The 122,193-nt window shown below is 36.3% G+C and overlaps 3 protein-coding genes and 2 long non-coding RNA genes across 5 annotated transcripts; 3 read left to right on the top strand and 2 right to left on the bottom strand.

The window, feature by feature from the left end:
• Nucleotides 1–13,798: 13,798 nt before the first annotated feature.
• LOC117316099 lies at nucleotides 13,799–37,196 on the bottom strand. Its single transcript, XM_033870591.1, has 24 exons — nucleotides 37,156–37,196; nucleotides 36,308–36,380; nucleotides 35,568–35,732; nucleotides 35,116–35,180; nucleotides 34,266–34,356; nucleotides 32,907–33,053; nucleotides 32,194–32,341; nucleotides 31,427–31,553; nucleotides 30,795–30,905; nucleotides 30,030–30,171; nucleotides 29,672–29,814; nucleotides 29,046–29,215; nucleotides 27,217–27,348; nucleotides 26,445–26,609; nucleotides 25,619–25,730; nucleotides 25,296–25,463; nucleotides 22,213–22,352; nucleotides 20,890–21,108; nucleotides 20,444–20,696; nucleotides 19,658–19,821; nucleotides 18,862–19,057; nucleotides 18,109–18,270; nucleotides 17,441–17,551; nucleotides 13,799–16,677 (listed from the first exon to the last, which is right to left on the bottom strand). Exons 2-24 carry the CDS (start codon nucleotides 36,339–36,341, stop codon nucleotides 16,567–16,569), a joined length of 3,276 nt encoding a protein of 1,091 aa, XP_033726482.1. The 5' UTR covers nucleotides 36,342–36,380; nucleotides 37,156–37,196; the 3' UTR covers nucleotides 13,799–16,566.
• A 54-nt stretch (nucleotides 37,197–37,250) lies between these two features.
• LOC117316100 (pre-mRNA-processing factor 6-like) lies at nucleotides 37,251–77,498 on the top strand. Its single transcript, XM_033870592.1, has 25 exons — nucleotides 37,251–37,372; nucleotides 39,738–39,797; nucleotides 40,363–40,447; nucleotides 42,089–42,286; nucleotides 43,372–43,466; nucleotides 44,560–44,641; nucleotides 49,019–49,144; nucleotides 52,579–52,673; nucleotides 53,072–53,136; nucleotides 53,536–53,663; nucleotides 55,891–56,017; nucleotides 56,386–56,504; nucleotides 57,160–57,322; nucleotides 59,468–59,576; nucleotides 60,591–60,660; nucleotides 61,796–61,917; nucleotides 62,979–63,072; nucleotides 63,784–63,948; nucleotides 64,628–64,729; nucleotides 65,695–65,769; nucleotides 66,280–66,413; nucleotides 68,538–68,605; nucleotides 69,458–69,596; nucleotides 73,740–73,869; nucleotides 76,210–77,498. The coding sequence occupies exons 1-25, from the start codon at nucleotides 37,284–37,286 to the stop codon at nucleotides 76,360–76,362; spliced, it is 2,793 nt and encodes a 930-aa protein (XP_033726483.1). The 5' UTR covers nucleotides 37,251–37,283; the 3' UTR covers nucleotides 76,363–77,498.
• LOC117316102 lies at nucleotides 54,262–55,283 on the top strand. Its single transcript, XR_004529821.1, has 2 exons — nucleotides 54,262–54,405; nucleotides 54,963–55,283. It is a non-coding gene; the product is annotated as an uncharacterized LOC117316102 (long non-coding RNA).
• On the bottom strand, nucleotides 76,792–77,803 carry LOC117316101. The gene is made up of 2 exons (XR_004529820.1): nucleotides 77,093–77,803; nucleotides 76,792–76,905 (listed from the first exon to the last, which is right to left on the bottom strand). It is a non-coding gene; the product is annotated as an uncharacterized LOC117316101 (long non-coding RNA).
• A 13,320-nt stretch (nucleotides 77,804–91,123) lies between these two features.
• Nucleotides 91,124–118,540, top strand: LOC117316262 (solute carrier organic anion transporter family member 4A1-like). Its single transcript, XM_033870800.1, has 12 exons — nucleotides 91,124–91,336; nucleotides 101,866–102,165; nucleotides 103,311–103,425; nucleotides 104,600–104,702; nucleotides 105,739–105,860; nucleotides 106,414–106,584; nucleotides 108,819–108,908; nucleotides 109,168–109,375; nucleotides 112,570–112,726; nucleotides 114,111–114,277; nucleotides 115,572–115,636; nucleotides 117,274–118,540. The coding sequence occupies exons 1-12, from the start codon at nucleotides 91,169–91,171 to the stop codon at nucleotides 117,759–117,761; spliced, it is 2,154 nt and encodes a 717-aa protein (XP_033726691.1). The 5' UTR covers nucleotides 91,124–91,168; the 3' UTR covers nucleotides 117,762–118,540.
• Nucleotides 118,541–122,193: the final 3,653 nt, after the last annotated feature.

Here is a 122,193-nt window from a genome sequence, read left to right on the forward strand (position 1 = left end):
TTTGTTTCGGTAACAGACCGCATGATTAATTATATATAAATCACCCTCTCCGCTAGGGATCGAACCCTGAACATCTGGCTTACTGGTCTTACGCTCAACCGATCGAGCTAAAGAGAAGATCTTCCTAGCCGAGCGGTATATTGTTGCTAGTATTTACCAGTGTTACATTTCGAACATGAATATGCAAAGCCTCAAGGCTTAAACCTCTATGAGTTTGGTTTCTTACAGATAGCATCTTCCAATTTTTATCTTAAAAATACATTTGCCCGGACGCATTAACTTGACCTAGAAAGTATACAAGCACTTATCTTTTACAACACGTGATGGCAACGCGTCAGATAGCCATTCGTCAATTTCCAGAAGACTCCCGGACATCTTATTTCTAAGTAGACTAAAACATGCGTATTTTTACTTGATTTGGATTGAGCATCCGGTTTATATAAACAAAGTAACAAACCTGCCAACATGACTTTTTTCAGAAAAAAATACGTAAGTGTTGGCATCATGATTTCCAAAACATATCAGCTGTTACATTAAATGTTGTATTAATATAAGCCTTCATACTTTTTACGTAAATTTGTATTTTTTATGACTTACTCATCATAATTAACGTTGGAAAGCAGATCTTTATATATATCAATTAAGAAAATTTGCTTCTCATTGCTCATCTTTAAAAAAATTACTTATTCTTAACTTCGATCTTTTTTCCCAGTCTTTTCCTGAGATGCTCATTTTTCTCCAGGTTGCGGTTTTAATATCATCACTGGTATATAACTACAGACCGAAACCAACACACGTCACCTTAAATGCTGCACTGAAGAATTCTGAATATTCAGCAATTGATTATGAAAACAACACATTCGAAACATTTTTTCGGGAAAATATCATACTAAAGATACATAGAGAGCAAGGAACAAAATACCTTGTGTACGACTGTACGAAGGCCCGAAAAGTTTCATGTAGTGGTTGGTCAGATAGAATGGCTGGTATCATGACCACCTTTATCATATCAATACTTGCAAAAAGAAAATTTCTTATCAATTTTGACAAGCCGTGCTTGCTTCAGGATTATGTCGTACCAGCTCACTACGACTGGCGATACAATTCTTCTATACTTATAAACAGGACAAATTTGTATCACTATTTAAAAAATCTTCATCACAAGAAGGTCGATAAATATATGTTTGACGGTTTTAATTTTAACACCTACTTTAAAAACAATGTGGACTTTCTATTAATGAACTGGGCTTTTATCGCTGAATTCAGAAATAGACCAAAGATAGCATATGTTATTCCGTGGATTACAAAATATCACCAAGTTGATATTTACAAGTATGTTTATGATGTTCTCTTTAAACTCCCACCATTGTCTGATCGTGCATTGAACCGCCATTACCGAACACAGAGAAAACGAAACAAGATAGCGTGTGCCCATATCCGTAGTGGGCGTAATCCAAACATGCCAAAAGATGCCGCTTTGCCGCCAGTTCCTTCACTGAAAAAAAATATGGGAATATTTTTACACTTTAAACAAGGATGAATACGATTTGTTTATTGCCTCTGATACTGATAATGTGAAGACATTTGCTAAGGAACGTTATCCTGAAAACATTATAGACACCCCGGGCAAAATAACACACATTGACCTACCACATCAAAACGATCTAGAAGAAGGGTTTCTCAAACAGCTGCTGGATTTCTATATATTGACAGAATGTGATGTACTCATCGTTCCACCGAAGAGTGGGTTTAGCATGTTATCTGCATTCATCAGGAATAAAGACGACGGTATGTTCTGTTGGAAGAAACAAGAACTTATACCATGTTCAAGGTACACCATCTCTGATATTTTTCCTATAGGGAAATTCGGAATAAGGTCATTTGATAGGAAATGAAAGAAAAGATGTTTCACAACGTTCAAAGGTTAAACATGATTATGCGAGCTATATTTTCACTACATCAGTTCTCACTTGGTAAACTGATATTTCTAGGATTTGACTTTGACTGTTATGAGTGACCGCAACAAAGTGGTATGCGTTTACCCTTGCTTTACAACTAACTTTTTATGTATTGTATATACAGCTTTTCAATGGTGGATTGCATTAAGGCATTAATTAAGTTGATGGACTTACAGAAAGCAAAGGAGCACTTCATAGGCATCATGTGGATTGTATAAAATGATGTAATTTGATGCATCTTTTATAAGGTTGATGTAACCTTTGTCGTTAGGAATTGATTATCCTTTATTTTAGTAGGGTATATATTGACATGGCTGTAATTCCGATTGAGAACATTATGTTATTGTACATGTTTTATACAAAAAGAACCCATTTTAACATATCTGATAATGTTTTATATACGCGGATACGAATAAATGTGCAGTCCTGAAGTTTTTTCATTATTTCATTTAATATATATTTGGATTTATGTGGGAAGGTTTGGACCCCTATCATATGCTTTTAATATTTCTATAGATATAAACTGACGTGAAGGTTTTCAACAACCGTCGTTTAATGTAATAAATGGTCAAATTAAATCAGATTCAGTGTTTGAGTTTTCATTATTGACAATATTTACAAGCTTGCCATGATGGATTTCACATATTGTCCGATTCCTGTACAGTATCCGTAACCCACGTTTACATCATATTCCTGCCTATACAATTTTATTCGAGCATCTAAAGTATCTAAGAGATGATTGGCTTAAAGTGATGTTCACGAAGGAGGTGTGACCTACCTTGTACAAGTTAGCTTTAGCACTGGCCTCAGGGTAGCAACCTGAGTTTACCTCGACAAAATTTAGATACAATCCTATTCAATGTTATGTATACTAAATTATCAACCCACAACCATTGTAGAATTAATTGCATAATACACTTATAAAATCACAAATATTTACAGAACTTTAAGATGAAATACATAGCATTAGTACATGAATGAGTTGTTATCGTCAGAATATTCATTTATCTAAATCGTGGTTATATTATATCTTTTTTTTCTAAATAAAAACGGATTGTACATTGTATTTTGGTCTGTTATATTGCATGTTGTGCTGTAAAATATCTTATCAAATAGAAGACAACTCAAGCAAATAACATCAAACAAAAATTACACATTTTATTTTCTGCTTACTGTATGATTATGTGGCAAATGATGGCCAATGACTTCAACCACGCGAGCTAATGAAGTTGGGGAGGAAACTGGGAGCAGAATACCCCCCTTCCCCCCCCCCCCCCCCCCCCCCCCCCCCCCCCCCAAAAAATAAATAAAAAATAGCAGATACTAACCAATACTATTTGATATCTTTAAAATCAAATTTTAAGTCAAAGTTCATAAAACAGCAATCTGTTGTGCAAGAGAAACTCAACCACCTCATGGTCTGTGGTCGAAGCCTTGCGAACATACAATGGAAAAAACACAACCGACCCAGATTTCCATCTAAATCTGGAGGGTGGGAGGGCATTTGTGTCTCACAGGCTAGCAAAGGCTACCAATATCAGGAACTGTAAAGGGCGATAACTCTATTTGCAAATATGAAAAAACTACCAAACCAAGGGAAGTAATCGTACAGGATAAATTAAGATATGCTGCTACCTAACATCAACTTACTAGTACAAAAAATCAAGTTGTCTTCATTATGATCAATAAAATCATATTCTAGGAATAATTTTTATTTCATTTATTCTTTTACTTTTGTTCTTATAACGACAAAATGATATTTATTTTAATTATTTGATAATAATGCAGTTTAGTCATCAATAACTTGTACTGAACTTTTCTTGGCTTTGGTGTGATATCCTCTTAATCCAAATTGATATCTAATTATGGCATATTTTTGCCTCTTAACCGTATAAAATGGTCAAACAAAGTAGCTTTGGAATTATTAAGATAATCCATATTCATAATGCATGAATGGTTTTGTTGCAAATATGAGCAATTTTTTTTGGTAAGGTCGTATCTTGTCATTGAGGGGTAAATATGAAATCACAAACCGAATGTCCTGTCCAGGAACCTGAAAGTGGAATACATTGTTTTTCAATTGGACACATGTTTATATTAAGTGCATATGATAAAAGATCAGTGCACACCTTATCATATCCGGTCGTTGAATCGAACCTCGGCCGCCTTTGTGAAAGACAATTTTGTTACTACTGAGCCACGCTGCGATCCGACACATGTATGATTGGAAACGAGTGTTTATTGAGCAAGATAAAAAATATATATGCCTAAAAAAAGAATTGATTGTTCTACTAGAGAGTCATCTGAAGCTCACGCTTGACCGAACTCACATTACAACGGGTCGAGGAGACGCAATTTTTGTGTTACTGATTCATGGTGAACAGGAAAAGAAATATGTAATCAGGAACAATTCCTCAATATCGACGATCATCAATGTTTTATGATGTTATTTATTCTTAATTCTTGCACTTGTGGATGGTAATATGCATGTGTTGCATACAATTTGTGTTTATAACGTATACTGGACGCTGTAGATTAAAAAAAAATATCTTTCATTTGTTTAAACTTTATTTAAGCATTGAACTGTTTTTGTATAAACGCACATTATGATTTGTTTGCTTGCAAAGCTCTGACATTCAAATAGATCATAAATACCATACAAAAACAGTTCAACGCTTATATTTACATTCCTTTTACTACTCTTTATTATTTTAAATGCTATAATTCATATTTAAAATTCATAATTCCCGCCTTACCGACAGTTAGCAGATATTTTGTCAGTCGTTGGAACAGCCGGAACATGGCCGCGTGATTTGTGTCAAACAAAATACTACATGTAAAATTAAAAAAAAAACACACACAATTTTGTTAATCATTTATTTATCAACGTAATGCGCAAATGGCATTTTTTTATAACAAATAATGTAGACAAAATAATTAGTCTTAAACTTAATTATCCTGGATATTGTAGTTCCGGTTTGTGTTGTATTGATACGCTGATAAGTGTAGCGCGTGATGGATGGTTTTTAAACGTACATCAATGCCAGAGCTCTCAAACAGATAATTACCATCAGCCAAAAGATTAGGAAATTATATATCTCAACAAGAGGGAGCAACTATTTCTGACTTTAAAAAGTTTGTTTGGCCATAATTCCACATGACAGGAAGTTGCTAGCCAGGATTTCTGCCGGAATTAATGACCTAATATCTTTGGAATGGAGTCACTCCGGTAGCGTTATCAAACCGTCTGAAAAAAGACACGCTGCAGTAATATCGGAATTAGATCTAAAGGGAATTCGCAGAATATATAAAGTCGGTCCGAACAAATTCAACTGTTGGGTTTGCTACTATTACACCTGCATCATTTCGCAAATTTCAGGACATCAAAAATTCGGCTAAGGTCCTCTCGGACGAAGTTTTGAACAATTTTAAGGTCAACTATAATTGGTGGAATTCATTATTTGAATTCATCATCTGGTTGTAAAACTATAAGGTGGGCAGATGCAGTTAAGATTCATGAAAAACGACGTAGACGACGTAGAATTCAGAAAACTATGTTATCATATCATTTTAATATTTTATATGATGGTGTTCATGCTGTGTCGCATATTAAACAACAGTGGTTTTGACAAGTTTTAGACGGTGTTCAGTTCAATTCTATATCTACACAATCATCAAAGAAAAGGAATCTAGATGACTGACTTTGGGTGTGGTAGGTTATGTAACCGCCTAAACCCCATGCTTAGTCAAGCTTGCCAATTTATGATATTGACTTTTGGTTATGGTTGGTGACAAGTATCGCCTATACCCTATAAATATGACAAAATTTTGGCAACAATTTGTGTATCATGGCCACTTCAGAAGAACTTTCGAAATTTGGTGATTGGTTTTCGGGAAAGAGGGACAAAATAACAAACAAAATGACATTCTTCAATGAATTTCTTGAGGAGAGCTTAACAGAGATAAGGGAATCCAGGAAAGAAATCAGAGAGGCTTCAAATGATTTAAAACAGCTATTGGAGCGCTCACCACCTCTCGAAGCAAGAAATGTCTCATCTGATAACAATGCTGCATCCTACTTGACACCAACACGTCCTTCATCACAAAGCAGTTTCTATCCTAGCTTTGGAACGGGTACAATAACTGCAGACAGTGTGTACTTACCAAAGTCTACCTCCACACCAGCATCAGATCTCTACAAGCCAGCTGAGACCTCAACGCCGTCTTTAATAACATTGTTTGACGAAAAAGAGCCATATGAAAGTAAAGAGATGGAAACGGAGAGTTCTTTTGGACATAGTTCAAGGAGCAGAGATAAGAGGTCTATATCCGAAGGTAAGAGAAGAAGACATGGAAACTACCATCATTATAGGACAAGGTATGAATCCTCATCACCTGCATCAGAGTCTGACGACAGTGACAGTAGTTCAGAATACTCTCAATCGAGACATAGATCAAGACGATCACAAAAGAGGAGTCCGGAGCCTCCAAGGGAACAAACATTCACAGGAGAAGGTGACTGGGAATCATTTTATACCAGCATGAGCAAAGCAAAGAGGTATGGTTGGCGAAGAAAAGAAACAAAATGCAGGCATAAAGGCATTACAACTCGCGAGGGAATTGAGGCATGATGGTTACGATCAGCTTTGTAGAAAGCTATCAAAGCGATTTAGCAAGAAGGAACCTCCGACCTCAGCTCGAAGGCAGCTACCATTTATGAGGCAAAAGAAGAATGAAACTCTTGCTGAGCTTTCCAAAAGGGTACGTTTCCTTGCTATGGATGGACTTCCGGGAGCAGATAAAAATACCATTGATCAAATAGCAGTGGAGGCATTCCCGAGGGCCTGTTTTGTTGTCCTTACAGTGCTTTTTTCCCCCTGATCATGACCTAAAGAGTTCATACGCTTTTCTGGTGTTTTACTCTCCTGCCTAGCGTCTCATTTTCTTTTTGCTAGCTGTCTGTATCACTTTGCTGCCAAACATATAGAATTCTATCTCTTTAACTTGTCTGTATCACTTTGATTCCAAACATATAGAATTTTGTCTCTTCAACTTGACTGTATAACTTTGCTGTCAAACATACAGAATTTTGTCTCTTCAACTTAATTATGTCACTTTGCTGCCAAACATATAGAATTTTGTCTCAACAACTTGACTGTATAACTTTGCTGCCAAATATATAGAATTTTGTCTTTTCAACTTAAGTATATCACTTGCTACCAAACCTATATAATTTTGTCTTTTCAATTTGTCTTTATCACTTTACTGCCAAACATATAGAATTTTGTCTTTTCAATTTGTCTGTATCACTTTACTGCTGAACATATAGAATTTTGTCTTTTCAACTTGTTTGTATTAATTTGCTGTCAAACATATACATATGTATAATGTTGTCTCTTCAAATTGTTTGTATTAATTTGCTGTCAAACATATATAATGTTGTCTCTTCGACTTGACTATATCACTTTGCTGCCAAACATATAGAATTTTGTCTCTTTAACTTGACTGTATAGTCTTGAAAACGGAGGATATATATTCACTCCGGATGACTATATTTTTAGCATATTCATGGGAGGCGACTAAAGCCTCTAAACGGGCCAAAAGAGATCACCACATTTGGATGGGGAAGCATTAAAGACCCATAATTTTAATGAATTTAGATCAATTTCATAATTTTAAAAATTGTATCAATTCCAAAGATCTTTAATAAATACAAGTTAATTATCTTTCTTATTATGACTGATCATTATCCTATACATGTATAACACAAAAGCAATTGTTTTCCTTTACACCATTTGTAAGTGTATGTCTTTTTTAAAATGACGTCATCAATTTTGTTTTTATTTGTATCTTTGGTCATTGTCTTTTATGACGTCATCAATCTCTGATGTTTTGATGTAATCGTAGTGCACATTGATGACGTCATAAATAAAACCTTTCAAAAAACTGTTTCAGCTCCGCAAGCGATAGATACATTATAAAGATGTGTCAGGTATTTTACATGAGGATATGTAAGCATGCGAAGAAGCTAAAGAACTGAGTATTGCGGTGACATGTTATATGGAGTTAAGTAAGAAAACGTAGATTGGAGTGAAATACTTTTAAGGACCATCTAAACAGCAAATCCAGCCAAAACAGTTGATATTTTACAAGGCTATAAATCCCCACTAGGGTGCAATTTAATAGAAGTAACTTGATAAACTTTTGATATGTACCATGTCAAACTGTGGGCCTTGCTGTTGACATTTAATTTGTTCAGTTGTTTGTAAATTTCAACAAAACATGAGAAAAATGTATGTTTCAGGGGGACATTATTAACTCATATGTATCGCATTTATTGCGCAAAACAGTCATGTCGTTTTGCTCACAAAAGTCTAAAGCACAAAATAGGAGCATTGATTGGCAAGATTTGGCTTTATGGTATGTAGTCTATTAACACAGATTTTATTTTGACCTTGAAATGCAAATGGCGGTTGTGAATAATATCACACAATTATGGCATATAAGAAGGTATTTCAAAGGTCGAAAATGCTCTTATTAGATAATATAAAGAACTCTAGACATGGCAGGAAGACTGCTTTTAGGAAAAAATGTTCATCCGTTCAGTTTGAGGTAAAATATATATATTTCCGAAAAAGGTCCAAAACTCACCAGTTTGACAATTTGTCTTTAAAAGGTCATTCTTACTATAATCAGATGTCTTAAAAGTATGATATTGGAGCTTTTTTAATGGCTGAAATGCCCCCCTTTATGCCATATTTGTGTAATATCATCCACAGTCGCCATTTGCATTTCAAGGTCAAAACAAAATGTGTGTTTATACCTAAATAAAGTCAAATCCGGCCAAACAAATGCTCCTACCCTGTGCTATAGACACTTATGACAGCATGGCAGCTGGGCTATTTTTCAGTTTTGGTTATTTTTGTGACTTAGAATTATTCCATGCTATAACTTACCACAAAGTAGCTCTATAGAAGAAATTGTTAGCATCTACATCAAATTATTTATGATTTTAAGACACTACATGTCCAAACAAACATTTTGGTATATTCTATGACTATTTTTGTGCAAATTTTAAGATACTTATTCGTGTTTGAAATTCAACATTATTCTGCTATATAGATGACCCTTAAATAGTTTTGAAGTTCAATACTTTGACCACGTCAGTAACACAATTATTGAGATTTGTCTTGTTTAACAATGAAACAAAAAAGGGTAATACACTTTCATATTTGCGTACTGTTATATTATCTCGCCGGATGTGATAAATAAAAAGTGTGTTCTGACACACATAAATGTCACTATGATAGTTTTATATAAAGTGTTAATTCCAATAAGCAGCTTATCTTAATAATCGAATTCACTCAACATTCAACATATTGGACTATTTTTTTCAAACTGATCATGTAACTTCTCTTAGATAGCAATAAATAAGCTAATTATGAATAAATTGGTTTGTGTGCTACATTATTTTGTTACTGTAACATGTCTTTCATTCGAAGGGCATTTTAGCATTGGTTGTAATAGCCTCAATACATATTGTTTTTTTGAGAGTCTTCTTGGGAAAAGCAGTCACCCAAAATACATTATGGTCGTGTGCTGCAGATCATGGAAGACTTACAATTAAATTACTAAGTAATCTAGTAAGTACTCCAGCAATGGTGACAGAACCGCATTTTGACCAACCATCATTTCGTTAGAATGTCAGTATGCAGCCGCTGACATGTGGTTCCTTGTCTACCATTAAAACGGTTAACAAAATGAGCACATTTCCATGTTCACATCATTCTCCTCGATGTGCACAACAATTCTGACCAAGACCCGAACTTTCTAAAAAAAAATATAGATATGAGAGCGGCTGAACATTCAAAATCCGAATGTCGTATGCCGTATGTTGAGCCGCTGAGCATTCGAAATTTCAATGTTGTATTTCGTATGTTGAGCCGCTGAACATTCAAAATCTGAATGTCGTATGTCGAGCCGCTGAACATTCAAAATTTCCCTCGTTGGCTAGTTAAAACACACGATATTAATTTTTTGAATGTTGAATGTCGTATGTCGTATGTTGAGCTAACTTCACACAGCCACCTCCATAACCGATTCCAGACGGCGATGGAGACTGCGCGTCAAGCTGCACTCATTGTCGGTCGTTGTGTCTAAGAACGGTTTGGAAACTGTATTACTTGTAGCACTTTTTGTGTACTAGGTCACGTCCTCACGAACGGTTTGTCTCCCTGGATGTAGACCCTACTTGTCTCTGAGGAGGAAGGTTTTGAAATTATGTTTTGTACATTTAAGTACTGTTACGCTATCATTAATGAACATCATTAGATGGTGGGCAATTCGCGTTTTCTCAGAAAGTACTGAAGGTATCTTTCTCAAATTTCATATGTAGGTTCCCCTGGTACCTAGTTATGCATATTACATTTTCAGACCAGTCGAAGAACAACATGGCCGACAGGCAGCCATCTTGGATTTTGACAATTGAATTTTGTTATGGTTATTTCTCAGAAAGTACTGAAGGGCTCTTTCTTAAATTTCATATGTAGGTTCCCCTTGGTCTATATTTATACATATTGCATTTTGGAACCCTTCTGAAAACAACATGGCCGACAGGTAGCCATCTCGGATTTTGACAATTGATGTTTGTTATCGCTATTTTACAGAAAGTACTGAAGTGATCTTTCTCAAATTTCATATGTAGGTTCCCCTTGGTCCCTTGTATTGCATTTTGGGACCAATCTGAAAACAAAATGGCCAACAGACAGCCATTATCGCTAAATCTCAAATTTCATATATAGGTTCCCCTTATTTGAAAAGTACTGGAGGGATGTTTCTCAATTTACACAGATTAGTAAGAGGACGGGAAAATTAGAGAGAAGATCACTCTGACATGGAACCTATAAATATCATTCAATGGTTGACGCCAAGATCCCTCTGGGATCTCTTGCTTACAATGATATTTGTCAGATACTGTAAATCGCATTAGCCGCTGACATGTGGTTCCTTGTCTAACATTAAAACGGTTAACAAAATGAGCACATTTTCGTTATGTTATTAATATAGTGATAACGCCTGTGTTATTCAGCTTAAGTATTATGTAGTGTTTATATAGTGAAGCGTTAAGTTTGTACAAAGAACCACGTGTCTGCGGCAGTATTGTTACATTCTTACGAAATGATGCTGGGTCAAAAGGCGGTTCCCTTACATTGTTAGAGTACTTAGGATGGTAGGATCATAATCAAATTTGGTGTGTACCTCGAGTGGAATGTGCGGAACACGGACATGTACTCCTTTTGGAGACAATTTTAATGGTGTACAAAGAACCACAATGTCCGTGGCAGCATTGTTACATTGTAACGAAATGGTGCTGGATGGTCGGATCTGGATCAGCTTTGGTGTGTACCTCGAGTGGAATGCGGGGAACACGGAAATGTACTCCTTTTGGAGACACTTTTAATGGTGTACAAAGAACCACAATGTCCGTGGCAGCATTGGTACATTCTAACGAAATGGTGCTGGGTCAAAAGGCGGTTCTGTCATCATATCTCTATTCTTTAGAAAGTTTGGATCTTGGTCAGAATATTTCGATAGAATGTAACAATGTTGCCGAGGACACGTGGTTATTTGTACACTATTAATCGAGTTACTAAAATGAGCACATTTCCATGTTCACCTCATACTTCTCGATGTGCACACCAATTCTGACCAAGATCCGAACTTTCTAAATGATATAAATATGATATCCTAAGTAATCTAACAATGGTGATGGGTCCGCTTTTTGACCCAGCACCATTTCGTTAGAATGTAACAATGCTGCCGCGGACACGTGGTTCTTTTTACACCATTAAACTTGTTACCAAAAGGAGCACATTTCCGTGTTCCCCACATCCAACTTGAGGTATACACACCACATTTGGTCAAGATCCGACCATCCTAAGTACTCTAGAAATTGTGACAGAACCGCATTTTGACCAACCATCATTTCGTTAGAATGTCAGTATGTAGCCTATGACATGTGGTTCCTTGTCTGCCATTTAAACTGTGATCAAAATGAGCACATTTCCATGTTCACATCATTCTCCTCGATGTGCAAACCAATTCTGACCAAGATCCGAACTTTCTAACTAATATAAATATGATAAATATGATATCCTAAGTACTCTAACAATGGTGAGGGAACCGCCTTTTGACCCAGTACCATTTCGTTATAATGTACCAATGCTGCCACGGACATTGTGGTTCTTTGTACTCCATTAAAAATGTCTCCAAAAGGAGCACATTTCTGTGTTCCCCACTTTCCATCGAGGTACACACCAAATTTGATTATGATCCGACCATCCTAAGTACTCTAACAATGTAAGGGAACCGCCTTTTGACCCAGCACCATTTCGTTAGAATGTAACAATGCTGCCGCGGACACGTGGTTCTTTTTACACCATTAAACTTGTTACCAAAAGGAGCACATTTCCGTGTTCCCCACATCCAACTCGAGGTACACACCACATTTGATCAAGATCCAACCATCCTACTAAAATAGTGTATTTTTCCACATGTATATTTCTATTGAATTGTACATTGGCTGTAGGCGGATCCATAATTTGTACATTTTGAAATAGCCTATTCTTAAATTTTGTCCATAAAACTCAGGCAGTTATTTCTACAAAAATAACATGTTGGTGGGGCGATAAACCCAGCAAAAAAACATTTTGTGCTCACTGACAGCATTCCGGTTTTGTAATAAAACACTGTTGACCTAATAGTAATGATAGATATATACATATCTACATCGTTGACACAAAACAGCAGTTTTAAGGTAACTATTTTATTATCTAACCATTTTCTGGCACTTTTAACGTGTCGAGACATCCCAAATTGAAAATTAAACACCTTAACAGCCACCTGAGATTTGAAATATTTCAGTTAATTTATTTGACCCTTTGTTGTCCAACCCATCAGTCTAAGGGGTCAGCCAGGGTCAACATGTGCATACCATTAAGCTGTCATCCCATGCTGATAATGTTAACAAAGTTAGAATGAATTCCAATAGAAATCAAACAAATGATAGTCAAAAATGTGTTTCCCTATATAAACAATAGTAAAGTTTACCCCCTCCCAAGGGGCAAACTTGAGACCCCAGGGTCATGAAATTCACAATTTTGGTATAGCACTCTAAGACCCTTCCATCTATGAAGAGTGTTGATTCCACCTTATCTGAGAGTAGAGAAGAAGATTTTGAAGTTTTAGTCAATTTGACCCTATGTGGCCCCGCTCCTCAGGCCCCTGGGAGATGGGGACCATATGATTCACAATTTTAGTTGACCTTTAGCCATAGATGCTCCCTGCCAAATTTCATTAAATTTGGTTTAGTGGTTTTGGAGATGAAGTTGAAAATGTAAATTGTTTACGACGCACGACGGACGACGCACGATGACGGACAAAAGGCGATTAAAATAGGTCACTTGAGACTTTGTCTCAGGTTACCTAAAAACCAGTTCACTGATTCAATTGGAAGTTGTCGTTGCGAATAATTGTATATATTGACAGTTTGTTCAATATCTGGTATTCTTATCTGAATACAGTCAAACTTTGTTAACTTTAACTTGGATAACTATATATATTTGGTGATCCGAAGATATAGATTTGAATTTCCTGTCGTAGTTGTATCGAGAGAAATATTTATAATATATGTACAATTCGTATCCATGTATGTAAATACATTGCGATCCAGGTATTCATATCATCTAATAGACGATTTAATATATAATAGGATGGTTTCTTCCTATCATGATATTTCATTCAATCTTTTCATAAAAAATGAAAAATAAAAAACAAATCTATTTAAAAGCAGAATATATTTTATTTCTTCTGTTAAATGATTTGTATATTAATATAAATACTTCATAATTGTGTATAAATGGACGGAAGGTTGCGGGACATACCTCCAGGGTAGTCTCACCTCGGGTCAAACGCAATGTCAAAGTTCCTCAAGGTCAAAGTTGAAATACAATTCAAAAAAGTTTTGATGTTCTTATTCCACTAAAACATATCCGACCACTCCATTTGAAGATTTCAGAATTAAAAGTCTGTAAATATTTTTATTCAAAGATTTTACAATAAACATGTACTCAGTTCAATTTGTGATTTACTTTTGAATACTGAAGAACCATGTTAAAATGTGGTGGTTTTTTTTCGACACTTTTGTTGAAAATAGTCCCTGATTTTAGTATTAATGTGCTGTCCACTTGGAGACACCTTGACCTTTGAGTTACCTTGACCATAGTTAATTATTTGATTAATCTAAACAAAACAATTATTTTTATATACCTATCAGGATATAATATGTATAACAAACGTAAACATTTTCCAGAAATGTTTTCTAATTAAAAATATTCTAAGTAACACAATCATTAAACAATCAACAGATATTACTTCATCAAATATTTCTACATAATGTGTTCCTATTTGAGATAAAGAAATTTTGAAATTGAAATAAAAAAACTCCCAATATTTTAGATAACACATGATTAACAAAATAATTTATAACTAAATAAACAATTTAGAACCAAAAGTATATAGAGCTAGAGTTTTATATGTCAAACATAACACTGTTCCATCATTTGTCTGCATTATGAAAATCATCTGTATATTTTCACTTCTAAAACATTGTGCAAGAAATTGATTTAATTCAAGGATTTAAAATAAAATTTGTGAATACTGGATATTTTATTTGGTCATTTAAAAATAAAATGCTGTATGTGCAATTTACTTAGGATGACACTGAAAAATACATTCATTGCTAAAATAAGAAAGTGACACCCTTTTAGAAATCACAGACATTTGCAGGACGGATTTTACAATATTTTTGCATAAATTGTTATGCAATATATGATTTTATTTTTTCTGTCCAAAATTTTAAAGAAAAACACAAAATTGAGACATTCCAATTAAATCATTATATATTAAGATAAAATAAATAAAAATAAAATTCTAATTTTGTACAAAGTAAAATTAAAACTAAAAATTCTGTGTTATCCATTAGTAATAACGAATTTATTAGTAATAAGAGATTCAATAATGCATTTGAATTTAACAAACTTTTAACTTTATGAAAGCAAGGTAGCTGCATCTCATATGTTATGTATGACCAATCTAAGATTGTTTATAATTCATTTTTACACATTTTTTTTTCAAATTCTAAAGGTTCGTTTCACAAATTTCAAATTTCACAGAAATGAAGTAGTAAATAATTTATACCAGTGTTATGAAATAATAATTTTATGAACACTTTTATGTCACAAATATTTTTTTTATTTTAAAATTTCTTATAAAATAATTGGAAATTTTGCATTGTAGGCAGGAATCCCAATAAATATTAACAATACTAAATTTTCTGGTTGATAAATTTTTATAGCTATGGGCTTATTTTCTGATCAATACCTTTTTCTAGCTATACATAGGCTTATTTTCTGATCAATACATTTTCTAGCTATACATAGGCTTATTTTCTGATCAACACCATTTTTAACCATGCACTTTTTTTCCTGATCAATCAGTTTTTAGCTTTGGGCTTATTTCCTTATAAAAAACGGTTTTTAGTTATCACCTTTCTTTCTGAAAAATATGATATAAAAAAACTATTGCAAATTAGGGGAAAAAACATCTAATACAAACACACTAAGTTTAAAGTGCATCAACAAACAGTTCCATAACATTTACGAATAAAAACTACGAAGTTATCGTAACAATACATACATATATATACAGAAAGTAAGGCCTGCTTACATGAATGTAAAACAAAATCGTCTAAATATGACGTTTTTTTAAGTCCAGCTTAGTAGAATGTAAAATTTCATTTAACAATTTAAAGAATAAATGAACTATTTGTGTCAGTGTTGAACAACTGTTCATAAATATATTCAACTTATTCAAACCTTTTCAACTGACACGAAATCATTAATAATATTTTGAAATTTAAATGTCACATGTATGTACATGTGCAAGGAATCAAACAAGTAAACAAATATCCTCAACTGGGCAGAAACCTTACACTCAAATTAAAAAATATTTCAAAAAATATTTATTATTTTTCTTTTAATAAAAAAATGGTCTTTAGTTAACTACTTTTCCTTGGATTTTTCAAAGCAAATTTCACCCAGAATACTCATTTACATGTGAAGATAGCTCTTCTTATATCCAATTATACAACTTTCCACATTAATCAATTAAAAAATTTAAGCAAAGTGTTTTACAGTCATAAATACAATGATTTCGTTAAGTGAATTTAGTTGTTTAGTTATTTTCTTGTGAATAGATTTTGATATATTATTACTATACTAACTTAGAGAAAATAACTTCTACACAGAGTTGCAGAATCAACTTCTGCCCTGTTACCACCTCTGTGTACTGTATAAGATTATAGTGTAGATTGCTCATTTGTCTGATACTATTTAAATCCTTTGAAATGTTCTTCATCTCCAATACAGTTTTGTTTGATTTTTTTTATTTACAAATAGTTTTCAATTTATAAGATTTGAATTAAAGTCAAAAACATTTCCTGTCTTTAAACTCCATTTTGTTGATATTGTCACAACTATTTTGCTCGTGTTTACATGAGCTTCTTCTTCTTGATGTCTTCCATGGAAGATCCAGCACTGCTAGGTGTTGGTGAGTCGGCATGGAATCCACTTCGGGTGTGAACAGTTTGTCGACCTTTGACCTAATAAATGGAAATAAATAAACATTGAAAAGTACTTAATAATTAAGCACACTTTCAGTTGTTTTCAGGTTTTGTTAAGGCAGCCTTTAAAGACAGGTTTTGTTAATGTTGGCCTTTATAACAGGTTTTGTTAAAGGTGGCCTTTAAAGACAGGTTTTGTTAAAGGTGGCCTTTAAAGACAGGTTTTGTTAAAGGTGGCCTTTAAAGACAGGTTTTGTTAAAGGTGGCCTTTATAGACATGTTTTGTTAAAGGTGGCCTTTATAGACATGTTTTGTTAAAGGTGACCTTTACAGACAGGCTTTGTTAAAGGTGACCTTTAAAGACAGGTTTTGTTAAAGGTGACCTTTACAGACAGGCTTTGTTAAAGGTGGCCTTTATAGACATGTTTAAATAAAGGTGGCCTTTATAGACAGTTTTTTTGTTAAAGGTTACATTTATAGACATTTTTTGTTAAAGATGACCTTTATAGAAAGTTTTTGTTAAAGGTGGCATTTATAGACAGGTTTCGTTACAGGTGGCCTCTATAGACAGGCTTTGTTAAAGATGACCTTTATAGACAGGTTGTTAAAACTGGCGTTTATAGACAGGTTTTGTTAAGGTGGCCTCAGATTTTTAATATATATACAAGTGGCCTTTGAGGCAAAAACGTTTGACTGTACACCTAAAACATTAGATTTTTGACAATAAATAACTTTCAAAAATTATAATGAAGATATTTTTTCCATGAATTTCAATCATTCACTGTGTCAATACGATAAATACCTTGTTAAGGCTATCCTGAGAGCCCATGAGATTCTCCAGTCCCTTGGAGCCCTTCATGAGGGCGTTCTTGATATCCTTGTCCATCCCAGGAATACTGATGTCTCCAAATACCTGAAACACAAAATTCTTTACTCTTTAACGAAAGGCCTTAAAGGCCTTAAAGCAACGTTTCCCTTTTTTGACAAAATTGCTATAGCTACATTTGGGATATTTCTACATGAAAACCCTATGAGTTACTATGGTCAACTGAAAACAAGACTATCCTGTTGAATATTGTTCCATTGTACTCCAGCTCTATACAAATGTATTTGGTTTTTAGGACACTTATGATTTTGTTTTCATTGTGTATGTCATATACTTCTGTACAATGGGCCCATCTTTCTTTTTTTCTTCTTCTTCTTTTTTTTTGTGATGAGCACTGTATATGCATTACCGTTGATGTAGCATCTTTTAATTATCAGGCATGAATTTCCGTCTCATAGAAATAATGAAAATCATGAATCTCATACCAAATAGAAACTTGTCATTTGTTTTATAAATCTCATATAAAATGAAAACTTGTCACTCATTTTGTGAATCTCATATAAACTTGTAATGCACTTCATCATGGATCCTCTTATTTATTTTCAGATCATGCAAGACTTTTCGTATTTTACAAAACAATGTACCTCCACAATGGCGCCGTCAGGCAGACGCAGAAAATGTCGGTACAGTTCACGCAGTCCATCCAGATGTATGGTGTGGATGGACAAATGAGTTGTGATCTCCTTGCGTCCATCTTGTTTCTCTCGATTTTCAATTCCCTTCTCATCCCAAATGCTGTCCTCCACCTGTTTCCATGGCAACACGAAAACATATAATACAGTATTATACAATATTTCACAAATTAATTTTTTAATGAATATTAAATTGTTACAATCTAAATTATATAAATATCAAAATTCTGGTTATTGTTAAATTTATTTACAGTGTGATATTACCTTCATGACAATTGTGAGGTTGGCTTCAAAAAATCAGTTGGCCATGTGGGTTTTTTTTTTTTTTTTTTTTTTTTAATACCAGCTGTCTCCAATATATTGACCTTATGTTTATAAAGGATGCTCTTTTGAAATATCAGTTGAATTTGATAAATATGTAGATTATTATCCAAACTGTTCACTTTCCAAGATTGCCATGGAATTAAATAAGCATTCCATGGAAAATGTGTCCACATTAATCCAAATATCATGGAAAATTTCGACAAAATATGTCCTTTCATTTTCCAATTAATATTGAATGTAATAGACATGGTAATTTATGAACATTATGTATAATATTGGGGGTTGACTTTGGAAATACTAGCTGTTACTTTGATATATTTATGAGGATGTGGGTATATCCACTAGGAACATTTTTTTTTATTATATCTTATTTTCTCTTACATCTTCTTCCTCCCAAATGTAGTCGTACACAGCCACTTTGCGTCGCTCCCCTTCCTCACCACGCCACATTTCTGCCTTCTTGCTGATGTAGTTTAGTTCCTGATTGGACACTTCAAGGTCATATGGAATAAAGAACTTTTCTTCATCACCACGGAGACGCCAGTACACGTCAAGCAGACGACCATTGTTGTGGAGCCTGTTAAATATAGAAACCGGAGCTCAGGACTTTTAGCTTGTCTGCTTAGCTTTACCTAATCTATTCTGAATACAGTATGTTTGCAGAATTTTGAAAAAGTTTTAGCAAAAATGGAGTACTTAAATTCACAAAAATTAAATTGTGAAACAGACTATAGATTTCTTTAATTTGCAAGACTTATGTATTTAATTATAAAATAAAACTTAAAACAGGAGAATTCTTGTTTTGGTGGATTGATAACATCCACCTTGTCTCTTAAAACCAACTCTTGTCAATTTCTTTAATGTTTTAAGAACTGATGAATTACAAAAATTATCAATATAAATGAAAATCAAACTCCCACAAAAACTAATGATTTTACAGTTTAATGGTAAATCAGCTAAAGTACAAATAATATTAATGCTACAGCCTTAGTGACCATCTGAATTAAATGACTCCCTTGCATATGTGACAATATATTCCCCTTCCAATACTAATTAATATCATTAGTTACCTGAACATGGATTAATTAAGAGACCACCTGTCACATATGTGACGTTTTTTTATTGCCTTCCTAGGTGAAATACGAAATGTTTAACTGTATATTGATATTATCATCACCTGAGGAAGTACATGTAGAGGCAGGAGGAAGTCATGAACATATGAAAGACGTATATGAACGCCGTGAGGAAGATTCCAGAGAGACCTGATCCCTCTACTGTGTCAAAGTGCCAGTACAGCTTGGCAAAGTCCGCAATAGGATCGATAGCTGTGACCTCTTGACGCTGAAATAGAAAAAACAGTAAAAAGGTATGGGGCTACCTTCCCAACCATGTGGGTTTTCTCCGGGTAATCTGGTTTCTTCCCACAGTAAGACCCCTCATGCACTTTCATCTTGGCCGAAAAGTGATTAATAAATGATACTATACATTGTTTTGATATTGTAAAACTGAAAAATGTACGAATTAATTGTCACCTAGAAAAAATGTATAAGCATGCAGTTATCAGAGATGAAAAATACTATAGAATCTGCCTTTGCCTCATGACCCAGTGACCTTGTCTTTTGGCGACAAATATGCCTTGTTATATTACAGTCATCTCCGTATTGTCATCACAGTGTTTATCTGTTTTAGGACATGCAATCGTTTGACCTTTGCAACCTATACATAATTGTTATTTTAAGCATATTATTTATTTGAAAGACATGCAAATAATGATTTTATCAACAATTGTCAGTTGAACGCAGCTAAACCTACAGTCTATAAAGGATGTAGACAAAAACCGCTTGTGCATTTTACTTTTTTTTTTATTTGTTACAAGAAAAGGAGAACTGATTATGATCAAATAAAAACAGATCCTGTCTTGTGCTGTACCAGAGACATATATCAATGATCCGTTTTTACTTACTCCAAGGGAGACATCCACAATAAGAATCGTCAGGGGATCAAGGAACGTATGGAGCCCATAAACGATCACAAATTTGCATCCAAGATCCGGGAAGAGTCCAAATAAGAGCTGGGAGATCCAGACCAGGACTATAAATAGGCAGAAAATGATGAAATTCAACAGTGGGCCAGTCCAAACTACCCCGATCTCATCCCTCGTCGCTAGCAGTGTCGGCTGGTAGTTCAATTCTACTGTGTATGGCAGGAAGTTGAACCTGTGAAAAAAAGAAAAAAAATTACCATTATTAATTAATTTCAATATGAAAGTGTTAATTGTGTGAATGTTTGATTGGTAATGTCAACATTATGACTTTCAAATTATCAGCATATCGTGACTGAAAAGATGACAACAATAACTGACTTATAAGTTGATAATGTTAAATGACTTCATTGTTTACAATAACTTACGAGTTGACAGGGATATTGATGACATGTAGGTACAGCCACTGTCCTATGTAATGCATGAACATCCTCATAAAGAAAATGACGATAAACAGCAGAATCATTCCCCAGAATTCCCTGCTTCTCCACTGTGAAAGGCCAAGCTCAGCAAGAAATTGACGTCCCACGTACTGTATCTTCTCGTAACTCTTTCGTGCTGTACGGCCCTTACCAGCAAACGCAGGTCTGAAAAAGAAATTGATCAAGTTAAAATAAAAAAAAATGTTCTAAAATATTTTTATATCAATAATCATCCAATACATTTCTATTGATTTTTTTAAAAATATCTAATTTATGAACAAAGGATTCTTTCAGAAAGAGTTTAATGATCGATATTTAAAGCCATTTTCCTTAATCCATTGAATAAGCCACAATGAGTTCCCAAAGGATATTTATCTTCAAAGTAATTTAATAGGATTTAGTAGGTATTAGTGAATGCAGGCATTGCTGTCTCTATATCCAGGTCACTATAATTTGAAATACTTGTTTGTTTTTGTTTGTTTTTGTTTAACGTCCTTTTAACAGCCAGGGTCATTTAAGGACATGCCAGGTTTTGGAGGTGGAGGAAAGCCGGAGTACCCAGAGAAAAACCACCGGCCTACAGTCAGTACCTGGCAACTGCCCCACGTAGGTTTCGAACTCGCAACCCAGAGGTGGAGGGCTAGTGTTAAAGTGTCGGGACACCTTAACCACTCGGCCATTGCGGAAATACAATGTAGTAGACATGTAATAAGCCTATATATATGAGACGCTCTATGATTTTACTACTGAATTGATAAAAGTTCTCTCGAGAATTTGTCTGAATTTTCTCAAAGTCAAATACACTACAAGATGAAATAACATATTTTGGGAGACTATTCCATGTAGCATTCATTCATTGAGAGTTTCTTTGCTGAGTTTATCACCCCATGAACAGCCAGGGTGATTTTGAGGCAGGGTCTCCTTGTAGCAGTTGGTGACTACCTCACTACACAACATACATGAGCCCAGTCACATGCCATCCAGAGCAATAAGTGTCTTTCCCAAGGACACAACCATGACAGCACAGACCGGCCCGTTTCTCAGCTTCTGGAGAAACACAAACCGACATGGCAGGGAGAATCATAACAACCCACCTGCGACCTTCACCTGAAGTTAGTGCTCTAACTGACTAAACTATTGCAGCCCCAATGTTTTCTAAAATTAGAAACCAAATTGAATGTTGTTTGAGTGTTTGTTTGAGGTGTTATATACAAAGTATACACTGCAACACAGTTTCCTTTGTGTCTGTTAAAACATATCAACACATACTGTACGGAGATGGAATGTTGCTCCAGCTGTTCAACACGGGTCAGTTTTTTCTTGTTCTTTGGAGGTGAAAGCAGAGTTGTCCGAGGCAGCATGGAGAAAAGCTTCTTCTGGTACTCGTCTTGGGGATTGTTCAGGTAATGCTGGAATTAGTGATGGGATTTCGTTCTTTATAATTGGAAACATGAAATCAATAAATTATCAATTATATTCAATTTTCTTGATTTAGCACAGAATTGCCCTTTTGAAGAAAATTTATGTACGTCTCAATGCAAGTACATCTATTTCACTTTTTAGTCTTTGTTATCAATATCTTTAATACTGAACATAAACAAAGCATTTAACTGTTGTTGATATATTTAAATATCATTAATCGTTGTTAACGACCAATGGATATATTGATAACATTAAAGATCAACTACTTTTTGGTTCAGTAACATTACACAAAATACTGAAAGCCAAAGATTTACAAACAGTTTCAAACATTTCTGATTAATTGTCGAATTTCCTATTATTTTCAATCATCGGCAAACCTCTAGCTGGAATTGAATTTAACATGATCATGAAAAATTCATGAATAATACTTGTGATCTAGCATGTTTTTTTCTTCCCACAGCTAGTTAATAAGATATACATGTATCTGAACAGCCTCTATCAACAAATTCTTCATATGCGTTAATTTGCCAACATTATATTGACATGTAAAAATTCTTAGATATTTAACTGGCAATATCTATGTGCTTATGTCTGGTAATAAACCAAACCTGTGTATATTTTTGTCCTACTCAAAATGTATGACCAAGAACTGTTCTCCTGGACTTATTTCAAATTAGCGTAATATCTAATAATCTGCATTATTAGTTATCGTATTCAACATAAAAAGCACACTGTCCGCTTACAAAAACACTTTTTTTTTTCATTTACATTATATCTTTCTGTAGTGAAAATAATCCTTTGGTAAAAAAATTGATTCTTATACAGGCATATCAGTGAGATAGGAACTCAGATCAGTGAGGTAAGGAACTCAGATCAGTGAGGTAAACTCAGATCAGTGAGGTAAACTCAGATCAGTGAAGTAAGGAACTCGGATCAGTGAGGTAAGAATCTCAGATCAGTGAGGTAAACTCAGATCAGTGAGGTAAGGATCTCAGATCAGTGAGATAAGGAACTCAGATCAGTGAGGTAAGGAACTCAGATCAGTGAGGTACGGAACTCAGATCAGTGAGGTAAGGAACTCAGATCAGTGAGATAAGGAACTCAGATCAGTGAGGTAAGAATCTCAGATCAGTGAGGTAAACTCAGATCAGTGAGATAAGGAACTCAGATCAGTGAGGTAAGGAACTCAGATCAGTGAGATAAGGAACTCAGATCAGTGAGGTAAGGAACTCAGATCAGTGAGGTAAACTCAGATCAGTGAGATAAGGAACTCAGATCAGTGAGGTAAGGAACTCAGATCAGTGAGGTAAGGAACTCAGATCAGTGAGGTAAACTCAGATCAGTGAGGTAAGGAACTCAGATCAGTGAGGTAAGGATCTCAGATCAGTTAGATAAGGAACTCAGATCAGTGAGGTAAGGATCTCAGATCAGTGAGGTAAGGATCTCAGATCAGTGAGGTAAACTCAGATCAGTGAGATAAGGAACTCAGATCAGTTAGATAAGGAACTCAGATCAGTGAGGTAAGGATCTCAGATCAGTGAGGTAAACTCAGATCAGTGAGGTAAACTCAGATCAGTGAGGTTAGGAACTCAGATCAGTGAGGTAAGGATCTCAGATCAGTGAGGTAAACTCAGATCAGTGAGGTAAACTCAGATCAGTGAGGTTAGGAACTCAGATCAGTGAGGTAAGGAACTCAGATCAGTGAGGTAAGGAACTCAGATCAGTGAGATAAGGAACTCAGATCAGTGAGGTAAGGATCTCAGATCAGTGAGGTAAACTCAGATCAGTGAGGTAAACTCAGATCAGTGAGGTTAGGAACTCAGATCAGTGAGGTAAGGAACTCAGATCAGTGAGGTAAACTCAGATCAGTGAGGTAAGGAACTCAGATCAGTGAGGTAAACTCAGATCAGTGAGGTAAACTCAGATCAGTGAGGTAAGGAACTCAGATCAGTGAGGTAAGGAACTCAGATCAGTGAGGTAAGGAACTCAGATCAGTGAGATAAGGAACTCAGATCAGTGAGGTAAGGAACTCAGATCAGTGAGGTAAGGAACTCAGATCAGTGAGGTAAACTCAGATCAGTGAGGTAAGGATCTCAGATCAGTGAGATAAGGAACTCAGATCAGTGAGGTAAACTCAGATCAGTGAGGTAAGGAACTCAGATCAGTGAGGTAAACTCAGATCAGTGAGATAAGGAACTCAGATCAGTGAGATAAGGAACTCAGATCAGTGAGGTAAGGAACTCAGATCAGTGAGGTAAGGAACTCAGATCAGTGAGGTAAGGAACTCAGATCAGTGAGGTAAACTCAGATCAGTGAGATAAGGAACTCAGATCAGTGAGGTAAACTCAGATCAGTGAGGTAAGTAACTCAGATCAGTGAGGTAAGGAACTCAGATCAGTGAGGTAAGGAACTCAGATCAGTGAGGTAAACTCAGATCAGTTAGATAAGGAATTCAGATCAGTGAGGTAAGAATCTCAGATCAGTGAGGTAAGGAACTCAGATCAGTGAGGTAAGGAACTCAGATCAGTGAGGTAAGGAACTCAGATCAGTGAGATAAGGAACTCAGATCAGTGAGATAAGGAACTCAGATAAGTGAGGTAAGGATCTCAGATCAGTGAGGTAAGGAACTCAGATCAGTGAGGTAAGGAAGTGTTTTAATTAGTGTGTCCATCCTCTTTCCTTGAAAAACAGGTGGGGTGCACGTATAGGGGCAGGTGAGTTTATTAGGTTGAATACAGTACATGTTTTTCAGTTTATTTTCTTTTCAGTTGTATTTGTCATCAACTTAGATATTTATTTTCACAATTTATTTCAACTTCACTGAATAATGTGTATCATGTTGTATTTAAACTGATTTAATAATCTAGGAAAATTATCATTATTATTTTTTTTAATCAGCAGATTAGACACTACAACACACGTTACTATACCTTGTAAAACATTCCTGGCATGCCCTTGACCTGTTTGAACTCCTGACCTTTCCTGATGGCATACATATCGTCAATGTCCGAGTCACTCTCCTCCGAATCCTCTCCGATGGCCATGTGCATCTTCCTATCCTTGTGTATGATACGCGAGCCATAGGTTGTTGTTTCAAGCTGTCATCAAAATTAAAAAACATGTATCAAGATTGCAAAGTATTGATATTTAAGTCTGTCTATTTTTTTCTGATATAAGAGACAGATTAATTGAAAGTGTAATCAGCTTTAAAATAATCAATGAATTTCTTGATTTATATTTTGATAATTCTCACCATATTAGCTTCATTGAGTTTGACCTTTGTGGCAGTGGCAGTTGACCTCACTGAACGACCCTCATTGTCTGTTTCGTAAAATGATGGAGATTTGAGACTGTCTCGAGATGTTCTGAAAATAAAAATGATAAAAAGTCAATTTTACCCATGTTCAATCAAAGTTTGCCCCCCTTCCATGAACAAGGAAAAATTTCCCCCAAAGTTCAAAGAAAACTTTTCCCGATGTTCAGGGAAAACTTTCTCCCATGTTCAAGGAAAATAAGGCAGGGACTACCAGAATCACCCAAATATCATTCTCAAAAGTAGGAAAAGGTTATTTTGATTAGGAAGTTTGAATTACTACTTTATTTCTTCTGGAAAAATATCATGACCCTTTGGCCAAATGGAACTTGGAGGAATCGTATAGCTAATTATCCATTGTGGTCTGTGTTGACCTTTGACCTCTGAGCTTTGGGCCTTTGACTTTAAAATAGATCACTGGTCTCATCAACACATTATATACAATATTCACATTTGCCAGTCTACATAACTTACAAATAACAAAGAACTATCTTTAAATTGATTGACACTGAAAATAGATTTAGATCTATCTTTATAAAAATATATACTATATCCTTGATGTGCAAGATTTTCTGGTAAAATATGATCATGATGGAGATTGAAAATGGAAAAAAAATGGAAGTGGTATAACACAATATGTAAAATTAAAAAGTCAAATTAAGCCGATGAGACCTTTGGACCTGCCAGCAAGCTAAAATTGTGCTCAAATTCTTCTCAAAATCACCTCATGAATTCCAACCCCTTTTCAAGGTCTGTACAAACTTACCCTATATCCACCTCCTGTTCTGAGCCTATAGTGGAAGAAGAGCCTGGTTCTGGGTTCTCTCCATCTCTATATTCCTCCCCTCCTGTCTTCACTCTATCAGGATAGGCGGTCAGTGTGGAGGAGAACTCTAGCTCCACCTCATACTCCTTCTGTCCAGCGAGGAACCTGTAGACGAAACACTTATAGTTACATACAACTGTATTAATTTTGTTTTAATACTAATTTCTACAGACTCACAAGGTTTATGTGTATGCATTTTTTTTTTTTTTTTGGTTCTTTTTTAATTTTCAAAATTTGAAATTATCATTTCTTTCGGAAGTCTGTCAATTAACACTGTCTAAAAAGGTCAAAGTCACAAACCTGGGTATTTTGACAATCTCTAGGTATGTTTCAGACAGCCAGTGGTAAAAAGGTCCCAATCCTGGGCAGTATTGACAATCTCCAGGTATATTTCAGATAGCCAGTGGTCAAGGTCACATACCTGGGCAGTATGACAATCTCCCGGTATATTTCATAAAGTCATTGTCAAGGTGAATTTCTTTGGCAGTTTGACAATATCCAGGTACATGTTACAGCACCAGTGGTCAAGGTCTCCAGCCATCAGAAAGGTCAAGGTCATTTACCTGGGAAATTTGACAATCTCCAAGTGTATGCTATAACAGAGTGAGTGGTCAAGGTTTCCAGTCACTAGAAAAGTCAAAGTCACTTACCTGGGTAGTTTGACAATTTCTAGGTTATGTATATGCTAGAGCCATTGGTCAAAGTCACTTACCTAGGTAGCTTGACAATCTCCAGGTACATGTTGCAGAGCCAGTGGTCAAGATCTCCGGCCACTAGTTCCTCCACTTTCTCATGTTTCTCTATGTTAGGATCCATCTCACCTCTCAGGAATGGACACTTATACCTTAATATTAAAATCAATCAAATAAAACTTCAATTCACTCAAAATAACTTCCTTTACAGTTTTGTGAAGAACAAAATATTTGCTTTTGCTCTTGGGAAAAAAAGTGTAATATCATACCAAAACAAGAACCTGGGTCTCTTGGTTATTGTTATTTACAGATTTTAAAACATTTGACCCCTGTGACCTTAAAAATAGGTCACGGTTGGCAGCACACTGGCCCAATATTATGACTTTTGACCTCTTGGTTATTAAGAAGTCATTGAAATATTTCAACAAATTAACCTACAGACCTATAAAGAGTTACTAATGTGCCTTTAACCTAGAGGCCTATAAAGAGTTACTAATGAGCCTTTAACCTACAGGCCTATAATGAGTAACTAATGTGCCTTTAACCTACAGGCCTATAAAGAGTTACTAATGAGCCTTTAACCTACAGGCCTATAAAGAGTAACTAATGTGCCTTTAACCTACAGGCCTATAAAGAGTAACTAATGAGCCTTTAACCTACAGGCCTATAAAGAGTAACTAATGTGCCTTTAACCTACAGGCCTATAAAGAGTTACTAATGTGACTTTAATCTACAGGCCTATAAAGAGGTACTTATGTCCTTTAACCTACAAACCTACCAAAGTATATATACAGAAGAGCCCACTTATTTGCATATTGCTTTTTTTAATTCTCAGGTCCAGATTTTCTTCTTTTTTATCTTTGTATTTTATTCCCGTGTATTTTCATCGACTAAAACACAGACCTCCGCTTATATGCATATAAAAATTTCAAAAAATCAAAAAATTTTAATTGATTTTAGGGTATTTTTGTGATTATCCCGTGATACAAGTTCTATAAAATGTGTTTTAACTTACATATTCATTTGACACAATGTACAACGTTATCTAATCATTGGTTCACACTTCATCATTACAGGTTATCGATATCGACATTTAGTTATTATCCAGACCATATCAGTAGCATTGTGCAGAAGAATTACTGAATAAATTATCTATATATATCATCTTTTGATGAGATTTGTTTATTTGTTATAGCATCGATCCAAACCTGTGTTCTGTGTACTTGAACACTCGCTGAGGCATGTTGCGCTCGCCATGATTGTTTACTAGGCACATTGCATTATGGGGGTATATGTGTAATGAACGATAACTCTTTGTGTGTGCGCCATTTTTCCTAAACAAACCCAAACAACAATACACATGTCACGGTCATTTAAGACAGTCTATTGCTTCAGCAGTTCATCAACTATGATCAAACAACGAATATACTCATAGCAGGAACACAACGAATCTCAAGATGATAATGAGTGTTAATTGAAACGATGACATTGTACATCGTAGTGCCAACCCACGCGTGTATGACCGATATCGGACCCAGAGTGACAAGTAGTAAACAATGAAGTGTATGCAAATATTTTCATTTGTACATTCACAAAGAATAACAACCCATGTTTATTTTATTTTGAATGATGTTTTTATATATATATATATATTTAATGCAAATAACATAAACAATCATATAGCGCCCATTTTGAGTACCTACCTGACGATCTACATGTGTATATAAGAGGGGCCAAAGCCCAACTACGTCTATACGAATAATCCGGTTATTTGCATATTTTGTCATGGAAAAAGGGCTATGCAAATAAGCGGTTTGCTCTGTAGTATCAAGTTTTATTTAATACTTACTTTCCCTCTATGATATCAAATTGGGCATCACAGATTGGAAAACTTCCCCAGCCCACAACCCGATCTGATTTGACAGTTGCTCCACGAAGTAGGAAAAGCTCAAATACCAACACCATGCCAGGCTTCAGGGATGCTTTGGAAGGTAGCACGGTAAACACACTCTGGTCAAACTAGAAGTATAAAAGTTCATGTTTTAGACATACCGGTTACTGTAAAGTCCTTTATTTCCATGGGAGTTTTGTTTTTGTCTTTGAAAGCAGTTAACAAACCCGTATGCCAATGAATCTAAAAACTGCTCAAAATTTTCACTCGACTCAATATTAGTAGATTTTGTGTGTTAGCAAAGTCAAAACCGCAAACATTTTTTAAGGTCAAGCTTTAACTTTGACATATCAAGTAATTGAACTTGATTAAAAAATTCAATATTACAATGACACAAGTGTAAGATTCTCTTCCTCACAAAACTTATATTTATGAATAATAGATAATTAAATACTCTGAAATTTATTTCCCAATAAAACCGGCTAATTTTGACTCAAACTTCAGTTTTCCATCACCGAAAAATAATGTGACATCATAATGAAATGACATAATTTAGGATTCTCTGTATAAACTAGACATCTAACCTTCATCTCGACATTGTAGAAGTAGCCGTCATGCTGGACAGGTAGACTAGCTGCTCCCCACATCTGACTCTTCAATTTTGACCAGCGCAGCGCATGTCCACCAAGTCGGTTGTAGAGAGACACCATCAATACGTAACGACCTCCTGTAGATCAGGTCAGAAAAACTTTAGGGCACTTTTGTGGACTCATCATCAATTTTGTAGAGAAATTCCACAAGATGAGAGGAATTTGATATAAAATTTCAAAGTAAAAAAGCATGCTGGGTATTGCTAAATTAATCCAACATGTCCCCTACCAGCCCCAGCTAATTATACTAACCGTGACTTTGACCTTGACCTGAAAACCCATGAAACCTTACCTGGCAATTTGTCCCTGACACCACGGAGACATCCCAGTTTGACTTGTATAGGCTGTGGTGTTCTGTCCCAGTCCACTTTCCAGCGTCGACCTTGGCTTCCCCCATATTGACCATCAATGGTCATCAGGTCACCATAGAATGTCTGAAATTATTTCCGGATATTATTAACTAGAATTTCATTTAATACTGTATCTATCCTCAAATCAGCACCCTCTCCAAGTGTAAAAGATCAGTACCATATTTATCCTCATATAAATCCCATCCTTGAGTGTAAAATTTAGTACCGTATCTATCCTCAAGTAAGCTTCTTCCCCTGGTGTAAAATTTAGTATCGTATTTATTCTCAAATAAGCCCCTTCATCTAGTGTAAAATTTAGTACGATATTTATGCTCAAATAAGCCCCTCCCCTAGTGTAAATGTTTGGTACTATATTTATCCTCAAACAATTCACCTCCCCTAGTGTAAAAGTTACTGTATTAAATTTAAAGTTTAGGTTCCTCAGGGCTTATTTATAAAACCACTTTTATCTTACCATTGTAAAACTGACGATTCTACAAAAATGAAAAAGGGGGCTTATTTGTGGACTGGGGCTTATCTACAGATAAATACGGTAACACAATATGAATTGAGAAATTTCAAATTTTGTAAATTCTTTTTGAAGTCTAAAAGTTAATGGTGAGTTAATGAATCTCTATAAATGAGGCGGGGAGTCAATTTCAGCCACTTTTTTTCAGTTGTGTTCATACACTTGTGTGAACACTGACCTTAACTTCACCCTTTCTGCGTTCCAGGACGCTTATGAGCTGACTTTCTGCTCGGCGGTAGGCACGGTGCAAACGGTCCATCAGTAGTTTTTCTTTCTGTCTCAGCATGTCCTGTTTCAAGGAAAAGATATATATTCAGATCTGTAAATTTTTGAAATTATAAATTTCATATTTTTCATATTTTCAACATTCAGAATTTATACACATATTACAATTAGTGAAGATATGAATGTATATTCTTCTCCAGAAAATGGTGCAAATTAGATTGAATCCAAGTGATTTTCCTGGTCATTTTGGGAAAATTGTCACCTGGCAGAAATTGGGAATTTTCTTGTGCAGTCAAAGTGCCAAATTAGAAGGAAGAATGGTAACAGATAGGTTGCTGGATTTTCCTGGCTTTCTGACATAAAAGGTACAAGAATTTAAAAGGCTTTTGGAATTCTAATGACTTCATCAAGATAGATAACATAATTGGGAATGGCAACTTTATTTTGTCTCACTTACATACTAGGCAGAAAAATACACTGTTTGCAAAAATAAAATGTTTCCAAAGATTTAATAACTTTGCTTTTTATAAAATATTGTTAGTGATTTTTTTTTTTTTAATTCACCAATTAAAAGCTTTGACTTACAAGCCTGCGCATAATCTCTTCTCTCTTCAGCTTGGTTTCCTCAGCAACACGCTTCTTTGCCATTTCTTCTCTTCGTAACAATTCCTCTTTCTGTTTTCTCTTCCGCTCAGCCTCCTGATCCATGTACCTGGAAAAAATATAAAAACAAATTGAAATTGATTGATGGTATACTTATTTATCTGTCAATGTAATAAGCCGACCATGTATTGCAGTTCAGCTTAAATGCAAGGAAATATTATTTCCTAGTCCTACAATAAGCCTTTAATTGCCCAAAGTTTGAGTCAAAGATTGTGTAATGACCGTTTGGGCTTACTAAAGAATAAATTATATATATAGTTATTTTGGGATTTGAAAATTGATGGTTAAGTGAGTTACATCACCATTATAAATATGATCTTGAAATTTGATATGACCTTGATATAAGATATGACCTTGATATAAGATATGACCTTGACATTTAATATGACCTTAACAATTAATATGACCTCAACAAAGACCTTGACATGTGACATGACCTTGAAATCTGATATGACCTTGACATTCAATATGACATTGACAATCAATATGATCTTATATGACCTTGACATTTGATATAACCTTAACAAGATCTTGACATTTGGAATGACCTTGACATATCTGATATGACCTTCGACTTTCAATATGACCTGGACATTTGATATGACGTTAACAAGAACTTGACATTTGATAGGACCTTAATGTTTGATCAGATGACCTTGACATAAATTTATATTTAACCTTGACCTGACCTGATGTGTTCATCCCTAAGGTGTTTCTCCTCCTCCTGGACATCTTCCAGCGAGATCTGTCCAAGCATAACAACATCATCTTTGACTCCTTCCTCGAACTGCTCCAGATGAGGTCCCAACTCAGCATCCACAATTTCCTGCTTCAGCTCTGTAACATGTACAACAGGCTTAGAGTCTATCTAGTCACCGAGTCAAGTGATAATTTCAGCCAACAACTACCATATCAAATATACTCAAGTGTAGAATTGATTTAAGTGTATACTGTAGTTTATCTCCCTGTTGATAGACAATGCCATTCTGAGGTAAGGTCTCATTGTAGTAATTCATGGCTACCTCACTAATCAACATATAGGCAGGATTTGAAGTATATATCTTGGATTTAAGTGTATACTGTAGTTTATCTCCCTGTTGATAGACAATGCCATTCTGAGGTAAGTTATCATTGTAGTAGCTCGTGGCTACCTCACTAATCAACATATAGGCAGGATTTGAAGTATATATCTTGGATTTTCGTTGAGGTTCTGTTAGACCAATACTCTACCAACTGAGCTATTAAGATTATCAGAAACATAACCTAAGTATATTACTGATATATACATGGAATAAATCATCTTCCCTGAAATTCGTCCTGGACTTTTAAACTATTTGTTCACAGGCTGACAACATAAGAAGTGCAGCAATCACTAAATCATTGATATTGCAAAAAAACATACCTGAGATTTTCTTGAACCTCGGAACGTGTTCTGGTCGAGTAAAGAGAGCAGGCGGTTGTCTCTCAGTCTCCAACTCATTGTCGCCACCTTCCAATGTGTCCAATAAGCGGTAGAGGTCAGGCAGGGCCTTATCATTAGAAGGGGGATCTAGATGTCAAAAAGAAGAACATAAAAGAGTACATTGGAAAAATGAAAACAAAAAACAAAAGAATTTGAAGTACAGTAGAAAAGCAATATTCAATTGTTTTAATTTGGGATAAAATCATTCAACTTTTAAATTCATTACACGAACCCATTACCAACTGAAGACTTCCTTCCTCCACAACTTGTTAAAAGAAAATAATTCAGAATTCAGAAGCTGTAGCCCCTACTTTCCCAATTTGTTGAGATTAGGTCTCTGATTTAATATTGAAAATAGTCTTTCAAAACTTGTCAAAATAATTCCTAATCTACTGAAAAAAATCCCTTTTCAATCTGTCATTTGAAACTCTTTCCTTCCTATCTTTTTAGATGAATTCCCAATTTACATAATAGCCCCCTCCTTCTCAATTTGCCAAGGTAATTTTCAAATTCAATGGAACCCCCCCCAGGTGTTCTTCAACTCTGCAAATTTTTCATCATTCAGATTCAAACCTAATCTGTAAGCGTAACTAATTTGATGCACTCAAATTTTAAGCACAAAACCAAATTAAAACAGATTAGTGGAATGATGAATTAGCACACCAACAATGATTGTCATAGAAACCAATGTAGATAAACTACAATTATTGCTATCATAATTTAGGGGAATTGTTCCAGTGCGAAAATTGCTAAAATAAGATTACCACTAAAATAAGATTACCGATAAATTAATTTACGACTAAAATAAATTTACGACTAAAATAAGATTACCACTAAAATAAGATTACCACTAAAATAATATTGCCACTAAAATAAGATTACTACTTGCATAAGATTACCACTAAAATAAGATGATCGATAAAATAAATTCATGACTAAAATAAGATTACAACTAAAATAAGATTACTACTAAAATAATATCACCACTAAAATAAGATAACCACTAAAACAAGATTACCACGTATATAAGATCACCACTAAAATGTGTATGTTTCCAGTAGTTCTTTATCCACAATGTAATATGGAATAGTGGCAAGAACAATCTGAACCCAATCAATAAAGAATAAAGGCATACCTTAATGTTAAGAGCAAATTATCATGGCACTTTATCAGATAAGGCTGACTACCTATGCACACATACTCCCAATGGGATAAAAAATTCAAGGAATTTAGGTTCTGGACATTTATTTTTGGCCCCAGATTCATTAAAATCCAAAATCTTATCTCCCTTAAACTCACCAAATACAAACTCCTCATCGTCAAACTCTATTCCGTAAGACTTGGGATCAATATTGGTAAACTCAACAGATTGGGATTCTTTCTTCTTTGTCTGAAAATTAAAGCATTTCTTAGAATGTCCGAAGCAATATATGTATCCAGTGCTGTAGTATTTATGCATCTGGTATAATTTTATTTCTGATATATTCAGATTATGTCAAATTTGTTACTAGAAATCTCTTTGTAATTCAATTAGGAGAGCTTTCCTTGTGTGAAAGATGTGCATGTGTGTAGTGGGTGTGTGCTTTAGAAGGCTTGTGTTTGTCTCCTTGTGATAGTGCGGAATTGATGCCGACTTATCAGTGATACCTGACTGAACCATTATACTGCCAAAGACACCTCACAGGACACCTCACTAGGTCACATTATACTGACAACGGGCAAACTAGTTGTCCCACTCCCAATAGGCGGAGCACTAAGCAGAATTAGAAACTAACATTTGTATAGACTCTGTATGTCTCGACAAGGGGACAGAACCCAAAGACTAGCACATTCTTACAGAGATGAGCGCTCAACTAAAGGTCAAAAGTAGGGCAGTATCAAGGAAGAGAAAAGATAATATCTCAAATTCATTTTCCTCTTTCAATCATACAATGGGGGTAGCAGGTACAAACAACAATTCATATGCCTAGCTACCTGCAGGGCCTGGTATAAGTTAATTTAAAACAAGAGGTTTGACATCTATAAGACATAGATTCCCTCCTGAGCATAAATTGACCACCTGATAGTAAAATACTGAATTTCTACTGAAGATAGTCTTTTAATATTTGTACAGGAAGACACCAGACATAAAATGACAAATTCAACTCACCTCCACAGTTTTTTTGGGGGATGGTGGAGCCTTTTCGCTTGGGACATCTGTAGGAAATTCATTCTCTAATGAATACAAAAATTGCAAACATTCATAAATTACAATTCATATATATTTTATCAAAATATATTGTATAGTACACTCATTCACCAACATTGATTCAATAATCAAGCCTGAATATATTGAAATTTGGTCAAAATGTTCAGTTCACAAAAATATATACTTGGGATCAAAAATCAAGGTTATTAGGCCAAAAGGTCAAGGTCAAATGTTGTGACTGAATACCTTGATATTTAGATCATGATTATAAATATAAACTTACTCCTCAAATAAAAACAACAGAATATATATACATGCTAGCTGTATCTCAGCTTATTTTTGCTAAGGATGTTTAAAATACTTCATCATGTATTTTCCCAATATTACTCAACAATTTGAAATAAAACAGACACCTGATTTTTGTTTCTCCGGTGATGAAGATTTTGTTGGGGACGGCTGAGGCACAGGTGTTCCGGTCTTTGATGGAGTCGATGTTCCGGACTTGGTAGGAGATGGTGTTCCTTGGTTCGAGTGTCCCTCCTCTCCAAGTGGTTCTGGACGCTTGGATTTCCTTGTCCCTTTTACAAAACATTATGTACAGTAAGTAAATACAAATGTAATATTGTCTTTTATAATTATAATGATGTCATCACTTAGAATATATCAAAAGATGCTACTGACACCAGGGGCTAATAGGATATATTTTCTATCAAGCACATGTCTGGTAATAAGCACAATGGTTGTCAACCATTGCAGTTATGTCAAACTGCTAACAAATGTGAATCCTGCAATACTACCTGTGTCAAAAATTATATTTTCAGACCCCCTCTGAGCTTATTACAGAATATAATCATATTTCTATTGCCTAAATTATATACTTTTGCAACTCCTAGTTAATAGTAGGCGAAATTACTTTCGAGTAAGGCTTAGGGAAACTCTTTCAATGTTACCTGCGTAAAGTGGACAAAATACAATTTATCATTTTAGGATATTAGGATTACCATTATAAGATCTTATTGTGTCCGAGTCCGACACGCATCACAAACTCATGTTTTGATTAATATCTTGCATGTATCAATTTTACGCATTCATAGAACTACATGTAGCATTAACATTTTTTTTTCATGCAAATATAATTATGTTGATTAAATACCTTTTTTCTTCGGAGATGCAGGAGAATCTGCCATTTTGTTATTAACTGTATCTGTCAAAATATAGTTCCTCAGCTGTAAACAAAATTATGACAAAATATTTATAAGTAAATTATTAAATTAATAAAACAACATAATAAATCATGTAAATGCATATATGTAGCAGTAATGGACCTGGTCGATCACTGGCAACCAGGTAGTTCAATTAGTAGAGTATCCGGCTAGTGTTCAGACGTTCCGGATTTGAACTCAGGTCTGGCCGTGTATTTTTCCATTCCTCTAACATACATGAAGTTTATTATATTTAGACTTTTTAATATTTCACTTGTTTTAATATTGTCCATCTTTCTGTTTTTAAGTTGGAAAGACGTTCAAATCAAAAAGAACCAATACTTTTCGGCAATGCTAACAAAAGCATACTTGTCAGCACTTTTATGGGCAGAGAGTCCTGATTTGATTTGGAACCTAAATTTAGACATAAAGAAAAAAAATAATGTGTTCAATTCTGGCATTGTAGTTCACCGGACAAGTAATTAGTGAATTGCCTGACATAACCTAACCTCCACCGCGTATTTTAACTTAAGTTAAAATACATTTACAATATCCTACAAGTCATTCTAAACAAAAATTGTGTCACCTTGTTATGCCGCAAAAGACATTGGCATTTTGCCAGAATCGAACTTCACAATCAGGAAATTACATTCCGTTTTGTTATCCAAAAATCTACTGCACGCGTTTGACATTAGTATGAGGGATAAAAAAATCCAAATAATGTGGCATATATTGATGACAGAAGTCATGATCGGGTAGAATTGTCTGTGTTCAACTGAAAGTAAAACGTTTCACGCACCTGTGCATCGCTAAGCAGCAGCCATTTTCAAACAAACTGTGACGTCAATTACAAGGGAGATTACTCTTCTTGGTAAAACGCAACTCTGACGTTGATGCAGCTCGCCGGGAGTGTGTTAAACGACAACAATGTCGGTCCAATCTTTAGTTAGCCGAAAGAAAAAGAGTTTTATCGGTCTCCCGGCACCACTAGGATATGTTCCTGGTTTGGGAAGAGGGTTCGTAATTGAAATTTTAAAACATATCCTCTTATATCAGTGTTTTCGATTAATGACGGTTCTATTTCTTTTGCATCCACCAGTTGGTGTAACCAGTTTTGACGGTTCACGTTGTGTTTTCGTTCGGAACTTCATATTTTGAGAAATGCGTCTTTTCATATGTTCCATGTCTTTACAGAAATCTAAACGTATTATTTACTCTGGTGTTTATATATTGCTTTAAGCCACCTTTATTAATGAATTTTAGCACGGGGAAATACAAGGATAATCTGCAATAGAAATATTACTGTAGTCTGTAGATCTGATGCGATCTCACCTATATTGACGGACACTATATAAATCAAAGACTGTTGTTTATAGTGTTGATTGAGATTTTTATATACATGTGTATGTAGATTGTGATAGTTTGAGGTCATATGTCTTAATACTCGATATTATCATGATCTCCACTTATTATCAGGTATCAAGACAGACAATTTATAATTGTAATATTTTACAGACAATGGACCAAACTGTTGCTGTTAGTTTTCTTTACTCAAAATTGAAATATAAAAAGTATTGTTTACATTGTGAAGTTACAAATTTTAACTCACACAATAGAATTAAATTGAATAAATGTAACCCTGGTAAATGCTAGCCGCAATATACCATTCAGCTAGCAGGGCATTTTCTAGGGGCTTTTTGGGGCCATTAATAGGCCCCATTCCCAATTGAAATTATTTCAAATTTAAGCCAAATTCCCAAAATTTGCAGTTTACTCCTGAAAAAATCTTTCCCAATTCATTAATTTTCTTCTCAAAATGAGACAAAAAGGCCCCTTCCCAACTAGTTAGAAAAAGCCCTGGCTAGAGATCTCTCCTATTTAGCTTGATCGGTTGATCGTAAGACTACATTGTAGCTTTAGTGTAAGCCAGAGGTCCCGGATTTGATTCCTAGCAGAGGCAGTGATGTAAATTTAATTACTGATGCACACTCTGCTACATTGGCGCCCATTTAGAACTCGGGGGGGGGGGGGGGGGGGGGGGGGGGTACTCAGGATTGCTAAATTGCTGTCGGGACAACGGGGACAAGTAACAAATATTGTCTTCATGTTGGTTATTTATATTTTGAAATCAACATTCACAAGACTTCACCTTATACCTATGATAACAAAGAAATGAAAACATGGATAGTGTACATTGGAAGCGACTTGTTATATAACGAAAATAGTTTAATTCGGAACACTATGCAGATGATAACTAATCTTTCCATGTTTTTCAAAAATATTAAATCAGTCCCATTGATGTCTTTGAATTGAATATTAATATGAATATTGGAAAAAAAGGAATATGAATAAAAGTGTACAAGGAAATTGCGAGTAAATTTGAAGGACTAAAGTGGCAACAGATGCTGATACTATCAGGCTCGCTATTAATTGCAAGATTTAGCAAATATAATAGTATTTCAGATATTTATGCACTATTGCATTTCTACAATTATGTTCATGTTTTAGTCAATTTATTTCTATTCTTAAAAGACTACTTTAGTTTCTGTAAATCAAAAATAGGCAGTCAGTAGCATTTTTTTTTCTTCATTATGTAACTTGGACAAAACACCAATAAATATCAGTAATATAGTTGTCATTGCAATGTTATCATTTTACTGCATGACAGACAGACATTGAAAAACATCATTAAACTAAATTGAAAATTTCCAAGTGGGACAAGCGATAATTCCATTCGGACAAGTGAATATAAATGTTATTTGTCCAAAGGGACAAGTGCAGAAAGAAGTTAATGTCGACCCCTGACAAGCATCGCTGTTATTACTAAAAGAAAAACTTGAGGATGAGTTTTTTCCTGATGGGGGAGTATGTTACCCTGGTAAATACTAGTTAGCCGCAATATATATACCATTAGTTTATACAACAGCCAGACCATTATAATGGAAGTAATAACAGACAAAGCTAGTATCTTTGGTATATAACTTAATTAAATGTCCAATATATATATATTATATTTAACAAAAAATAATTTACAATAAGCAACGGTAAGCATTTCTGCTGACCAGCTAGAATAGCTTATAAGCAAGGGGTGGGCTTATTACCAGACTAAACTTATTACCACATAAATACTTATCACTCTTGCAATGTATAAATACATCATATATGTATTGATTATACATTATATCAATACTAGATATTAGATTGTTTTCCCCAATGAATTATTGTATCAACAACCTGAAAAAGGAAAAAATTACCAGAAATTCTGAAAATCAGAAATATTCAGACAGGTCAGCAGAAATGATTCAGACAGTCTAGATCTGTTTGAAGTATGTATATGAATTTAATCACAATTTTATTATATTCTCCTATTTTGTTTTTCAGAGCAACAGGTTTCACCACCAGATCTGATATTGGTCCTGCCCGAGACATTGATGATATATCGTAAGTGAAATCTGTAGTTACCACTTCCACTGCATATGTCTATGATGTACATGTTACACATATAAAGTATTTGCACACAGCTGAAATCTGGTAGCCATGTTGGAAAACTTTGGATCATGGTCATTGTTCTTTTGTAATATGATCCAACAGTGTAAATGCATAATAAAAAGTAAGGTGAATGCAAAGTAATATGACTTCTTTATTCAAAAAACATTTGTATTTATTTATTAAACATCATTGAGAAGAGGAGAAATCAAGCTTTCCTAGAGTATAACTCACTTATTTTGAATAAAAAGTGAATTTACAGTGGATTGAAATGAAAATTTCCATATTTTGTATAATAGAGTTAAAGTGTAGTTATACCTCCACATAAATAAATAAAAATCCATACTCTGTGATGTCATTCTCTGTAAAATAAACACCAAGCCTAAAATGATGCAGAATTCAATTATCTATCTGATCCATGGTAATTGTAATTCTCTTTTAAAGATGCTTTAGTTGTTCAAATTCCATCTATGTAATAAAACTATCATGGTAATTACCTATCTTTATATTTCTAATCCAGTGACGATCGACACGCACCTCCTGTCAAGAAAAGTAAGAATGATGAAGAGGAGGAAGAAGATCTAAATGAAGCCAATTTTGATGAGGTGTTTATTATATCATTGTTTGCAATTATCATTTTGAATTTAGAAAACAAGATTCAACACATAAACAATTTAATTCAAACCAGTATTTTGTGAGGCCTTTTTAATTTGTTTTACAACACCTACAAATATTCATTCTTTCCACACACAAAACACTATGGAATCTCCTTCCAACAGCAGCAGTACAATGTACATCACTAGAGGACTTGAAGGCACACATACCTTATACATAGGGCTGTAACGATATATCGATACTACGATAAATGTCGTCGTACATAACCGCGATACGATACACGATACGTAAACTTAGTATCGCGATACCTTAAATTACTTACTATAAACGAGTTGTCGCCCTTTGCACACTCTCTAAACCTACATGTACTACAAAAAGCAACACGGTCGAGAGGAGGAAACTTGCCTCACCACCTGCAACATTGAAGTCGCCCGTTTGGCGACAATTTGGATTCCATAACGAAACAGTTGACGGGAAAGAAACAGTAAACAAACATGTTTAAAGATCTAAACAAATTTAAACATTAAATTCTGGAAAGCAAAAATTATCTTATTGTTTTGTAATTTTGTGAAATAGTTTTATGTATCGAGATACATATCGTATCGTGGGTCCTGTATCGAGATGCGTATCGTATCGTGGGTCCTGTATCGAGATGCGTATCATATCGTGAAGGAAAGTATCGCTACAGCCCTACTTATACAGCCCTTGAAGCCCTCATCACACACTAAAACATACACCTGTTTTATCCTTTTATCTATATACTACACAGAAAATTAAAAGAAAACAAAAAAATTACTGTAAATAATCCCCCTTTCATGCCTCTGTACTAAGACCCCGAGGGTATAGTTATCAACAAGGATGGAGCCCCTGTAACTTTAAGAAGTAGCTAAATATACCACTATACATCCTGTTTTAGTAGAGGCAGTTGTGTCTCAGTTAACTGAGATGACCTATGAGCTAAGAACTATTAATAGAGGAACCTGGCACCTCCCCTGGACTGTTAAATGCACTACCGTATTTGTTCATAAATAAATGTTAACCCCCTCCCTAAGTGTGAAATGACAGTATGAAAGTTTTGGGAGGGCTTATTTGTGGACCATTTTCAGCTTACTATTTTAAATTGCTGATACTGTAAAAATAAATTATATGGGGGCTTATAGATAAAATAGGCACAGTGAAATTTAGTTGAAATTTTTTACCAATATTTAGATATATTGGGTACCCACAATAACTCGTTTGTACCAGAAACTATTTATATAGCTTGAAACCAAGAATGAAAGTACTCACAAATATTACATGTTTTGCGGTAACAATAGATCAGAGATGTAACTAGCTTGAAACCACAGTTTCTATATATATTGCTACAGTAACAGGACTACAGAGATGTAAATGGCTTAAAACCATGAAAAAAAGTACCCACAAATAGTTCATGTTTACAGTTAATAAGAGTGCAGAGATCTAAATAGCTTGAAACCGCGAAAAAAAATCACCCACAAATATTTCATGTTTTATGGTAACAAAGAATGGAGATCTAAATAGCTTGAAACCACGAAAAATTTATTCAAAAATGTTGTTTGGTTTCAAATGAACGAAAGAAAACATGCTTGAAGTGACTCTTTACTTTGATTTAGTTTGCTGGTTACGGAGGAAGTCTGTGTTCTAAAGATCCTTACGACAAAGATGACGAAGAAGCAGATGCAATATATGAAGCTGTCGATAAGAGAATGGACGAAAAGAGGAGGGAAAGGAGAGAGATAAAGTTGAAAGAAGAACTGGAAAAATATCGTCAAGAGAGGCCTAAAATTCAGCAACAGTTCTCAGATTTAAAGGTAAGACTAGTTTTTGGATACAAAATGTATATGTTTGTGTTCTTAATACTTGTGATGGTCTGTAGATTCCTGTTAAGTTGTGTCGAACTGGTAGACATTTTTATCTTCGATTGATGACTGTTGATTTTAGATTTAGGTAAATTTTTAACCTAGGTTTGACTTAGATTTGCATTGTAGGCATCATAACAGAAGGAATATTCATACCCTACCTACCTCTTCTCTGGCAATGGAAGGGAATGGTAGCTCTGACGACGACCATATATCAAAAACCAAGTCTGTCATCAGAGCTTATTAAATGGCATCTATGAACGTGAAGACACTTACCCTTCCATAACACCTAGATACTAGTGATGGGAATCAGTTAAACTTCCACTACAGAATTGATAATTGGAAACGCGAAATCGATTGATTATCGATTATAATCGGTTTTCTAATTTAGCACAGAATTGCCCTTTTGTAGAAAATTTATGTTCATCTCAAGTACTTTCATTGGAAGTTTCAGCCTTTGTTATCAATATTTTTAATACTGAACACAAAGAAAGCATTTAACGGTTATGTAACGTGCACAGGGGGGACAACGGAACGGTCAACCATCCAAGAGCTGACCACGCTCGACGTTGCTTAACTTCGGTACACAGACAAGACACTTAACCGCACAGCCACAAAAGCTAGCTATTGGACTATACAGCTGAAATGCCCATATCCATGAACCATCACAGTTATTCATATATATTCAAATTTTCTTAATCGCTTGTAAAGGACCAATGAATATATCACTAAAATATAAGATCAACTACTTCTTGGTTTGGTAACATTATAAAATTATGCAAAGCCAAACTGATTTATGTATTTACAAAACACAGTTACATACATTTTAATATTTTGTACTCAGGGAAAGTCTTGGTTACATGAAATATAATTTAAAATATTACGCCGATAACGTTCTCCAATAGTGATTCTTACAATAAGTTGTAGTTTCTTTTAAAAAATAAATTTAAAACCATGCTTATCATTTTGATACAAAATGGCATCAGCAATATATTTTGAACAGACGATGTAGTTACGTCCATGTTTGTGTTCCTAAGAGAGACCTAGCTGATGTGACTGTGGATGACTGGTTGAATCTGCCTGAAGTAGGAGATGCTAGGACAAAGAAACAGAGAAACCCTAGAGCTGAAAAGTAGGTTTGGAAGACTAAAACTTCCTGATATTGAAAACTAACTTTCTACGTAGACATGTGACTTTAAATTTGCTTATCATATTATTTGATATTCACGCTATATCTCCGTGGCCGGTGATTCGTCTGTCTGTAAACAAAGTTTGTTATCAGTAATTCTTGCTATTTCTCAGAAACTTCTTGTATCTTTCCAATTTTTCATGTGTCGGTTCTCTTTGGTCTGTAATCATTTGTTAATGTGATTAAATTTTGAGACTGATCAGAAAACAATATAGCTGACAGGCATCCATTTTGAATTTTAAAAGTTAAAGTTTATTATCGCTATTTCTTAGAAAGTTCTTGAAGGATCTTTCTCAAATTTGATGGGTAGGCCCCTTGTTTTGAAATGACCAAGAGGAAGAAAATAAATTAGAGAAAAGATCAGTCTTACAAAGATGAGTCAAAAGTCATTCGATAGTGTAGAGTACCATGATCCCTCACAGATCCCATGTTTTAATTATTCTGTGGATTATCTTTCATCACTGGTAGTTGTCTTACTATTGTATAGTCTCTGTTGAATTCATTCTGATGTTAGATATTATTTTCATGATTTTGTCAAGAATTCATATTAACCAGTGTAAATTTTGTGAAAAATGGTGAGTCTGGGTCTGTTATTAATACATGTACGTAATAGATGAATAAAAAACAACATTTTTGCATCAACCTGTTTGTAGTCATAATGTGTTTCAAGTGTGCTTTAATGTCTGTAGCTTGAAATATTTGCTGCATTGTTTAATTTGTGGTAAATTCCTACCACAAAAAGCACATATATAACTATGATGTAAAACCAACCTGTAATACATTATATTGACCTGTGTTGTATTCAAACATTTAAGCAACTAGTATCATAGTTAAAATCTTATGTTTTATAACATTTAAGGGATTTATAGTTAAAATCTTGTGTTTTATTCAAACATTTAAATGACTCCTCCAATAGTTAAAATCTTGTGTTGTATTCAAACATTTAAATGACTTCTCCAATAGTTAAAATCTTGTGTTTTATTCAAACATTTATGTGACTTGTGTAATAGTTAAAATGTTTTTATGATTTTTGTAGGTTTACCCCTGTACCTGACAGTATGTTAGCTAGGGCGGCTGCCAGCACTGGTACAAATAACTCCCTCTCCGAACGCGAACAGGTAAAACAATCTACCACGGAACAGTCTTGTTCTGTCACGTAATTTCTCCTTGTCAGAAGTGTCATTCGGTAAATCACACTTCCACGTTGTAATTATAAGTAAATGTTTCAATGTTGAAAAGTGCACCACCTTAGTCAAAATTTCTGTTTAAAATAGTTTTGTTACTTATTTAAGCATTGAACTGCTTTCAGTTGGAAGTTATGTTCTGATGAATGCCAACTGGACAAAGGCAAATTCAACATGAAGCGCTAGCGCGCTTTATTAAATTTGCCTTTGTCCAGTTGGCATTCATCAGCACATAACTTCCAAATGAAAGCAGTTCAATGCTTATATTTACATTTGGCAATGATTTTTAAAGACTATATCCAGGAATTTTGCTCCTACAATGAATGAGCAAATTATTATCGTCAAAGACAGAACAGCGTTTTCAACAGCCATCTTTCGTTATCGCCAACGTTACAATTATGACATCACTATAATAATGACATCATAATAAAGATTTGGGAGTTATGGACTCGTAACCTTCAAGTGAGCTTGGTAAAGTTATATAGTGGGGCTGCAGTGTAAATGTAAATAATTAGTCATGAATACCAGTTATTTGATAAACAGAATCTCACACTTCTGCATGTCAGTGCCATAAGGAATTGATGTCATATTCCAAGTTACTTAAGCATTGATGTAGCGGATTCATACAGTTTGCAAACAAAATTTGTTTCATACCCCGATGAAACTAAAAAATAATTGACATCAACGCTTATAATTAATTTTTGAAAATGACTTTCTAATTAAAAACATGTTTTATGTACAATTTTGCTGGTTTTAAATGGGATTCTTTTTCTCAAATCAATACGCAACGTCAATTGTCATATTGTGAAGTCACATTTTTCGCACCATTCTCGGAATTTCTTTCATAGAAGAATGAAAGAATTTTTCGACCAATCACATTTGAGTATTTACCATGAAAACAAAGAAAAATTAATTATAGACTTATGATAGGAAATAATAGGAAATCTGGCTCTGAAATAAAACTTTCTGCCTTTTAGAATATAGGCAGCATGAAAGGTTAAAAGTCATATTGATTTCATATTAAGGTAGACCGACCCTTCGGGTTTCCTCTGATAGATCTCCTTAATTTTATTTTTATTTCAATGTTAATTATGCTCTTATCACAAAAAGCACATAAAAAACATATGTCACCACGTTCGTTTTACTACCAGGGCCACATAAAGATACGTATTAATAAATAGCTGAACCATATTTTTAAGGATTTTGGTAGATTTTATCTTTCCCCGATAATATTCACCTAAAGCATAAAAAGAAGTTTATATCCTATTTATATCATCAGTATGAGCAATATCATTCATAATTATCAAAAAAAGAGAAGATTCTTTGGGTGGTTAACAAAATATGGCTATTTTTATACGAAAAACCTGTTATTTTTAGTGAAAAATTGATTAAAAAAATACACGTTTATTTTTTTCCTGAAAAAATGAACAGAAAAATGACCCCCTTTTTTTTGCTTAATTAAAAATTTCATATGTATGCTTTAAGAAAATAAAATAAAAATAACACCTCACCATATTACTTTTCACACTATGGCCGTTTACTTTGCCGGTACCCCAAAACTTTTGCTTCAAGTATGGCTCAAATTACCAAATTAGAGCAGTTATTTTGGAATCTGAGATTGATGAATTTTTTTTGTTAAATCTTTACCATTTTCTTTCATAAATTATGTTGTAATCTATGTTACTGGTGCTTTCTTTTTTTCTAAAAGAATTTTATTTGTTTGATTTCCCAAACACAATAAACATTTTCCGGATATTTTCCTCTTTTCCGGATGAAAATTAGAACATTACACTAACGGTCCTTCAGACGCTTGCTTCTAATACGCCATGTCAAACGAAGCGTATCGGTGATACAGAATGCCAGAACATGCACTGAGGTTCATTTGCACCGCTAAACAATGTTGCTCGAGTGTCGAGCGTTCCAACCTATGCGATAATGTAGTATTTGTGGTAATGCAAGACTCATATCTTCCGCGCTTACTGTCAATACATGACTGATATTAGTTGTAGCCTGCATATGTTTAGGATGATTTACCGTACCTACCTGATTATAAAACGATATCATTCCAGTACCTGTATGTCCGCGCGAGTAATAGGTCTACTGTTTACATTGACGTAGCTATCAAACTAAAACACCAGCGAGCTTAACGTCATTGTTCTGGATTTTAAGGGCATTTATTTGCCATTTGGCGGGTACACAGGGTTTGACTTCTGCACTTTATTTTCATCTAAACTAGCCTAGAGTCTCGGCGCACATAAGGCCATATACAAATATAGTTGTGTTTCCCATTTCGGCTCCGAAATTATTTTTTTTTAATTTTTAAATTTTATTCCTTTCCCGACCAAAACATTTATTTTTTATTTGAAGGTAATCCATATCTTGATCTATGATATAATAATGACTACGTAGATAGCATCAACATTCACAACTCTTTGTTTATTCATAACTGTTACATTAAATTATTCCATCTGAAAAACACTTTTAAATAAAATTCAATGTTCATTGACAGTTGTATCAAGTGTGTTTTACTAGTAATTTAGTGGTGTTCAAAAAATGTATTGACAATATCAAATGAACCCCAGAAGACTGGCAGCTCACTTCCATACAGTTTTGCCTAAGATACCATGGACACGTGGTAAAGACACCCCTCACCACCAAACCTCAGGGTAGTAATTTATAACAGGTGATGTGGGATCTTCAAATATTTTTTATGTACCACAAACAAGCAAGTGTCCAAATATCTGGACCAGAAGATGTGACTTTGACTGGCAATTATTTACAGATCATCTGTGATTTAGGATATACAACTCAAAATATCAAAAAAAATGTTTGAGGGTCGGCAGAAAAAAAACTAGGGTAGGTCGGGAAAGGGGAAACACAATAAAAATTTTATTTGGCCTAACAATGATTGCATGACCTCAAAGAATTATTTTTCTTTTTTGTATCAGTTTGATATCATTTCTTGAGCCTTTGATGATAAAATATTAACATACAGAAATACAACTTCAGCAGAATATCATCAAGAATGTTTATAGAAGAAATTTATAAATTACATGTACATGTGGTGTCATACTCATGATACATTTACTAATGAATAAAATATATATGCATAAAAATTCTTGTGTGTTACATGTATTGTTTGATTTCTGATGAAAAAAAAAAGAGCATTTTATATCAAAAAAATATTTCTGATAAAGGATCATGAGCATTTTCCATTAATCATAGTATTTGGATTATAAGATAATTGCCCGAATTTGTGCTTGTCAATCCGTCGTCCGTTTTTGTTATGATCTATTTATAAAACTGCTCGAACCTGGTAGAGAGCTCCCCATGGAGTGAAATCTCCAGCCTAGTTGACCGATCACAAGAAACGTGTTTTATAGGCCTACTGGTACAGTTAAATACAATATTTATAATACATCAAGAATATGAGTAAATAGGCACTTAACATCTACATCAATTTCACGGGTTTTAGTTTTTGAAAAATTGTCGAATGTCAATTTCGTGAGAGTTTATATCTATTATGCATTATTATGCATGTTGCAAGTTTTGTGTTTACATCCCATGTGTTTCCTCCTTTTTCTGATCTGTGTCTACCCGCGGTTAGAATATGGTTGACTACCTCGCATTCTGAATAACAACATCTCGCATGTAAAGTGCACAAGGCCGAACTTACGTTCCCCTATACAATCTGGCAGATGGAGTACATAATTGTTGGTTGCCGCAAAGTGCACATGTTTTTAGAGCATCGGCCAAAGTCCCCAACTCCAGTATGCGTCGGCCCGTGCGCCATGAAGTGTCCTCTTGTTCTACATTGCTATAAATTGGAGATGTGATAACCCCTTCCTGACTATAAATTGTCTCCGCCGAGTCATATGGTCGTCACACATTGGCACATTATGTGATATATCGGCGCTATGTTTGTTTTTAATGGACCATCTTTATGTTCTCACTTCATTGAAAGCATCAGCCTTCCCTGGTCTTTTAGTTTTACAAAACCGACCCCCTTAACCTCTTGGCCGCATCCTGTTGTAGGCCTAAACATTTATCTCCCAGCTGACTTGAAAATTAAACCAGATGTAACTATTCGTGAATATAATCAAGGGCCCGAATCGCCGGACGCCGGATCGCCGGATCGCCGGATCGCCGGACTCATGTCTGTGACGTCACAGAAGGGTCGGTCTACCTTAAGTTAATAAATACTTTGTAATTCCTCTTCGTAGTAATAATTTAATTGACTGGATCTTTAGCCCACATCTGATGTTTTAGCTTTAAGATCATCTAGGAATCGTAATTTGCTACGTTTTTCAGAAATTTGGGGGTCACTCATCAACTTTTGGGGCTATCACACCTCTCGGTGGGACGACAACCTCTGACATTGACATGAAAAAGATCGGACAGGCAAGAAACACTCTCATGGATATCAAACTGACTCAGGTAAGGAAATGCTGATACTTGTTCATGATCAAACGGTAGTGGAACAATGCTACGGATTAGTATACATAATAATGGTAAAAAACACACCCGACATTTACTCACTTTTTTACAGGTGAACTTATATTTCTTTGTTTCTTGAGAAATGTTTCTTCCATCCTTAATACAAATCTTTGTATGCCTCACCTTAAAATAGTGTTGCCCATGTCCATCCCGTCCTGTCCTGTCCCAATTCAATTTTAACACCTAGCAACTTCATTCTTCGACAGATTTCCATCAAATTTTACACAAAGGTCAAGTGTAAGTTAAGTTCTGACACTGTTGTGTTTCAGAATTCCAAGGTCAAGATCAAAGTCACTGTTGCTTAATATAGATAATCATCAAATGTTTCTATCTTAACACCTAGTAACAACATTCTTTCGTAGTTTTCTATCAAACTTTAAACATAAATTGAGTATGAGAATACTTCTGACATTGTTGTGTTTCGGGATTCCAAAGTCAAGGTCAAGGCCACACTTGCTATAATAGAAAATCATCAACTGATTCAATTTAAAAAGTTCATTCTTTATTAGCTCACCTGCCCGAAGGGCAAGTGAGCTTATGCCGTGGTGCGGCGTCCGTCGTCCGTCCGTCCGTCCGTCCGTCCGGCCGTCTGTCCGGCCGTCCGGCGTCAACTTTTTCATTCAAACAACTTCTTCTCAATAACCAAAAGGCCAAGGGACTTGATATTGGGCATGTAGCATGCTGGGGGGAAGGGCTACAAAGTTTGTTCAAATAAATGACCTTGGCCTTCATTCAAGGTCACATGGGTCAAATAGGCTATAATCTTCAAACGACTTCTTCTCAATAACCAAGAGGCCCAGGGACTTGATATTGGGCCTGTAGCATGCTGGGGTGATGGGCTACAAAGTTTGTTCAAATAAATGACGTTGACCTTCATTCAAGGTCACATGGGTCAAATAGGCTATAATCTTCAAGCGACCTCTTCTCAATAACCAAGAGGCCAAGGGACTTGATATTGGGCCTGTAGCATGCTGGGGTGAAGGGCTACAAAGTTTGTTCAAATAAATGACCTTGACCTTCATTCAAGGTCACATGGGTCAAATAGGCTATAATCTTCTAACGACTTCTTCTCAATTACTAAGAGGCCCAGGGACTTGATATTGGGCCTGTAGCATGCTGGGGTGAAGGGCTACAAAGTTTGTTCAAATAAATGACCTTGACCTTCATTCAAGGTCACATGGGTCAAATAGGCTATAATCTTCAAACGACTTTTTCTCAATAACCGAGTGGCCCAGGAACTTGATATTGAGCCTGTAGCATGCTGGGGTGAAGGGCTACCAAGTTTGTTCAAATAAATGACGTTGACCTTCATTCAAGGTCACATGGGTCAAATAGGCTATAATCTTCAAACGACTTCTTCTCAATAACCAAGAGGCCCAGGGACTTGATATTGTGCCTGCAGCATGCTGGGGGGAAGGGCTACAAAGTTTGTTCAAATAAATGACCTTGGCCTTCATTCAAGGTCACATGGGTCAAATAGGCTATAATCTTCAAACGACTTCTTCTCAATAACCAAGAGGCCCAGGGACTTGATATTGTGCCTGTAGCATGCTTGGGTTATTGGGCTACAAAGTTTGTTCAAATAAATGACGTTGACCTTCATTCAAGGTCACATGGGTCAAATAGGCTATAATCTTCAAGTGACTTCTTCTCAATAACCAAGAGGCCAAGGGACTTGATATTGGGCCTGTAGCATGCTTGGGTGAAGTGCTACAAAGTTTGTTCAAATAAATGACCTTGACCTTCATTCAAGGTGACATGGGTCAAATAGGCTATAATCTTCAAACGACTTCTTCTCAATAACCAAGAGGCCCAGGGACTTGGTATTTGGTCTGTAGCATGCTCGGGTGAAGGGCTACAAAGTTTGTTCAAATAAATGACCTTGACCTTCATTCAAGGTCACATGGGTCAAATAGGCTATAATCTTCAAAGAACTTCTTCTCAATAACCAAGAGGCCCAGGGACTTGATATTGGGCCTGTAGCATGCTGGGGTGAAGGGCTACCAAGTTTGTTCAAATAAATGACCTTGACCTTCATTCAAGGTCGCATGGGTCAAATAGTCTATAATCTTCAAACGACTTCTTCTCAATAACCAAGAGGCCCAGGGACTTGGTATTTGGTCTGTAGCATGCTGGGGTGAAGGGCTACCAAGTTTGTTCAAATAAATGACGTTGACCTTCATTCAAGGTCACATGGGTCAAATAGGCTATAATCTTCAAAGAACTTCTTCTCAATAACCAAGAGGCCCAGGGACTTGATATTGGGCCTGTAGCATGCTGTGGTGAAGGGCTACAAAGTTTGTTCAAATAAATGACCTTGATCTTCATTCAAGGTCACATGGGTCAAATAGGCTATAATCTTCTAATGACTTCTTCTCAATTACTAAGAGGCCCAGGGACTTGATATTGGGCCTGTAGCATGCTGGGGTGAAGGGCTACAAAGTTTGTTCAAATAAATGACCTTGACCTTCATTCAATGTCACATGGGTCAAATAGTCTATAATCTTCAAACGACTTTTTCTCAATAACCATGAGGCCCAGGGACTTGATATTGAGCCTGTAGCATGCTGGGGTGAAGGGCTACAAAGTTTGTTCAAATAAATGACGTTGACCTTCATTCAAGGTCACATGGGTCAAATAGGCTATAATCTTCAAACGACTTCTTCTCAATAACCAAGAGGCCCAGGGACTTGATATTGTGCCTGCAGCATGCTGGGGTGAAGGGCTACAAAGTTTGTTCAAATAAATGACCTTGGCCTTCATTCAAGGTCACATGGGTCAAATAGGCTATAATCTTCAAACGACTTCTTCTCAATTACTAAGAGGCCCAGGGACTTGATATTGGGCCTGTAGCATGCTCGGGTGAAGGGCTACAAAGTTTGTTCAAATAAATGACATTGACCTTCATTAAAGGTCACAGGGGTGAAATCGGCTTAAATCTGTAAACAATAATTTTGCGATAGCCAAGAGCCTGCAAGACCTAATATTAGGCCAATAGAATGCTGGAATGTAGGACTAGAAAATCTTTTAATACGAATAAATCTAGCTTACTGTGATATTTTAATAAAGAGGTAATCAACATAGTAGAGCCAGGTGAGCGATACAGGCCCATTGGGCCTCTTGTTATCTTAAACTTAATGCAAAGGTCACATTACAGCGGTGACATTAATTTATGTCTTTATACAGACATTTTCTAGTTCAGAATCTATTTTTCTGTGTTTCTAGCGAAATTGTTTCTTCAGCCATTTCTTACCACCATCATTTTTCAGGGTGTATTTTTCTGTGTTTTTGAGTTTCTTTTCATACCGCTTAAATCCTGGACAGTGCTGGCGACCTAAACCTAATCTTTAGTGTTATCACAATGAATGTTACAGGTGTCTGACTCTGTCAGTGGTCAAACTGTGATGGATCCCAAGGGCTACCTAACAGACCTCCAGTCCATGTTACCAAGCCACGGTGGCGACATCAAGTACGAAAAACAGTGTTTTATTAATAAAGAAGAACAAAAACTATTATTGTAATAATGAATATTTTTTTTCTCGTTTGTGACAAGAATTATTTGAAATCGTAAGACTATGATGTTACTTCCACGGTTGCTGAGAGGAAACAGTCTCTGGCAAAATTTTGCCTGTTGCATTTTGATTGGTTGGTTGAAATGAGATTTAATCAGATTGTTATTTGCCCTGTGACATTATTTATGATATCTTAGTATTTGATGTTTCACATTTGTATTTAGATCCATCATTGAAAATTAGCCAAATTTTGTAAATTTTGGAATTTACCTTCAAATGAAGATTGACTTTTAATAAAAGTAAATTCTACTTCTTAGCTTGACAATGTAACTTCCATTTTGTAATTTTATTACAGTGATGTAAAGAAAGCCAGACTGTTATTGAAATCTGTAAGAGAAACCAATCCAAAACACCCTCCAGGTAACTTTTGTTAATAAATTGTGCAATCTTTTTTTGCCATAGAAATATTATGTGTAATTAGCACAATGTTTCCTGAACGAAAAGTACAAAAAAAGAAAAAGTGCTCAAATGATATTATTTATCTTTACAGTATTTATTGATTTTATAGATATGAAAAGACATCAATTTTCAAATAATAAAAGTTTCAAAACAACATTTTATAAATCGCTTTCATAATAATTTCATTGTGTAAAATGATATGATATTCAATGTACTGTGTGTAAGCTGGAAGTATTCTTTAAATATCTGAATAGAGGTAGTACCTGTCAGAAACCAAATTTTCGTTTTCGTCATTGAAATTTATTGCAGCAATATTATTGTAATGAAGTTAAAGAATTTTTGTGTGTTTCTGTACACTAGCATGGATAGCCTCAGCTAGGTTGGAGGAAGTGACAGGCAAAGTGCAGGCAGCCAGGAACCTCATCATGAAGGGTTGTGAGGAGTGTCCAAAGAGTGAAGATGCTTGGCTGGAGGCAGCCAGACTCATGGTAAGTTAGGACATCTTGGGTAACAGAAGGAGAAGGCAATGTGTGGTCAGTTTGTGGTCAGTTTGTGGTCAGTGTGTGGTCAGTTTGGGGTCAGTGTGATATCAGTTTGGGGTCAGTGTGTGGTCAGTTTGGGGTCAGTGTGAGATCAGTTTGGGGTCAGTGTGTGGTCAGTTTGGGGTCAGTTTGGGGTCAGTGTGTGGTCAGTTGGGCCTTGAAGTGATAATACACTTGACTTTTGCCAAGGTATCAGAAATGTGAAAAGGTATAGAGGCCACCTGCCCGACCACTTGAGTTTTCCCCAGGTGTTACAATTTTCTCCCACAGTAATTACAGCGCTGCGCGCTGAAGTGTGTACGGTCAAAGTGTAACACAAGTACGACAGGTATTGGTACTACATTACTGTGTATCGACAGTACTCTAACAAAGTCGATCGCGCTGAGTAAGCGTTGATTTGATTGGTCGAACTGAATGCACACACCTTTCTCAGCACTCGTGTGCACATGAGTAAACTTGTGAGAATGGCGGGTTATGAAAATGTTCTTCAAGTGAAATATTCAGTGACAAGTTTATAAATGAAGGTCCATATATGAATGTATATACTATACATACATATATGGAACGTCATCACCATCGTGCCAAGCCCCTGTGCTCCGGAACCCAGTTTTGTCTGATGTTTGACCCTTCCAAATTACATGTAAACTGAATCGCTATCGTGACCCAGATAGTTTAGCTTGTACACGAGGTGTGAAAGGAAGTGCAAATGCTATCTACCCTATACAATGGACTTTCCCACTCTCAAATCAGTGTATTGGGAAAATATATCCCCGAACTGAAGGGTCGACCTGGTCAGCTGGTGACAAAGTTCGAAGGGCTGGTTAGCTTGACGATCATCAATCAATACGTGCGTAATTTTCAAAATACACTGACTGTGTTGTCCATATTGAAAGAACATCTGCATAATAAACATTTAAATGTATAAATATTAGATATATTGTAAATTTAGCTGGTTAAACCTTGCAAGTTGCAGTTATACACATGTAGTTGTGAGCTTATACATGTAATGCAAATCACCTTGGTTACTTACATGTCTGACAAAAAAACAGGGAAACTATAAGGTCTAGACGGTGTACACGACGGTACGCATATAACGTACTACTTCAAACATGTAAAATTCCAAGGGCCGTGTTTACACCAGAGGGAAAAGTGAAGATAAAAAAACGAGAAAAAACTGTTTATAATCTACATTCAGAAGGACTCTCATATTCAGCCATCAGTGATAAGACCGGTTTGTCTAATCAGGATGTCGCAAAATTATGAAGATTTTTTATGCGACTAAGTCTTTAGCGCCCATCGTCAAACGGAAACCACTGAAAAGTAAAAAGGTGACTCAAGATGTTATGGAATTCATCGAATTCAAAAAGAAATGTAAGCCAAGTATTTAAGATGCTCTGGATTTCCCTGCTTCGTTCATGTCTGGATTTTTCCGACAGTGTGGATATGTATAATCACGGAAGGTATCATATAAGTTGTTCATAACAACATGGCATATATATGTGTGTAACAACCCATGTGTTCAACGAGTACCAGATCTTTATTAAATGCTTAAAACTTAACGTAAAAGTTGTCATTGTTTTGCATAGTCATGTAATTATATATAATCGCACACGTGTGTATACACAGCCACGGTCCTGGTACAGTACATACTCCGTGTTCGCCCCGCCCCTTTCGGCACAGAACCAATCAGGAAGGTCGATACATTGTTTCAAGCTTATCGGTTGGCGATTCAATACAATCAACAGTTGCTGTACTACTATTGAAAAAGTACCGTACACACTTCAGCGCGCAGCGCTGTAAGAACCCTTAACTGCTTCCATTTAAGCAAGAATGATCAGTGTATCAAAATGATGTCAATTGTTTGAAAATTATTGTAAAATTTAATTTTTATAAAATTTTATATTTTCATTTTTCACAGACAAATGAAAATTCACAGTGCAAAAATATATGTTGGAACTTGAAGGAAATATGAAAATGATTATTCCTTCCTGATATAGGTGTAACAAAAAATCTCAACCCACAGGTTGAGAACCTTAATTTTCCATCGTCGACAGAGCCTCAGGCTAGACAAACTAGAATCTCACCCCGAGATTATTTTGTCACATCATCGAAGTAGAGAACAATTCTATTCCTCAACACTTTTCTAAAAATTATATCTATGATTGTCTTTTAGCCTGGGGACCAGGGAAAAGCTATCGTCGCCCAAGCAGTGCGACATCTACCTTCATCTGTCAGACTGTGGATAAAAGCATCCGACCTCGAGAATGAAATGAAACCAAAGAAACGTGTCTTCAGAAAAGGTAGAATGAATTCTACTGATAGAGTTTTGCTCTTTGTTCCTATAGTCAAACCTGCTCTAACGACCGCCTGTATATAAAGACCGATTTTAAGATTCCCCATGAGATTTTACTATATAACGACCCTCTGTATAACAACCACCTGTCTAAAGTGACTAATGACTGGTGATTTTGGAATGACGGTCGCTCATTTGTTTTACTATAGCGACCAATTTCTGTCAGCCATCTTGTGCTCTCGGCATATGAAAGCTCCTCTCTGAAGCAACACATCAGTTGTAAAAATTGTCATCAAATGCCTTTCCGGTGGGGTCCAAGTAATTATTAAAATTTAGTTTTAGAAGTATCTTAAATAAGGTTGTGTCACTTTTCAGCTCTTGAGCACATCCCAAACTCTGTCAAACTGTGGAAAATGGCCGTGGAACTTGAGGATGAAGTCGACGCCCGAATCATGTTGAGTCGAGCAGTCGAGTGCTGTCCCACCAGTGTTGAGGTAGATATTTTTACAGCAGTATCACCGTTCTAAAGTGATCAAATATTTGATAATTGCCTTCAATATGTAGTCTGAGAGGATTTTTAAAAGGTCACCATATGTAATAAAGAGCCTAATAATCAAATCTGATAAGTAGTTTTCACATTTAACTGAATTTCAATGCTATTCTATGTTTTGACAATTTTGAATACCCCGGTATTAGCTTCCAAAAAATAGTTTTTGAACTTTTTGGTTTCTGATCAATGTAATGAAATTTTTTTGAGAAAACTTGTTGCATTACAGACAAAGTTTATAGTGATAATTAACTTGGCTTATTTATTTGAAATGATGAAAAAATGTCTTGATGAATATTTCTATAATCATGATAATCAGGCCCCCTACCTGTCTCCGTATGGATTTCTTGGGAGAAACAGGCTGCACTGTTTTGGTTGTGTCCTTTGGCAAAACACTTGACCCTTATTGCTCTGGATGGCATGCGATGGCCTCCCATGTATTGTTCAGTGAGGTAGTCACCAACTACTACAAGGAGACCCAGCCTCAATATGACCCTGGCTGTTCACGGGGTGAAAATCCAAGCTAAGAAATGAACAAACCTTGACCTATATATATTGATAGTAGAAACAGAGGGAAAACTATTTTATATTTTTATTCACAGCTGTGGCTAGCTCTGGCTAGGTTGGAGACGTATGAAAATGCTCGTAAAGTTCTGAACAAGGCTAGAGAAAACATTCCTACTGACCGTCAGATTTGGATCACAGCCGCAAAACTGGAGGAGGCCAACGGCAACTTACAAATGGTGGAGAAAATCGTCGACAGAGGTTTGTTATACATTGATCAGTAATAATTTACTTATGTTAAGACAAGTTTGTAAATTGTAAAGTGTGAATCTCTATTAGGCTTGCTCTTTTTTTTTCTTTTTTTTGCAACATTTTTGCTCACCATTTTTCAAAAGTTCCTCAGTGTGTTTCCTTTGTGTTTTGGGAAAATCCAATCAATCAAGTAGGGAAAATTTTACATTTAAGTTAAGTGAACAATTTACATGCAAATAATTATTTCAGGAGCATCATGCTTACCAGTTTTATAATGCAGTGTAAATTCTGTGTGTATACATTATGGCACACACCAATTTTGACCCTTGATTGGTCTTTTTTTCTGATATATGTGTTATATTTCCCATTATATTTTTTCTGTTTGTTTTTCAAAGTTTTATTCTATAAACACAATGAGGAATTTTTTAATGACTTTTTGGGAAGAATTAGGCAAAAATGAGTTGGGAATTGGGTCGTTTAGTGCACCCATTTATATAAGGCAGGCCAAACACTGGTTCCCACAAATGGTCTTTTGCCCACCCGGAGTAATTTTACCAAATTGGCAAATAATAATATTAAAGTTTTGGTAACTTCTGTTAATAGATCTATGTAAACTCACAGAAAGTACAAAGATCTACGGTAAACCTCCGGTTAGTTCGAACAAAATTAAATAAATATTGACGAACCTGTTCGAATTATTCGAAATTATGCTTCAGAAAATAAGCTCGAGCTCAAACTATCCGAGTCGAAATCGGCGAAAATCTCGGCAGAGTAAAATCATTACACACAAACGCATCCCATTGTAAATCTGATATGTAACAATGGCGGCCTGAACAATGGCACATTTATAAGTAAGTAAAATGATAGTATTTTATTTAATTCAATGTTAATTGATCGTTAAACGTTCTTCCTTTCGCGATAATTATGATGGTTATTGCGCGAAGCTGCTCGGCAATGCTAGCTATAGGCACCAAAACAGTACAGTACACGTTTCATTTGTGACACAAAAGTTAAACATTTTGTACAGTATAATCTTCGCATGGTTATATTTTTTATCTGAATCAGAAACTATCACTATATTATTGTAATAAATGGTCTCTTTTATACACCGAAAGCATAGTCTACATAACCTGTTGCGTTTACGAAAGCACTACTGTAAAAATAGGCGATATATGTTAATAAAATTAGGTCAGAACATCAACATGTCTGCTTTTAAATATGCCCAGTCGTATTAGCTACCAAACATATTTGATGCCTGCAAAATTATCCATCTCTAATTGGGACACCGGTGGATTGTTTTGACTGTATATGAATGCATATCATGTCACTCAGCATGACCGAGTGGCCGATCCTTTCAACTTTACCGCAAGAGACACCTCGCATGGCCTGCTTACCTAGCGTGAAGTCGCAGGTTTTCAGGTAATACCTTGATTGGCAATACTTAAGAGATGTCCAGTCACAATTAAATAATCATAATTATAAGTTACCACTAGTTATATTTGAAAATACACGGACTGATTTCTTAGGTTTGCTATACAGCGTGAATACAAATATCGCATATTATTTATACATTGTCGGGGCCTAAATTTGGAATCAGCTGTCTCGTGCATGGTGTATTTTGCAATGTGAAAAAACTGAATTAACGCTAAAATATGTGGCATATATTAAATCACAGATGCATTCTAATGATCACCCCTACAATCTAATAACCTAAACGTGCCTGTTGATCAAATTTAAGTCTTGACATTTTTTCTGGACCAGTCGTCGGTGCCAGGTCTTCATGAGTTTTCAATGGAGTTTGCCGAAAAAAAACTTACTGTACTTCGAACTATCCGAAATAGTGTCAGTTATAAACAACCAGAGTTCAAACTATGACTAGCTAAAATATATTGTTTTCTAGAAAAAAATGTGTGTTCGAACTATCCGTGTGTTCGAACTAATTGGAGGTTTACCGTATGTACATTGTAGTGGTAAGAAAAAACCACAAATTTCAAAAAGGTATTCCCATGATCCTATGAAGTGTAGCAGATAAAGAATGATCAATGAAATATTATTTATATAAATGATTCAATAAGGTGTATGTTTGTTATTGGTAGCTCTGAATTCTCTCGTTTGTTATTGGTAGCTCTGAATTCTCTCGTTTGTTATTGGTAGCTCTGAATTCTCTCCGTGCCAACATGGTGGAAATTAACAGAGAACAGTGGATCAAAGATGGAGAGGACTGTGAGAAGAGTGGCAGCATAATCACATGTCAGGCCATCATGTATGTAACAGCTGCTCTCATTAGTCCATTGAAACTTTTACAGATGTAACAGCCACTGTCATTGGTGCAGGACCATTGAAAATTTCACAGGTGTAACTGCTGCTCTCATTGGTCAATTGAAAATTTAATAGATCTAACTGCTGCTCTCATTGGTCAATTGAAAATTTAATAGATCTAACGGCTGCTCTCATTGGTCTATTGAAAATGTTATGAAGCTCTTTTTATTTACATACTTGTATTGGATTATGGGATGGGTTAGAAGACTGCTATAGCTTAGTAGAGCATCATAATTCACCTCAAGTCAAGACCTTCAGTGTATTGTTCCATTTGTAACCAGCGAGGTTTGTATTTCTAAAGGAGCTCCTTCTTGGGCTGTTATGGTTGTATCCTTATGCAAATCACTTCACTCTGATTACTGGACAGCATGTGTCTGGCATGAGGCATGATGCTCATTGAGACAACTACTACAATATGGCCTCTCCTTAAAATTACCCTGATTGTTCATGGAGTGATTACATCCAGCAAAGATTTGTTTGTTTGCTTTGTTTGTTGCCCCTTGAACATACCAGGGTCATTTTGAGGCAGGGTCTCTTTGTAGCAGTTGGTGACTACCTCACTGACAACATATGGGAAGCCCCTCGCATGCCATCCAGAGCAATAAGTGTAAAGTGTCTCGCCCGAGGACACAACTACAACAACACACACTGGCCTGTTTCTCAGCTTCCCGAGAAACACAAACCGACACGGGCCAGGAGCGTCGAATCACACACCTCGGAATTCACCTGAGATTACAAGGCTGGTGCTCTGACTGTGCTATTGCAGCCCCAGGAAACAAAGAAACTACAGGAGTCAGGCCAGCATAGATGTATATGCTGTAACAGTTGCTATCATTGGTCCTTTGGAAATCTTAAACTATAGATAAGCTCATCTGAGTTATCTGCTCATAAATACCTCATGTATGTAACAAATGTTTTTTATTTGTTCATTGATATACTGGTGTTTTGTGTTGTACAGTCGGTCCATTATCAGCGTGGGTATTGAAGAAGAAGATCGCAAACATACTTGGATGGAGGATGCAGAATCGGTAGCTATCTCACCATGTCAATGTTTTAATAGTGAAATACTGCAGACTAAAGCTAGGTTTCACAAATTGTGTACACACATAAGACAAGTAGAAAATTACATTATATCAGAAACCTTGACCGTTTCCTTGGAAGAATCTGAATCATGTTATTCTTTCTTCAATGCCTTCCATGTGATTTTTTTTACACCCTTCAAAATTTGATGGGAGAATTAGGGTATGGTGTAATTTTATGTGTCAAGATAACTCCTCCAACATTTTTCTACTGATCGCTTTGAAAATTAGTTAGCTTTGTAGCCATGTGTTTTCCTGCGTGGCTTTTTGATTTTGATTTAATACTATTTTTGCAGTAGTTATTTATGAGTGTTTGAATCTTGTCCCGAGATCTCCTTCTCGCACTTCTTAACGAATCTCTAAAACACTTAGTAGGCCTACTAATCATGATAATATATAGTAGTGTTTTCCTGAGTGATATTTTAATTAACCTCGTTGCAAAAGTAATTACTCTTACATTTAAATCCTCAACCTATGTTTTCAACCAATTTCTTTCAAACTTTGTAGACTCTGACATGAAATTGTAATATTTCAGTAGTACATTTTTGCATTTTGATTTGACAATCAATCTTGCATTTCGGTATTGGCATTTACTTGATACAATAATGCATTTTTAAAAAAAAATTTTTTTTTTAATTTTGCACAGGACAGGCTTAAAATGTTTAGCCCTGTGGTACTCTTACCGAGATATTTATTTGAAAATATTGAAAGTTTTTGAAAAATGACACTGCTATCGGCCTCATACTACCACCAATTATATAAATGCATTATAGATACACATTTAGATTCAAGTATTTGGTCGCTGTTGTTAAAATTAGTCTTCTCCAATAGGTCAACAAGAAATGATATTGTAAACAAAGTTATTCCTTTTACAATACATAGTACATAGTGGCTAGTTTGGAAATGAAAAACCTATGCAAGATGTAAAAAACATTTTTACAAATGAACCGAAGGTGATAATATGCCACAATAGTTAAATAATCATAATGGTGTTTTCTGCAATAGTATTATTATTGCAATAGTGAATTATTCCTGCAATAGTCTGGCCTACTATATATATATTGCTGTTTTATCTCAATTTCAGTGTGCTGTGAATGGAGCCAATGAGTGTGCACGGGCCATTTATGCCTTTGCTTTAACAGAGTTTCCAAGTAAGAAGAGTATATGGCTGCGAGCGGCTTACTTTGAGAAAAGTCACGGGACAAGGTAAATATATCCCATGTAATATATTGAATCTTCTGTACTTTACCCTCCAATAATATCCCATGGGTACTATTCTATATTTTTAGGGTACAAGTGCCATCTCATATTCAAGCCTTAAAGTTCTATTCCATATTTTAACCTACAAAGTGTCGGCTTTGGATTTGTCACTCACTATAAATAGCAAATACATTCATGCACAATATCTTGAATTCTCTAGGGCCAATTACAATTATATTTCATCCAGTATTTTCTTAAAGAAAGTGCTTGCTTTGAATAGCTATGCAGGCCCAGAGGTTAAGGTCACTGTCACTATAAATAGCAAATAAATTTATGCACAATATCTTGAGTTCTTTAGGGCAAATAGCACTCATATTTTATCCAGTACATTGTTAAAGAAAGTGCTTGCTTTGAATAGCTTTTCAGTCAAGAGGTCAAAGGTCAAGGTCACCTTCAATTTAAATAGCAAATCAGTTTATGCATAATATCTTGAGATCTGTACGGCCAATAACACTCATATTTTATCTAGCACTTTCTTGAATAAAAAAATGTTCCTTTGAATAGCTTTTCAGCCCAGAGGTCAAAGGTCATGGTCACTGTCACTATAAAAAGCAAATAAGTTCATGCACAGTATCTTGAGTTCTGTAGGGCCAATAACACTCATATTTTATCCAGTATTTTTTTAATGCCTAGAGCCTAAATTCTATTCACAGATTAAAGGCATCTGTCGTTTTGTGTTTCTTTTGAAGCTGAGAAACAGGCCAGTCTGTCATAGTTATATCCTTGGACTAAACACTTTACCCTAGTTGCTCTGGATCGCATGCGACAGGCCTTTAGTATGTTGTTCAGTGAAATAGTCACCACATACTACAAGGGGACAACACAAAATGATCCTGGCTATTTATGGGGCAATAAACCCAGCACAAACAAACAAAAACAGCATCAATTTCCACGAAATATTCCAGCAACATTAAATAAGATATATAGTATGAAGGCATGCTTTTTGAAGTAATTCCTGTCAAAATTACAGCAAACCTTACCTGTACGCTGTAATCTTTCTTTATTAGAGAGTCCCTGGAGTCCCTGTTACAGCGTGCTGTAGCCCATTGTCCCAAGGCAGAGGTCCTGTGGTTGATGGGGGCTAAGTCAAAGTGGTTGGCGGTAAGTATATAGCAGGACAGCTTGGTACAAGTATGGTAGGCAGAGGCAGGCATGGGGTTTTGGGGGTGGGGTGGGGTTTAGGGGGCACAGGAATTGGGGGTTTAGGGGGTAGGGATTGAAGTTGGGTGGAGCAGAGATCGGAGAGCAGTCATGGAGGGTTTGTAATATTGTTAAACTTTGTTTTTTTTGGGGGGGGAGTAAGGAAAGCATGGTGTTGGGGGGAGCAGGTATCAGAGTTTTTGTTGTTGTTTTTTTTTGGAAACATAAATAAGGCTTTGAGGCAGGGATTTGGGTTTAGTAGAGAGCATGAAAGGGAGCTGGGGACAGGTAGTAAAGGTGGGAGTATGTACAGTAGGGGGCCGCGGTGGCTGAGTGGTTAAGGTGTCCCAACACTTTAACATTAGCCTTCCACCTCTGGGTTGCAAGTTCGAAACCTATGTGGGGCAGTTGCCAGGTACTGACCGTAGGCCGGTGGTTTTTCTCTGGGTACTCCGGCTTTCCTCTGGCTGTTAATAGGATGTTAAACAAAAACAAATAAACAAACAAGTACAGTAGCTGAGAGCAATGAGGATGGTGGTAGAGTAAGGGGAACAGGTGTAGATGTAGGAGATGATGATTAGGTGTGTTAGTTGGGGTCAGGGACCTGAGATTGTTTATCTTTTCCATACATATTTGTACCTGTTTTACAATGCTACATGTTTTATGTATCAGGGTGATGTACCGGCAGCCAGGAGTATTCTTGCCTTGGCATTCCAGGCCAATCCGAACAGTGAAGAGATCTGGCTTGCTGCTGTCAAGCTCGAGTCAGAAAACAATGAATTTGAGAGAGCCAGGAGACTTCTTCAGAAAGCGAGAGCTAGTGCTCCAACAGCCCGGGTAGGAACCTCTAGATCTGAGCATTCTCAGGAGTATTGTTCATATCGTCAAACTTATAACCTGGGCTTGTGTTTTTTGGATCTGCCTAAATGGCCTTTTTACAATGATGACAGTTCTAGTAAGCCCAGATTCCATACCCGGGCATGGATATGTGACCTTGAAAAAGCTTTAATTAAATGTTGATCTTGAAAAGTCTTTGATTCCAGCCTATGACCTAAGATTTTTTAAATGTGCTAGTCGCTGCTTTACACATTAATTTGGAGAAGTATATTTTCAGTCCAAATTAGAAGAGTTGTCTCCCTTTGGTTTGTGTGTTCAAATGTAGCAATTCAATGGTGAATTGAAACTGATAGACCGTGAGAGAGTAGGCAAATCAGCACTGAAATGCGAAGTTAATAGGGCAAATTATCTTTTATTCTTTATGAAATGTTCCGTGCAAAATTAAGTGATAAGACATTATTGAAAAGTTAACAAATCTGGGTCATCCCAGATCTTGAATCTAAATGGCAGGTTATTTGAAATCAGGACGGGTTTATCAAATAAGTTAAACAAGGCGACTAAGAATTGGGTTAACGTGGGAAAATTTGGTGAGATAGCAACACTGGGGTAATGTTTCAAAATTTTCATTACTTATCTGATCTCATGATCTTTGATAACAATTATTTATTGTTGTATACAGGTGATGATGAAGTCAGTGAAACTAGAATGGTGTCTAGGAGAGATCAGGAACGCCAACACACTTCTGGACGAGGCAGTCAGACACTACCCAGATTTCGCCAAGGTTAGAATGGAAATCTATTATCAGGGTCGGTGTCCTGCAGGGTCTTTTTTGGCCTGTACGGTTCAGTGAAGCAGCACTATATAATCAATATTAGTTTCTCACTATAACAAGGAAACAAACATGTATACCCCTACACTCACACACATGCAATGTATGTATCTGAAGTAAATTAATCAAAGGGCCAAAGGCCCTGAGAAACATCAGGGTCTGAGGTCATAAAATAAGAAATATTAAATTGGGCTTAATAGTCAGACAGCTACATTTGTATCAGATGAAATGTCTTAATCTGGTTATTCCTATTCTATATATATATTCAAGAAAACATGTATAACATATCTATCTGCTGAACACTTTAGTATTGTTCTTTCCCTGACCTTTTTCTTAATGTTTGTGGAAAATTATTGATATACTTCTAAATCAGTAAAGCTGCTTGTAAACTTTGAGAAAAATCAACTGAAGGACAAATCAGTCTATTAACAGTTACAGTTGTACATGTACAACATGCATGAGAGATAAAATCCTAGGTGTACACAGCCTAAGGTTTTAAAATTTATATTATAAGATGTTAATTAGGCCTGGCAAACATCTATTTTATGAGCCCTGATGATTAAAAACGACTAGAGCCTTTTGATGATTGTTCAATAATTCTTTATTCTGTAACATTTAATTGTCTCAATATGATTGTAAGATTCTGTTACATATACATTATTGTATATCAATATTTCTATATACATGTATTATATTTTTATGCCCATTTTTACCATTAAGACAATAAAATGAAGTCATGTTTTTATGTGTCACAGTGTAGTGCTGTGTGTCAAACGATATCTACTATACTACATATTGCAGCACAGAAAAGGCCCATTATCTCAGTAAAAATGATCAAACATCATATACTACTGTCATGCTCACAGTACTTTCAGCTTATGAAGGGTTTTTCATGAGAAATATTTCTTTGCTAACAGTCATGGATGATGAAAGGACAGATTGCTGAACAACAGGGCAAGCCAGTAGAGGCCAGAGAGGCTTACAGTCATGGGGTGAGTTATTTCTCTTTGTAATTTTAAATTTTCCAATTTTTTTGACCATAACAAGGTGAAAACAGCTTAGGATGTTTTTATTATACAAAAATTTAACATATTAATACATTAGACACACATTCAACATATACATTGATTATCATACTACATCTAATACAAATCAAACTAATAATTATTGGATAACAAGTGTTAACAACACATTCTTCTATTATCATACTATATCTAATACAAATCAAATCAATAATTCGATAGCAGATGTTTACCAACCAAACAAAACAAAAACAAAAACAAAAATGAAAAAAAAGAAAAACACAAAAAAGCAAAAAAGGTAGGATTGCTTGTTTTTAAGCTTTACTAACATCAGATTGAATTAAATGAAATATTTGACAAAGGAAGAATAATTTCAGTCAAGAGAAATGAGAAAAACGTTTTTTTTGGGGGTGGTGTTCAAATGTCTTAGGTCTTACTATCATAATGCTTAATGAATGAAAAAATGTGTTATATTCCCAGCTGAAGAAATGTCCAAAGGCAATTTCTCTATGGCTGTTGATGTCAAGATTGGAAGAGAAATCTGGCCAGCTTATAAAGGCCCGTTCAATACTGGAAAAGGCCCGACTAAAAAATCCCCAGCAGGCACATCTCTGGTAAGTACAATCTTATACAACCCTTGTTTGATAAGGTGCTGTATTCATCAGGCTCAAAGTAAATCAAAGGCTAGCTTTCATTTAATTGTTTATGCCCCTGTCACTTTCTGGTACTTTCACGATTTATCTGTCTTTGTGATTGTTCATGATTTTCTGTCATGAATCATGGTTTGATTATATCATAGTAGTTGAGATTTACAACAGACTTGAAAAGTGAATATGGAGATTTACAGCGAACTTGAAAAGTGAATATGGAGATTTACAGCAGACTTGAAAAGTGAATATGTAGATGAACAACAGACTTGAAAAGTGAATATGGAGATTTACAGCGAACTTGAAAAGTGAATTTGGAGATTTACAGCAGACTTTGAAAAGTGAAAATGGAGTTTTACAGCGGACTTGAAAAGTGAATATGGAGATTTACAGCAGACTTGAAAAGTGAATATGGAGTTTTACAGCAGACTTGAAAAGTGAATAAATGAATAAAATTATAATACCATATTTGACCTAATAAGCACACTCACCCGTATAGTCACATTCCCAACTTTTTAAGGAAAAGTGGATGGGTGTGCTAATTGAAACAAAACGTTCCTAGCCTCTTTGTTACTGATCTGCTATATACTCGGGTAATCTGCCATTTACTGTGGTAATCTGCCATTTACCTGGATAATCTGTAATATACTGTGGTAATCTGCCATATACTCAAGTAATCTGCCACATACTCGGGTAATCTGCCATATACTGTGGTAATCTGCCACATACTCTGGTAATCTGCCACATACTCGGGTAATCTGCCATTTACCTGGATAATCTGCCATATACTGTGGTAATCTGCCATATGCTCGGGTAATCTGCCATATACTCGGGTAATCTGCCATATACTCGGGTAATCTGCCACATACTCGGGTAATCTGCCATATACTCGGGTAATCTGTCACATACTCAGGTAATCTGTCATATACTTGGGTAATCTGCCATATACTCGGGTAATCTGCCATATACTCGGGTAATCTGTCACATACTCAGGTAATCTGCCATATACTTGGGTAATCTGCCATATACTCGGGTAATCTGCCATATACTCGCGTAATCTGCCATATACTCGGGTAATCTGCCATATACTCAGGTAATCTGCCACATACTCGGGTAATCTGCCATATACTCGGGTAATCTGTCACATACTCGAGTAATCTGCCACATACTCAGGTAATCTGCCATATACTCGGGTAATTTGCCACATGCTCGGGTAATCTGCCACATACTCGGATAATCTGCCATATACTCGGGTAATCTGCCATATACTCGGGTAATCTGCCATATACTCGGATAATCTGCCATATACTCGGGTAATTTGCCATATACTCGGGTAATCTGCCACAAACTCGGGTAATCTGCCACAAACTCGGGTAATCTGCCACATAATTCGGTAAGCTGCCATATACTGTGGTAAGCTGCCATATACTCGGGTAATCTGCCATATACTGTGGTAAGCTGCCATATACTCGAGTAATCTGCCATATACTCGAGTAATCTGCCATATACTGTGGTAAGCTGCCATATACTCGGGTCATATGCCATATACTCGGGTAATCTGCCATATACTCGAGTAATCTGCAATATACTCGGGTAATCTGCCATATACTCGGGTAATCTGCCATATACTGTGGTAATCTGCCATATACTCAGGTAATCTGCCACATACTCGGGTAATTGCCATATACTCGGATAATCTGCCATATACTTAAGTAATCTGCCATTTACCTGGATAATCTGCCATATACTGTGGTAATCTGCCATATACTCGGGTAATCTGCCATATACTGGGGTAATCTGCCTATACTCGGGTGACCATTCTGATGGATATGGTCGAATTATACAGGATGTTGTTAAAGTCAGTGGTCAGTAAAGTCATAAAACAGAGTAAAACATATCCAGCACATTTTCTCTATTTGTTGAATGTTTTTGAAGAAATTTTTCTTTCTGTCTAACAGTCAATCATTGGTTGATCATTGATCATTTTTAAAAATTTGTGATGATCAATCATGAGTGATTACACATTACACTGTTAATATCTGTGTTGTACACAGTAGTATCCCCTTTCTGATGTCTGTTTACCATCTACAGGCTAGAGGCTGTAAGAGTAGAACACAGGGGTGGCTTGAAGAACATTGCACAGACCTTGATGGCCAGAGGTAAGTGAAAGCCTGCCTAAAATGAAATTTAGAATTGAAAAAATAGATAAATAAATAATGCATGTACTGTTTTTCTGTCCAAAAAGATCTGCAAAATTTACATTTTTCATTCTGTGGGTGCATACAATTGATTTTTACTTCCATTGCATTGCTACCAGTTACGAGAGATTCTCATGGCCAGATTCTTTTGTCTGTCCTTCCTCATCTGCACTTTATCTTGCTATCTGCACTTTATCGTATTACCTGCACTTTATCTTGCTACCTGCACTTTATCTTGCTATCTGCACTTTATCGTGTTACCTGCACTTTATCTTGCTACCTGCACTTTATCTTGTTATCTGCACTTTATCTTGTTACCTGCACTTTATCTTAATACCAGCACTTAATCCTGCTATCTGCACTTATACCTGCAGCCGGGGCTAGTGACTTCCCCATCACATTTCAGCAGATAGAGAAAATCATTTAAATTCAATTCTTTTTACAGGGATGTCCAAAACACTCCTTAAAATTCTTACTTTAGCCATCTTCTTGTAAAATGTAAATGCCATCCTACTTTGTCTGTTGTCTGCCATCCATAAACTTTTCACATTTTGAACTTCTTCTCATTTTCCATCATGTGTCAGATGACCTTTAGGTCAATTGGCCTGTTGTTAGTCTTCCATTGTGCACACCATGTGAAATTATTTTTGAAAAGGACCAGTATAGACTTAGCCTGTTGTCCAATCCATTTATATATATACAATGTATATTCATATCTTTATGTTATTGAATTTACTATATATAAATGTTATTAAAACATAAAATGTAAATTGTAATGTTATAGATATTGTCTCCACGATTTTCATTTTACAGCTATCCAAGACTGTCCCAATGCCGGTGTTCTGTGGGCAGAGTCAATATTCATGGAGCCACGCCCCCAGAGGAAGACAAAGTCTGTTGATGCCCTCAAGCGATGTGAACATGATCCCCATGTGCTTCTGGCTGCAGCTAAGTAAGTTGCTGTTTAGAACGACTTACACTTTTATTTCTGGAAAATAAAAACGACTGCAAACTTGTCAAGAAACCAAAACTGAATCTCCAGTGTGGATATAAAGCTTTCAAAAACTTGAGATTTTATTTTTACATAAATTGAATCATTTTTGCGTTGCCTTGAAAAGGTGACATATAGGTATTACTATGTCGGCGGGGGCGGCTGCGTTGTACGCACAATGGTTTTTGTCCAATAACTTGAGTTCCCTTTGGCCAATCAAACTCAAACTTCACACAGTGCTTCCTTACCAAAAGTGCTTGCTTGGGATTGCTTTTCAGGTTCAAATGTCAAAGGTCAAGGTCACTGTTCGTATTAATAGAAAATTGGTTTCCATGCAATAGCTCAAAGTTCCCTTCAGCCAATCAAACTCAAACTTCACAAAGTGCGTCCTTCCCAAGTGTTAAAGGTTTAGTACTGTATTTATCCTCAAATAATCCCCTCCCCAAGTGTAAAAGGTTAAGTACTGTATCTATCCTCAAATAATCCCCTCCCCAAGTGTAAAAGGATCAGTACCATATTTATCCTCAAATAATCCCCTCCCCAAGTGTTAAATAATCCCCTCCCCAAGTGTAAAAGGTTTAATACCATGTTTATCCTCAAAGAATCCCCTCCCCAAGTGTTAAAGGTTTAGTACTGTATTTATCCTCAAATAATCCCCTCCCCAAGTGTAAAAGGTTAAGTACTGTATCTATCCTCAAATAATCCCCTCCCCAAGTGTAAAAGGATCAGTACCATATTTATCCTCAAATAATCCCCTCCCCAAGTGTTAAATAATCCCCTCCCCAAGTGTAAAAGGTTTAATACCATGTTTATCCTCAAAGAATCCCCTCCCCAAGTGTTAAAGGTTTAGTACTGTATTTATCCTCAAATAATCCCCTCCCTAAGTGTAAAAGGTTTACACTGTAGTACCGTATTTATCCTCATTTAAGCCCCCTTAAAGATTGTTAAAGATTTGTACAATATTTATCCTCAAATAAACTCCTCTTCCCTAGTGTAAAAGTAAAGTGCAGTAAAACACAGGTAAGTCAAAGTCATTGGGATCAAGTGAAATGTTAGATTTATCCAGTGGTTTGACTAAATCCTGTTCTAGGTACAGATATGTGCAATGACATACAGGACTCAAATTCTTCAGTTGTCTACCTATACAGGTATGATAACATGGTGTGACAAGTCAAACACATCAAAATATAATACATGATAACAACAGATTTTTAGCCCACCATCATCAGATGGTGGGCTATTCAAATCACCCTGCGTCCGTGGTCCGTCGTCCGTCCGTCCGTCCGTCCGTCCGTCCCTCCGTCCGTCCGTCCGTAAACAATTCTTGTTATCGCTAATCCTCAGAAAGTACTGAAGGGATCTTTCTCAAATTTCATATGTAGGCTCCCCTTGGTGCCTAGTTATGCATATTGCATTTTGAGACCAATCAGAAAACAACATGGCCGACAGGCAGCCATCTTGGATTTTGATAATTGAAGTTTGTTATCGCTATTTCTGAGAAAGTACTGAAGGGATCTTTCTCAAATTTCATATGTAGGTTCCCCTTGGTGCCTAGTTATGCATGTTGCATTTTGAGACAAATCGGAAAACAACATGGCCGACAGGCAGCCATCTTGGATTTTGATAATTGAAGTTTGTTATCGCTATTTCTGAGAAAGTACTGAAGGGATCTTTCTCAAATTTCATATGTAGGTTCCCCTTGGTGCCTAGTTATGCATATTGCATTTTGAGACCTATCGGAAAACAACATGGCCAACAGGCGGCCATCTTGGATTTTGACAATTGAAGTTTGTTATCGCTATTTCTCAGAAAGTACTGAAGGGATCTTTCTCAAATTTCATATATAGGTTCCCCTTGGTGCCTAGTTGTGCATATTACATTTTGAGACCTATCGAAAAACAACATGGCCGACAGGCAGCCATCTTGGATTTTGATAATTGAAGTTTGTTATCGCTATTTCTGAGAAAGTACTGAAGGGATCTTTCTCAAATTTCATATGTAGGTTCCCCTTGGGGCCTAGTTATGCATATTGCATTTTGAGACCTATCGGAAAACAACATGGCCAACAGGCGGCCATCTTGGATTTTGACAATTGAAGTTTGTTATCGCTATTTCTCAGAAAGTACTGAAGGGATCTTTCTCAAATTTCATATATAGGTTCCCCTTGGTGCCTAGTTGTGCATATTACATTTTGAGACCTATCGAAAAACAACATGGCCGACAGGCAGCCATCTTAGATTTTGACAATTGAAGTTTGTTATCGCTATTTCTCAGAATGTAATGAAGGGATCTTTCTCAAATTTTCATATGTAGGTTCCCCTGGGTGCCTAGTTATTCATATTGCATTTTGAGACAAATCGGAAAACAACATGGCCGACAGGCAGCCATCTTGGATTTTGACATTTGAAGTTTGTTATCGCTATTTTTCAGAAAGTACTGAAAGGATCTTTCTCAAACATTTTTGTAAGTTCCCCTTGGTCTGTAGTTCTGCATATTGCATCTTGGGACCAATAGGAAAACAACATGGCCGACAGGCAACCATCTTGGATTTTGACAATTGAAGTTTGTTATCGCTATTTATCAGAAATTGCTGAAGGGATCTTTCTGAAATTTCATTTGTAGGTTGCCCTCTGTGCCTAGTTATGCATATTGGATTTTGAGACCAGTCAGAAAACAACCTGCCCGACAGGCAGCCATCTTGTATTTTGACAATTGAAGTTTGTTATCGCTATTTTACAGAAGGTACTGAAGGGATCTTTCTCAAATTTCATATGTAGGTTCCCCTTGGTCCCTGGTGTTGCATTTTGGGACCAATCCGAAAACAACAGACAGCCATTATCGCTAAATCTTAAATTTTTTATAGAGGTTCCTCTTGTTTGAAAAGTACTAGAGGGCTGTTTCTGAATTTACACAGATTAGTAAGACTTAGAGGAAGGGAAAAGTAGAGAAAAGATCAATCTGACATGGAACCTATAAAGATCATTCAATGGTGGGCGCCAAGATCCCTCTGGGATCTCTTGTTAATGTAATAAACGTTACAATTTCACTACAGGTCATAAGCACATACGCGTGCATGCTCACGATCATATGCAAAGTTCAATTCAATTTGAATTCAGTAGATAAAATGATACAGACATTGTACTCGCAGAAAAGTCCTCAAATATATATTACTGGCCACAAAGTTTTGTAAAGAATAAAACAATTTATCTGTATATTTTTAATAATTTAGATAAATTATCAAAATAATAATTTAATTATTAACTTTTGACTGGAAATTACATGTAACTTTTTTGCTATCTGTTTTTATTGGCACAGTATTTATCGCTTATTTTTCATTCTGATTCTTGGTGGTCATGGGCATATAAATGGTTTACAAAACATTTCACTTAAAGTTTGGTAACAGGGATTAGTGATGGATAGCCTTAAACTAACAATAGGGTCACTTAACTTCGGATCAAAGCCAGGAATTATTACCGGAGATGGTTTGATGCCTGGATGTTCTACAGAAAAGTGGAACCACAAGATATATTCAACACAAACGGTGTTCAAAACATCTGTATTTAATTTACAAAGATAAAGAAGAGTTAAAATCTGGACCAAATAAAACCCAGTTCATGTATAGGATTCAAATGTGTGAGACGTTAGTGATTTTCACTTTATTAAGGTTTGGGGAGGGCTTATAAGTCCCCTACCGGTGAAATCAGTGGGACTATAGGTTTCCTCTCCCTCCATCTTGTATGTAATATGTAACGCCAAAGTATGTCAAGTTCTCTACCAGGTTCTTTCTTCGAGGCATTTTGATCAAACTTCATACAATGATAAAGGACCATAGTATCTCGGGACAAGTTCAAGTTTCAGGAATTTTGTGTCAAGGGCAAGGTCGTTGTTAATATTTTGGCTGGGTCCTGTAAAGGATCTACATTTATTGCTAAAGCAATATCCAGAACGCTTGTTTATGAACCATTTTTAAATATTAACTATCTTAAAATTTTGCAAAAATTAAAAAAAGGGAAATATGGCAGGTTACTTGTGAGCAAGGACTTATTTTCTTATCAGAGGATATTTGGTGAAATTTATTTTTACAGCGCATTCTGTTGTTTCCAGGTTCATATTTTGGGCAGAGAGGAAGGTAAACAAGGCAAGGGAATGGTTTAACCGGACAGTTCGTATCGACCCTGACCTAGGAGATGCCTGGGCTTACTTTTACAAGTTTGAACTCCAACATGGAACTGAGGTAATATCAGACTTCCCCTATACCAGTGTTTGTTGTACATGTCAGTGACAATGACATTCGATCACCCAAACCAACTATGCACTACAAACATCACAATTTATTTATGTAGAGTTTATACCCTTTCTGTGAACAAAGCGGCCTCAGCTCATCAGATAATTTCTGGTTAAGATAACCCTTCACACCCACCCCTTTCTGGTTTCCTGAGAGCTAGGTACCTCAACACATCACAATTAACTTTACCTCTGTAAAATTTCTCCCCTTTTCCGAGAACTAGGTTGCTTCAACAAACTCAATGTACTTATGAAGAGTTACCTCCCCTCGCTGGAAACTTTGGCCTCAACACATTTCAGTTTACTTTTTAAAAGTAACTCCCCCTTTTCTGAGAACTAGGTGACCGACCTGAATATATCTCAATTTACTTATGAACAGTTTCTCCCCCTTTTCTGAGACGTAGGTGGCCTCAACACATCTCAATTCACTTATGAAGAGTTACTTCCCCTTTTCTGAGAAGTAGGTGGCCTCAACACATCTCAATTTATTAATTCAGAATCCCTTCTCCCCTTTCTGGGGACTATCTATGTGTCTTTGACAATAGACAATTGACTTATTTAGAGCTACCCAACTTTCTTAGCATTAGGTGGCTTCCACAAATTCCACGCCATTTATTAATGATTACTTACTTCTCCTTTCTGAAGACTACCAATGTGCCTTCCCCACACAATTTACTCGTGTGGAGTTTACAGTTACCCCTTCTGAGAGTAAGGCGACTTCCTCACATTATTCATCCTCCCCTTTCTGAAGACTGCCTATGTGCCTTCCACACACCCATCACAAATTACTTATGTCAAGTTATCTCCCCTTTCTAAGTACTGTCTTGGTGTGTTCTATGCATCATAATTTACTCTTTTTTGTAGAGTTACCCTCCCACCCTACTTTCTACTTTCCAAATATGACATTCTATCTATAGTAAGGTTTTTCTTCGAAGAACTGCTTAAGGTTTTAGAGTTACTGCACTTTCTGCGAAATACTGATGATAGAGTTATCACACACCCACCCATGACCCTTCTGAAGACTACTTACAGTAGTAGAGTTATCCCCCTTTCTAAGAACTAGCCTACTTGGACTTTCCATTTATTTATGTATCCTGCAAATCTCAGGAGTCCAAGGCATAGACTTTGACTAAAGTAAATGTAGGTGGTGGGTTATTTTTAGACAATGAAATAACATTTGTAATGAAATACAATAGATGTTTGAGACTTATTACATGATATGTGTTTATTGTCAGACATGGGCTTATTATAAGATATGGACTTATTGTCAGACATGGGGTTATTATAAGATATGGACTTATTGTCAGACATGGGGTTATCATATAAGATATGGACTTATTGTCAGACATGGGGTTATTATAAGATATGCACTCATTGTCAGACATGGGGTTATCATAAGATATTGACTTATTGTCAGACATGGGGTTATTATAAGATATGGGCTTATTGTCAGACATGGGGTTATTATAAGATATGGGCTTATTGTCAGACATGGGGTTATTATAAGATATGGACTTATTGTCATATATGGGGTTATTATAAGATATGGACTTATTGTCAGACATGGGGTTATTATAAGATATGGACTTATTGTCAGACATGGGGTTATTATAAGATATGGACTTATTGTCAGACATGGGGTTATTATAAGATATGGGCTTATTGTCAGACATGGGGTTATTATAAGATATGAACTTATTGTCAGACATGGGGTTATTATAAGATATGGGCTTATTGTCAGACATGGGGTTATAATAAGATATGGGCTTATTTTCAGACATGGAGTTATTATAAGATATGGACTTATTGTCAGACATGGAGTTATTATAAGATATGGACTTATTGTCAGACATGGGGTTATTATAAGATATGGATTATTTCCATTTCCAGACATGTGTCTTTTGCCAGACATTGAGTTATATATATTATAAGACATGGGCGTATTGTCATATATGATGTTATTATAAGACATGGGCGTATTGTCATATATGATGTTATTATAAGATATGGGCTTATTGCCAGACATGGGGTTATAATAAGATATGGGATTATTGCAAGACATGGGGTTATAATAAGATATGGGATTATTGCCAGACATGGGGTTATAATAAGATATGGGATTATTGCCATAAATGTGCTTGTTTGTAGACATTGGGTTATTATAAGACATGAGCTTATCACCAGTGAAATAATTCATGATATTCAAGGTTTATATAAAAATGCAGATGATAACTTGAATTTGTTGTTGTTTTGTGAACAGAAGTTGAATTTGTTGTTGTTTTGTGAACAGGAATCCCAGAGTAACATACTGACTCGCTGCGTAAGTGCTGATCCTCGTCATGGTGAAAACTGGTGCCAAGTTTCAAAGGACATTGAGAACTGGCGTCTTCGTACCGAACAAATCCTTCCTCTTGTGGCAGATCTTGTAGCTCTTCCAACATGACAACATTCAAGAATTCAGACATGATGGACCAAAAGTGGTTTAGACTAGAGTGAATCTGGCAAGGGTTATAACTCTAGTATCTTGTACCATACAGTGATTTTAGTTGAAACGATATTAAGTTGTGGTTTATTCATGAGTGTTTCAAGATACTAAATGCAAACATTCTGGCATTTCCAATAACTTATCTTAAAACAGGAAACTTTCATTGTGAATACACTTTTATTGTTTTGTGATTGCTACGGAACCATGAATATAAATACAACGAATGTTGTATGTATTATTGTTATATTAAAGAGACTTAAGTCCCCTAGACACATCATAATTAACCTACAGTAATATTACCCTCTTTTTGAGGACTGGGCCCCTTGACACATCATAATTAACGAACAGTAATATTACCCTCTTTTGAGGACAGGGCCCCCTTGACACGTCATAATTAACCTACTGTAATATTACCCTCTTTTTGAGGACAGGGCCCCTTGACACGTCATAATTAACCTACTGTAATATTACCCTCTTTTTGAGGACAGGGCCCCTTGACACCTTATAATTAACCTACTGTAATATTACTCTCTTTTTGAGGACAGGGCCCCTTGACACGTCATAATTAACCAACAGTAATGTTACCCTCTTTTTGAGGACAGGGCCCCTTGACACGTCATAATTAACCAACAGTAATATTACCCTATTTCTGCGGACAGGGCCCCTGGACACGTCATAATTAACCAACGTCATAATTAACCAACAGTAATGTTTCTGAGGACTAAGCCTCTGTCCTTTGAATTGTAAATGAATTGTACAGATTTTAAAGAGAGAAATACTTGGGTGTAAAAATGGTTACATTCAAAATTTGAATTCTGCTCAGTGCATATACATATATAAGTATAATGTAAGTTTAAGAAGCAGACATGTGCAGTAAGCAGGGTCGATAAGTTTAACTGAAACATCTTTTGCACATTCTACTAATACATGTACCTTACTGTATGCTCATATATTGAAACTTGTCATAACGCATGAAAGCTCCAGATTTTAGTGGGAGATATAGAATCAAATGATGCAAAGAAAGGAAGTGAAGTTGACAGAATGTACTGATACATGATGTGTGAAACTCTTGAAAGTAAATGGAACTTGGAAAATTTTGATTTTATCTTTTATTTGAATGATATTGTTTAGTTTTTAGCTGGTGGGCGAAGCCCATTAGCTTATGCTATCATGTCTGGTGAAAGGCCTTGTGGGCAGGATAATTCAAATTCAAAGGGTCTGTTTGACCTCATCTTTTCCAAATCTTGTTGCGTATGGAAAAGACAGCTAGATGCTATTGTTTGTGAGGTTTGAGTGATAAACGGTTAATCTGTAATTGAATTATTTTCGATTTTGTCCTCATCAACATGCTTGTATATATGTAAAGAGCTGTGCTTAAAATAGTGTCCACAGCAGGGCATCCAGTGGGTGTTGATGTATATACACAGCCAGTGACGCTGCAGGCTAGGGTCTGTCGTCTGCTAGGGTCTGTCGTCTGCTAGAACTAGTAATTCTGACACTGTGGGGTTTGGCCCTACAGGTGGGATGTTGACAGGCTTCAAGGCTGAGAAACCACCAGCTATCTAATCTCTACAGCAAATTTATTTGACAGGTCAGCAGCCCAAACCTGGCTGGTGTGAGGAGGGTCGAAGTGTGCAACATGATAACTGTTGATTGAAAGTCTAGCTGTGAAAAAAACATGTCATATCGTTCAATAGTATTCCTAGGATTTTTCGGCATAGCCGTATAATATTCTTTTGATTCGGATATGACGCGACAGGTGGCGTTACTGGTCAAGATGAAGTATGTGATTGGTCAATGTAGCGGTAAACGCAAAATGCAGATATGCAGTTAAAAACGAAACAGAGTTAAGATTAGCTAAGTATAAATATTTAAGTATTTCATGTAGTTGCTATGTTGTTGTTAAGTAGCTGCGTGGTGTCTTTCGTAAAACGTGAAATTTGGCACCGGCGTTCTTGGCATTCCAAGACGATCAGAATCCGGAAATGGCAACAGCAAAAAAGACGAGATGACCAAACTTGACAAAGGACGAATGTCTGGCGATGGTGAGGCTAGTACATGTTTACAATTGAAAGAAAACATGTCATACGTGGACGATTTAAGGACGGAATTTCGGCATCGGCAAATAGGCAAGCGTGGGTTCAGATTGCCGGCAGATTGAACAGTTCAGATGCATTAATCAGGAGAGAGCCGGAAGAATGCACGAAAATTGGACTAACCTCGTCGTTCAGGCCAAAACTGAATATAGCGTGTTCATCGTAGAGTCAAGGAGAACAAGTACGTTTTAGTTGATTTCCACTAAACCAAACATCAGTTGAAATGTACATATCAAACCTCCAGTTACATTGTACGATCCGTAAAATCCCACCCCCAAACACGCTAGAACTGTCACAGCAATCAACTGTTATTAAAACTTTCGTTTCGTTATCAAAGCAGGGGAGTACTAAATACATGATAGGGCCGGAATGCACATGAAGTACAAGTAACCTCAATGTTGTTTTTAATATACAGGTAAGAACTCTATATATATACATTTTTTTAATTAATGAATAAAAGATACAATAAAACTTTGGGGCAGTATTTCTGGTTTGTGAAAGTCAGCAAGAGAAACAAAAATGAAGTTTTATCTAAATAGAATTTGATTGGTATGTGGGTATGTTCCTTATAAACTACAATTGCTCCGTGTCGTTGTAGTATTGACTTCGTAATGGGCCTTAACGACAGTGAGATTGACTCCTCCATCTTCGATTCAAACCTTTACATCTTGTTTTAAATGATTGAATACAACAAAATCTGAAGTTTATGATTTTTTTCTTAAAAATAAGTTGATTTCTGTCGATTTCGTGAAGTCATCTTTCTTCTAAGTTGTTAAGTATTTACTTAAGTATTTTTAAAGGAAGTTAAACATCCTCATGACGTTACTTAACTTTAAGTAAAAACTTAAGTAATACTTAAGCTTAAGTAGTTTTATGAATACAACTTAAGATAAAACCTTGAATTAAGTAAATACTTAAGTTTATTTTAGTACTTAAGTACAAATGTCCTACTTAAGTATTTACTTAAGTGAAATACTTAACTTAAGTTTTTTTATGAATATGGGCCCTGGCCCCCAAAAAATATGTTTGGAGCCTTTTAGATTTTTAGCTCACCTGCCCGGAGGGCAAGTGAGCTTATGCCATGGTGCGGCGTCCGTCGTCCGTCCGTCCGTCCGTCCGTCCGTCCGGCGTCAACTTTTTCATTTAAACAACTTCTTCTCAATAACCAAGAGGCCCAGGAACTTCATATTGGGCCTGTAGTATGCTTGGGTGAAGGGCTACCAAGTTTGTTAAAATAAATTACTTTGACCTTCATTCAAGGTCACAGGGGTCAAATACGCTATAATCTTCAAACGACTTCTTCTCAATAACCAAAAGCCCCAGGGACCTGATATTGGGCCTGTAGCATGCTGGGGTGAAGGGCTACCAAGTTTGTTAAAATAAATGACCTTGACTTTCATTCAAGGTCACACGGGTCAAATAGACTATAATCTTCAAACGACTTCTTCTCAATAACCAAGAGGCCCAGGGACTTGATATTGGGCCTGTAGCATGCTAAAGTGAAGGGCTACCAAGTTTGTTAAAATAAATTACTTTGACCTTCATTCAAGGTCACAGGGGTCAAATACACTATAATCTTCAAACAACTTCTTCTCAATAACCAGAAGACCCAGGGACCGGATATTGGGCCTGTAGCATGCTTGGGTGAAGGGCTACGAAGTTTGTTAAAATAAATTACTTTGACCTTCATTCAAGGTCACAGAGGTCAAATACGCTATAATCTTCAAACGACTTCTTCTCAATAACCAAAAGCCCCAGGGACCTGATATTGGGCCTGTAGCATGCTGGGGTGAAGGGCTACCAAGTTTGTTAAAATAAGTGACCTTGACTTTCATTCAAGGTCATACGGGTCAAATAGACTATAATCTTCAAACGACTTCTTCTCAATAACCAAGAGGCCCAGGGACTTGATATTGAGACTGTAGCATGCTAGGATGAAGGGCTACCAAGTTTGTTAAAATAAATGACCTTGACTTTCATTCAAGGTCACACGGGTCAAATAGACTATAATCTTCAAACGACTTCTTCTCAATAACCAAGAGGCCCAGGGACTTGATATTGGGCCTGTAGCATGCTAAAGTGAAGGGCTACCAAGTTTGTTAAAATAAATTACTTTGACCTTCATTCAAGGTCACAGGGGTCAAATACACTATAATCTTCAAACAACTTCTTCTCAATAACCAGAAGACCCAGGGACCTGATATTGGGCCTGTAGCATGCTTGGGTGAAGGGCTACCAAGTTTGTTAAAATAAATTACTTTGACCTTCATTCAAGGTCACAGGGGTCAAATACGCTATAATCTTCAAACGACTTCTTCTCAATAACCAAAAGCCCCAGGGACCTGATATTGGGCCTGTAGCATGCTGGGGTGAAGGGCTACCAAGTTTGTTAAAATAAGTGACCTTGACTTTCATTCAAGGTCACACGGGTCAAATAGACTATAATCTTCAAACGACTTCTTCTCAATAACCAAGAGGCCCAGGGACTTGATATTGAGACTGTAGCATGCTAGGATGAAGGGCTACCAAGTTTGATAAAATAAATGACCTTGACCTTCATTCAAGGTCACATTTGTTAAATAGGTTATAATCTTCAAACGACTTCTTCTGAATAACAAAGAGGCCCAGGGACTTGATATTGGGCCTGTAGCATGCTAAAGTGAAGGGCTACCAAGTTTGTTAAAATAAATTACTTTGACCTTCATTCAAGGTCACAGGGGTCAAATACACTATAATCTTCAAACAATTCTTCTCAATAACCAGAAGACCCAGGGACCTGATATTGGGCCTGTAGCATGCTGGGGTGAAGGGCTACAAAGTTTGTTCAAATAAATGACCTTGACCTTCATTCAAGGTCACATGGGTCAAATAGGCTATAATCTTCAAAAGACTTCTTCTCAATAACCAAGAGGCACAGGGACTTGATATTTGGCCTGTATCATGCTGGGGTGAAAGGCTACCAAGTTTGTTCAAATAAATGACCTTGACCTTCATTCAAGGTCACATGGGTCAAATAGGTTATAATCTTCAAACGACTTCTTCTCAATAACTAGGGCCCAGGGACTTGATATTGGGCCTGTAGCATGCTAAAGTGAAGGGCTACCAAGTTTGTTAAAATAAATGACCTTGACTATCATTCAAGGTCACATGGGTCAAATACACTATAATCTTCAAACGACTTCTTCTCAATAACCAAGAGGCCCAGGGACTTGATATTGGGCCTGTAGCATGCTGGGGTGAAAGGCTACCAAGTTTGTTAAAATAAATGACCTTGACCTTCATTCAAGGTCACATGGGTCAAAAAGGTTATAATCTTCAAATGACTTCTTCTCAATAACCAAGAGGTCCAGGGACTTGATATTTAGCCTGTAGCATGCTGGGGTGAAGGGCTACAATGTTTGTTAAAATAAATGACCTGGACCTTCATTCAAGGTCACATGGGTCAAATAGGCTATAATCTTCAAAAGACTTCTTCTCAATAACCAAGAGGCACAGGGACTTGATATTGGGCCTGTAGCATGCTGGGGTGAAAGGCTACCAAGTTTGTTAAAATAAATGACCTTGACCTTCATTCAAGGTCACATTTGTCAAATAGGTTATAATATTCAAACGACTTCTTCTCAATAACCAAGAGGCCCAGGGAATTGATATTGGGCCTGTAGCATGCTTGCGTGAAGGGCTACCAAGTTTGTTCAAATAAATGACCTTGACCTTCATTCAAGGTCACATGGGTCAAATAGGTTATAATCTTCAAACGACTTCTTCTCAATAACTAGGGCCCAGGGACTTGATATTGGGCCTGTAGCATGCTAAAGTGAAGGGCTACCAAGTTTGTTAAAATAAATGACCTTGACTATCATTCAAGGTCACATGGGTCAAATACACTTTAATCTTCAAACGACTTCTTCTCAATAACCAAGAGGCCCAGGGACTTGATATTGGGCCTGTAGCATGCTGGGGTGAAAGGCAACCAAGTTTGTTAAAATAAATGACCTTGACCTTCATTCAAGGTCACATGGGTCAAAAAGGTTATAATCTTCAAATGACTTCTTCTCAATAACCAAGAGGTCCAGGGACTTGATATTTAGCCTGTAGCATGCCGGGGGTGAAGGGCTACAAAGTTTGTTAAAATAAATGACCTGGACCTTCATTCAAGGTCACATGGGTCAAATAGGCTATAATCTTCAAAAGACTTCTTCTCAATAACCAAGAGGCACAGGGACTTGATATTGGGCCTGTAGCATGCTGGGGTGAAAGGCTACCAAGTTTGTTAAAATAAATGACCTTGACCTTCATTCAAGGTCACATTTGTCAAATAGGTTATAATATTCAAACGACTTCTTCTCAATAACCAAGAGGCCCAGGGAATTGATATTGGGCCTGTAGCATGCTTGGGTGAAGGGCTACAAAGTTTGTTCAAATAGATGACCTTGACCTTCATTCAAGGTCACATGGGTCAATTAGGTTAAAATCTTTAAACGACTTCTTCTCAATAACCAAGAGGCCCAGGGACTTGATATTGGGCCTGTCTGTAGCATGCTTAGAGCAAAGAGCCAAACCCGATCATAGGCCAATAGTATGCTGGAATGAGGGACTAAAAAATATATTGACATGAATAAACTTAGCTTACTCTGATATTTGAATAAAGTTGTTATCAGCATAGTATCTGTAGAAATGACCTCAATCAACTGCAAATTTGCTCTAGAGCCAGGTGAGCGATACAGGCCCATTGGGCCTCTTGTTTATTTTTGAAATCATACAGCGAACTCGTCTTATTTATAACTTCAGTCATCAAAAATAATCATTTTGAAGTGAAACGGTATCAACAATAATCCAAATATGTTCGCCTTTAAACGTTGATTCACATGGAAGTACATGTAGGCTAGTGGAATTGACGCACGTGCTAAGATTCCAAAATACAGCTGTTTTCCGTCACTGCCGTATACGTATACAGCAAAAATATATATGGTGTGTGTATTCCGATAATGCGGTGGCAGTTGCAGGATAAAGTAACATATATCCTCATACTGTTCATCAACTTTCTGTAGAACTAAAATATCATGATTAGCAAGTTTAGTTTTGCTGAAAATTTCAAGGTGGCGTATTCTATCTATCTGTGGGTCAGGGGCTCTGAAGTAGGTCCATCTGTAGTCAAAATTTCAACATCCGGGTCAAGCTGTCTGCTGATTCCAACTGACTTCGCAATGATGATGGTAAGATATAGAGGCTTGAGAAAAATCCATATAAAGGGATTTGTAAATTTAGGCGAAATGAGTAAAATGATCGCTACACAACACATCTTTGTCATCCTCATCAACAGAACGGTTGCCAGGTACACTTGGTATAAAGATGTCTATATCATGTTTCTGAGAAACAACAGGAATATCAGTCATGCCATCACGCCACTCTTTGGATAGGACACGAGGCAAAGCAACAGCAAGTACATTATTGTATAATGTCAACACTAGCTCTGTCTAGATGCAGCACCTTTAGGGAATTCACAATATCGGTATCCTCGCTATGCGGTCCATCACTTTGGGTTAAATTCACAGTATGTTCACTATTCTCTGTGTGTCTGGCGACACAGAACGGTCAGCAAGCAGAATTCCCGAAATCGGTGAACGTATCTCAGCAGGCAGACGCCACTGACCTGGTAAATGTCTGCGAATAACAAATTTACTACTTTTAGGGATAAGTCTGCATCATCGTGTCAGCATGATATCCATTATCCACATCATTTGTTGGAGTCACTGGAGGACTAATGACGACATTTTAAACTTTAACACTACCAACACTTTCCATGTGCATGACATCAGTATCGATATTATTACCCAATAATTCTCGGATATCCTGCCCATTGGGCAAAGTAATAATAGAAGGTGTCTCAATTACCACAGGTACTTGTGGACATGATTATGATATTTCTAATTCAAATGTTTTATTATAGACGATTCTACCATGTTTGCTATGCAACACCAGTTTTGATTGGTTTAAAACCATGTATTATTTTCCAATAACCCACGCTCGTGCCAATAATACACGGTCGTGAGTCACGGCTGTTACAATTTTATATATCTAATATTCACCCATTCCATTAAAGGTTACTATAGCCGAGTGGGCTAACGGGTTAGTCTTTCAATACATTTTTATCACGACGCCAGTTCGAATCCTACGGAGGCACCCCCCCCCCCCCCCCCCCCCCCCCCCCCCCCTTTTTTTCTTTTTTTCCCTTTCTTTTATCCTCTTTTTTTAATTTTCAAAATCAATGCCTTATGATAGATGCTCTTGGTCGTAGTACTGTATTGTCTGTATATTTCATCAGCACATAATGCAATACTCAAGAAATAAATTACAAGGTTTTCTCGGGGTTTCTTTCCTGTTTTTCTATTAGAAAGAGGTCGATCTCAGAACTAAACAGTACATGGTAGAATAGAAATAATCAACTTTGAATCGTGTATTGTTGCAGGATATACAACTCGGACTCGGATATTTTGCAATTTTAATTAATAACTCAGGCCTGCGGCCTTCGTTATTAATTTAATTGCAAAATATCCTCGTCCTTGTTGTATATCCTGCAACAATACACGATTCATCGTTAATTAGTTCTTAAGTAAATTAATGTATAACAGTCGCATGCTTAATTTGAAAAAAAATATCGTATAAGGCCGAGGTACGATATTTTTTTTCAAATTAAGCATGCGACTGTAATACATTAATTGACTCGTCTATAATGAAACATTTGAATTAGAAATATCATAATCATGTCCACAAGTACCTGTGTCAATTACATACGGGAGGTGGGGGGTCCTCTTCAGTCTTCATTAGGGCTAGAGACATGTTCATCATTCACATGACAGCAGCTAGGGCCATCCTTCACAACCATATCCGCTGCAGGTTTGTAGGTCATATCAAAACTGATCTGCTGTAGTATTGCTAACCTGCGGTTATAAATTACACTGTGGAACTATTTTGGAACAGAGGTTTGAACGCCTAGTGTCGTACGATGAAATGGCGTCCGCGGATGTATAATCGACAAAGTCAAATATACTTGTTAAAACACCTAGAAGCTTCAATTGTGTCGGTCTAAAGAACATGTGTTTAAATATTTGGATCCCAACCGTATCCCTTTACGGATTCCGGGCTCAGCGTGCACTTCGGTTACATCGTGCTTGGAAGGCATGTTACCAATGCCTCTTGATGACGAGTCTACACTCAAATGAAATGGTAGGTCGTAACGAGGAAACGTGAGGATGTCAGAATCATTAACAAGGTGATTCAGTTTTTGAAGAGCAGTATCTTGTCCACATGTCCACATGAATGTCCTGTTATTTTTCAGCAGCTGTACCAATTGCTGAGCTTACGTTACGTGACATAATTTGGAATATATATCCGAAACCAGTTCTTTAAACCTAGAGAGCGCTTCAACTCTGTCAGATTGGTAGGTCGTGGCATGTCCTACACGGCTTTATCCGATCTGGTGGTGGACGAGTACTATCCTTTGAAATGAGATGGCCTAAATAAAGGCATGATTGCGGAATTGCTGAAGAAAGGAACAGTTTTAGGACCTAGCTTTATACCAGTCCATAGAAATTTAAAAACACTTCAGTTAAGTCTTTAAGATGTTGATCGAATGTTTCCTAAAAATCAGCACGTCATTTAAATAACACAACATAGGACGGGGAATGAGGCCGTGTTATATCTTATATAAGCCCATGTAGGCATCCTTTGAAATTTGTATGTATCAAAGAAAGTGTTAAAAGCGGTACAACGTTGCGACTCCGGAGCAATACCCATCTGGAAAAATCGAGAAGATAAGTCAATAGAAGTGATGTAGTTTAGTATATGTTCACTAAATGATTCCGTCAACTCGTGTATCTTCAGAAAAAAATAGTATCATGGAATGATAAATATGACATTACAATGTACGAGTTATCTCCCTTGATACAGTATCTTCACACACCACGGCAGATTCCGCTTCCTTGTGAGGACGGTTATCAAGAAAACACCTATAGAAGAGAACGGTACAGAAAGTCAGATGAGGACGGTTGTCAAGGAGACATCTATATGAGAGAATGGTACAGAAAGGCGGAGAAGTCATATTAGGACGGTTATCAAGGAGACACCTAGACTGTATATAGAAAAAAAATAGCACAGAATTATAGAGCAGATAGAAAGAAGCATAAAGAGCTGTCATGGTGACAGCAGATCTATTTCGGTCACAGCAATGTCAGCTAAATAGAAGACAAATAAGAATATCTTGTCGCTTTCTTCTACGATCCGACTTCACTAGCCAAGAGTGTTTAGTACGATAATCCAGTGAAAAGGACTAGTAACACCCTTGGCTAGCGAAGTTGTCTACGAACATGCAGTGGGAAAAAATCAAATAGAGAAACAGCGAGCGGTCCAATGTCCGCCGAACAGATCTAGAAGACCCAATACTGCGCCTGATACGTGGCGTACATTTCATTTGTATGACAGAATATTTCGATATTTTTCGGCATAGCCGTATAATGTTCTTTTGGCCCCGGATATGACGCGACAGGTGGCGTTACTGGTCAAGATGAAGTATGTGATTGGCCAATGTAGCGGTAAATGCAAAATGCAGATATATGCAATTAAAAATGAAACAATGTTAAGATTGAATGCAAGCTGAATAAGTTGATGTATCTTTTCAAATAACACATTAATAAAATTATATTCCTGATTCAAATGCAGTCTTATTATCACCAAAAATGATTCAAACTGATAATTTTGTCATCCGTGCTGAAACGCAGTAGTTCGTTAATTTATTTCACCAGCAGTTTTACATTATAACCACCAGTATTAAAACTATGCCGTTTATCTTTTTTAAAGATATTTCTTGTTTACTCATGCTTCGCACTCGTGAAAATATCGATATTCTGAGAAACCATTCAATATCCTCTATAAATTTCACTAGAGAAAATGCTATAAAGGTCATTCATAACTATCCAGCTGTGTAAGGGAGGTAACTTACAATTTGTACAACACATGACTTGTCTCCCTTGTGGATATCTTTTTGTATTAAAAGTTAATGAAAAATAGATGAGAATAAAAATAATAAGAGAACGTGAAGTAGCACGTCTTTGTGTCATGATAAACTAGCAAGCTAATTCCCTACAAACAGCAGCTGTTCTAGCAAAGTTGGTATTCAGAAGCCTTGTTTGCCTAACGATTCAACCAATGTCGCTAAGTGGTTCGTTCTCTCTGCTTTTGCTCACGAGTTCAATGCGTTCGTATTAGTCATTAAACTGTATTTTGCTGACCCATTGTATGGGTGGCGGTCCATGCTAATAACTACATAAAAGTAACGCGTTAAAACCAAAAGTAACGCGTTAAAAACCAAATCTAATACGTTAAAAACCAAATCTAATACGTTAAAAACCAAAACTAAAACGTCAAAAACCAAAACTAACGCATTGAAACCAAAACTAAAACGTTTAAAACCAAAACTAACGCATTGAAACCAAAAGTAAAATAACGCGTTACTTTTGTAAATGCAATTAACCAATCAGGAACGTCAATACAAATTTTCTGAAACTGGACAAGAGTTTTCAAGCTCAACAAAAAAACGCATCATAATCATCATCTGACAATGTGCGGAAAATGAGAGAGGGCGTTGTTTTGTGTCAGGTCCAAAGTAACGTCGAATACTGCGAACGTGCGGTTGCATTCTAGCTCAGTAGGACGCTAAGACAAGAGTCAGAAAGCATACAATGCAGGTAAGTAAATAGAATACGTTAACGAATGTTTCAATGATAGAAAGCTATATAGCATTGTTTCTGTTAACTCTGTATGCTCTTAGGCGTTAACCGAGAATTGATCCGTCCTAATAGACAGGGTCCCTATCTATCGTCCACATAAACAGTGTTAATTGACAACGTGCAATGTTACAGTACAGTTTACAAAGGTACCTTCATTAGGGGATTGGTTGACGTCACAAAATCCTCTATTTTTCGTTATTTCCAACAATTTCTTTTATAAGGAGGTCATAATGATTTCTAAAAGAATCTTATATTGGTTTCCATAAGCCAGGGCTGTGAAAAAAAACTATGAAGTAAAAACTCGTATCATAAAAAACGAAAACTCGTTATAGGCCTAACACATACGATATGTAATTAGGCTACTCCCTAAATCTTCCAGTTATCGTGAAACTTTCGGGGTTTTTGGACATTTTTTTTTTATTTAACAGAACGAACAGAAACGTTAATCTAGCCAAAGACAAATACTGAGTTTTAGAAGATTAGACGTCGACAGAATATGGACAAAAGAAATCGCACGGGTGGTATTTCCTACATTTTGATATATTTTTCAATGAACTTTATCTAAATGTCATAGGTTTATAGAAAATTACCTATAGATACATCTACTCTTTCTTATGACATTATCAGTAAGTTTTTTGTTAAGCCTATTAAAAAATCAATAAATCGCTTCGTCATACGGGACAAATCCTACATCGTCGGTAAGTATAACCAACGTTAAACGTTACACTTCACGGAGTACAAGTGAGCGACTGGACCGTGACCATGGGTTACCGACGATACAAATCCTAGGAATAACTTTACGTCACACATTCGTTGAAAGGTTAGATGATACTGTAAATTGGGAGAGTATTCTAGCAATGTATGGAATTACAAACAAATTGGCTGAAATACAAAACCTCGAACATTTTCTTGATATTCGATACTACTACGTAGATAAGCAACAATTAATCGAAAATGGCTAGGAATTACCTGAAAAACAACTGAAATGTCTATGTCAAAATGCATGAAAAAAATCTAGAGATAGGCTAGCGGGAATATAGTAATCCGAATACCTTGGTCCAGATCCTGTGAGGCTGCAGTCCAATATTTAAACCGCTAAGCCCTGTATTGCTATAGACTGGTATATATTATATATCATGATTTCAATAACTAAAGATAATGTACGTTTTGGAACGTAACCGACAATCGAGCTGAACAATTATCACCAAGTTAAAGAAAATGTAAGTTTTGGTACGAACTCATTGCATCAACTGATGTAGGTGGCCCAGACACAAGGCATAGTAGCAATCACTCGAGAGCAGTGATTACTTTTGTTACTGCAAGTTACGTTTGGTTTCAACGCGTTACGTTTGTTTTTTTACGAGTTACGTTTGGTTTTTTACGAGTTACGTTTGGTATTTTACGAGATACGTTTGTTTTTTTACGGGATACGTTTGGTTTTTTACGAGTTACGTTTGGTTTTTAACGCGTTACGTTTGGTTTTTTACGAGTTACGTTTGGTTTTTTACGAGTTACGTTTGGTTTTTTACGAGTGGTTTTTTACGAGTTACGTTTGGTTTTTTACGAGTTACGTTTGTTTTTTTACGAGTTACGTTTGGTTTTTTACGAGTTACGTTTGGTTTTTTACGGGTTACGTTTGGTTTTTTACGAGTTACGTTTGGTTTTTAACGCGTTACGTTTGGTTTTTTTACGAGTTACGTTTGGTTTTTTACGAGTGGTTTTTTACGAGTTACGTTTGGTTTTTTACGAGTTACGTTTGGTTTTTAACGCGTTACGTTTGTTTTTTTACGAGTTACGTTTGGTTTTTTACGAGTTACGTTTGGTTTTTTACGAGTTTTACGCACCACAACACAAAGCCCGAGTTTTCTCTGGCCCTGACACCATGTACCAGACATGGTATCAGGGCCAGAAGAAACTCGGACTACACCACCCATACATTGTACTATTGCCCCTGTGTGAACGGTCACCCATTAGGCTGTCAAGCTAATCCATAACCAAATATCATGAAGAAACCTTTTCTATTTGGTAAAAAAAAATTAGAAAAATGTTCAGAGTACCAAAGGGGAAAACTTTTAGTCGTTAGAGACCTTTGCACTAAAAGTGGAAAGGTACTTTTTGCAAATTAACAGTTTTTAATATCTAAATAAAATTGCTTTGGAAAAGTTAACATATTTTTAATTCTTTACAAAACTCAAACCTATGTTTTTTAAGAGAGGTGAATCAGAGACGTATATACCTGATATACAAGTCTCTGGGTGAAGATAGGTCATTTGACCCTCTCCGTAATGTCGTGGGAGCAGGGCTGTTTATTTATTTATTTATTTATTTTTAGAGTTTTGCATAATTAGTTAAAACATTTTTTTAAAGAAATCTCAAGATCCGTTACATCAGATATAATTCATGGTACTTCAAAATAGCGCAATATCAAATCGTCCCACACCTGGAGCGTCAGAGTAACGTTCACATACCTGTGGTTTATCATTTGGCGCCAAATCTGCTGTTCTCAGGAGTGAAGAAGAATTATTTTCTAGAAATATGCAAAATGTTTAAAATTGCTAATATCACGGACTAAGTTAAAAGTTATCCCTTGTATAGATGAATACTTATAATTTAAATGCAAATAACTTCTAAATAGTCATTATCACTTTTATAAATGTGAAAAACACCTAGATATCATCTTTTGTCAGTCGTGATTTCAGCAATGTCATGATTATATAACTAGTATCTTGGGGCCTCGTAAAGATCCGAGATTATATTGTTACCGATTATTGCCCGTGTCACTCCACCGTCATGGTCGAGTGACTCCACAGGTATGTACACATGTACACAGGCGTGAGACAATTATGCTGTCTCCGGGTGTAGTAGTATTGCTACACACGAGCTAAGATGTGTGCTGTAGGTGTGGCAAACGGAGGGGAACGACGTATGGACCCCCCAGAGGAAACCATGACCGAGGGTGCTTGTGCATGGGCATGTTTTGCTCCACGTCTCTGTCAGCGGTTCCGAACTCCACGATGGTTGTTGTTCGGACTGTGCTGCGCTAGTTTCATACAGGTATGTTTTGAAACACGTCTTAGCCTCAGATTTGAATGACGTATTAGATATAGATCAGTACTTTTACCTATATAACCGCAGGCGTCTATGTCCAGGATTGTAATTAGGCGAATCTTTTGATATTTACAAATCGGTCGGCGCAGACGACAGTGATATCTTGTCAAAACCGGTAAAGTTAGCTTACGTAGAGACCTACACGTGTTTGACATGGGACTTACAATTGTCAGGATGTGATGCTCATCCCAGATTTGCCTAGCACGTTTTTGATTGTATGAATATATATTATCAATATAGAAATTATGAATGTTTCGGATAAAAGTCCTATATCTAAAGTTGACTAAACTCATTTGGTTTCAACAGCCCAATATTACACAAAAACAAACTGGATCGGTTTAAATTTGCCAAAGCTTCTTATACAAGTTTTTAAAAAACTTACAAGCCTACTGAACCATCACGAAATACATTAACTTTTATATACCGTTTATATACCGTTTATATTTGCTTTATGTCAACAGTTTTACCAGAGATAGATAATGTAAGTTAGAGATTTTAAATACCAATGAGTGCAGGTCATAAAAATAATAATAGATGGAAAAATATTTCATCAACCATTGCATGATATTGTGAAGCAAGGTGAAATTGATTATCATACCAGCAAGATGTCTGTGAGGGGACAGCAAAAGAAAGTGTCTACAGTGTATTTGACACTTTAAATAAAATTAGCACGTCACTTCCATGATATTACCAACCACTCTGGCTCCCTGTTTATGAGATCGACACAATTCAATTTTGTACATGAATTTAGACATAGATTAGAGCTATGTGTAATGTAAAGCCGATTCCTTATTCATAATATTTTAAAATCCAATTGGTTTAGAAGAAATAAGAACAGCTTTAAATACTTATAGTAGATTTAAAAGTCCTAGCTATAGGATCAATGATATTCATGTGAAAAATATATTCCATTTTTTTTTAAATTTATGTCTGAGTCAATTGAATTAAAAAAGACCTTGATGTATAATTTTGTTTTTCGCTGCCGTAATCGTTATCAAGGAGATATTGATGATTGTTTCGGGTCCATTCATTCATTTGATGTAAGATATCTTAGTAATAATAATAACCTACCCGTTTAACATACAAAAAAACACATTTCTCAAGTGAAATTCAAGTCATTGGAATATAAATATTTAAGCATTGATGTCATTTTTTTTTAGTTTCATCGGGGTATGAAACAAATTTTGTTTGCAAACTGTATGAATTTGCGTAGCGGATTCTTACAGAAGTTTGCAAACAAAAAAATAATTGACATCAACGTTTATAATTAATTTTTGAAAATGATTTTCTAATTTAAAACATGTTTTCTGTAAATTTTACTGGTTTCAAATGGGATTCTTTTTCTCAAATCAATACGCAACGTCAGTTGTCGTTGTGTTACGTCACATTTTTCGCGCCATTCTCGGAATTTCTTTCATATAAGAATGAAAAGAATTTTTCGACCAATCGCATTTGAGTATTTACCATGAAAACAAAGAAAAATTAATTATATAGATATAATATAAATATATTTCGGGATAAAAGTTTGTCTAAATGGAGTCTAATGATAATTATATGTACTCTTTTAAGGCGTAAATTTTAAATATTCTAAAAACATTATTTTATAGAAATATGTTGGTCAATCTCATCTTTTTAGCCCACCATCATCAGATGGTGGGCTATTCAAATCGCCCTGCGTCCGTGGTCCGTCGTCCGTCCGTCCCTCCGTCCGTCCGTCCGTCCCTCCGTCCGTCCGTCCGTCCGTAAACAATTCTTGTTATCGCTATTTCTCAGAAAGTACTGAAGGGATCTTTCTCAAATTTCATATGTAGGTTCCCCTTGGTGCCTAGTTATGCATATTGCATTTTGCGACCTATCGGAAAACAACATGGCCGACAGGCAGCCATCTTGGATTTTGACATTTGAAGTTTGTTATCACTATTTCTGAGAAAGTGCAGAAGGGATCTTTCTCAAATTTCATATGTAGGTTCCCCTTGGTGCCTAGTTATGCATATCGCATTTTGAGACCTATCCGAAAACAACATGGCCGACAGGCAGCCATCTTGGATTTTGACAATTGAAGTTTGTTATCGCTATTTCTCAGAAAGTACTGAAGGGATCTTATTCAAATTTCATATGTTGGTTCCCCTTGGTGCCTAGTTATGCATATCGCATTTTGAGACCTATCGGAAAACAACATGGCCGACAGGCAGCCATCTTGGATTTTGACAATTGAAGTTTGTTATCGCTATTTCTCAGAAAGTACTGAAGGGATCTTTCTCAAATTTCATATGTTTGTTCCCCTTGGTGCTTAGTTATGCATATCGCATTTTGAGACCTATCGGAAAACAACATGGCCGACAGGCAGCCATCTTGGATTTTGACAATTGAAGTTTGTTATCGCTATTTCTCAGAAAGTACAGAAGGGATCTTTCTCAAATTTCATATGTTGGTTCCCCTTGGTGCCTAGTTATGCATATTGCATTTTGAGACCTATCGGAAAACAACATGGCTGACAGGCAGCCATCATGGATTTTGACAATTGAAGTTTGTTATCGCTATTTCTCAGAAAGTACAGAAGGGATCTTATTCAAATTTCATATGTAGGTTTCCCTTGGTGCCTAGTTATGCATATCACATTTTGAGACCTATCGGAAAACAACATGGCCGACAGGCAGCCATCTTGGATTTTGACAATTGAAGTTTGTTATCGCTATTTCTCAGAAAGTGCTGAAGGGATCTTTCTCAAATTTCATATGTTTGTTCCCCTTGGTGCTTAGTTATGCATATAGCATTTTGAGACCTATCGGAAAACAACATGGCCGACAGGCAACCATCTTGAATTTTGACAATTGAAGTTTGTTATCGCTATTGCTCAGAAAGTACTGAAGGGATCTTTCTCAAATTCCATATGTAGGTTCCCCTTGGTGCCTAGTTATGCATATTGCATTTTTAGACCAATCGAAAAACAACATGGCCGACAGGCAGCCATCTTGGATTTTGACAATTGAAGTTTGTTATCGCTATTTCTCCGAAAGCACTGAAGGGATCTTTCTCAAATTTCATATGTATGTTCCCCTTGGTGCCTTGTTATGCATATCACATTTTGAGACCAATAGCAAAACAACATGGCCGACAGGCAGCCATCTTGGATTTTGACAATTGAAGTTTGTTATTGCTTTTTCTCAGAAAGTACTGAAGGGATCTTTCTCAAATTTCATATAAAGGTTCCCCTTGGTGCCTAGTTATGCATATTGCATTTTGAGACCAATCGATAAACAACATGGCCAACAGGCAGCCATCTTGGATTTTGACAATTGAAGTTTGTTATCTCTATTTCTCAGAAAGTACTTAAGGGATCTTTCTCAAACTTTTTTGTAAGTTCCCCTTGGTCTGTTGTTCTGCATATTGCATCTTGGGACCAATAGGAAAACAACATGGCCGCCTGGCAGTCATCTTGGATTTTGACAATTGAAGTTTGTTATCGCTATTTATCAGAAATTGCTGAAGGGATCTTTCTGAAATTTCATTATTAGGTTCCCCTCTGTGCCTAGTTATGCATATTGGATTTTGAGACCAGTCAGAAAACAACCTGGCTGACAGGCAGCCATCTTGGATTTTGACAATTGAAGTTTGTTATCGCTATTTTACAGAAGGTACTGAAGGGATCTTTCTCAAATTTCATATGTAGGTTCCCCTTGGTCCCTGATGTTGCATTTTGGGACCAATCCGAAAACAACATGGCCGACAGACAGCCATTATCGCTAAATCTTAAATTTTATATATAGGTTCCCCTTGTTTGATAAGTACTAGAGGGCTGTTTCTGAATTTACACAGATTAGTAAGACTTAGAGGAAGGGAAAAGTAGAGAAAAGATCAATCTGACATGGAACCTATAAAGATCATTCAATGGTGGGCGCCAAGATCCCTCTGGGATCTCTTTTTATTGTATATACTGAGAATTAGGAAGTTTAAATTGGGAGTTTCTATTTGATTGTGTTATAACTCTATTGAATTCAGTAAATAGTAATTGCACAGATTTTCTTTGGCATGAAGCCAGATCTTGAGTACAATTTATCAGCAAAGATTTTTGTTTATTATACATATGTATACATTGGAAAGTAGAGGAGACAAATGCATTTATTATTTTTCTAATTTCTGTTACCTGGCTATTTATAGATTTTGAGACTTACCATCATTCTGGGATAAACCATCATTCTGGGATATATATATATATAGAGGTTACACAACGAGTGGTTGTTTGATATGGAATTTATTTCACACGAGTAAGTTATTTTTTAAAAGTTACAAAAGACACGAGCTTTAGCGAATGTTTTTTGAAACTTTTAAATAATAACTTACGAGTGTGAAATAAATTCCATATCCAACAATTTCGAGTCGTGTGACCTGTTTCTACCACAATAATATCGGCTTGAATCAAAGGGAAACGTGGCCAAATATAATTTCGCATATGCAAATAAAGTGTACCGGTGACGTCCGGGACCCGGTGATGTGACGTCATTAGATTATTGATGACGTCAATAACAATTGCAGCTTGAGTCAAAGTTCACCGTGTAAGCCAATCAAAATGCGTACAGAGTTTATACCACGTGTGGTATATAACAGATTGTTAATCAACAGGTGTGATGATTAACTGATGGTCTGAGAGTTGAATAACACACCGTATTGTGGTAGAAATACATTCATATATAATAATTTTAGTCACAATTAATAAATCTACATTTATGTTTAAAACAGAGAGGTAATGAAGTTTGCCAAATCCTGTCTATCTCATCATCAATGGCTTTCTAATACATGTACCATATATCTGTAGGCAAAAATGCCCCGCCCCTTCTTCATTTGCAGAATTGTAATTCTTACAGCTTGTGGGGTGATAGTTAGCTTCTGTCCCTGATATTTTGGATGCAACCCACATGTCAGTCTGAGTTTTGATTCCAATGATTCATTGTGTAACTTCAATTTATATAAAAGAGCAGTGTCTTACACAGAGAGGTCTAATGATGTGATTAAAACAAAAGTAATGAAATATTTCATCTCCTATAGGCGATAATGATAATTTTTACACAATGAATCACTAAAATACTCTGATATATGAAAACAAACATTTTTGATACATTGTAAACCAATCCTAAAAAATATTAACAGAACACCCATGTACTTTGATCGCTGATTAATTACTTACTGCTAATCATATAAATATACTGAATGATGGATTTTTAGTGGGTTTGTTTCAAATTATGAAGGTCTTGAAAAGTTTCATCCCTGTTCGTCTTACTTAAAATTGACAAAGTCCTTGAACCAGGGTACCTGATGCAGCTACTAAAGTAGTTGTTATCATCCAGAGATAATATTATATGGCTGTAAACACTGTTTGATAAAGTGAGACACTCTTGAACATATACTTATGATATTTGTCCCTTTAGTGCACGTCACAGTAATTATATGACGTCGCATGGTTGTCTCTGTAGAGATAAAATATTTGTTCGAGTTAAAATTTACCTATCGTTTTCACTTCACTTATACAATTGTATTCAATTGTATATCATCACCATTCCTTTTTTCTCACTGGTTTGGGAAGGGGCCTTTTTGTCCCATTTTGGGAAGAAAATTGGTGAATTGGGAAAGATTTTTGCAGGAGTAAACTGCAAATTTTTAGGAATTTGGCTTAAAAATAAAATAACTCCAATTGGGAATGGGGCCCATTAACAGCCCCAAAAAGCCCCCAGAAAAAGCCCTGGTCACCCACAATTGGTAAGAGATGTTCATGTACACAATTGAATGTTTCAAGAAACTTATATAGCCCATAGGTAGGTTTCCACAGTATTGTAAAACTGAATTTGTAGATTGGTATATATATATATTCCCTAACATTGAGAAATTGTACTATCTATCAGCCGTTGACTCATAGATGGTACAATGCACGAATTTTACTTTATAAACCACCTGAAGAAATTCTGCATTGTTGGCCCGGAGTGGAATCGTATAACAATTAAATCAGCTGTATAATGTAGTGTTATATATTCATGATTTTACATAAATATATTACCGAGGATATTAATTTTTTTTATTTATATTAGTAAAGGGGTTGGGAGATATGACTGTATTTAAATTAGCAGATTGTCATAAAGATTGATGTTAGTGATCTTTGCTTTGTTGGAAAAAAATTCGTAAGCTTTAATTTTCCATGCAAATTTTCTCAGTGTCTAGATTTTATGTCTTTCACTTTGTCTTTTGAACTTAAAACCTTTGAGATTATTCTGTGGATAATTATACACTACAATTGTTAACAATTACTGTTTTAAAAAAAATAGTGTTATTATAGTGTCAGTTGGTTTATTGCTAAGACAAATTTCTCTTGTCAGACGCTTTTTTTTAGAAAGTGTATTATGATGTACAAATTTTAATGTACATAGTTGACGAAGCAGGTGTCATCCATATATTGGTATATATGTACTGCTTTATAAATACAAATGTCATGATATCTGTACATGTGGTGTCCAAGGTGGAACAGAATGTGGTAGCACATAATGTATTAAAGCTTGATGAGTTAGGGAAATCATTTAGCAATGATAAATGATTTTATGAAGTGTAGCTTTGGTTTCATTTATTCTTGTTTTAGCCTCCTACCAACAGCTTTGGTCATGCATTTATGGACAAAATTAGTTATGAAATACTGGTATATGTTACTGAAATATGTTGAAGTTTGTATAACTAAAATATGAAGAATGTTTGAATTAAGAATGATGTAAGTCATAATTTAATTATCAGACAGTTTTGTACACTGGATTACATTCAATACAGATCTGGGGTTTCCTCACTAGTTGGGGAAAGGGCCCTTTTGTCTCTTTTTTGGAAGAAAATTGGTGAATTGGGAAAGATTTTTTCAGGAGTTAAATGCAAATTTTGATAATTTGGCTTAAATATGAAATAATTTCAATTGGGAATGGGGCCCATTATATACATGTATATATGATTAACGGCCCTTAAAAGGCATTAAGCCCCCAGAAACAGCCCTGCAGATAAAATTGGTTAATATTACCAGAATTTACTGGCAATCATTTGTACGTGTATATGTATATATATATATATATCTATAAATGCCATCCCTAGTGTAGAACAGTTGTTTTTTTTTAGATTAAGATACCAAATCTAAAACATTTTGGAAAATCACAATCGCCAAGTTTATACGATATTAGAACAGAGCTTGCTGACATGGCATTGAAGTAATGATTTATACCTGAATTATTGTGTACACAGATTTTTATTGCTAGGTTTGGTTTGCTCTGACATCATGTTGTGTACATGTACACACAGCTTTTTACAGTGAGGTTTTATGTAATACCTGGAAACACCCAGGATTGTTCTATGTTGTAAATCATTAAACCGACCCTGATTCATGTGAATGAACCACTCTCTGTCCTGAACACTTTAGTTAATTCATTATTTATCGTCTAAAAGATTTACTCTTGTTTTCATAGCATGATTTGATTGAAAAGTCCAGCCTTTATGGCCCTGCCTTCAGGAAACCTTACTCGTGCCCATTAGATTAATTAACAATTTCTGAGCAAACACCTGTAAGACTTGTACATTTCATTCCCTCAGTTTGTCGTCAGATGACTTTATGATTTTTTTCCCCTTTTAATAGTTTACTTTGTATGTACCTGGCAATACTTTGTTTGCTCAGTTTATCAATCGTCAGATTATCTAATGAAATTTTCTTTCTTTAGTTTTCTATGTCTGAATAGCTTTCATCACATGTGTGTTTTGGGGCAGCAGAATTGCTGTGAAATTAAGTTAATTACAAAGCCAGTACTAAAAATCCATATTCTATATACATGTACTGTATATACATTGGGGCAAAGAAGTAATTCTAACAGTGTAGACGAGCAATCTCAAATTGTCAAGGCAATCCGCTCCTTTATCAAGACACAGATAATACAAATACAATCATGTAATATCTTATTTTGCAAGGATCCAGTGTTACCCAGATTATTACCGTTGATATTACATCTTTGACCCATATATATATAAATGTATATAAATATAGAAATGGCCGTTAGGCCTGAAAACGTTAGCGAAACACAACAGTTGTCGTGTTGAATTTATATTTTTAAACTATAGAAATGTATATATATATGTACATGTATATAAAGTGAGAGTGTGGTTTGGAGAGATAATGTAATACTTTGTGTAGTTATGAGAGCTGATTGATAAATTGTGAGTCTCATATTGAAGGACTCACACAACTAAATCAGCCAATCAGCTGGTGTTTCACGTGAACCAAGTCCCTGAGGAAAATGTGTTTCTTAGGTTTGTAGCTGTTTTCCTGAGTAATTAATATATGAAATGGGTAGTTTCTATATACGAGAATAAAGTGTATAGGATCTTGAGGTTTGGAAAATAAAAATATACACTCCTACTGAAAATAGAATGGCGTAGGATTCGAGGTGTAAAAAGGCGGGAATTCCCCAGGTAGGGGTTCCCCAGTGTACTGTCAATGTCAGGGTTACTGTCTTTCGAGTACCTGTGTGCTCTAATATGCCATTAAACCTATATAATTACAACATTTATCCGATAGAAAAAACTTCAAACTTTAATTTGATATAAATTTCACATCATTTTAACTTCAAACAAGTGAATAAAGGGATGGGGTCACTAGTAATAACATATAGTAAATTATTTAGTTGTGTGAGTCCTTGAAGGGTTTGAATTTTCCTGGACATACCAGGGTGATATTTTATTATTTTCAACATAATCCCCTTCAGTATCTATACACTTTTGCAAGCAGTGTTTAATAAGGGCCTCAATATGCCACTTTTATAGAACTCCTTTTCTTGGCTGTTTTGAAAATCATCCACTGCATGTTAGGGTTAGGGTATACGTAAGTGTGTCTGAAATAGCTGTTTTTGGTTTCGGAAATAGATGAAAGTCTGATGGAGCGAGATCAGGTCAATAAGGCAGATGCTCAATCAATTTAAATCCACAATCGTGAATGGCAGCGATGGCAATGACAAACTCTTTTACCCAAACCCTAACCCTAACTGATTTTGTCCATTTTGCAAAAGCCGCTTGTCTTGTTTACTTTAGAGTGCTACCTCGTTGATACCAGTCCTTGGGTACACGGCCCTATATATAGTCAGAGAATAGTAGGACTTAAAAAGAACATCCTTGAGTACTTCCTTCACTACAAGGCTCACAAACTTATCAATCAACCCTTGTATCCTGTAATAAGCCAGGAATCAAACGCTTAAACTTTGACCCAAAATTGAGGATGGCTTATATGTGATTATGATTAAAGGGCAATGGAGAAACTTTTCACAGAGCTGTAATAGATTTGGATGGACTTATTACCAGACTTGAGCATATATTATTGTGGAATAAATGTAGTATATTGAACCAGAATTTATCCAATCTTTGATGCAATAATGTACATGTAGCCTGCAGGGGCCTAGCTTACACGGTACAAACAAATTTATATATATACCTGGTACAATGGTACATGTGTTGTATGAACATTTTTGTACATGTATGGACAAACCAACCAGTTTATCAAAGTTTTTCATGAAATTATTCAGCCATAAATCTAGTGAAAGATCTGGATATATTATGTGAAGTCCTATGACTATATTACAGTTTGTCTGAAAGGTATTACAGAGATCACTACATTTGCCGTTATTTCATTAATAAATAACTAAAGCAATCCAGATCCAATGGATCAAATGATCGAGAAGCAAATTAACAAAACTTCTATATTTCTAAAAGTTTCATTCTTATTGTAAAGAGAACTAATCTTTATAGCTCAGCTGGTCTAAAAGACTGTTGAGCTTAATTATGCAATAATATAACTCATCACCAGTCATTCCTCTTCTGTCAACTGTCAACTTTTCCTTTAAATTGCTATTAGTCATGAATGACTAAATGGATTTTGACCAAATTTGACAAACATCATCCTTGAGAGAAGGGGAACAAATTCTGCATAAATGGCGACCAAGATCTCCCTGGGGCTGGAGGGGCGGGGCCCAATAGGGAAAATAAAGATGATTTCTATAAATGGGTACTAGTGTTTTCTGATGATCACTGAAATATCCAGGTAAGCGATGTAGGCCCCCTGGACCTCTTGTTTTAAAAGTATCTGTGGTGTTTATCCATAACTCTCCCAAATTTAGTAAAGGGATCGACCAATATTATTTTTACTTTTTTTGTACATGCCCATGTATGCATCAGTTTGCTTTAGATATCTCTCGACAGATCCACACCGTAACGTCACACCATCAAGTTATACATTTAATTATAAGATTTTGGTGATCACTCATTTCAGATTCGTTCGTTCGTTCGTTCGTTCGTTCGTTCGTTCGTTCGTTCGTTCGTTCGTTCGTTCGTTCGTTCGATCGTTCATTCATTCATTCATTCATTCAGTCATTCATTCATTCATTAATTCATTCAGATTCATTCATTCATTCATTCATTCATTCCAGATGATGGCTATTAGTGGATTTGTGAACGTCATTATATCCTCCATTGAGAGACGTTATGACCTGACCAGTGCAGAGTCCGGACTAGTGGCCAGTTCTTACGACATCTCCTCCGCAATTCTGCTTCTCCCTGTCAGCTATTTTGGGGGTCTAGGCTCAAAGCCACGTTATATCAGTGTTGGGTTTTTACTTTTCGGACTTTCATGTATCCTGTTTGCTTTTCCTCATTTCCTGTCTGGGTTGTACAACTCAGGAGTAGATGATGGCGGACTGTGTATACATGGTGGCTCTGCCACATCCCCCGTGTGATGAAGACGAAATCTCTTCACTATCAAACTACAAGGTTAGTAATCTCTGAGGTGCCATGTAGTCAGTGTGTGTAACAGTTGTTATCTATAATATGTTTGTTAAGATGGTATCATTTATCTTTCGTAAGTTGACTTGCACAAGGTTTGTAACAATATCTTATTTTGACCTTGACCTCTATAATAGGATATTATGTATATTAACCTTCACTTTCTCTTACAATGCATGTAACTTTGACCTGTTTAGCAGATACATGTTGACGTATTTGGCCTCTGTTCCAATACATAATACTTTAGCAGATGAATGTTGCTCTAAGCCTTAGTTACAATACATAATACATTGACATTTTAAAGTAATAAATGTCATGTTGTTGACCTTCACCTGTCTATCACAATACGTGTAATCTTTACCTCACATGAAATATTATGTTGAGTGGTTTCACCTTTCGTACACGTTTCTTTCACTATTTCAGCTGATGTATATTGAAATTGACTTTATTATAGTGCATAAAACATTGATCTTTTTAATACATGTATGTTTAGAAGTTTAATTTGACCTCTGTTACAGTATATGTGACCTTGACCTCATATAACACATCGATGTTGATTTGTTGACCTTGACCTGTTACAAAAATACAACCTTGACCTCTTATATTACATGTGTGTTGATTTGTTGACCTTGACTTCTGTTACAGAAATGCAACCTTATCCTCTTATAGTACATGCGTGTTGATTTGGTTGATCTTGACCTCTGTTACAGTAATGTAAACTTGACCTTTTAGTACATGTATGTTGAGTTTTCGACCTTGACCTATGCTGCAGTATATGTGATCTTGACCTCTAATAGTACATGTCTGTTGAGTTTTTGACCTTGACCTCTGTTACAGTAATGCAACTTTGACCTATTATAGTACATGCATGTTGAGTTTTTGACCTAGACTGTGTTGCGGTATATGTGATTTTGACGTCTTATAGTACATGTATGTTGAATTTTCGACCTTGACCTCTGTTTCAGTATATGTGACCTTGACCTCTGATAGAACATGTATGTTGAGTTTTTGACCTTTACATCTGTTGCAGCATATTTGTCCTTGACCTCTAATAGTACATGTATGTTGAGTTTTTGACCTTGACCTGTTGCAGTACATGTTCTATGCGTCTATGATCCTAATGGGAGCTGGAACTTCTCCCCTGTACACGCTGGCGACGGCTTTCATTGAGGAGAGTGTTCCTGTGCGGTCTTCCTCATTCTATCTAGGTACAACACTTTATTCTCTTATTGTATAGCCAAGAGTCTTAACAGGAGGCATGTTAAAAGTTTATGCATGCTGGGTTAAGTAACACGGCCATAAAATGATAAATATTGTCTGTGTGTAAATATCATGTACAGTGTATCTCAGAGTAACAAACTGTTGTATACAGTGTTGTTTGGGAAGCTAATAAACTATAACACAATATTGAGGTACAATGTCAATCAATACTTACTCTGTGCAAGGAGAAAGTTCTTTCTGTTAGTAGTGCTTTTATATATAATTACAGAATGTATATAATTGGGTTCAAAGTTTAGAAATTAAGTGAAATATATAATTAGGTTCAAAGTTTAAAAATTAAATGAATTATATAATCAGGTTCATTTGGGGTACTCATCTGTATTATTTCACAATACATCAGAGTTTTGGCCTGGTTTTATTCGGAATGAGGGATAGATTTGTTTTCCTCATTAAACTTCCCCCAAAAAATTGATTATAAATGTATTTAGAGATTCAGACCTCTTCTAGCTACCCTGCTGACATCTGGTTTCCAGCCAAATGTGCTAGCCAGTCTGAGTCCAAGGGGTAGTCAGGGTACCTGAATTCAGTCTTATTTACTTGTAACATGCTATTCCTTCTCTGGATTAGGTTTGCAATATTGAAGCACAGTAATCTGATGCAAATAATATGCACAGCTGTGTCTTTATCTTGCATTAATTGCTATATGTTTTGCAGTATTGTGGTAATCTGGTGTCGCTTAGTTCACACAGCCACAATATAATCTGCTACTATTTGTAGTAATCTGTGTGACTTGTTTACACAGCTACAATTATTCTCTGCCTAAACCGAGAGGGGGAATGGTATCATCAGTGTAAAGTTGAGTCTACCCCAAAGATGCCAACAACACTTTAGCTTAGGTTTTTCTGTTGTTTTTTTTTATGAGCCGGTTATCGATATGTAAAAAATGTTTTTTATATTATGTAAGTTTTTGTTTTGTGCAAGATGCAAGTTGTTTCTGGATGTTATTATGAATATGTTGATGGAAATGGATTGTTTGTATTTTATCAAATGTTTTTAAATATATATAATCTTCTATTATTTGTTCTATTTAAATCAGGTTCAAAGTTTAAAAATTAAATGAAGTAGAAATAAACATGATATCTAACTGCTATTTGTTTGTAGGTATATATTACGGTGCCAGCATCCTTGGTCCAGCTCTCGGGTTTCTATTGGGCGGACTATTACTGGATGTTTACGTGGATTTCAATGTTGTTGACTTGGACAGGTATATCATTTGTAACGTTAGAAATTCTCTGAAATTGATAATACAACATAAAGCTATGTTATAGTAATATTGTTTTAAGGTACTTAATTAATTCCTTTTCAGTCATCCCGTTTCCATATATCCTGATTTCTGGGAAAAAACTGTTATGAGCTTGTTTCCATATCCTGCGTAAAAGCCAATGCTTTCTGGGAAAAGACTGCTATTAGCTCTTATTATATACCTCTCTTAAGCTAACGATATATTGGAGATATATTGAGAACCAAAGGGATAGTGAGCTTGTGCCATATTTCAATGCTGGTCATCCGATAATGCATGAACTTTTCCATTTAAACGACTCCTCATAGCCAGACTCCGGCCCATCGTAATGATGTTTTTAAGGTCACAGGTCAGATTAATAAATCTTTGAATGAACTATACAACCAAGAACCTGGCTTTGAGTCAGGATATTATGTCAGTAACATGCTGGGACAAAGGATGTAAGTGAAGTTTGTTCAAATGAATGACCTTGATCTACTTTAAAAATCACAGGGAACAGATTTATTAAAGCATCAAAATTACTCTGAATGCATAACAGACACAGTTATATTTGGCCAATAGCATGCTTACTTTTTTGTGAGTGATCGGCAGTGAAGTTGTTCGTGAAAGAAGAAATATTAATGTAGGATCACACAAATGACCTTAATCATCATCTAAGTCAAATTAAGTCTCCCACAAATTTTTTTTCTTCATAAGCTGTTGAAAAGTTGAGCAATACAGACCCATTGAACCTCCTATAACAAGACACTGGTACTTTTGTTTAGAATGTTTAAATATGAACTTTGTTTATTTTACAACAAATATAAAATAATTTAAATCAACTTAATATATTAATCTTTTAGTTTGATGAAAAAGCGTGAGTGGTCTTACTGTGGGAGGAAACCAGAGTACATGGGGAAAACCCATGTGGTTGGGCAGATGACCCTATAACTTTTCACGTTTGATTTGGGAATTGAGACATTTAACGCAAATGTAATTGTTATGCAATTATGTATTCCAGTTTGACAATCGATTCAACAAGTTCCCGCTTTGTAGGAGCCTGGTGGGTCGGTTTTGTAGTGTGTGGAATGCTCGCTGTTGTCATTGCTTTCCCTCTAGCAGGCTTTCCGCCTGTACTACCAAGTAAGTCTCCAGACAATAATCTACCCAGCTGTGAAAACGGGTACCAATAAAGTAGGAAGTAAACTGGTGATAGACTGGTGTCTTTTTAACAATGATAATGCTGAACTCTTTTTTCTTAAAAATAAGAAAATAGATAGATCAATCTTCAGCCAAAATTTTGCTATGATGAAATTGTATCAAGTTTTGGACTATATTAATGCAAACAATTTGTATATTTTAACACAATACCAAAATAAATTTTATTGATTTTACAAAAATTTTGAAAATCTTGTATGAACTTATATTAATCACTCTTTTGATGGGTGGATGCATGTGAGTGATTTTACTGGCAAAGGAAACCAGAGTACCCAGAAAAAGCCCACATGGTCGGGCAGATGATCCCAATACATATTCATTTGGCACACAACAATACTCAGAGAATACTGTAGAGAAAGGATACAGAATCTGCAATTAGCAATATCCTAAGCGAACATGCAAATGCAAATTTACATTACAATATGTACATTTAAAGAAGGTTTGATAATCATATACATGTATTTAATTTCTTATTCAGATTCGGCACAATATATGGAGGAACGCACTAAGGAAGTGTATAAAAACAAGGATGTATCGCCTGAAGATGAAGCTCCTCGTAAAATCAGTCTCATTAACATTTGGAAATCATCAAAGCTGCTTATTACCAATCCAACATATGTGTTCCTCAGCCTAGCTACAGCAACAGATGGTACGTCCATATACCCCTAGTTATCAGTGTACCTCAGTCTAGCTACAGTGACAGATGGTACGTCCATATACCCCTAGTTATCAGTGTACCTCAGTCTAGCTACAGTGACAGATGGTACGTCCATATACCCCTAGTTATCAGTGTACCTCAGTCTAGCTACAGTGACAGATGATACGTCCATATACCCCTAGTTATCAGTGTACCTCAGTCTAGCTACAGTGACAGGTGGTACGTCCATATACCCCTAGTTATCAGTGTACCTCAGTCTAGCTACAGTGACAGATGGTACGTCCATATACCCCTAGTTATCAGTGTACCTCAGTCTAGCTACAGGGACAGATGGTACGTCCATATACCCCTAGTTATCAGTGTACCTCAGTCTAACTACAGCAACAGATGGTACGTCCATATACCCCTAGTTATCAGTGTTCCTCAGTCTAACTACAGCAACAGAGGGTACGTCCATATACCCCTAGTTATCAGTGTACCTCAGTCTAACTACTGTAACAGATGGTACGTCCATATACCCCTAGTTATCAGTGTACCTCAGTCTAGCTACAGTGACGGATGGTACGTCCATATACCCCTAGTTATCAGTGTACCTCAGTCTAACTACTGTAACAGATGGTATGTCCATATACCCCTAGTTATCGGTGTACCTCAGTCTAGCTACAGTGACAGATGGTACGTCCATATACCCCTAGTTATCAGTGTACCTCAGTCTAGCTACAGTGACGGATGGTACGTCCATATACCCCTAGTTATCAGTGTACCTCAGTCTAGCTACAGTGACAGATGGTACGTCCATATACCCCTAGTTATCAGTGTACCTCAGTCTAGCTACAGCGACAGATGGTACGTCCATATATCCCTAGTTATCAGTGTACCTCAGTCTAACTACAGTGACAGATGGTACGTCTATATACCCCTAGTTATCAGTGTACCTCAGTCTAGCTACAGGGACAGATGGTACGTCCATATACCCCTAGTTATCAGTGTACCTCAGTCTAACTACAGTGACAGATGGTACGTCCATATACCCCTAGTTATCAGTGTACCTCAGTCTAGCTACAGATGGTACGTCCATATACCCCTAGTTATCGGTGTACCTCAGTCTAGCTACAGTGACAGATGGTACGTCCATATACCCCTAGTTATCAGTGTACCTCAGTCTAGCTACAGATGGTACGTCCATATACCCCTAGTTATCAGTGTACCTCAGTCTAACTACAGTGACAGATGGTACGTCCATATACCCCTAGTTATCAGTGTACCTCAGTCTAGCTACAGTGACAGATGGTACGTCCATATACCCCTAGTTATCAGTGTACCTCAGTCTAGCTACAGTGACAGATGGTACGTCCATATACCCCTAGTTATCAGTGTACCTCAGTCTAGCTACAGTGACAGATGGTACGTCCATGTACCCCTAGTTATCAGTGTACCTCAGTCTAACTACAGTGACAGATGGTACGTCCATATACCCCTAGTTATCAGTGTACCTCAGTCTAGCTACAGTGACAGATGGTACGTCCATATACCCCTAGTTATCAGTGTACCTCAGTCTAGCTACAGTGACAGATGGTACGTCCATATACCCCTAGTTATCAGTGTACCTCAGTCTAACTACAGTGACAGATGGTACGTCCATATACCCCTAGTTATCAGTGTACCTCAGTCTAGCTACAGTGACAGATGGTACGTCCATATACCCCTAGTTATCAGTGTACCTCAGTCTGACTACAGTGACAGATGGTACGTCCATATACCCCTAGTTATCAGTGTACCTCAGTCTAGCTACAGTGACAGATGGTACGTCCATATACCCCTAGTTATCAGTGTACCTCAGTCTAGCTACAGTGACAGATGGTACGTCCATATACCCCTAGTTATCAGTGTACCTCAGTCTAGCTACAGTGACAGATGGTACGTCCATATACCCCTAGTTATCAATGTTCCTCAGTCTTCATACAGCGACAGATGGTAAATTTTTCTCTACAAAGACAATCACATGACGTCTTATATTTTTTGTGACATCATGATTTATTGATGACATGCATGGATTAGGGTAATATTTACACAAGTGTGTTATTATGTTGATGACATAGCCATAATGGTAGGCCATTTATGCAATAAAAGGTCTATGTAAATTACACTAATTATGGATGTTAACAGTATTTAGGTACAGTACAATGTATTTCATAAGCTGACAAAGTTTACATTTCATTCTCAAGGACTTCTGTTGGTTGGCATTTCCACATTCATCCCCAAGTTTATAGAGATACAGTTTGGCCTGCCGTCCTCCACTGCTGCGCTCTACGTTGGTAAGTCCATTGTTTACTTTTGATGTTTTCATGTTTTCTGAAACAATGATTAAAATCAGCATTTGGTTGTCTGGAGCTTCTCTCAAAATAAAAATATTTGCTTTGTAAACTTTTGGGAAGGGTACATGTCATTCAATCTTGCAGATAAAATTGTAAAGACCTAAATGGATTTGTAGGTTTTGTAACCATTTACAGTGAGTGGTGCAGGCAGGTGTGATTTTGTGTGTTAAAATGTTAACAAGCTATAATTGTTTTGTAGGTTTTGTAGCTGTACCTGGTGGTGCGGGCGGTACCCTCCTTGGTGGGTACATCATCAAGAGGTTTGATATGCATGTCAAGAGGATTATCCAGGTAACCATAGCAGCTGTTGCTGGAAGCCTAGTCTTTGGACTCGTACTTATCGTAAACTGTCCCAGCATTCCCTTTGCTGGAGTCAACATCCTTTATGGCAGCACGGACATCAAGAGGTACAAATGCACAAGTCTTTTAGAAAATGTCTGATCTACATTGTATATATCCTTTACTTAGTTTGAGAAAAACAAAATTTGAAGTCCATTCTGTATCTTTAATTTTGTATTGTAATTGTTATTAGTGTATTTTATCATAGAATAATATTTTTCACATTTTCTGATTGACTAAAATTGTGTCATGTGATTCCTGATAAAAAGTCATATTGACCAGCCTTGCAAAAAAGGCTGGTTATAACTGGGAGTTTCTAAAAATAGCTTATGAATAGCTTCCCCTTGGTATTGTTCAACAGTGTCAAATATCTTGCATGCAATTGAAACATGACACATATTCACTTTGATTGTTAGACTATTAAATTGTCTAAAAATAAGTTGTGTACTGATCATGAGTGCATTTTAATGCATTAGTTTACTTTGCTTGTGTGGTGTTTAAAAGATATACAATGTACTGATTCAGAAATATTTTCAAATGCTTCACAAATCAGTCTCTCTCTATCATTACATATATACAAGTGTTACTTGCATTTATTGTATGATTATTAAAAATCAAAACAATTATCTTATAATAAAACTATTAAAGCCTTTTGATTTTGGTTAATACAATTAAGTACATGGTTTTATTGGCCTGGAAAAGATATCAATCTCGGACTTAATCCTCTGTCGATATTTTTTCAGGTCAATAAAACCATGTAACAACCTTATCAAAAGACTATCATTGTGTAACAAAAATGATATGGCTCTATAAGAAATGTGTGGTTTGATGCTACATGTATTTATAATTTGTATTATTTCATAAATGGATGTACTCTATTATATTACATATTTTTTTGGGATTCAACAAAAAGTTGCCATATTTATTTTGAAGTATTTAAAGGAGCATTCCTTCATTTGAATAATGTTTAGGTCATCAATGGAAAATATGTATTTTCCCCATGTAGTAAAAGATATAATCTTTACATTAATAAGGTAGTTTTTCTCTCAATATAAACCAAAGTACTTCAAGTATTAAATCCTAAAAATTCTGAATTTGCCCCAAAATATCAATAATTACCGCAAAGGCAGACAGTATATTTGTGTACGAGTTGTCATGTTTCTGTACATTTTGGCGTTATTTTCATTACTAGTAGGCACAAACAGTCATATAATCTTTGTTCGGATGTAGATTTCATCAATAGAAATTTTGCATGTTTCAGCTGTCTCTTGCAACAGTAAGATAAAATTGGTTTACAATAAGTCGGCCAAAACTTTAATGCTAAACTTTTACACAAGAAAAGAGGGCTATTTGAGGATGAATATGATTTATCCTGAAACAATCTCTCCACTGACCTACAGCTATCTTGAGCTAATATTACAGGGCTGGTCGGGTGGCACAGCTTTAACACGAGCTAATATTACAGGGCTGGTCGGGTGGCACAGCTGTAACACGAGCTAATATTACAGGGCTGGTCGGGTGGCACAGCTGTAACACGAGCTAATATTACAGGGTTGGTCGGGTGGCACAGCTGTAACACGAGCTAATATTACAGGGCTGGTCGAGTGGCACAGCTGTAACACGAGCTAATATTACAGGGCTGGTCGAGTGGCACAGCTGTGACACGAGCTAATATTACAGGGCTGGTCGGGTGGCACAGCTGTGACACGAGCTAATATTACAGGGCTGGTCGGGTGGCACAGCTGTAACACGAGCTAATATAACAGGGCTGGTCGGGTGGCACAGCTGTAACACGAGCTAATATTACAGGGCTGGTCGGGTGGCACAGCTGTAACACGAGCTAATATTACAGGGCTGGTCGGGTGGCACAGCTGTAACACGAGCTAATATTACAGGGCTGGTCGGGTGGCACAGCTGTAACACGAGCTAATATTACAGGGCTGGTCGGGTGGCACAGCTGTAACACGAGCTAATATTACAGGGCTGGTCGGGTGGCACAGCTGTAACACGAGCTAATATTACAGGGCTGGTCGGGTGGCACAGCTGTAACACGAGCTAATATTACAGGGCTGGTCGGGTGGCACAGCTGTAACACGAGCTAATATTACAGGGCTGGTCGGGTGGCACAGCTGTAACACGAGCTAATATTACAGGGCTGGTCGGGTGGCACAGCTGTAACACGAGCTAATATTACAGGGCTGGTCGAGTGGCACAGCTGTGACACGAGCTAATATTACAGGGCTGGTCGGGTGGCACAGCTGTAACACGAGCTAATATTACAGGGCTGGTCGGGTGGCACAGCTGTGACACGAGCTAATATTACAGGGCTGGTCGGGTGGCACAGCTGTAACACGAGCTAATACTACAGGGCTGGTCGGGTGGCACAGCTGTGACACGAGCTAATACTACAGGGCTGGTCGGGTGGCACAGCTGTGACACGAGCTAATATTACAGGGCTGGTCGGGTGGCACAGCTGTAACACGAGCTAATATTACAGGGCTGGTCGGGTGGTACAGCTGTAACACGAGCTAATATTACAGGGCTGGTCGGGTGGCACAGCTGTAACACGAGCTAATATTACAGGGCTGGTCGGGTGGCACAGCTGTAACACGAGCTAATATTACAGGGCTGGTCGGGTGGCACAGCTGTAACACGAGCTAATATTACAGGGCTGGTCGGGTGGCACAGCTGTAACACGAGCTAATATTACAGGGCTGGTCGGGTGGCACAGCTGTAACACGAGCTTATACTACAGGGCTGGTCGGGTGGCACAGCTGTGACACGAGCTAATACTACAGGGCTGGTCGGGTGGCACAGCTGTAACACGAGCTAATACTACAGGGCTGGTCGGGTGGCACAGCTGTGACACGAGCTAATACTACAGGGTTGGTCGGGTGGCACAGCTGTAACACGAGCTAATATTACAGGGCTGGTCGGGTGGCACAGCTGGAACACACTTGCTTTTTACCTAAGCGTCCGGATTTGATTCCCCAATCGGACATGAAAAAGTATGGGGTCACCTGCCCGACCACATGGGTTTTTCCCGGGTACCGGTTCCTCCCACAGTGTAAGACCCCTCACATGCTTCCACTCGGTCCAATAAGTGTGATTAAAATAAGTTGATATAACTTGTTTCGCAATTATTGTGAAATAGATAAAGTTTGATACATGTTTATTACAGGGTAAGTATGGTACTAGAAAATGTTATCCTCAGTTCGGTTTAGTAAGTTTCATTCATTTTATGTGACATTTCAATCTTCAGCACATCGTTCCTGGGAAATTTTGTGACAGACAGCTGTCACTCAAATTGTGGGTGTAGCCAGGAAGAGTTCAGTCCTATATGTGGGCGGGATGGATTGACCTACTACTCCCCCTGCTATGCTGGCTGTCAGACTGTGGTCAAGGATGTTGATAACATGGTCAGTATATATTAGATCAACGTTTTCACGATAAAATCAAAGGTCATCCACAATTTGGTCAGTATTGTTTTGTGTTTTTTTCAAATTCACTTCTCCACCAAATATTTTAAGTAAATAGGATATATTTTTGTAGCATCAAAAACTTTATCATACCATGTAGGGAAAGTTTGTTTTACGTCTATTTCCAAGAATCAATTGAAATTACAAAATCATTAGGACTATATAGCCAATATGAACACCCTTGTAATTAAGTTCAATTAAAAAGAAAGAACAAAAAAACAAAAAAAAAAGATATAGAATCACAAAAATGTAAAAGATTTGATATTTTGATAGTTAAAATCACATAACAGTTTGTATTGCTATCAATCGACAACAAGCTAGACTTACACAGGGAAATACAATTAGAGACACACATCAGGACTAGCTCATGTAAACATGCTTGTAATTTATTTACAAAATCAAGAAATTGCAGAAAATAAGATATACTGAGATACCTTGTATTTGTGCAATTTTCTATGATATAGCTGGTATGTGTTCAGTCATCCATGATATTCCTGGTATGTGTTCAGTCATCCATGATATTCCTGGTATGTGTTAGTCATCCATGATATTCCTGGTATGTGTTCAGTCATCCATGACATTGCTGGTATGTGTTCAGTCATCCATGATATTCCTGGTATGTGTTCAGTCATCCATGATATTCCTGGTATGTGTTCAGTCATCCATGATATTCCTGGTATGTGTTCAATCATCCATGATATAGCTGGTATGTGTGCAATCATACAGGGGATACCAGTACCTTGTATTTGTGCAGTCATCCATGATATTGCTGGTATGTGTTCAATCATCCATGATATTCCTGAAATTTGTGCAATCATCCATGATATACCTGGTATTTGTGCAATCATCCATGATATACCTGGTATTTGCTCAATCATCCATGATATTCCTGAAATTTGTGCAATCATCCATGATATACCTGGTATGTGTTCAATCATCCATGATATGCCTAGTATTTGTGCAATCATCCATGATATACCTGGTATTTGCTCAATCATCCATGATATTCCTGAAATTTGTGCAATCATCCATGATATACCTGGTATGTGTTCAATCATCCAATGATAAGCCTGGTATTTGTGCAATCATCCATGATATACCTGGTATTTGCTCAATCATCCATGATATTCCAGAAATTTGTGCAATCATCCATGATATACCTGGTATTTGTGCAATCATCCATGATATACCTGGTATTTGTGCAATCATCCTCAAGTCTTTAACATGATATACACCAGATATTTGTAAATAACGTCCATATATTTGTACATCACTTTGTCTGTTTTGGTCAGTCCATCTTATCTTAGTTTTGTGTACATTTCAGCAATACTACAACTGTACGTGCATAGGAAATGGTCCGACGGATTACCAGGCAGTGCTCAACAAATGTGAACCAGAATGTCCCTACCTCCCCCTATTTATGGTGATATTTTTAGGCGTTGTGCTGTTGACGTTTTTCAGCTCAATGCCTTTCCTTACTGCGAGCCTGAGGTAATGTTTTAGATTTTTTTTTTTTAAATTAAGATATTTTTTCAGAATGTTAATTCCTGATAAATGTTCATTATTGATAACTGTATACGTAATGTAAGACAGCTGTACAGGTCAAGGTCATAATTGGTCAGTCTGTGAGCATCGGACTGATGTATCTGTAAGGAAGGTTGGAGCATCTTCGCTAGCCAAGGCTTCTGATTACGTTACACTACACGAACCCTTGGCGGATATAGTCGTGTTCAAAACCGTCGCGCCCTGGAATCCCAGGGCATCCAATCAAATCGCGTTTTACACTCGGGCTTGGTTTCGCAGTAAACAAAAATTGCGGCACCCAGTACAGAGCTACAATGTCGACTATGTCATGGCATTTTACCTATACAGAGACATACAATCTTAAGGGGAACATTCGCAGTGTTTGATAAATCTATTTAAGTCATTGATCACATATCTCATCGAAATGACACAAGCCTCCATGTGTGTTTGTTAACCTCACAGATGAAGTAAATCGGTAACGCTCGTTTTGATTGGTCGAAAATTTCATGCGTAAAGAGTGGTAATTTTGAATCTCCGCTAGAGGGCCAGAACTGACGCCTATATCCGCCAAGGGTTCGTGTAGTGTAACGTAATCAGAAGCCTTGGCTAGCGAAGATGAGGTTGGAGGTGCCGTTTGATCAGTACTGGGGATGGGGTAGGGATGCGTTTTGTGTTTCTCTATTGCTGTCCATCCTTTGCTGTTGTGGTTATGTCCTTGGACAAGACAATTGATCCCTTTGATCTAGATGGTGTGCTGCAGGCATTATAATTTCATGTTGTTCAGTGAGGTAGCCACAAGCTATTACAAACAAGTCTTGATGAATTCAATTATCATTCAATTGTTGTTATTTATAGAAAAATCGTTATCAGAGTTCTAGTAGCTTCCTCAAACAGATTTTGATCAAACTAATATAATGGCTGGATAGCGTGTATACTTGGCCGTAAGGCTATTTGTATCACCTGCAATATGGCTTCTTATCTATTGAAAATATTCAAACGGTTCAATTCCATTTACCTATCATGAAGAAAATTCTTGTGTTCACAAACTTTTCAAAATTTCACTATTTACTCAGTAATAGTGATAGGATGCTAATGGTTCTTTTTGGATAAAACATAATTGCTGTGTACATTGTGAATTTAGAAAGGAAAACCATTTCCCCCAAATTTTGACAAGTTTTGAATTTTGCGTAAATTTTGCATTTAACACAATTTCTGTTGAAGTGGGAGCAGAGAAATACATATACCTATTTACTTTTTACAGGTGTGTTCCTCCTAACGAACGGTCCTTCGCACTTGGTATCCAACTCTGTGTCACTAAATGTCTGGGTAAATATTATTTTGTATTTATGTTCAGCAGTTTCTGCTTAAAGAAAATGAATTACTGTTTAGAAAATGAATTACAATTTTAGAAAATGAATTCAGTTTTCAAGGTCATAGTTGGCCATAAACCAAAATGAAGTGAATCGTTTTGGCCAAGATTTGTGCTGTTTGTACTTGCTAGGGAGAAGGGTTGAAGAAAATGAATTACTGTTTAGAAAATGAATTACCATTTTAGAAAATGAATTCCCATTTTAGAAAATGAATTAAGTTTTCAAGGTCATAGTTGGCCATTAACCAAAATCGTTTTGGCCGAGATCTGTGCTGTTTGTACTTGCTAGGGAGAAGGGCCAATATATTTGTTCAAATAAATAATATCACTAGTAAAATCCTTACCAGTTTTCCATCAAAAGCACATCAGGTCACCCTTTAACCTTCATGGACCTATTGCTTATCTGACCTTCCTCCGACATCATAGGTTGCATTCAAATTTTACAATCTGTCAACCTCCATGAGTCTGTTGCTAAATTGACCACCCTTCAAATCCCAATGTGCCTCATGCTTATTTGATCACCCTAACCCCAAATGTGCCTCTTGCCAATTTAATCACCGTTCAACCCCCAATAGGTCCCTTGCTAGTTTGATCACTTTTCAACCCCCAATGGGCCTCTTGCTTATTTGATCACCCTAACCCCAAATGTGCTTCTTGCCAATGTGATCACCCTTCAACACCAAATGGGCCTCTTATTAATTTGATCACCTTTCTATGCCCAATTTCCTCTTAATGATTAAATAATCCTTCACCCCTAATTGGCCTCTTGCTTATTTGATCACCCTTCACTTCCAATCGGCCTCTTACTAGTTTGATCACCCTTCAACCCCAGTTGACCTCTTGTTAATTTGATCACCCTTCAACCCCAGTTGACCTCTTGTTAATTTGATCACCCTTCAACCCCCCCAGTGGGCCCTTGATTATTTGATCACCCTTTACCCCAATGGGACTCTTACTTAGTTGATCATCCTTCAACCCCAATTGGGCCTCTTGCTAATTTAATCATCCTTCAACTCCAATTGGTTCCTTGCTAATTTGATCACCCTTCAAACCCTATTGGGCCTCTTATTAATTTGATCACCCTTCAAACCCTATTGGGCCTCTTACTAATTTGATCACCCTTCAACCCCCAATTGGCCTCTTGCTTATTTTATCACCCTTCATCCCCAGTGGGTGTCTTACTAGTCTGATCACTCTTCAACCTCCAATGAGCTTCTTAATTGATCACTTTTTGATTTCCATTTCCTTACAATAATCTATCAGTTCTTCAACCCAATGGGCCTCTTTCTAATATGTCATCCTTCGACCCCCATTGGGCCTCTTGCTAATTTCATCACCCTTCAACCCCCAATTGGCATCTTGTTAATTTGTCACCCTTCACCCCAATGAGCGTCTTGCTAATTTGATCACCCTTCAACCCCCAATGGGTCTTTTAATTGATCACCTTTTGATTTCCATTTTCCTTTTAATAATCTATCAGTTCTTCACCTTCAGTGTGCCGATTGCTAATTTAACCATGTTAATTTTCAACCCCTACCATGTCCTACCCCTATGAATCTCTTGTTGATTGGTACTGTATGTTTTTTCACCACAGGGTTCATTCCCGGACCTATCCTGTTTGGTTGGCTAATTGACTTAGCTTGTTTAATCTGGAACACGAAATGTGGCGAGGAAGGTTCCTGCTTCTTCTACGATAATCAGAAAATGAGTAACAATATTTTGGCCATAGTCCTTGTTGTCAAAGCGGTAACAACTATACTGACCGTCATTGCCTACGTGTGTTATATTAAAGGAGATAAAAGTGAAACAGTAGAACAGCAAGTTAATGGCAAGTCTGATGGTGAATTCTCCTCACAAGAAACTGAAATGTCTGAAATTTCCAAGGATCTTGTGCCAAATTATCACATAGACACTAAGATAGGTGCTAAAAATGAAGGATATATGCATGAACCAATGGAAATTGATACAGGTGATGTAAATTTAACAAAAATAGAACAAGACACTTTAAATCCGGTGTTTGTCAACCCGTCAAATTCAGAACCTGTTACAACAAATACAGAATCACACACAACTGAACTTTGATGAAGTCCTACACAAGTCAGAGGCAGTTTTCTTATCTTTTTTTTTTCCTCCAATTTTTACTTATTTTTCACATTTTTTTTTTTTCTGGTAATAATTTATTTTCTCATTATGAAACAGCCAGATTAATTATTTGTAACTTTGCTACTACTCTCAGTACACTTCGTAATTGAAATCATATTGAGATACAGAAATTTGGTCTCTTGATCAAGTTTCTGCTACCTTACTAAGACTTGTTCCTTAAGGATACATGCTACTTTATCAAGACTTCTCCTTAAGGATACATGCTACCTTGTCAAAACTTACCTCCGTAGGGTACATGCTACCTTCTTAAGACTTTGTCTCCTAAAAATGGATGCTACCTTCTTAAGACTTTGTCTCCTAAGAATGCATGCTACTTTGTTAAGACTTTGTCTCCTAAAAATGCATGCTACCTTGTTAAGACTTTGTCTCCTAAGAATGCATGCTACCTTCTTAAGACTTTGTCTCCTAAAAATGGATGCTACCTTGTTAAGACTTTGTCTCCTAAAAATGCATGCTACCTTGTGAAGACTTTGTCTCCTAAAAATGCATGCTTCCTTATTGAGATTTTGTCTCCCAAAAATGCATACTATCTTGTTAAGAATTTGTCTCCTAAAAAAAGGGGGCAGCGGTTAAGGTTAGGTTAAGGTTAAAGTGTGCCGACACTTTATCACTAGCCCTCCACCTCTTGGTTGCGAGTTCGAAACCTACGTGGGGCAGTTGCCAGGTACTGACCGTAGGCCAGTGGTTTTTCTCTGGATACTCCAGCTTTCCTCCACCTCCAAAACCTGGCACATCCTTAAATGACCCTGGCTGTTAAAAGGACGTTAAACAAAAACAAAACAAACAAAAAAGTCTCCTAAAAATGCTTGCTACCTTATTGAGACTTTGTCTCCTAAAGTCTACCTTACCAAGACCTACCTCCTTAAGGGTGCATGCTATACTTTATCAATTAATACTTGCCAGGTATTTCATTAAAGACATGCTACATCATCAAGATTTTCATGTCTCCATAACAAGACAAATCTCAGGCGTAACTTTAAGGTAGCTCCAAACATTCCAGTTTTAGAAGATTATTGGTTAAATATTATATATTTGATTCAGAGTATGCAAACATTTGCTGGTGTAGTACTTATTAATAATGATTTAGTATAGAATCTCCCTTTTGAAATCCTAATTAAAATACTCATATATATATATACATGTATTGTCTTATACTGTTTCTGAAATCATATCTACCATTTTGATATACAATGTATATATATAAATCAACAACACATATAAGTGTCCTTCAGGATCAGTTCTTTTAGTCTAAAGTTTCCTCAGGGAAAAATAAATAAGTTGACAGTCTCTCTCTCTCTTCCTCCCTCTTGCCATCTTTCTCTCTCTCTTTGTTTTGCTCTCTCTCAATTCTTTCTCTGAGAAAACTTTTATAATAGAAAATAATCTAAATATTTCTACCTGGCACATGCATATGTTTTGTTAAGATTATATAAACAGAAGATCAACATGTATATTGTACATATATTTATTTATATTCAGAGTATATATGTATATATCAAGAGCTTATGACCTGCATACATGTATGTGTAAATAATTTGATTCAGTACTTGCTATGATTAATATTGATTATAAGACTCTATCATATGTGGTCATGTAGGATAGGGATATTCCACCCGAGGGGTCACAAAATGTGGTAAAACGAGCCTCGGGTTTTACCACATTTTGTGACCCAGAGGGTGAAATATCCCTATCCTACATGAACCACATATGATTGAGTATTTTTCTCTCATTCCCCAACCTAAAATATGCAAAAAGATGCACTATCTGTCGATAGCTTTCTCAGATAGACGCCATTTTTTCTCAATCCAAACTTTTTTTCTACTGCATATAATAAAAAAAGAACAGCGCCAATCGATTTACCATACCCCATATATGCAAACTATGTTTGCTGTTCTAAAAACGAAGGAAACAATTCATTTCCACAGTCTAACGTTGTTTCAGCAGCCCTGTCATTGCAAGCGAAGCCAAATCACTTGATGTCGCCAAGCTAGTGTGTCCTTTCGCGTGAAAATATAGTTCCATGTTTTATTAATATAAAACAATAAAAGAACGTGTTTTTTTTACATACATTTATATCATAAATAAAAAAAATTATTATCTGATTACATATCTTAATTCAATGTATTGTTGAAATGTTTAAATCATGGAGTATAGATAGATCTACTTTCGGTTCGGCGACCTACTTTTGTATCATTGCGCGCGCGTGGCTATCCTACACCGGAAGCGAGGTAATACACACAGCAAGCATGGGTGTATTTACCTGGACAGACCAGTATGATACTGGTAGGGATGAGAGAAATATGTGTACACTCCCCTTTCACCTAGACAATTGGAATTTGATTCCACAATCAGACATGAACAAATATTGGGTCATTTGCCCGACCATGTGGGATTTTTTCCAGATACTATGGTATCCTCCCACACAAAACCCCTCCTGCACTTCCTCCCAGGCAAACAAGAGTGATTAACAAACAATGTATTAAGTTGATATAATTATTTTGTAATTGGTCGATGTAAAATAAAGTTTACATTTATAATGATATGCTGGTTTAAGTGGTGCATGAAAATGTGCTTAGTATTTAATTCCATCGTAAATTTTCTGTATATATAGCATGAAATTTGCCAAGAATATTAACAATAGGTCATATACTATAGCATCTTGTTCATAAGAATTGTCCCATTTTCATGAAGTTTATTAAGATTTCGTAAACTTATTTATATGTTAATTTAATTTTTTTCTAATTTTTTGAAAACATATTTCACTTAAGATTTAGTCCAGGATAGCTAATTGCTTTAGGGGGTAAAGCAATAGCTATCCTGGATCATCGATAGCAAGGTTGAAATTTTTATGAAAACTGTGTTGTGTCAAATTAATATTAATGAGGATACACCTTAGGTAATTGACTTGTGTAATCCTTGTGACTAGACCTTCTATTGGTGCCACATTTGTTGACCTGCTGATCTTGACTTGTATAGTAAGTGGGGTTTTCATTTTACTGTATTCACATGTCTAAGGCAGCGATGTGCAAATTTAACACTGGCCAACTTGTTCTGACCAGAAAATATTTACCCTGTGAAATTAAACAACTATACATTTATATTATTTACCAAAGGCGGCATGGCCTAGCTACTGAAAACATTATGTATAGTATTTCACGAAACACACATATTTAAATTTCTTAGTTTATTTATAAATAAAGACTGTCTTCCATATTTCGTTAATCATTTAAACATTTTTCATATTTTCCTTATGTATATAAATATGAATTATGATATATTACATGTTGACAGAGAATACAGTGTGTATATACAGTAGTTTATTTTTATATAATTTATATATTTGTGTATGACTTTAACAATGCCATGTTTATGAATTTATGCCGTATTTACCTGCACGTAAGCCTGACCCATAAATAAGCCCCATTCAACTATTTTGAAAAAGTCACAAACTTTGAAATTTGTGTAGAAAAAGTAAAGGAGGTTCACAAATTAATATGCCCTCCCCAAAATTAAATACTAAACTTTTTCACTATGGGCAGTGATTTATTTGGGGTTTAATATGGTACTTTACTATGGGACTTACAAGAAATATCCATGGCAACATATTTGTTGAACTTTCTTTTAGTCCTTCTGATGAGATTTTGATAAGAAATATGGAACATCAATTATTTATTAGTCAAACCTCATTATATTAATGTCAGTGGGATCATGAAAAAAATTTAAGATACATGTATTGAGTATATTTTATATCCTTTTTTTCACTGTCGGAGCTGATTTTTTCATTTCATATCAACATATTTTTTGATAAACAATTGGATTGGACATCAGGCTTAAGCCTATGTCAAAGTTCTCTCCATAACTGGAGATGGAGCTGATTTTTTACCTCGAATTCAGTAGGATCAGCCGATCTTTGAGTTTTCAGAGTTTTATATACAAAAGTTAAACTGTATTTAAGTTTGTCTTGTCTTGTATCGAAGCCTTTTGTCTTCCTGAGATGCAGTGCAATATATGTGTATAAAGATTTTCTTTTCCAACGTGCAACTCTTTACTGTACTCGGCATAATATTTTTGGAAATGTGAGCGTGATGAAAACACCAACCTAGGTAGTTTATGAATAAGAAACTATAACAAGTATGTATATTTATATTTGATAAATGAAATCTTTGATTTTTAACATTATTTTCATATTTATTTAAAAAAAGAATACTTAACAATGCTCAAGGAATTCAAATTTTGAAAGCTGGTTTTTAAATTTGTCAGATTTATATTCAAAGTAATGAATTCTTAGAAATTTTAAAAATAGAATTGACAGAAACCTTTTTGCATGGTTACAGCAACACATTTCTATAAC

Source organism: Pecten maximus, chromosome 18, assembly GCF_902652985.1.
Source record: "Pecten maximus chromosome 18, xPecMax1.1, whole genome shotgun sequence".
In the NCBI taxonomy this organism is placed as follows: Eukaryota; Metazoa; Mollusca; class Bivalvia; order Pectinida; family Pectinidae; genus Pecten; species Pecten maximus.

Coding starts and splice junctions, on each gene's coding strand:
- LOC117316099 (XM_033870591.1), bottom strand. CDS start 36,341: ATGGCAGATTCTCCTGCATCTCCGAAGAAAAAAG. Junction 21,109..22,212: donor CAACATTCCATCTCCGTACA/GTATGTGTTGAT, acceptor TTTCTTTTTCAG/ACCTGCGTTTGCTGGTAAGG. Junction 20,697..20,889: donor ATCAATATCCCTGTCAACTC/GTAAGTTATTGT, acceptor TTTTTTTCACAG/GTTCAACTTCCTGCCATACA.
- LOC117316100 (XM_033870592.1), top strand. CDS start 37,284: ATGTCGGTCCAATCTTTAGTTAGCCGAAAGAAAAAGAGTTTTATCGGT. Junction 52,674..53,071: donor AGCCACGGTGGCGACATCAA/GTACGAAAAACA, acceptor ATTTTATTACAG/TGATGTAAAGAAAGCCAGAC. Junction 59,577..60,590: donor ATCACATGTCAGGCCATCAT/GTATGTAACAGC, acceptor TGTGTTGTACAG/TCGGTCCATTATCAGCGTGG.
- LOC117316262 (XM_033870800.1), top strand. CDS start 91,169: ATGTGTGCTGTAGGTGTGGCAAACGGAGGGGAACGACGTATGGACCCC. Junction 108,909..109,167: donor CACTGCTGCGCTCTACGTTG/GTAAGTCCATTG, acceptor ATTGTTTTGTAG/GTTTTGTAGCTGTACCTGGT. Junction 112,727..114,110: donor TCAAGGATGTTGATAACATG/GTCAGTATATAT, acceptor TGTACATTTCAG/CAATACTACAACTGTACGTG.